Here is a 133706-nt window from a genome sequence, read left to right on the forward strand (position 1 = left end):
TGGGCATGTCTGTAAAGGGGAGACTCGTGAGTACCAATGGAACCCATTTTCATTCACTTGACTTGAGGTAAGAGGTCAAGGGACCCCTTTGAAAATGGCCAGTTTTTCCTCGCTAAAATTTAGTGCATGTTTGGAGCGTTATTTAGCCTCCTTTGCGACAAACAAGTACGACATGGTTGGTACCGATGGATTCCTTTGGTTTTCTAGTTTCATATGATGCCAGTATCTTCACTCTAGCTTTAAAACTGAGCCCGCTGCAACTTCCAAAAGATCAAGAAATTAGTTGCATTAAAATTAATTTGCATTAAAGCGTTATCATGTTAAGAGAAAACACAAAACAAGATTCACTTTCCAACTTTCCATCTTTCAGAGTTTATTTTTTCTAATATTTATTTATATCACAAAAAGTCTTCAAAATGCAGACTAGGATCTGTATAGAAACTGTACACAAAAGCAAGGCACTATACACTGTGGGATTTAAAAATCAAATACATTTCATCATCACTTTATAGCCTGTATCCTCTCTTCTATCACAAACAATAATGACACTAGACGAAAGCTGCATCATTTGTAAATGGCAAAATGGTGAACTGTACAGCGAGAGAGAGAATCCTGTAATATCCAGTATTTTATCAACATATGACACAAACCTCCTCCACATTAATTACACTATTTATTCAGTCTTTTTTTTTTAGCTCGGTGAATATTCACGATAAAAATTTACTATATGGATTTTGATAAATATAAATTATTTGTAATGCACAAAACATACATAGAGGAGTAGCAGGGAGTCTGATGTGGAGTGTGCTGAACGGGCTGGCGGGCCTGCTCCCCACTAACAGATGGCTGCATGGCTGACAACGTAAGGGCACTGGGCTGTTCTGCTACATATGTACATACATTATATTCAATAACGTTCTTGGACCTGGACGTCAGACTTTAAAGAAGAGCTGTAACACAATCGCTCAGAAGTGCATCCGCCTACATCTGTTTTCCTACTTTATACAACCAAAATATCGAGACAACAAATGGAAGGAGCCGACACACACCTCTCGTTCATTGATCACCTCTTCAGCGCTTTCTTTCCTTCCTCCCCTTCGTCCGTTCGTCTGTTTACAGGGTTACCTCAGGAGTGGCAGCTCCTGAGCCTCTTTTGTGTCCAGACGTGAACAGAAGAGGAGACTAAAACAACATCCTGGTGTCTCCCAGGTCAGCTTTTCTGTTTAGAAAAGTCCTTTGGCTTTCTTCACGTTCACTTGCTTCCAGCCAGGCAGACCTCCGTACTCCCTTCTGGTCATCTCCAGGCCCTTCTGTGGGAGCAGCCACACACACAATCAGCATGAAGCAGCAGTCACGACAAAGTTTACCATACAGATTGTTCACATTTCAAACCGACACATCCTGCAAACTTGCATGGTGAGGAATGAGTAAACACACTCATGCGTCGGTAAGATTAAGAACGTCATTCTTCAATTCACATCTCCGGTAAAATATAGTCAGAGAGCTCCAGGATTCAGTACTGCGTAACCACACCAGCTCGCAGATTGTGAGTGAACAGCATGCTAATAAACAAATGAGAGCAGTTTTTTTGTCAGAGAATGATGAGGAAGAGAGAGAGCGAGAGAGCGAGAGAGAGAAAGCACTAGTCCAGGCCATCCATGCTCAAGTCCAATGACTCACCTTCCCATCAGCCCCTACACCCTGGAGGGTGGAATGAATGAAGTAGACAAGTTTACAAAAAGACAAGAAGACGGAGAGAAGATGGCAGAACATGATGAAAGATTGTGAAAAGAAAGAGGAAGAGAGCGATGACCATAAAGGGAAATCTGCAAAAGCTGAATGATAAATATAGCCGTAGAAAAGTCAGGAAAAACATAACATATTCCCCAAAAAATGATATGTAATATTCCTATAACCTTACAGTATTTATAAACAGGAATTTTCCTCCTATTTGAGTCAAAATAATATACGTTGTATAGAGTTCAAGTTAAAGGATTAGGCCTGTCTTATTCTATATTCTTCTGTGCATGTTTTCGGCACTTGTAGCGCCCAAAAAGTTGTAAAACCACAGATATGACATGGGCATATATGTTTATATGGCTAATGTGTTCGCAAACTTATTGCTTGCTTATTTACACATCCAGCAAACACAGAGCAACATCAATTTTTGTTTGTTCAGGAACCACATCGCTTCACTTTGCAAGGTTGGATCAACCTCATCACACCACAGACGCCAATTAAAGGCAATGTCTCTTCAAAGTGTGGATGCTAATGATAATGTGATGATTCTGGGCTAAAAGTATTTCATTATTGCTAAATCTGATTTCAAAATATAATTTGATTAGGTCATCCACGGCAAATGTCGGTGTCTGTGGTGTGATGAGGTTGATCCAACCTTGCAAAGTGAAGCGATGTCTTTTAAATATAAACAATTTTTGTTTTTTTCCCCTGTAAATTTATGACTTTATAATCTCAGAGAATATTCAAGTTTTTTTCTTGGAAATTTATGGATTTAATCTTGGAAGTCCACCTCCCCAAGCTCTGTAAAAAATACTTTTTATTACCTAAATTGGCCTTAACACGCCGTCTCAGGCTAAATGTTTTCTCTTTTACTCATATATTGACAATCATAATAGTTACTATCTAAATAAAAGATGCAGCGCCTTTAAAGTGACATCAGAGACCATCTGTAGACTGCAGTTCTTACCTCAAAGTCCTCATCAGACAGGTAGACCTCTAGCCGAAGAGGGTCAACGCCCTCGGGCAGCGGCCGGGCCAGGAGATCTGCCAGAGGGTACGTGGTCTTACACAGCCTGGCCAACACGTCCTCCACTAGAATGATCTGGTTACACACCTCAGCCTCCTGACAACACACACACACACACACACACACACACACACTAAATATATTATTTTTCAATGCAAAAAGCACCCAGAGTTGGATAGTGTGGAGAGTGGACAACAAATTTCATTAGGAAATCAATGAGGGGATAATGGCTTACACCTGGACTGACCTGTATTCATGAAAAAAAAGTATAAAGAAAAAGTACACTAATGGCTACAGGCAGACACTGTGAGCAACACTGGTTCCTATCAGATGATGTAGCTGGGAGTAATCAGATAATAGGATCCGATCCACACACCCTCTCAGTGATCTCAGCGATGTCCTCTCTGTGCTCCCAGCTGGGGAACATGTTGGTGAAGGTGAGCGGCTCCAGACCGGCGTGGATCAGATACGCTTTGGGAGGCTTCTTTTCGTTCTTTTCTGTGGAAAACAAAACAATAACAGATCGGCGGTTTTAAAGCACTGTAGTTGACATTTATCATTTTCTATTCAACAGTGTGGCTAGCACTGATGTCTGAGGACGTTCTCAACCGAACATCAACTAATGAAAGATGTAGCTAAAATGTTGAACAGTAACAGAGAGAGGTAAATAAGGCGGCGTAATACAGCCATGGTTGGTAAAAAAAAGAAATGAATCATGTAGCCGGGGGACGGGAGGGTTAATATACCGAGAAAAAACTTGCATATTCTCTGAGATTAAAGTCTCAGTCTTCAAGTTACCTCAGTGTTCAAAGGGGATGGTGTGATGAGGTTGATCCAACCTTGCAACGTGACACAATGTGTTTCCTTGACGAAAAGTTTTTTTCCTTTAAGTTTGTGACGTTAATCTTAGAGAATTTCTGAGTTTTATTCTTGCAAATTTATGACTTTATAATCTCAGAGAATGTTCAAGTTTTTTTCTCTTAAAGTTGCGACTTAATTTCGTAAAAAATATTTTTTTTTCTCTGAATAATACCACCCTTCCCGGGCTTCGTAATTTTTTTAACTTTTCTACCTACAATGGCCCTTATAAGCCGTCGTAGGTAAATATGTGTCTAATAATAGAATGAAGCTGAATACCTCGACAGTACTGCAGCACAGTCTCCATGGCACACTTCCTGTCTGAGTCCCAGCGGATTCGGGCTGAGCCGGTGCTTTCGCTGTCTTGAGGCCACCAGCCCTGCCACAGATACACCTCGTGGTGGTTGTCCACCAGGAACAGGCCTGAACAGCAGAGAGAGACAACAAGATGACAGCTTTCAAAGTGAGGACCATTTCAGGCTGATAGTTTGCGTGTTGCTTTGTAAGTTGCTTTTTCGCTGCGTAATATTCACCTTCTGTGTGAAAATACTAATAAAAAAACAACAGTTCAGAAAAAATACATTGATGTGTGAATTAATCGCAGGAAAAAAAAGCCTCCAGTGTGTAAAGGCCTTAATGCGTTAGCGTACTGTACCTGGCTGGGAAGCTGTGTAAAGGTCCTCCTGTAGGAACGGCATGGAGTTGACCTCCTTGGGGTCTCTGGCCGGGTACAGATACTCCACAGCTGCAAACTCCCCTGAGCTGCTGCTCAACTGGTACAGACGTGGTGAGAAGTTAAACCTGCCAGGGTCTGAGGGTCAAAGGTCAACAAAAGGTTAACTTCACCATCGGCAGCTGTTCACAATAAAGAAAAACATGTGAAGAATTGGCCTCTGGTTCCCCCCACCTTGCAGCATGCAGTCGTACGCTTTCCTGTCCCTCCTCCCGAGAGGTTCCCAGAATCCCGTGGGCTCGGCTCCCTCGTCAAATTCCTGGATGTTCACCTTGCTGCTGCTGTGGAGGCCTGTTTCCAGAGGACAACTGCACGAGGACAAAACGTGTCACACTGACTGATAACGGCAGCATGAGAACAAATCAGATACCTCAATACATTTGTGAGATGATCAATTGGTTATTTGTTGGCAGAAGTCAAATGGAACGGTCCGATCAATTTTTCCACTCACAGTTCTTTGAGTTTGTTGGCGGCGGTGCGCGCCACCTCCCGCGTGTGTGCCTGAGACTTGCAGCCGTGCCACAGGTAGATGAGCGCCTGGCTGATGCGCAGCAGCACCATGGAGACCCTGGAGCGCAGGCTGCTGCAGTGACAGGCCACCTCCAGCAGGTGGCCCTCCACCTCCGCCTCCCCCCGCACACAGTACAGACGCCAGTCATCTGAGGGGGGGGGGGGACAGGGGCAGAGCAAGAGGTGAGAGAGACGGACACGAGTAAAAAAGTTTTGTTTTTTTACATTTTAGGGGATTTCTCTACGGATCCCTGAGAGGCAAGTGAGAAAAACTAATTCTGGTGATTAATAATTCTTAGTCTGATCTAAATTGTTTTCTCTCCTGTGTTTATGACTCAAGAACAGGTGAAAAAAGGTTTTGCAGGATCATCTCTCTTAGTTTCTTACATTTTATTTTTTCCATCTGTGGAACAGGTTGAAACAAGTTTTGCCAGCTGATTTTTTGTTGTTGTTGTTGTTGTTGTTGTTGTTGTTGTCAGGATCACTTTTGTAAGTGTATGTTGTCATTTCATCCACCAGAGGATGAAGTGTCCCACTACCCCAGTGGTTCCCAATCTATATTCCTCGAAGCCCCCCCTATTTGTATGTCCAAGAAAAACTGAGCCCCCCGCAACCTTGAATCCTCGAACAATACCCTGAATTTGGTGTTTCAGTGTATTAAAAATGACTTACTAACTTAATTTAATGAGTAGAACTCGTCAGCTAAATGCCAACAAATATGGATATTTGGTCAGATAAAAACATGTTGTGAATATTGGAAATAATTACATCAAATTTTTCTCCAATAAATTTTAACTTTTGGACTTTACAATGCTTATTATTATAAGTTAATAAGGAAAGGAGATATTGGAAATGTTTGGATCACACAAGGCGGAAACAATCCTCTGCAACCACCACTAGAATCTAATTCTACAAATGGTCTAACACTAATAATATTAGCCTGATCTTTATCCGCAACTGTGCAGAAATACAGTGAACGTGGTTTCGTAGCAAAAAATGATATCTTTTAAAATAGTTTTATATAACGACTTTTGTTTAAATTATCCAGTAAGTGTGCTATTATGATTTTATTTATACATGTGCAAATCTAATTTTGAGAACCTCAGAGCAGACAAATGCTGCTGCACCCCCCTGTGGTTGGAAACCACTGCACAATCCCGTGGTCTAAATAATAGGGTTAAAAGCATTCATGTTTTTCCCTAACGGCAGATTAGTGCACGTTAAAACACATTTCCAGCCAAAAGAAAGACATGACAGTAATGTTACGTAACTTGCTAACATACGATATAATGTACCTTGTGTTTAGAGTGCATGGAGAAAGTAAAAGAAGAGAACATCTTTGCTCAGGTGTAACTTGCCTGAAGAACAAGGGCTCAGTTATTTGAGGAGTTCGTACAGAGTATTCTTACAATCCAATTCTTCCCTAAGCCACAACACAGTTCTCATGTGTATGAGTCACTCAATATGGGCAGATGATGAATTTACGACTGCTTTAGAATTAATCATTGCTGTTAATGCAATGTCTAAGAATCCATTGTGAGTCTTATTTATTTAGAAACAGGACCTTTAAACACACTATTGTCTTATTGAGCCTGTACAGGAAATGACGGAACAGCAGCAGAGAGCAAACTGTGTGTGTTTGTCGTGATGACTGATGGCTGATCTTAAAGGAGTAACGTGGGCTTACTCTGGGAGTTTTCCTCCTCCTCTTCTCTCTTCCCTGAGTGGACGACCATCCCTCCTTTGAAACACTGCAGGAAGCACGGAGGCTCCTTACCCTGCTGCACCTGAACCTGGAGGGGAGATGAAATCCAACAGGAGAGGAGTAAAGCTAAGACAAGAAAAGACAAAGAAAACAGACCTATCTATCGTTCTCTCTTTCTAGCTTATACACACACACACACACACACTCTTTGGTGTACCTGTGCTCCCCGCTCCTCGTCCAGCTCCACCGTCATCAGCGCCGACGTTCCTTTCTCGCTGACGGTGGAGTTGCGGCCCTGCCAGAAGAAGTAGCAGCACTTCTCCTTGCCGGCCCCCGCCGTCTTCTGCTGCTCCGGCTTCTGTCTCCTCCCGACTGATGAAGAGAGATTGTTATCTTTTGTTTGTACTGTAAGTAATGATGGAACATGATCTTATAAGGAAGTGATGGATAATCTAATTTAAACTGGATAAATTTGACACCTTAATAGGTTTATGTAAGGGATAATGTACAGCGAGTTGGTCATTGTTCAGCGTCGGGGTGCAGCATCGCCCTGAAGGGGATTCTTTCACAACAATGACCCGCTGGCTGTACATTATCCCGCTTATTACACGGCTACTTACTGAAGAAATCAATATTTTGACACAAAAACAGTCCGCAAGAGTCCGACATCAGAGCTGCGCCCATAGCAACGGTCTGCTATACAGAAATTACAGACTGCCGTGATTGACCAATCAGAATCGAGTATTCACCACAGCCGTGTAATAACCTGTTGTCTGCAAATAGAGAACACTAGTGTCTAAATCAAAGATGTGTGTATTCAAAGTGAGTCAGAAGTGTTGACGTGCAGTTGGAATGGCCTAGATATACAGTAACCTACATACTGTAAGAATCATCTAGTGTTGTGGCTTTTGAGGAGGAGGCAAACATAAAAAACTTTTTATGAGGGTAGAAAGGCCCTGGAAAATGTCCTCGGAACTTAATTTAGACCCTGGGCCCTCCCTGCAGTCGAAACGCAATGAGTTCCTCAAAAGGCTCTTAGTTCCGGGGGGAAGTTCCTGCAGTCGAAAAAGGGGCTACAATAGCGTATTCGGTCTGAACATGATATTTTTCTCAGAACTTTATTGTGTCGCTATCCTGAAACAGAGTGGCAGAGCACTAGTATCAAGAACATTAAGCACTTAAATTAAGTTATCAATAAATGTATTGACTATCGAGATGGAACTCAAGATCCTCAGGTGAGTGTATAAGTTCAATTCAATTTATTTTTATATAGCGTCAAATCATAACAGAAGTTATCTCAAGAGGCTTTTCATATAGAGCAGGTCTAGACCGTACTCTATAATATTATATATATATATATATATATAAGTGACAGTGCATGTGTGAAAACAGTTGATACCGACCTGCAGCGCTGACCATGTACTTCCACTTCATCACGTATGTGTCGCCCTCGTGAAACTGCCCGATGCTCTGGCGCGGCAGGCGGCTGTAGTCGAACTCCAGGATGTGCCACACCTCCACCGCCAGCGTGCTGATCTCGTAGCTCCGCCACTCCTCCGCCTCCACCAGGCCGTAGCCCCGCCCCACGTTGAACCCGTCCAGTTTGGTGCAGACGGGCGCCTCGTACAGGGGCAGCATCAGCGAGGTGTCGTACGCGTGGGGCTGATCAGAGGTGGACTGGTCCTGGGGTGAAGATGTGCATTTGATACCGAACATTATCCTCTGTGCCGCAGTGATTATAGTAAGAAGACTTTTACGACGCTGAAGTACTTTTCGATACCTTTTGATCGGCGATGTGGTCGTTGGTTCTTGTGGGACTTGGTGATTTTCTGGAGTCGCTCCAGTCCAGGAACTTCTCTTTGAACAGGGTGGTTTCATTGTGCTGAGTCAGCCTGCCGAACACCGCCCAGTCAGGTCGACCCTGACCTTTCCTGCAAGTGAAGACGATAAAGTCCGTCAATGACACAATACCAATGCTTCAATCAAATATTCTCATTACACTGTTGTAGTAGTAGCAGTGATCTGTGGCATTTGCTCGTGAATGACAAATATTAAGAGCATTTAGACCATCAAGCGAGATTGAAACTCATTCAACATTCAGACTAATAACATTGTTTTTGGTGGTTTACCAGCTTACTAGCAATGCAGGCTACTGCTGCTGCGGATGGGGGATTTTAGACATCTAAAAAAAGTGTACATAGATTAGAATATTTTCACTACTTTACCTCGCCGTCAGACAGCCCTTTCGCACTGAAGCCGTTATCTATGCTCTCTTCAAAGCCACCAGACTCCATTGACAAAAATAGTAATTTTAAATCGCAGCACACAGGAGTTGCTGGTCTACCGATGCCTTGATCGGTTAGTTTGTTTGTGTTATTGTGTGACTTTGGTGAATCCGAACTAACCCTTTAAAACAGCAAAGTCACACAATAACAAACAAACAAACCGATAGAGGCAGCGGTTGACCAGCAACTCATGTGCTCTGCAAGGTAAAATTACTATTTTTGTCAATGGAGTCTGGTGGCTTTGAAGAGAGCACAGATAACGCCTTCAGTTCCCCGTCGGAAAGAGCTGTCTGATGGCAAGGTGAAAATAATCTAAATATAGCGTACACTTAAACTGATACTGGTTCTTTTAGGTGTTTAAAATCTGTTTTACTGCTGCCCCCGTCCACAGCAGTACATTGCTTTGTTCCCGTGCTGGTACTCCTGTCTGTTTCTCCTAACTGGGGGCGTGCCAACCGCCATCTATTGTAGGTAATACACTGACTATGGATCAGTACCTCAACACTACTTCAAAACATCCAAACTATCCCTTTAAAGTTTGTAAAATCTCCTGTACACACACACACACACACACTGTTCTATAATGACGCAGAACATGTTTTCGTACTTGGGTATGAGCGGGTTGCACTCTCCCGGGTCGAGCGGGTTGATGTCACAGTTCGTGTAGTCGAAGGTGCCGTTCCACAGGTGCTTGGCCAGCTGGAAGGCTACCTTCCTCTGTGCCAGCGTCACTTCCTTTCCGTGCCATATGTACATCTCGCTGCCAAAGTCAAACACCAAAACCTGCACAGAAACACAGACAGAGAGGTTTTTTCCCCCCCAATCCAACAATACCAGCAGGCCTTGCTGTTGCCCACAGTTTCCATTGGGTGGCGCCAAAGTACAAATATTTAAATCCTACACAAAATGGCTTTAAATCCCTAGCTGATTTACACCTCAACATATTCAAGATAAATTGACTCCAGTCAGATTATCTGACCTCCTTGGGGTCGAGCAGGGAACAACGGGGCACCTTGGCCCAAAAATCATCATCTGGGACTAGTTTGTCATCCATCAGGCGGTAAATACAGTTGGTCTCCACAATGGCACCCTCGTACAGCTCGTCTTCATCCGGTGTCCCTGCAGCTGCAAGAAAGAAACACAAACGCCATCAGGCTTGCATTTTATCACTTCGCCGAATGTTTTCCTCGAGGTCGGCTTTATTATGCCAGATCCTTACACTGATAAGTCGACTGCCCTCCCACAATCTTCCAGAAATCCTTGGCGGCATGGCTGTGAGCGCCGCCGCCCTCCTCGATGACCTGGACGTAGTTAGCCCGGCAGCCTAGATCTCTCTTTCTCTGGATGAAGTTTGCTAACTCTGAAGCCTGGAAAAAATGACAGAGAAAAACTTGTATTACATTATGCTGACGAGTTCTGTTAACTCCAAAAACACAGGGAGGGATTCTGTGCTTTTTAATAAACTGTCATTTTAAGGGAAAGAAAGTTCAAGTTCATTACTCAGGAAGAAGAGTCTGTAAACTTTAATGACCTAAACTGAAACAACCCCTCATAAATAATGAGGGCCATAGCTCAGAGCTTTCCCTCTGGTCCAATTGAGGTCAGCGCTTTGTTCAGCCAATCACAGGTCACCAGTCTAGGCCTTTGAACAATAGCCTTGTTTTGTGTCTGCTTCCTGCAACAACCCCCAGACACACACACACACACACTTCTTCCTGTGCTGTGCCACCGCTGCTTCCTCCCAGGGCTGTGTTTACATCCTGCACGTGAAGTCTGCACCACCCTTACTCCACCTGTGTTGACTGAAACTTCTAAAGTCTATCCAAACTAGCTTTTCTAGTTGTTGTTTTTTTGCAGCGCTCAAAAGCCAGACTCGCCTTGTTTTTCTCGATGACGTTGGCGAACTCTCCGGTCCAGATGAAGCAGTGGTGTGGCGTGATGAGCAGGAAACAATCGCCGCTGTTCAGGGAGGACGCTCTGGGCTCCACCAGCCTGGTCTGGACGTGCCGTCGGCCTGGAGTTACACAGGCAGGACAAAAAAACAACACCCAGACAGGTGGCTTATCAGTGGCAGCTCTGATTATCGCTGTCAGCATGCCTGGATTATCGTACTGGGGGGGTGTTGGGGTAAGGATGTGCCAGCCATCACCGTTTGACCCTGTACATGTATGTACATGTATCTGCCTTGTCAAGTACCCACCTCTTCGTATTAAAGGGGACCTATTATGCTTTTTTTCCCTTTCCTTTAGTGTGTTATATATAATTTTTTTTGGGCATGTAAAAGGTCTGAAAAGTTATGCTGCCTTCAAATGAAGCTCAACATGGGAAGTCGTGTACACGATATGTTTGGCGTTCAAGTCGCTAAGTCGTGAGAACACCGCAGCTAAGCAACGGCAATATTAACGTTACCGTCAGCGACTAGAAGCCACAGAGGCTAACAATTTAGCAAGCTAGCAAGTGGGTAACATAATACAGTAAATGCAAAGGTATAATGACAGAGGAAAAGGATGAGGCTGTTGGGAATATCAACATTTACCTCAGACATATTTTAAAAATTACGAAGAAAAACATTATACAACTAAAATTACAATATATTAACTTATTATGCACCGAAAAATTTACTTCCATGGCCTCCGCCATTTCCCGCCTTTCCTTCTGTAACGTGGTGATGTCACCAAGTAACACATTTGCATAAAACCTGCCTAGCGGCTAGTTCGGCACGCCCTCAAACAAAACTAGTTAGAGTGGCGCTGGATTGGAGTCCGAAGAGTTTGGTTCGGTTGACCAATCACAACAGAGTGGGCCAGCTGACCAATCAGAGCAGACTGGGCTCAAACAGAGCGTTTCAGACAGAGGGTGAAAAGAGGTGCTGCAGCACAGCCGGTATGAGAAAAATAAAGCGTTTTTTTGAACATTAATCATGAAAACATGTTCTGGTAGAAACCTCATATACAAGTATGCACCTGAAAATAAACATAATAGGTCCCCTTTAAAAACATCTCTTTCCAACTAATTCATGTAGTCAGGACAGTTTGCAATCTGCATTAAATCATAAATTTGCCTAAATACAAACTTTTAGGGGCCACAGTGACTCAAACGACCCCATTGGCTCTTCAGGTGATCCAAGCAGAAGCTATTCTAAAGCACCACCCTCAACACTGTCAGGTTGGGACAGCTAACCTCCTAACAAAGCGGTACCCCCCCGGTGTGCTGGATTTGCTCTGGATTACAGACAGTGGGAGGTTTTGAGGAGAGGATCAGCCCACGATAGTGTGAGGTGACCTGGGGAGAATGATTTAGAGACACAGCTGTCACCAACAGACGCGTGGCGGAGCCGCAAAGACACCGAAATAGACCGACTCTCGTCTCCTATTTTAGATATCCTCTGGAGAGGACACTCTTGAAGCAGCATCCTCCAAAAAGCTTATTGTAAAAACAGTAGCCATTTGTTTTTTCCACGCTCTTAAACAACCGAATGCAACAGCTGGTAAAGATGCTGCCTCACTGGAACCCATACATGAAAACAAACAAAAAAGATCAGGAAAATGTAGACAGATGTTTTGGATCTCTTCCTGCTTGGCTGTCTTGTTTGTGTAGTAAACACGTTGCATCCTCAAGTCTGTCCATTCGAGGACGCTGGACCTCAATTTGACTTTTGTAAGGGTTGTGCTTTCAACAGAAGACAGAGATATTTTTAAGTACGACATGATGGCCTGTGTGCCCCCTCAGGACAAATCTTTATTAGTTCCCACATTAGAGTCCCTTTGGTTCCTAACTGGTGGCATCCAAAAGTTGAGTAGGGTGCATTCTGGCACTAGATGTCACTTTTCATTTAGCGCCATCATCAGGTCAAATTTCAACTTTGGTTTATGACCAAAAACCTTCAAAACAAAGGACATTTCCCATCAGCCTCAGTTGTACTTTGTGTTTATTGATAATCGCTAGCTAGTCAACATGGTAATATACCTGCTAAACGTCAGCCCCTACTGGAATTATGGTGCGGTAAACTAAAAATAGGATGAAGAAAAAAGACCCTGTTGTGGGTCCATGGGTGCCTGTTCACTCAACTGACCTTTGACCTGTAACAGCATGAGCTTCTTGTACGGCACGGCACTGTTGTTGGTCATCTGCTCGGAGATGTTGACGCTGCGCAGGTTGACGCTGCTGAAGTTCTCCTTGCTGGCCAGACCGGCCAGAGCCACGTCAGAGAAACCAGAGTTCTTACTCACTGCAGGGAACACAACAGAGCACAGAGAGGCACAGACACAACATTCAATAATTACATTTAGCTCTTATAACACAAACGAGACCACAGCTAGAGACTAAGTGACCTTTCGAGAGGTCGGCCTCTATGATATGACTGCAACAAATATAGAACACTGCAGGAGACAGTTGAAGTGGTTTTATTGCTGTCACAGGAGGTGAAGGAGGAAGCTATAGGAGCAACATGACATTGACTTTGTGGGTTATCTCACGTCACTCTGAAAACAGGCTGCAGACCACGTCCAGCTTTTGAGGACCGCTCCGCACAATGACGGGAAACTGACTCCAACCCCAGATATAGGTCAGTATGAGTCCCAAAGTAGCTCGGGTGGGCTCATTCTCAGCATGGAGAGACCATTTATAGACTGCATCATATCAGTGACGCTTAATTTTGTATCTGAGATTGAGATGGATGCTCTGCTCCGTCTTATTTTGCAGCAGATTGTTGGATGAAACACTATTATTAAGACAAAAAAAGCAGACATTTACTGCACTTGGGGGATTATGAAGATGAAGATGTTTTGTCGTTCTGCAGAGGACACATCTATAAAAGCTCATGCATTTTCACATGTCCAGTGACTTTTCACAACTCAGCACACGAACAAGGTGGAAACAAGATTACCGACAATGTACTTATGGCTGGGTGACATGCCTTATAAATAATATCTCGATATTTTAAGGCTGTATCGCAATATACGATATCTATCGGACCTCTGATAAATTATTGAAAATTATTCAATTTGACAGATTTCGATTTTAACCGGCGCATTGACTTCCGAGAGGACAAGTAACCGGATCTTCCGCATCCATTACAAGGCCTATTGAAGGAGGCTGGGTCACGCATCATCAACGCGTCATATCTTCGGGGTACAACACACGCGCAGTAAAGTCTGGTCTGCACTCACCGAAATTGAGCCAATCGTAACGCATTACCGCAATTTCAGTTATGTGTTATACCCCAAGACCCATGTCCGCCCTCGTCCCAGCCTCCTTCAATAGGCCTTGATCCATTGGGCCAACGGAGCAGGCGCAGTAGCATCCGCTCGGTCACATGGCTCGGTCACAGCTGTTGTCGCGGCTTGCTAACTCCGCCTCCCAGCCCTCGCTCCAGCCTCGGTCTGGGGATCATTCACACACGTGAGGAAGGGAAATAACTCTGGATTCGGCTATTAGTGCATCTTACAACTTTTAGGACCTGATGATTTAAATAAGGGCAAGTCAAGGAAGTTGTAATTCCACCGTTTGGCCACTACGAAAAAAAAGGCATCAACGGCCGGCGCTCTTCCTAGAGGCTTGTATGGCACTGGTTTAGCGGCCCATTAAACTCACAGACCAATTGCACGCATTGTAAATCTTCTCAGGTGATGCTACTAAGCGGTAACGTCTTTTTTGAAGTGGAGGCTGGCATCTTCCGTCACCTTTTCTAAGGCCTAAACACGAATAAACTCGCTTTGGCGTTTCACTTCTTCTGCTCTCTCCAGGCTGTTTCCCTGTTCTCTGCTTCCCTCCAGATACCAAAAAAACACACTCCCCATATGCACATCCATGCTCATACGCCACACACAATCACCCAGGAGAGTGTCTGTGAGAGGGAGAGAGCTGCAGGAGAAGCAAGACGCCAAAGCGAGTCTCATGCCGGCAGCTTAAAAAAAATTACAATTAATATTTATACTCGATGTTGGCGATATGGTCATTTTCTACATCCCACGTAGAACAAGCAACAATACAGCGAGTATATTGGATATATCTCCCACCACCTACATGTACTGCACTTTTATTTAAAATATGAAACTCCCATGTGACGGGCCATTTCTCTTGAAAACATTCTAGGTTTTAATATTGCAACATCGAGAATTATATTGAGAGTTTTATTGTGCAAATTTAGAAGTCATTTTGGAGCCTGTCACATGTTGTATCCCTGAGTGTTTTGGTCTCCAGCTCCTCATCGCATCCTCACTCACTCTTCTCCGCCTTCATCCTCTTGCTCTCCAGCAGGCCGATGTTGAGCCTCTGCTCCGTGTACTCGTGCCTGATGTCCTCCCTGGCGGCCAGCATTTTCAGAGGGTTCCTGGACGCCTGGACGTTACGCGTCGGGCGCACCGCTCGCCTGTGCCGCACCATCTCCGAGGTCAGCCTGTGGGAGAGGTCAGAGGTGAAGGGGAGTGGTCAACAGAGGAAAAACTAGAGTCTCACAATGATGTCAGTTCAAATTGAAACCTCTGGCAGCGAGAGCTTACTTTGGCTCCTGGGGACCGAAGATGGCGTCGAAGTCGTCGTCTATCTCCACCTTGTTGGTGTTGGCGGGGAACTCCTCCACTTGGCGGTAGAACTTGGAGAAAGTTTCATCTTCGAGGGTCATCACTTCCTTTACCTTCTTCTGTGTAACTGTGATGGTTGCTTCTGGCAGTCCGCACACTGAGGAGAGACAAGAAGTTACTACTGCAGACAATTTGCCAAAGCCTGTGCCTGTGCTGAACATGTGATTATTTATTCATTATTTATTTATGGATAAATGTCAAATTTAAATTGTAACTTTGATTTGTGAAGAAAACTTTCACATAAATCTAGTAAAAGTCTTATTTATGACTTATTTTGTCTTAATTTGTAGCCTCTCTAAATGATAAATTTAAGTTTTACTTTCAGTTAAGTTCAGATAAAGATGCACCTTGCAAGTAAAATTTAAATTTACACCACATGTATATATATATATATATATATATATATATATATATATATATATATTCATTTATTTATTTATTTTTTCATTTTTCTATTTCTTTCTGTATATTTGGACAGTAGAGATGTGACAGGAACTTAGAGGGGGGATGACGTGCTACAAACGTCTTCGGCAGGAATCAAAACAGGGATGTTGTGATCATACTGCAGTATATGGTAAGCATATTTAGCCACAAAGATGTTTGTTGCTCACAGGCTGCATCACTGATGGAATTTTAACCCTATTTTGCTGTTGAAGCACTCAGACTTTGCGGTAACACGCCTAAAAGTCTGTGAGTCTGTGAGCGCGGACGTTGGGATCGTGTCTATTACTAGAAAATAAGAAAAAAGCCTGAGGCTTCCTGGAAAAATGCAACACCAATAGATGTCTCTCATCTCAAATGGATTACAGCGAACTAGGCGGAGAATACTGCATCTAATTCGTTAAGTTTGGTCTGGATTACACATCTGATATACATCAGGAGATTTAATCTATAATTGATCGTATGGTTGTTAACGTGGGAATATTTTCTCACGGTGTGAACAACGTGACGGAGTACGGCACTAAGCAGAAGCATGATGGACTTGTGGACAGCGTGCCGAAAACAGGACTGACCTTTACTGTTGAGCTTGCCGAGGAATGACTCCAGTTTATCCAGCTTCAAGTCCGACTCCAGGTTCAGATCTGGTACGGCTTTGATCTCTGCACACACACACACACACACACACACACACACACACACACACACACACACACACACACACACACACACACACACACACACACACACACACACACACACACACACACACACACCACACACACACACACACACACACACACACACACACACACACACACACCACACACACACACACACACACACACACACACACACACACACACACACACACACACACACACACACACACACACACACACACACACACACACACAGCTGTTAGAGCCATAAATCAACTCTGATTTTAGCACAGGTCCTACTGTGTCTCTGAGCAGGCAGGAAATCTGAGCTTCTGTTGTTCACAGTCACACTCGCCACCACTGATGCTGATTTGGAACAATAACCGAGCATGAGCAGTTGTCACAATGACGTCATCTCAACATATTAATGTCAATCACAAGCATTTTAACAACTAAATATGAATCCTTCTGCACGTCAGACTCATGCACACTGATGGTAACATTGTCCCATGGTTTATATTCTATCAGGCTTTGGTGTCCTAATAGAAGTCTCACAGCAACATCAGCCACATTAGCGTTGATGAGATTTGTGGTTTTGGTGATGATGAATGATGATGATGAATATTGCATTCAGTGCAACACCAAAAAAGAAAAAGAAAAAGGAAAACACCTTCGATATCAGACATCTCCTCCACGTCTTGTGAAAGAGAAGCAAAGACAATCAGTTACTCTGTGTTCAAATGAGATGTGACCCAGAATCAACTGTATATTTAGAAACAGTGGAACCAGCTGTCAGCTCAGAATCTGTAATCATATTACACAGGAATCCATTTATGTTCACGACAACATTTCAGTTAGTTAACTGTACGCAGGATTGGTTTAGGAAACTGTGTCTGGTGTCAGTTGAGGATGTCATTAAGTCTTAATCAGATTGGAGCAGCGGCAGCCTTCATTAATCCGGCTAAATGAACTGAACGGCTCAACATGATGGCGGTGTGACAGAATAGGTAACAGTAAAGGTAAAACGTAGACACAGCGGGATAAAAAGAAACGTACCTTCCTGTGGTTTGGAGATGGCCAGGCTGCTGTTCTTGGGTTTTGAGGACGCTGGAGACTGGAGAGCTGTCGGGGAGGCCAACCCTGTTGTATGAACACAGACAGGCCAGCCAAATGACCCGACAAGCATCAGATATTATTTTTTTTCCCCTTGTGACGTTACCAGAAAACATTGGTTCAATGTACACCACAGAACAGGTCATTTATTGTTATTAGAGATACTTGAAGACACTTTGATTAGTTGAACAGAGGTGGGAAGGACCCCTGTACTGTCTCGACGGACCGCTACGACCTGCAAGGTGAGGGGCACGTGACTGACAGGTCTAACTGAGTTAGTACTATAACTAATATCTAATAGATCTCACTAACTGTGGATTGTTGTTTTATGAGTTTATATTTGAAAAACTGCTTTTCCTATTTCCTCATCATCAGCTATTTCTCCAGCCGGACATTCTGTCTTCTAATACAGAAAGTATTTCATAATGAAGGGATGCTTTTCAAAATCTGATTAACTAGATATGTTTGCTTTAATATTCATCATGATATTTTTGGACTGAAGTTGGCTTGCTAGTTTTTAGTTTGTTTCTCTGGTCTTTACATTTGCAAATTTTTTGGATTCTTTGAATCACAATTTGTCAAAACTGAGTAGAGGTGAAAGAATAAAGAAATACAGCAGGTTGATTAACAAGTGTTACCATGTTTGTTTTGTTTTTACAACAGAATAACATAGCTAGGTAACAGCTTGGCTCCATGTTTACTTCCTGCCAGCTCATTCACATTCACTGCAACAGGAAATCGTTGTTTATGTTTTAACGACTGTCATATGCTGCACCAGTGAGGAATGATATGCAGCAGTAGTAGTAAAGGTCCTCTTATGTTGCAATCATGCAGCTAAAATGTAATAAACAAATCACTGGAACTAGTGCTAACAACACTATAATTTCTGATGCTAATCTTTGCTATGCATCTTCTGGCCAAACCCACCGACTAACTCCCCCGAAACACAAATTAAACCTCCCATCAGCCGCCCCCTCTGGCTGAGCCTGAAGCTAATAGGGAACAACTCCGACCATGAAGTCATTTTCTGCCTGAGCAGAGTCCCGTCAGCAGCCACTCTGACCTGGTTGTGTCTGGAGGAGAGTCATTTCCCCCCCCCCCAGCTGCTAAATGAGACGGGGGCTTTGGAGGGTTCAGGGCAGAGAGCAGAGACGGAACTACGGACTTGAGTGTAATTCAGCATGTGTTCATTTGCTTGTGAGCGATGAAGAAAGAGGACTTTAGAGACGTGTGAAGTGTGTGTTCGGTTTCCCCCTCTGACCTTTCTTCACCATGCGTGCAGCCACAGTGAACTGGGTGGAGTCGTTGGCGGCTCCGTGGCCCTTCGTCTTCCAGGCCTCCTCTTGGGCCACTATTAGCTGTTTCCTCTCCTGGATGGACATTTGAGCGTCGATGCTCTGGCACTCCATCTCAGCCTCGGCTATCCTCTGAGAGAAAGAGAGACAGGAGGAGAGAGTCAGTTACAATGAATACGCCCGATGGACTGAAAGTTAAAGGAATAATCCACGTCGGGGGTACTACGCTGGGATATATCTGCAGTTTGCGATGTTCGATGAATTCCAGGAACCATTTGTGTGAGTAGGTGACATAATTGACCCTTCCTAAGTCCCGCCCCCTTTTCGCTCTGTGCTTCAATAACAGTCGAGCGAGCCTGGAACCCGGCAGAACCTCGGTCAACTTTCCTGTTGGGTTTTACTTAGATATGCTGCGTCTGTACAAAGGTAACATTACAATCTTCACAGACACATCACATTGTTTATAGTCTCAGTTACTATGAGGAACTTTCATTCTGTGTTGATTTTGGCGGTCCCTGTGGACAAAAGCGGTCGTGTTTCTGAGCACCAGGGTCCCTTTAGAAAACCTCTCATTTTACAGCAGCGGGGTCTGACAGTCTGTCCCACAGAGTCCTGGTTCTGGTTCTCCAGTGCCTCCTTTCCCTCTAGCAGGCCCAGTAATACGTCATGTGCCTCCAGCAGCGTGGTGTCGGCGTTGGCTCCCAGTATGGACTGGCGGAGCAGCGAGGTGAAGCTCCTGGCCGGAGGACGAGCGGCTGCTGCCGGGCGCAGAGCTTGTCGCTGCCGTAGGCCCCGCTAAAGTTCTGAGTTTCTGGTGAACCTGCATGATTTTGTCGTATTTTGTTCCTGTGTTTATATTATCTCTGCTTCGTGTCGCCCTAAAGTATGTTTCTTTTTGTCAAGCTTGTGCGACCTAGCAACAGTAACTAAGGGGGGCGGGACTTAGGATCAGTCAATTATCAAACTGGATCCACAACAGTCCTTTTTGTTAGAATTTTCCTGTAATGACTGCTGCACTTGGACTTGGACAGGAAGGAGTACAAAAATAAATTCTTTCTTTGGAAGTATGTTGTCACGCTACACCACAGCACCCAACAACACAATGGAACCATCTTACATTGCCACTGGCTGTTTGTGATAAAGTGTTTAAATGTGGAATTTTCCTTTAACAGCAGGCCACGTTCACAAACAAAGTAGCCAAGCAAATCAAGGACACCACACAGGGGTTAATTAATACACAGGAAGCCCATTAATCCCTGCTCACACTGAAAACAAGCTGTTTATGACTGATATTCTTTCTTTTCTCTGCTGGATGACTTGAGCAATGTTTTACTGACATTCATGAAGTAAAAAGAATGAAAGAAATGTTAGTTAAAGTGAAGACAGAACAAAAGCAGTCCTTTAGTGACTAATTATAACTAGGGCTGTCAACGTTATCGCGATAATGACGCGTTAACACAAATTAGTTTTAACGGTTTCTTTATCGCATTAATGCAATCTTTATGTTTTAGCGGGAAGTCAAAATGCTGGTATCATATGAAACTATAAAACCTAAGGGATCCATTGGTACCAACCATGTCGGAAAAGGAGGCTAAATAATGCTCCAAACTTAGGCTAAATTTTGGCGAGGAAAAAAATGACATTTTCAAAGGGGTCCCTTGACCTCTGACCTCAAGATATGTGAATGTAAATGGGTTCTATGGGTACCCACGAGTCTCCCCTTTACAGACATGCCCACTTTATGATAATCACATGCAGTTTGGGTCAAGTCATAGTCAAGTCAGCACACTGAAACACTGACAGCTGTTGTTGCCTGTTGAGCTGCAGTTTGCCATGTTATGATTTGAGCATATTTTTTATGCTAAATGCAGTACCTGTGAGGGTTTCTGGACAATATTTGTCATTGTTTTGTGTTGTTCATTGATTTCCAATAATAAATATGTATATATATATTTGCATAAAGCAAGCATATTTGACCACTCCCATGTTGATAGGAGTATTAAATACATGACAAAAAGGTACAATTTGATCAGATAAAAAATTATTAATTTGCGATTAATCGCAATGAAATATGGACAATCATGTGATTAATTGCGATTAAATATTTAAATTTTTTGACAGCCCTAATTATAACATAACTCATTGGGTGCAAATTTGGATTTGACTGTATGCGTATGTAAAGGCTGCCAACTGAGGGGGGAGGGGGAGTTGAGGGGGATTTGCGAGAGCACTGTATACGATATTGACAGGGTCACCTTCCGTCTCCAGGGGTGTCTCTCATCCACCTGCACGGGTCTGGGAGATCTGATGGTCTTCACAACCAGAGGGATGAATGAGGATGAGGAAGGTAAGAAAGGATGAGGCTTTAGAAATGAGGATGAAAAAGATAGAAAATGCTCTGCATATGCATTGGACGCTACAGGGGGGCTGCCATGCATGACTTCAAAACAGGACGGGGATATTTTAGTGGCATAAAAAAGGAGCAGGGCGGCTGTGAAGAACTGCAGGGCACTACTGAACAGAATGTGTACTAATGTGCAGCTGAGGGAGCAGAAAGACTTGACAGCTTTGGGCGGAGTGAAATGGTTTTGTGATGTGAAACAATGCAGGGCCAAATAACCAACACAGGTATGGCTGAAGAGCATTTTGGGAAGCTTCACTCTCTGTACAGGGAAGATAATGCATGTTAAATGGGATTTGGTTAAGTAGGTGGGGAAGCAAGCAAAGGGCAAGCAACTCATGCAGCAAGAGCTGATGCCGCTTCCTACCTGGCTGAATGACTCATCAGGGGAAGGAGATAGGAAAGGAGGCTCAGGAGGAGGAGAGAAAGTACAGGCAAAGACCGGCTCCTATAGAGACATAGCCATGGGAAGAGGAAATAGTATTTAAAGGGCCACTCAGTTTGCTAGTCGGGGTCGATGCTGTGAGAACTATTGTCTAATGGCTAATAACCCCTGATGATGTCATAGTGATGACATCAGGGTTATCTCAGCTTGAGCTATATGAGACTACAAATTTACAACAGAAAGCCTGTGTAACAAACAGGGGGTGTAGAGTTAGAAAGAGGAGAAGTGTAGGATCCAGTGTTTTTGGAGGGACTAAAAGTCAGGATACCTCCGCCTCTGTTCTTTTCATTTCCCATAAGTCCCTCTAATTTATGGCAGTGCAATATTAAATCAGTGAATCCTTCAAGAGATAAAAAATCATACTTCATTCATTTCACCGCTCAGTTACATTTAATCTAAACTTTAATGCCCTTCATAATGGTTTCATTATAGTCCATATGCTGTTTTAAAGCCTTCTTTATCGTGCCAGGTGTGTTATTTGGGTGGAGAACACAAAATTCCTTTTACTAAACTAGAATTTATCAAATTCATTTTGGCCAACTGGGGACAGCGCAACAAGCTGTAAACACAAAATTGGCATATTATCGATTTATAAAGTTGTTATGTTGGACAAGCCGGCAATTACTGTACTTATTTACATATTCAGCAGATGCAAATGAAACATTAGAAACTATTTGGAGTAGTGTTTCTGGTCCAATATTCATCGCTTTTATTCTGTTTTGGGCTCAACAAACTCCTGAGGGAAATACTGTATTTGGTTCTTAAGCAGCTAAATGCTCCAATATGATCACCAGCTACAGTCGCTAACTTTGTCTGTTGTTTCACTACAGTATCATACAGTTGGTTAGTTGGTTGGTTACTGTTACCTCACATTACCAATAAATATCTCTCGCAAAAAATATGATGATTAGAGACAAATACACTTAAAACTTTAAACATACAGACACATAGAAAACACGTCCAGAGTGTGTGAGAGAAACCCTTGACACAGTCTTAATTCTGAAAACCAACGAGCAGAGGTGGGATGAATTAGAGAAGCACACACCATAAGTACAACACCTTCACCATGACTGTAAAAGGAAACACCATCACCGAGTACCACTACCAATACCACCACATGTACACACACATACACAGATGAATGTGTGTTACACTCAGGATGTATTTATCAAGAGGGTTGTGTTAGCAGCCAGGAGATGCAGTTAACAAGGATGTAAAACTTAGATCCAATCCAATTTGAATGCACTTGATAAATACCACCGCAGTGTGTGATTTGGGTCTTGCACGCTGGCCTTACCCATAGCTGGTCGGACACAGCGAACTCATCGATCATCATCAGTTCTTCGTCGTCCTACGGACAAGCAGCCGTAGGTGAGACCACAGACCGGATAAAAACAACCAATCAGAGCTGATCTGGAGTCTGTCATCCAGCTGATGAAAGCCACGAGTCAATCACTCGCAAACTCCGATCAAACGGTCAAACTAGGCAGCGCTGATCAAATATGAATCAATATTCTGTTACTGTAATGCCTATTTCTCTCCTCAGATGTTCTCAGAATCATCTTGTAGTGCACGGTTTAGCTGTAAAATGAGAAAGTTTGTGACCCGGCAGCCATGTTGAGATCAGTTGAGGAAATACCAAGCACCGCCCGCTAGCCGGAGCACAGCCAATAGGAACGCTCTCTCTCTGAAATGACCTGTGATTGGTCAAAGTCTCCCGTCACAGGCTCGATTTTTTAAAGTCTGAAAACAGAGCCATGAGGAGGTGCAGAAGTCTAGTTTTCTCTCAGAACACTTGAATTACAATATGCTGAAAGGTTATTATGGAATTTGTGCCCAATGATGCCAAAAACTTGTTGCCTACTGAAGCTGTAAAGGATAAAAAAAACGAACTCGTACCACTATCGCATTATTATAGAAAAATACAACTTTTTTTGTTTTCAACTCCAAAAATGCAGATAACCACAGGTTCCCATTAATTTTATAATAGACATTTGTGTTGTGATATTTAAGCAAACCATCCGTCAACAAGGAAATAAAAGCCTCTTGTCTACAGACCGGTTTCTAGAGAGCTCAAGCCAGCTCATAGCGGTCTGTGAGCGTGACCGCCCGGCTTGCGAGGTAGAAAACCCTGCAGGCGCTAGATAGCCGTCATGGGAGTTTTTTTTGAGCTTCTAAACTCCGAAAACGCTGGAGCAAATGTTCGATTTGCCATCTAATATTGTAAAATTGTCAATATTCAACATCTACACAGTTGATTCCTCGACTCACACATTTTCAGAAGTGAATTTAGTGATGGAGTAGCTACGAAAAATGTAAAAAAAAAAAACAAGCCGTTTTTGGCTGCTGTTGTTGTGACCATAGCCTGGACCATTCTAGTGCTTTGCATTGTGGGATACAGTAGGCGAGGTAGACTGGTCTGATGCATACTGTAGATTTTTTCCAAATCATTACGACATCTGGGTGTTTTTGGCATACTGTAGATTTAGTTTTTTTTTTTGCATACTGCATACTACATTTTGGCCAAATCAGTACGTACTACTAGTATAGTATGAAGTTTCGGAAAACAGCCTTGGTTGGAACAATGGAAGTCTTTGTGTGATCTTTAGTGTTGCTCTTCTTTGATCTAAAATAGGAAATTGACTGATTGTGTCCATGAAAACAAGATGAACAACATCCCCTGTCCTTCCTCTTGACCTCTACTCAGCGATCCCTTGCAAATTGATTTAAAATGTTTTTGCCCTGATGTGATTAAAGCATCATGCTTTTGTAGCAAACATTCAGAGAAGGCGGTATCAGATCATTCACAGCAGCGTCAGAGCATCAAAAAGCAAAACTCTTCCTGACCTTAAATGAACTGAAATACCTAAAATGAGTGTATATGCAGCAGGCAGAGCTGTTGAGCCGAGCTGAACAAACCCTGATAAGCAGCTGGAAACAAAAACAGCCGTCGGTGTGGACGGTAGCAGTTTGAATATGTCTAAACAGAGAGGTGCGTGCTGCCGTCCCCGCCCTAACCCTCCCTTCAAAAACAAACCAACACAGAAACACACTCAACATGCAGAGGATGAAATGAGGTTTATTTTTTTTAAAAAGTTAAAAGGACATGCAAACAGAGACAAAGGCAAACAGGAGAATGAAAGGTTACATGTAACATGCAGTTTAGTGGAGAGAAAGGTTGAAGAGACGACATGCAGAGGCTACATTACACTGGACAGTTAGTCTTTACTGTCGCTGACTGTTGTTTTTGAAAAGTGCACACAAAGTAATTTACTTTTCTCTGAGTAAAAATAGACTCCGTATGTGTAATTTAGGCAAAATTAGCTTTCAAATTGAGCTAAATGTACTCTAATCTTGATAATCTCTGATCACAACGACTGTAACAAATATACAATATATACTAGAGACAAATTAAACTGCTGTGTATGGAAGTCCGCTGCTGCAAATATTAAAATGAAATCATTTGATCTAATTGAGATTTCATATTCCACTTGTGCACGAATAATGTATGACAAAAGTCACATTTTAAAATCCAAATCAGATTTTAATTATTATGGTTGAAATACATAACTACTATCAAAATTAAAATGAAACTCCAATGACAAAGATGCTTTAGTGTAGTCCATCTTACAAGGACTTAGATAGTGTTATTAACACATAATAATGTTAATAAGCATATTATAAGGACTTATAAGGGCCTTATTATTAACGCTTATTACAAGGATCTTCACACACAGCGTTATCGTCATGCATCATGCATGCACAAAATGAAAAATACTACTATATACTAATACTACTTTAATTTAATCAAATGCTTTCATTTTAATATTGCCAGCCATACACTTCCATATCCATGGAATGAAAACAGCACGCACCATTAAATAATGTGCGACTGATCCAGATGCAACAGTGTCTATTATATTCTACCACCATGGCTGAAACAAAAGCAGATCAACTCTCGATACAGTCCGAGCACAAGAACATGCAACAGCTGCGTGTGAGACAGAAAGAGACGGGAAAGAGACAAAGAGATGAAAAGACGCAGACATGGACAAGACACGACCTCTCTGTTTAGAGATATCCATTATCGTTACCATTGCTGGTTTCTATTCTGATCGTTTAACGGCTGTCATCCTTCTGATCTTCCTATGACTGTAGAGTGTCAGCAGAAGAAGATCAGAAACATCTCCTGCTGTAAACTCTGTGTAATAAACAGCCTGACTTCAGAGGCGGATACAGGAAATGCTTGCTGACGTAATGCAAGAATCAAATCAAATCACTGGAGCCTCAGCGGGATGTCACTGCCTCTGTATTAGTGCTGCATTGGGCAGACAGTAGAGTGCTGGAGTGACCGTTAGAAGCAGTTCCCTGGAAGTGATCATGTGTTTGATTGGTGCCATGATTGGAATTTGGATGCTCCTGATATGTAGTTCAAACAGGACACTTAACTATCATTTAAAACATGACATGAATGGAGCATAGAGTCATGAAAAACATGACAGACATAAGAGCCACAGACGTCTGCTGATGTGTTGGGTCAGCAGTGAGTGTGCAGGTCAAGCGTTTACCTTCTTCTTGAAGCTCTGCTCCACCTCCCAGAGCTGAGCCTGCTGTTCGCTCACGGCGACCTTCATCGCGTCCTGCTTCCTATTGATCCGGTTCCTCCAGTCGTCCTCGCCGCTCTTCTTCAACAACGCCACTCTGAGGGGGCAGAGACGGCAGAAGGAAGGGGTGACAGTTACAATACAGTTCATACCAAGGAAGAAAACATAACATAAAACGTTATCTAATTCTCTTATCAACATGGGAGTGCACAAATATGCTGCTTTATGCAAATGTATGTATATATTTATTATTGGAAATCCATTAACAACACAAAACAATGACAGATATTGTCCAGAAACCCTCACAGGTACTGCATTTAGCATAAACAAAATATGTTCAAATCATAACATGGCAAACTGCAGCCCAACAGGCAACAACAGCTGTCAGTGTGTCAGTGTGCTGACTTGACTATGACTTGCCCCAAACTGCATGTGATTATCATAAAGTGGGCATGTCTGTAAAGGGGAGACTCGTGGGTACCCATAGAACCCATTTTCATTCACATATCTTGAGGTCAGAGGTCAAGGGACCCCTTTGAAAATATTAAATTGGACTTTTGGACAGAGAAATCAGTCCATACCATCATCACACGGCTACTACAGTGCAGAGAGCTAACATAACATGCATGAAATAAAGACAGACAACCCTTTGCACGAGGTTACTGCAAGTCAAGCACTTGTTGAAAAATAACCTAAATTTTGCTTCCCCTCCGCTTTTAACTCGAACTGTCACAACAAAAAAACAGAGACGCTGCCAGAAGACAGCAGACACTAAGCAGAGGCAGACAGCCTGCCATTTAGCAGCCACAGTTAGAAATACTGTTTCACGTTCTGGATAAACAGACTGGAGACAGCTTAAATACAATCGCACATAAAGATCACTTCGAAATGTCAGTCAGCGTAATGGGAGCTGGCTGAGTATTTGACGGGTTTAAACAAAGCAATTTATTTTAGCTAAATCTAGGCCAAATGTGGGGAAGTGACAACTTAAAATTTTAACATGTACTCTTTTAAATTAGTTGTGGAAAAGTGGGATTACATATGAAGCACATGGGAGATTAGAAGATCACAAACTGGTGTGACAAAAACAGAGGTTCGATTATTGAGCTCTCATTTGTGAGTAGGGAGCAGACGAGACCCATGATGGAGGGGTCAGGGTGCTGGCAGTCCCCTCTGTGCCCCCTCTAACAAGCACCCTTCTGTGACCCAGTGAGGGGACGTCCTGTTCTGCCCCGGGGGGGGACTCCACGACAACGCCACAACACAGGATGAAAGTTAACACTGAATAGATGTGGCCCAGCTGTATCTGGGATACAGATCCTGCCTCCAGTGAAATCCCTTTTATAACGGCAGAGACTCAAAGACGTCCTGACAGGGTGAGCACACTGGAACAGGCCACACACACACACACACCCTGTATCACCAGTTCACATGTACTTCTATTATGTCACCAATCAATTGGGAGTGTGTTGACCAGTCAAACCAGCAGACGATGTTAACACAATGTGACATAACTGGACTTATGTAATGGTTCCAGTTGTCGAGGAATCCAATGATGACCTTCAGTTAAAAGTAGAGCTGTTCAAAATGATTTGTCAAGTATTTAATACTCTTATTAACATGGGAGTGGACAAATATGCTGCTTTTTCCAAATGTATGTATATATTTATTATTGGAAATCAATTAACAACACAAAACAATGACACATATTGTCCAGAAACCCTCACAGGTACTGCATTTAGCATAAAAAAATATACTCAAATCATAACATGGCAAACTGCAGCCCAACAGGCAACAACAGCTGTCAGTGTGTCAGTGTGCTGACTTGACTATGACTTGCCCCAAACTACATGTGATTATCATAAAGTGGGCATGTCTGTAAAGGGGAGACTCGTTGGTACCCATAGAACCCATTTTCATTCACTTATCTTGAGGTCTGAGGTCAAAAGACCCCTTTGAAAATGGCCATTCCAGTTTTTCCTCGCCAAAATGTAGCGTAATTTTTAGCGTTATTTAGCCTCCTTTGCGACAGGCTGGTATAACATGGTACCAATGGATTCCTCAGGTTTTATAGTTTCATATGATACCAGTATCTTCACTCTAACTTTAAAACTGAGCCTGTTACAAGCTCTGAACAATCAATTGTGTTAATACATTTTAGAAATTAGTGGCATTAAAACAAGTTAACTTTGACAGCCCTACCAAAAACACATCAATGAGCTGCACCGTATCACTGATGGACATGTTCCATCATTACCGTATAATGCACATACTGTACACACTGTAGTTTATTTTGACTCATCTCACATACTCCAAATGTGTATAAATCTACAGCTAAAAATAGTCAAATGCACCTTTTTCTCCTGTTTGAGTAATTTCAGCAGTAAAGCTGCTGAAATGAGCAGCGTGCCAGGATAACCCGCAAACGTCTCATTGTAAAGACATCTATTTATCTCATTTAATAAGATCCATGCGTTAAGATTAGTAGCATTCAAGAGCATCAGCATGAATGTAGATTGTCCATTCTGTCCTTTCCATATCCAGAATACTCAACTCCTTATCCTGGGGAGCCCAGCAGCACAGCAGCAAAAAACTCTAACAAACCACTAAATTGCTCCGTCTCATCCTCATGATCTCATGTTCCGTCTCCATTTAACCCACATTTCAAACAGACAATGACAGGGAATCTTCTCTTCTTCAGCCTCGTTGGCTTTATTTACTGACTGACTGATTCAAATGACAGATTAAATGAGAGGTTTACTCGGTCATACAAACAACATTCTGGATGAACGAAAAGAAGAAAAAAACAACTCATCACACTCTTCAGCTTTAAATCAATCCCAGCAGACCACAGCGCTCACCTGTCTCTGATGGACATGTGTCTGGCCATCATCGCGTCGCTCAGCTCCTCTCCCTCCTCGGGGTGAACCAGGCTGTCTGCGTGTGCGTCCGCACTGCCAGGCGAACCGGATGCTGCTCTGGATGTTACCACGGTGGACTCCGGTGGCAGCTCTGTGAGCACAACGGAGGGGAGTGAAATCAATAACTTGACAGCAACTACGCACATGTTAACATGCTTCCCATGGAGGGTTAGATTTATTTTCTGCTTAGGAAGGGGCTTATGTGAAGAAAAAAATGGTGTGAAACTGGATTTAAAATGCATTCTGCAAATGTATCAATGACCCTGATATTCTGCATTGGATACAAAGGAAATTCCTTAATATATAAACAATAGTAGACGATGTTTGTTTGTTATTTTATTTGGCTAATTTAATGATCTGCCTCCGAAGAATGAGAGACACTCAGCAGGCAGAGAAAGAGAGAGACAGCGGGGGGGGAAACCCGGCATATTTTCACATCGAACTCTGGGAAATAAGAGTTTATTTCGACCAAACCAGAGTTGGTGATTGTCTGAAAGACTAACATAGACAGTTTTGGTGAGTTTTATTTTGTTTCCATCAAGTTTGAATGAAGTGTTTTGCCATGCTCCGCCACTAATAACAGCTGATCTCAACATAAACAAATACACGTGGGTGATGACACAAGTGTACTCGGGTACAGGCACCGAGCACGGTAAGGATCGATCGTAACTAATAGAAAAATGCCCTAAATATCACAATAATCCAAAAGTTCCATGACTACAGGGTTTTGCAGTCAGGGCTCTCACAGTGCAAACTCAGCAGCACAAACCAGCGTGGGAGAGAAACATCTTTCATGCTCACCAAGAGGCTGTCATCTCATCCGTCTGTGAGAAGCAGCGCAGACACTTTTCACAGCTTTAACCCTCCCCGCCACAGCTGTGATCAATAACCCCACGCCGAGGCCCGCTTGTCGAGGAACTACTGCCTGGTTTTTGTCCGTGTGTCCACACCGCTCTGTCTGATTTCTGTGTCTCTCTTTCTGACAAGTTGCACACCGATACAGACAAAATCAAAGTGTTTGGCTCTGAGTTACCGCTGCTCAGACACAGAGGAAGCCTGAAAACCACAATCTGAATGTAACACAGACGCAGGAAATGTGGTTGAATGAGAAAGAGGTTGTTGTCGACTGTGGACTGAAATTGACGCCGGTGTTTATTTAGTCTCACAGTTTGCTCTTTAAATATTTAAAATCCACTTCAGCATAATTTTCATTTCTTAAATTTTGTTTTTTAAAAAACCACAACCACTTACTAAATATAACATTGCTCCCTTTATAATGTAAAACCTGATATTTAAATACTAAATGCTAAATATGATAATATTATGACAATGCTGATGATTAGCAGGTATTGTGTTCATCGTGTTTGCCATCTTAGTTTTTTTTTTTTTTTAAATTGACAGTTGTATTAAAGCAGCAGTGGGTAGATTGGAGCAAATATGATTAGAAAAAAGTTATTTTTATAAAACGGTCACTATATCCTGACAGTAGTGCATGAGACAGGTAATCTGAAAAAAATCATGTTCCTCTGTGTCCTCCGGTGCTCCTAATGCCATCTACAAGATTTCACAGACCGGAGGAAAACAACCAATCAGAGCTGATCTGGAGTCTGCCGTCTCTGAGCAGCTGTCAATCACTCACCAACTCCAATGAAACGGTCAAACTAGGCAGCGCTGATCAAATATGAATCAATATTCTGTTACTGTAATGCCTGTTTCTCTCCTCAAATGTTGTAGTTGTAAAATGAGAAAGTTTGTGACCCGGCAGCCATGTTGAGATCAGTTGAGGGAATACTAAGCGCCGCCCACCAGCCGGAACGCTCTCTCTCTGAAATGACCTGTGATTGGCCAAAGTTTTCTGTCCTGGGCTAGATTTTTTTAAAGCCTGAAAACAGAGAAGTCTAGTTTTCTCTCAGAACACTTGAATTACAATATGCTGAAAGGTTACTATGGAATTGTTGCCCAATGATGCCAAAAATATACTGCCTACTGCCAAATCGAATATCCAACAGCCACTTATTTACCACTAAATTAGTCACAACCTACATTTGTACACTGGAAAAACTACTAGACATACGTGTGTGGATGTGTGTGCGGGAGCTGCTGGCCGTCCGCGGTGAGGAAGAAAAAAGCGGTAGATGACAGACAACGTAGTGTAACGTTATACAGACACAACAAGGCTGCTGAATGAGAGAGACATCCGCCGATACGCGACACGGAAACACACCGTGTTAATAACAAGCCGACCACCTCTAGGTACCGCCAGCTGTGATCTGTTTTTAAAGTCACGCACCTTGGCGGAGGTCTGCGCTCTCACGAGTGCCATTCTAGGTTTTTGTATTACAAGTTTTTCTAAAAAATTCATGTTTAAATATGCAAATTAGGTATTATCTTATTAAATATTCACTAATTTTCATACATTTCCAGAACATAAATCTGAAACTGGATAAAACCAGGTTCAAAATTCCTGTTTCATTTGGTTGACATATTAGAATCAAAGGTTTTTACAGAGGGAATTTTACATATCTCTTTTTATCGCTCCATAAATCAGCAAATACTGTCAACAGCCATAAAAAAAATCCTTTTCACCATGTTTTTAGGAATATCATTTTAAATAAATCAGGCTATGAATGATTACACGAACAAACCCCTCTGTAAAAACCTTTCCTTTGTTGTAACCAGAAAAATGTGGGTAAAAAAAGGTGTTCTTACCTCCACTGAAGGCCCTGCTCCTCTGACTGTCCTGGTAGTGTGTTTCCTCCCTCTGATACGCCTCCTGCCTCTCCTGGAGCATGTGGCTCTCCGAGCTCTGCCCGGCTCGCTCTCCCCACCCTTTGGCCAGCCACTCCTCCACCTCCTCCTCCTTGTCCCTCCTCTCTCTTCCACTGTGGGGCTGTGGCAGAACGGCCTGCCTGGCTGCTCTCTCCGGAGAGGGCAGCTTCCTCTTCCCTCCTCCCAGATCAGCTTGACCGTCTGAGATCTGGTACCTCTGGTGGTCTGCCGAGTCCTGGGATCTCCAGGGGGGGCCGTCTGGGTGGTGGTGATGGGGGGGCAGAGACCTGTCAGAGCTGGGGGGAGGAAGAAGGGGTTCCACCCGGGCTGCTGCTGCTGCTGCTGCTGCTGCTCTGGGTATGTGGATGTCTCCGGCGTGGTCGGAGGAGACGGTGCCTTCTCTCAGAGCAGAGGAGGACGATGAAGTGGGGGGCTGTCCCGACCGAGAGCCTGTTCCGTTGTGAAGCTGTGAAACGGGGACGGAGAAAGAAGAAAAGTGGGTCTGTTTGCCACATAGGCTCAGAAACATGTCGGGCAAACTGCACACACATACACAAATGAAGAGAACCACGCTGACTAATCAGCGCCCGCCTGACTCACTGCACTTCCTGCGCATCAAAGGGCAGCGGCCTATCTCGCCGGTCAATTGCAACCCACATCACAAAGCCATGCCAGCAATCCTCCCACCCCCCTACTACGAAGAATGCATCCAGCTGAAGCCGAAGACACACTTTCCAAATCCAGAACTTCAGTTAGTGAACCAACCTGACATGTTTGCTGAGTAATAAATGACAAGCAGCAGTAAACATCCATGGAAACCACGGAAAAATCTTGCAAAAATAGGGTCCTTTAAAAAACGTTATGATGAGCAGCTGTTTTCAGAGCATGTGGTGGTGAACGAGAGTCACAGAGCTTCTGTTCTCCTCCACCACAGCATCATCTCTGTGCTGAAATATGGCCCTGGCATCATCATCCATCCACTCACACATCACACAGCCTCGTCATTGACACAGCAGGATGATGAGTCAGAACTTAATCAGAAGCCGGGCAATGAGCTGAACATTCATAATGAAATCACACAACAACAATAACATGGATACGGGATGGCACGTGTTCACAGAAAGGTTTGGTCATTTCTGAGAAGCCGTGTCTCAGCCTCCACTGTGTCAGGCAAATGCGCGGCGATCGTTCAGAGGGAACCTTACTTGTAGGAGCTCTACTGGGCTGTCACACAGCTCCTGTTCATCCCTGACGTCTATGTCTGAAGGCTCCTGGAGCAGAAAACACGCACACGCTGCAATGCTCGGTTTGTGGATTCTTCTGTTTTTATTAGGGATGCACCGATCTGACTTTTTCAGTCTTGACACCGATAGCGATACCTGAAGCTTTGGATATCGGCCGATACCGAGTGTCTGTCCAATTCCAGTGTTTAATTAATTAATAAGCTGTATGCCTCACTGTGTGGAAGTGACTGGGATCATTCTTTTTATGTGAATATTATGTGAATGTAACAAATAAATACATAGATAAAATAACATAAATTTATTGAATTGTTTTTTATTATTAAAATAATAACTCGTACGCCAACAACTTTGCAAAAAAAAATCTTCAAATTTAACAGGAATTATAGTTCCAAGTGTAAATTGTTTTAATGCAGCAACAAATTGGTCAAAAGTCTTAAATAATATATATATATATATATATATTATAGAATATAATGTATATAGTATATAAACATATAATTGAATTGAATAGATCAGCCTCATTATCAGCTATTTGAGTCGGTATCGACCCGATATCCGATCCGATATCAGTGCATCCCTAATTTTGATATACTGTATACTACACTTGTTGACACTCCGTGTCACCTTATCCCCAAAAAATATGTGATCTTTGATCTATATAAATAAAATTCACATGAACATTTTTGTACCAGTATCTCTTTCAAATGGTCGACACCTTGGGGAATACGTTTATTCACTCTCTTATTGAGAGTTAGATGAGATGATACCACTCTCTCCAGCACCTCTAAGGCTCACTTATTAACACATTAACAAGTTCTCTGCTGGTTGCCTGACATTGGGCCAAAATACAGTATACAGTAGCTCCAGCACGTCACTTCCATACAACTACAAAAGAGTTGTTTTTACATTCCGGTTTGTGGATTAAAACAAACAGGAATGTCAAGCTATTCCTTTAAAACAATATATTGTGTGTGTACAACATAAAAATGACACTTTATAGTGGAAAAAACATGGTCATCATGTGTTGAAAGTAGGGCTGTCAATCGATTAAAATACTTAATAGTGATTAATCGCAAATTAATCAAATTTTTTATCTGTTCAAAATGTACCTTAAGGTGAGATTTGTCAAGTATTTAATACTCTTATCAACATGGGAGTGGGCAAATATGCTGCTTTATGCAAATATGTATATATTTATTATTGGAAATCAATTAACAACACAAAATAATGACAGATATTGTCCAGAAACCCTCACAGGTACTGCATTTAGCATTAAAAATATGCTCAAATCATAACATGGCAAACTGCAGCGCAACAGGCAACAACAGCTGTCAGTGTGTCAGTGTGCTGACTTGACTATGACTTGCCACGAAACTGCATGTGATTATCATAAAGTGGGCATGTCTGTAAAGGGGAGACTCGTGGGTACCCATAGAACCCATTTTCATTCACATATCTTGAGGTCAGAGGTCAAGGGACCCCTTTGAAAATGTCCATGACAGTTTTTCCTCGCCAAAATTTAGCACAAGTTTGGAGCGTTATTTAACCCCCTTCGTGACAAGCTAGTATGACATGGTTGGTACCGATTGATTAATTAGGTTTTTCTAGTTTCATACAATGCCAGTATCTTCACTCTATCCCACAACAACCTAAAGAGTTGTGTTAATGCGTTAAAGAAATTAGTGGCATTAAAAAACGTAATATTATTGTGTTAACTTTGACAGCCCTAGTACGGATTAAACAAACTGGAACTATTCCTTTAAAACAATATATTTTGAAGTGTGTACAACATATTCATGACACTTTATAACCAAAAATATGGAGCAAGAAGCATGAATACGTAGTTTAAATGCAGATTTCCAGTGATATATCGGCAGAAAAGACAGTTATTCTACAGAACAAACTGATCCTGCTGCTCTCCTACCTGCTCCATATCGCCCAGCGTGATGGGTTGTGTCTGGTAGCGAGCGTTGGCCCTGCGCTGCCGGGTGTCCGCTCTGGTGCGGGTGACCCTGATGGGGGGCTGAGCCAGCCTGTTGAACAGCGCCATCTTTTCCGCCAGGCTGAGGGTGCTGAGGTCAGGCTCGTCCTGGCTCTGACTCTGACTCTGGTTCGGATCTTTTCCTTCCACTGTGGACACCGGCTTAGAGCGCTGGACCTCCTGTGTATCCTGCAACTGCCGGGCCTCCCGCGCCTGCTCCCGAGCGGCTGCGCTCTGCTGCGAGGACGCCCGCAGTCTGGAGGGGCAGGAATGACACCCGAGAGACAAAGAAGGTAGGAAAAAAGGGAGACTTCTGGTAAGCATAGAAGGAGCTCATGCAAGCTGGCTAGTGGCATGCTACATGGCAGGCAGGAGCTGTGTGCACCAAAGAGGTATAACATAGAGCTTGTTGTTACACACGCAGAGTAAGTCATGGCCACAACAAACAAAACTATGATATTAAGTATAATCCTCATCATGTAGTTTCCTCCAATCACACAGGAGGGCACCAGAACTCAAACAACCTTGTGTATTAGGACTCTTCCATCCATCCACATCCTGTGAGGTGAATACCACTCTGCTGTAAGTCGTGGTGTATGAGCAGCATTCAGTAAAGATCAACCATGTTAGTCACACGCTGTAAAAGGTTGGCGTGAGCATTCGTATCCGTGCCATGTACCTGTATGGCGGGATAGTGCTGCGAACTAGGGTGGGGCTAGGGACGCGTGCTGCAGCAGTGTGAACAGTCACCGTGTGTGGCACGTGAGTGGGCACGCTACAGCGGCGAAGGACAGGGACAGAGTCACACACACACATATACAGACAGAGAGGTGACAGAGGAAAGAGCAGGGAATGAACTTCCAGGTAATTAAGAAAAAAAAAATCAAGCTAAGGGAGAGGAGTATAAACAATGGTGAGGTTCAGACAGGTGTTCAGAAAGATGGCTGGAGGCTTAAAACACAAATTTAATTTCAGAATTCATGTAGAATTTCACATTTGTTCCACAATTTTCAATCAGAACAGTAAATGTGATAGTTAAGCTATCAAGGTGACAAAAACAGAAAATGCTGCTGCATCATAAAGCTTGTTGAAATTTCAAATATCTAAAGGGTAGGTTCCCTTTACAAAATATATTACAAAAAACATCTCGTCTCACTTACCCCGACTAAAGTCTAGCCATGCTGATTGATAGTTTGGGTTTTATAGCGATACGAACAAAAATGTATATCAAGGTATTTCTTTTGTTTTTTGCGGTGACGGCATTATTTCACGATATTACAAAATTAAAAAGGGATACTCCACTCAAAATATGATTCTACCTCTTTTCTTTCTATTGGCAATGTAAGGGGACATATCTTAAGAAAGAAAAAAAAACATTTTTTAAAAAACAGATCCAAATTGAAAATGACTTATAAGCCTACATGTGTTTTGGGAGGAGTAGCTTGCCCCATAATGTACATTTAATGTGATTCATTCAGAGTTAATAATAGCAGTCATGCTGTTGTTTTCAGTTGTGAGTGAACTGTAGCTGACTGTCAAGCAACCTGGATCTCAGCAATAAAAGAATATTTGGAAAAAAAATGTTGTTTTTTTCACATATTTAGCCTACTGTTGTTTTATTATTACAAATTATTATATTTTTTGTCCCCCTCTTTTGACCACAGCCAAACTGGGAATTACATTATATTTAATTAAAGTAATTAATTGAATTTAAATCTTTGAAGAAACCGAATATTTAGTTCCAAAACTAAATCCAGAGCAATGAGAACGTAATTAAAGAAATAGATGTTGCTTCAGATATTTTCAATGCTGTGAGCACCACAAAATAAATCCTGTTGACCTCCGCTGCTTTTTTTAACTGACTCTTTAAAGCCTATTTTCCTTGAATCCCCCCACCCCCACAGTTGTATCTAAGACCACCCCTCAGTGTCGTCAACATAAATAAAGTGATGACGTCATGACGGATTCGCCAAACGAATGCAGATACATAAAGTGATTGTTTTTTTTTACTTTATTAATTTACTATAACCGTGCTCAAGCCAAAAAATGTTTTTGTTATTGTTATATTGTTATTATTATTAATTATCCAGTAAGTGTGTTATTATGATTTACACATGTGCAAATCAAATTTTGACAACCTCAGAGCAGACAAATAATGGCGCACCCCCTGTGATCTTTGGCGCCCCCCTAAGGGGGGCCCGGACCCCAGCTTGGGAACCACTGCTTTAAAGCACATAAGGTGTGCTTCATTTAAAGGAATAGTTTGCCATACTCTCATTTGCTTTCCTCCTGAGAGTCAGAAGAGAAGATTGATACCACTCTCACGTCTGAAAGCGGTACTGATCTTCTCATCCAACTAAAAAAAAATGTCAAACTACTCCTTTAATTTAGCATTAAACACAGTAAGACTTACGTGGCGGCGATGACTACTTCCTCAGTGGTGACGGGCTGAGTTCTGGATCGGTCTTGTGTCCGTCTCAGTCTCCGGTCCACAGCTGCGTTCCTGGAGCGTGGTTTAGGAGCTCCTCCATCAATGCTCTTCTCCAGCTCCTGGATGGAAATGTTGGAGGAAACATGGAAAAATAATTTTAAATCAATGGAATATTTCACCTCACCTTAACTCTGGTAGGATAATCTGGGAGCAGAGCCTGGTTGTTGAGAGTTTTGAAGTGAAAGACTGTTGAAACCTGGGCTTCACACACTCTGACAAGGGAGTGTTTGCATTGAAAGTGACAGTGGGTTTGATGACTCAATTGGCTACTGAAGTAGATCGAATTAGCACAACAGCTTGTTCCAGTGGAATGTCTGCGCTGAAACCAAATCATGAGTATTTCCAAGTTTTCATCTCTAAATCCTCACAGTAATGAGGGCAGGAAATATAGTGTCAATGTTTGTGTCCATGATCAGTAGCACATGTCTCCGTGCTTGGTGTCTGTAGAAATGAGAGGACAAACAGACGACAGTTGATTGAAGCTCACCCTGAAGAGAGAGCGCTTGGCTGCTACGCTCAGCTTGGCCCGTTCATCTAGCGTCTCTTCATCAGCTACAGAGAGAGAGAGGCAGAGGACATAATGACATCACAAACTGTGGATAGTACCTTCACCACTACTCAGCAACAGCTGAGATAAACCACAGAACCTGTGACTGGTGTCATTGAGGAGACTATGCAGAGCTAGACAGGTGTGAGAGGCATGGCTGCACATGCACACACACACACAAACACACTCTCTCTGCAGGACATATGACATGACATCACCAAACAGCTATTCCCTCTGACTGACGCCGCTGTGCTGAGCTCCGCTCCGCTCCCTCTAATTCTCCTCAGGATAAAAAAGCATCCCAGCTGAGTGTGCGCTTATAAGAAGCAGATGAGCTGCTTCTGCCCTCCGCGGAGCTGCTGCTGTGCTGTTATGCTACCGTGAGCACCAGTAATGACTCTATAAACTCCACTTCCAAATGTTGAGCTTTCCTGTTCAAAAAGGGAGATTTGAGCCATTTGGACTTCACGCTCATGTTATATTCTTGAAGCTTTGACATAAAGTCACTGGAAAAGTCACATTCTATTCATTTGTGGCTGGCAGCAACTGTGAAGCTCCAGATACAATCATGTTGTTTTCATTGGCAACTGTATACGTGGACTAGATATTGCCTAGTAAAGATAAAGGGTAACTTTGGTATTTTTTAACCTGAACCTAGAAACCCCTGTTTCCCCATGTTTTTGTGTCTAATTGACTAATGGGGACAACAGTTTTTGAAATTGGTCCAGTATCGAGGGAGAACACTTTAGATGCGAGGGGCAAGTGAGCAGCTTCAATGTAACGTCCACTAAAAGTTCTTGTTTTTACCACTGACAGGTTCAGATTGTTATTCTAAGTGTCTGAGATTCAAAGACTTCATCCACATTGTGGCAATCATCTAAATATTCAGCCATGACATTGAAAATCTATCATTGAAAAAGCTACGTTTTCTGTACTCCAACACAACAAACTCCAACATGGTTGTTTTCCACTATTCCACCGTTGTCTTCTGGCAGCAACTTCACCTCGCCAGATTTCAGAACGAGACTTCTCCTTGACCGAGACTCTTCACCATAATATCAAGACACTTATACGATCTAACTAATCCGAGCCTGTCATGGCCAAAACAAGCACTTTTAGTGGACGGAAATGACGCTGCCAGCTTGCCCCAATAGCACCATATTACAGCCTGTGAGCAGCTGCCGTCTACAGCGCTCTCCCTCAATTACTGGTCCAATTTCAGAAATTGTTGTCCCTATTAGTCCCTTAGACACAAAAATATGGGAGAATAAGGTCCAGGTTGAAAAATACAGAAGTTACCCTTTAAGTATGACAGATAACCCGTCCCACACGGAAACCCTATAAATATGATTCAGAGCCAATTTAACAGGAATGGAAAGCAACTCAAACTTAATTAGATGTTTTTTTAACTTCAACGTGATCTCAACAACACAGCCCATCCAAAGACAAAAGACTGTTGGAATTTCCCTCATCCCTCATTATTCCCCTCAAAATCTGTGTCATGGTTTCATATAATATAGAAACATCATTCATTACTACCAGTCAATCTAATTATATATTTTGGAGTTCAAACACGCTAGAAATGGTTATGTTTTTCTTCTCCCTCATGTGCAAAAAGAAACCAGACTGAAATCCAGTAACTGCACTACAAACCAAACCGTTGCACCTCTAATTCTAACCCTTTAAAGAACCTAAATATAGTGTGAATGTTTGCTGTTGGTAGCATCACGTCATAAGTCAAAAATTACACCATGAAACTAAAAACATAGTCCCCATTTGATGCATAAGCTGTGAACAAAACTTACTTCTACTGCAGTAAATGGGCCATCGGACATTATGCAACTGGAAGTCCCGGCCAAGTAATCTCATTGGTCAAACACATACAGCCATGTTGATAATTCCACTAAAGCTAGCCATGCTTAATCAATTATCTCTCCAACACTTGAGGCTACAGTAGTTCATGAGCTTTTACGTTACACATGTTTATAGAAATACGTTGAGAGCAATAAAACCTGAATGTTCATCGACAAATATGCGTATGTTCTAACCTTTTTTATGACAAAACTGGTGCATTATATGTCCATTATGTGTTACAGTGGTGAAAGTTCTACTCTAAAACCTTCAAATCTTAAAAGAAAAAAGACTTACCTTCAGTGGAAGGGAGATTGGAACTCACGCAGGACCTTCAAAAGTGCACAAATTAGAAAAAAAAAACAATTAGCAAAAGCTAGTAGTGGTATCCACGCAGCAATGCATAAGTCAGTAATATGAAAAGGGTGGTGAGTGGTTAGAGACAGGAGAAAAAAAGCTAGTCACAGAGGAGGAGAGGAGATGAAAAGTTTCTGGTTACTGCTGGAAATGCAAGTGACGGCGAGTGTTAGGTGAAGAAATGAAAAAAAAGGGGAAACTCAGTCTGGTAAAGCAGACTAAGCTGGAGAATTAAGACGGTATTACAGAAGTCTGTTTGGTTCCATGGTCTCGGGGAGTGATTACCAACAAAGACCAATTCATGCTCCCTTGGTATGGTCACATGTGATGACCACTGCCAAGCTCCAATCAGAGGGACCTTTGGCCTTTAAGCTTCCCAGTTTGCTAATGTTGTTAGAGGGGTAAAATCAAGGAGAAAGTGTGTGTGTGTGTGTGTGTGTATGATCCAGCTCATGGTATTAATCTGATTACTGACTTACTACATACTATAGAATTATTTATAACAGCGTGTACTTGATGATTAATCGGTATAATGCACCAAAACATGATTGGAATCTGTGCATCAAATATAATAATAAAAAAAAAATCAACATTATGTTATGATTTCTGTGCCATGCATGATCATGTGGATATTTCCCAGCATTCTTCACTCTCAGCCATGCATTCTCGAGTCCAGGGCAGATATACCTATCGGTCTCCTGGCGCTCAGCGGAAGTGATGGGCTGCGTCCTAAACCTCTCTGAGGTCTGTCTACTCTCCCCGGGATAGATATACTGCCGGGGCCTGCGCCCCCTTTCCCTCTCCCCTCTCCATGGGGCCCCGGAGCCTGCGAGGGCCCCAGAGCCTGCGAGGGCCCCGTCCCCTTCAACCTCACTGTAGAAGGGGGCCACCATGAGGAGAGGGACCGACAGATAGAGTACCAAAAAAGGAAAGAGAAAATACAGCAATGGTGAGGGAGAGATAGAGAGGGACTGGTAGCAAAAATGAAGATTTTTCTTTTTAAAAGCAGAGGTTTGAATATTCAGTCACACCTCTGGTTTTTAGATCAATTATGTGAGTAAGACCATGCAGATTTATTAGCAGTTACAGCGTGCACACGTTCATTGGCCCCAGGTTGTGACCACAAAAGTCACAGAGCCAACGAAGAATAAAACGTACATTATAGGAAGCTTAAGTTGAGCATACACTGTACGATTTTAGCAATGTCGTTGTGTACTTCCTACTCCTGCTGTACGAGTAAATCGCTTGCGATGTGAAGCCAAAGCTCACAATTTATGTGCTCACACTGAACGGTCCGACCGTCAGCCGCGACCTGAGTGACCCCACTGTATGTGTAAAATAGAAAAAAAAGAACACGGCCCATCGGCCCCTGCAAAACGTTCTGTTGACAATAAAGATTTGTTTGAAAGCTCCAAGGCAGGTAAAGTTTGTTTGCTAGCAGAGGTCAGTACGGGTCACAATGCTTATAAGGCAGAAACGTGCTGCCTTGATCATCTGTGCCATCCTGTCTGCTGAAACGTCTAAAAAAAAAAAAGATCAGGATTGGTTAATCGGTCCTCAGTCCCGCCTGTACACTGCACAGCAAACAACGCCCAACGAAGCTGAAACTCGGTCCGACTCTAAAATGGGTCGTGCGCCTCAAAATTCGGGCCAGAAACGGGCTAAAATCGCAATTGTGTATGCCCAGCTTTAGTGTTAGGCGATTAATGCATGAAAGCCATTTCTACAGATTAGAAACTGTGACGTTGACTTCGCTCCAGCCTCAGTCGCTTGTTAGTCATTCAGTAGCCAGCCGATGTCAGGTAACAAGCACCGGTGTGAGTTCTAGAGAAGCCAGCCAGTGAGCAGTGGCGGTGCAACGCTCTACTTTGACACCTACAGGTCATTCCTCCGGCTGGTCGGAGGGGTGGTGGTGGTGGTGTTGGCGCTCTCCATGTAGGAGTGTCTGAGCTGGGCCACGGACACCCGGCTGTCCTGGTGACTCTCTCGGTTACCGATTCCTTCGCCCTCCCCCTCCCTGACCTCTCGGGGCTCGTGGTGCTGCGGGTTCCTCTGACTGAGCCCTCGTGGATCCCCGGCGTCCGACACCGACCTGCTCCGAGCTGTAGCGGAGCTTCCTTGTGCCGCTCTGGGCAGGACATTGGCGGCCGCCCCTTTGTGGACATAAATGGCGTTTTCCCGCTCTCTGGGCCTGCTCTCTGACGCTTGCGGACGGGAGGTGTGCTCCGTTTCGTCCCACCTGGCTCTGCTTCTGTGTCCTCCTCTCGCGGGATCCTCTGGCTCAACCTCCCTCGCCTGGCTGAGACTCTGCGCCCTGGACATCTCTAGCTCCTCTTCCCCCCGTCCTCGCCGGGGGTCCTCGGTGCTCTTCTCCCTGCGGCGGATCTCGGAGGGCAGCACTGCTTGCCTGCTCCTCAGAAGGCCCTCTGTCTTCACGTCCTCAGACTCCTCAGTCTCTTCCTCCTCCTGCTGCTGCTGCTGCCCTCCTCTTGATGTGGGACCAGAGGCCATGGACAGGTAACTGGGGTAACCGCCGACTTCTTGTCCTCCCGGCGGCGCGGGACGGGTGAGCTGAGCCTGGGGGTGATGCTGGGGATGGGAGTAAACCTGCTGGGGGCCTGGTGGGTCTGTGTGGTAGCGTGTGGAGGGTTGGGTTTGGGGTCTGCGGTAAACCGGGGCTTCTGTAACATTCCCCAGCTCTGGGCTCCTCTGGCGGCCTTCCTCCCGGGCAAGCCTCTCCCTAACTCTGATTCTTCAGGGAAACAAAGGGCTGGTTAACATTAGTACTACATGAACAGACAGCATATGGCTCTTAACCTCATAAAGAGGGATACTGTACATCACCCAACCCCTATTCTAACCTAGATGATTCTCCGTGTGTACACCTGAAGAGCTGATTCTTTCTCTCGTTTGATATTAGGGCTGGGTACCTGTACATTAACTCCTATTGTTATTCTTTTTCTTACTTCTACGAATCTTCTTGGGATTTTCATGTACTTAGTTTCGGGACTACAGTTCCCACTGGGGGATACAGAACTGGAAATATAATGTTGCTATGTCAGGGCTCAACAGTAAGGATTGCCCACTCCAAAGCTGATTATGGAAGTAGCTATGGAGTGAGCCATCTCGCTTCCTTCTCATCTCTGCTAAGAGTTGGACATGCGCAGTACCGATCATGATGTGGTAGGACGCAAGATTTGAAGTTGTGATTTCAAAGTGACAATAAGCGTTTCAGCTCTAATTGAAACAAGTTCATTTTAGCATCTGTACTGAAACTGATACTGAAAACACCTGACACAACACCTACCTCACCTGATTGTTGATAGAAAAAAAGAACTGAACAAAAAGCAGAGTGGAAGATGCTAATTGTAAACACAGGTCAGTATTAATCCAGGAAAAGAAAGCAATACTGCAACGTCACTATCCAATGTTGTATCCTTCATTGATATGTTAAACATATGTTCAAACACTTGTTTTCACACGGGGATTAAACACAGCAACATGTGCATGGGAGATGAAGTTATGCTCTGAAGCAAAGGAGGTTGTGGCGATGAGGATGATGACAGAGCTCAAAGCAGAGCTTCTTAAACATTTGTGTCTTCTAATCAGTCCAGGACCAGAACGTAGTTGGGGTCCTGTTCTGACCTACACTTTAATAAGAAGCACTGCTCATAAAGGTTGATGGGTCCAGCTGAATGGGGAGCATGGCAGGGGGATGTTGGGGTGACACACAACCAGCCTGGGTGTACCTCGAGGGCCAGTTGATGAGGGAATGGGTGTCGCCCTCAGCATCGGTCTGGAGGAACCAATCAGTGCTCGGTTTCGCCGTCGCACTGTTGCAATGGAAACCCGGTGGGAGACAAGTGAATGAGGAGGGGTGGGTCAAAGTCTAGGTTCAGTATTCAGCCTTTTTTCTTGGAGCACACACACACACACACACACACACACACACACACACATATACACCACTGCATTACACACACCACTGACTTCACACTGAGCATGACCAGAGTGAGAATGGGCTTGGACACCAGCAGGATCCTGCTAAGAGTACAAGTTCAACTCCCCGGGGAGACATTTCATTGTTGTTGTGGTTTTTCAGGGAGGCGATAAAATATGAACAATAAATCTCTGATCTAATGTTTGTTAAATGAAGAGCAATGACTCATATTAGATCAGACGTGGCCACAGACTGCACCTCTGTTATCAATGCAACGCTGTATCAAGAGAAAAAGTCTCATCTACTGAGAAGATATTTCAGAGGAAATGCCATCTCACTCCGCCGCAGCCAAAAGGCAGATGAGTCACGCTGGCCCTCTGATGCTGCATTAAGACAAATAGCCTAATTAATTTTAATTAAACCCAGGCCTGAGCTCAACAAAATTGAGGAGAATGTTCCTCAGTCATGATAACAGAGGGAGAGGACATAAAAGGGAAACTTATGGAGGGAGAGAGCATTTTATAAACCAAATATAGCCCTTTAGTGCTGCTCGGATCTGAAATCACAACAAAACAAAAAGTTATATCTGATTGAAGCGTAATTAAATAGATTTATTTATTTTTTAATAGTTTTTGGGCGTCGCCGTTTTGGCTTTCAGCCGTCGCCACATTGCTTTTTTGCAACAAGAAGTGACACGACAGGGTGGAGCTAAGTACAACAGAATTGTATTGAAGAAGACTTGAAACAGAGGATTGAGTATGGAGGACGAAACCTGCCAAAATCAAAAATAAATGAATGAATGAATGAATAAATAAATAAATCATTAAATGTAGCAAAAATAATATTAAAAATAAATATAGCCATTCATAAATTGATATTTCTGTTTTAATTTGCTTCTTTATTTATGTAAATTCCCTTATTTACTTAATCTTCTGTTTAATTTTCCCTTTTTTTTATGCATCTATTTTACATTTAATCTTTTTTACAAAGATAGATAAATAAAGCAGCAAATTAAAACAGAAAAATCAATTTGTGCCACATTTTATCTCCTACTACCTACATTTATTTTTTATATTAGTTTTGCTACATTTAATGACATTTTATTTATTTATCGAGTCATTTATTTACTTATTTATTCATTTTTGTTTTTGGCAGGTTCCGTCCTCCATAATTGAGACCATAAACTCATGTTTACAATGTTTACTGAGGTAATAAATCAAGTGAGAAGTAGGCTCATTTTCTCATAGACTTCTATACTATCACACTTCTTTTTGTAACCAGAGGAGTCGCCCCCTGCTGGCTGTTAGAAAGAATGCAAGCTTAAGGACACTTCAGCATTGGCTTCACTTTTACAGAACTGGAGGTTGCCCGCCTGATCCGCATGGTTAAGAGCATACCGAGTATCAGCTCTGATCACGTGGTACATAAAAATCGCTGCAAGACAAGGCGTCCTGGTAGCCGAATGGTTAAGAAGCATACCACATAACAGCAATGTCCTTGATTTAATGCTTCATTTAATCAAGAAAATGTCCCGGCGGACAGCTCGTTATTTTTTTTCCTAAAAGCGACTTGATGCAGAGAAAACTACTGTAAAGTGTAAATGCCCACAAATGGCTTCTTCTGAAGTATCTACTTCATGGAATATGTACAGACACCACCAGGAGCGATGCAGAGAAGATGGGCAACACTGTTGATCGGCAGCATCTTAAAACACCAGTTTAACTGTGCCTCGTAAAACAGATCGTCTAAAAGGTCAAGAATGAACTCAAGGTCATCACATAGTTAAAAAAAGGATTTTTACTACTAAGTCCTAAAATGTAACCATTCATTTTGAGCCTCAGACTCCCTGAGAAGACGTAGAGGGGACGCTCTCCTACGTGCTTCTTTCCCGTCAGGCCTCCCTGGTCTTGATCAAGCCCAGCTGTGGGTCAGAGTTCTGACCGCGGAGTCACACTGAGCCGCCCAGTAACACAACACCCACCCTTCAAAACACACACACACACACACACACACACACGCCAGCCAGAAGTTTTGAAACCAGAGAGGGTGATTTAGGAGCAGCGACAGGGACCGTATGATAGAGAACGACAGCGTAGTCGGGTGTGGAGTCGTCTTCATCTGGTCGTTAGCGACTAACAGGGTCAAACCTGGTCAAGAGCTGGGCTGGGCCAGCTGGTTGTTACATCACAAGATGAGGAAGAGCGGCACGTTGATGCTATCTGTGCTAGTGGAGCCAAGACACTCCTTAGCACTTATCCTCGGCAGCAGCAGCAATGAATCTATCTGCTTCGGATTAAACCATTAATGCTTATAGCCCTTTAGGAAAACATACACTGACCGTCTCTTGAGGTCTCGAGGCCACTATAAGAATAAACACACTTCCTCACAGTCATGTATTTAATGAATGCCTAATTTAGTGAGCGCTGGAACTGCTAATCAGTGTCGGCTGAACCAATTAAAGGATCAGTCCGGTGTATTACAACTTGGGAGCTTAGTAATCGCTGAGGTCTGAGAACAGGACAACATCACTACAACAGTAGTAGTGAATGGTGGTAATAAATGGCCGGACATGATCTCACATGTTTGTCTGTGTTAAGGTCCACATGTTCAGTCCAACATGTAGGGCTGCATGCGTACTATGGGCGGGTAATGAAATTGATGTCACATGAATCCTCGCGGCCATGCAGACAAAGAGTATAGAAGCAAAGAGGCAAAACTCTGGTGCCTTTTTTGGCAACAGCCGCTAGATGGCGCTGCGGTAGCGCTGCCACCATTTTGGACTGTAAACGGCAATGAGTCTGTGGCCATGGATGTATAAAGAGGCGTCTGTGAATCAGAGAATCGTTTTCTTATTTTTAGGTAAATCAACTTCCCAGTACGAACACTTAAATAGCCCTCATTTAAATCATTATGTCCTAAAATTAGTGTGCTTCAGACCCACGGGACTGCACCGCCCTGCACGCTCATATGACTTATCCGGTTCTGCCAGCTTCCTGCTAGCTGTATGTGGCTGTAATAATGGATATATTGGCTGTAATTCATCACTTTTATTATCTTCTAATACTCCCATGGGCTGTGTGCTGTGGTGGATGTATTAACGTCTCTGTTCCCAAACAACCGGCTATCGGCCAGTAGCTAGCAGTACTAGTAGCGCGACATCAACAGAATCTAATGGAGTTATAGGCTATTTACTAACATGCAGGGCAAAAGCACAGGACTCAACCTCTTGCACATCCATGGTAATATTAATTTGATATTATATTGAAATTACGATAGGATTTTACAATATTAGAGGGAATGATCATTTTTACATCATTATTGTCATTTTCATTGAAAAACATTTAAATGATTTCAGAGTGATTTTTGCAGGGATCTGTACCAAACAAAGATGTTTTCTTAAGTCTGTAGAATATGAGGTGCAGGCCAGGACATCTCCGCACCACCAAAATATTGAATTTAAAATGCCATTTTGACAAATTGTGCAGCCCTACATGCGACACGTTCAACATTAGTACATTTTGAATAAACAAGCGCTTCAGCTGCTTCAGGGTTCTGCCTACTGAGTCGAGCATGTTGTCCTCAGATCTCTTACTGATCTTCTCTTCACTTCCCTGGAGTCAAAGAGTGATGAGTGGTTGGTAATCCAGCCTTGGTGCAAGCACAGCTTCTACAAGTACGGTACAGTATGTTGAAGTTGAACCACAAAGTCGGTCTGAAAACTTGTGACTGATGTCAACAACAGACCGATAGAACCATCGGTTCAACTCGAGCTGCAATAAACTGGAGCTCTCCTTTAAGGAAGCACCTGGTGATGCTCTGATCAGCATTCTAGAACTTCTCAAAGAGGAGTTAAGAAAGTGGGATCAGCTACAGAGCCAGATGGTTCGCTTCATTCAAACAGCATCGGAAAACAGCTCTTCCTAACCAAATAGCGACAGCTCGGCCAGTGAGAGTTCCCTTAGGGAGTTTAAAAAATACAAGAAATTTGCTTTTCTCAACAGTTCAGCCTGAAATCTCTGGAATTGAAATACAGCACATTATGTATTAACCTGCCCTGTATTTTTGCAAGCCCCAGCTGTGGGTCTCAGTGGGACTCAAAGATTGTTCCAGAATGAGCTCAGGTTACGAGACCTGGTATGAAACCACGGGCCTGCCGACAGGACGACCTTGGACACGTGTGGATACGAGGGACAGAGACAGAGATGGAGGGAGAGATAATGCTGTCACAGCGAGTCCATCTATTAAAAGAGAATGATACAGCAGTGTTCTGCCCCACATGGAAACCATGCTCGAACCCTGTGCATATGGATTTGAAAGGAAGCTGGTGTCTGGACCCTAGAAGGGGAATAGTCTGCTGATGAGATATCAAACACAGAAAGACTTAATAGTGAAGCGAGGGAGAGAAACAACTTTGGATATAAATAGAGATCACATAGGAACAGGGACCGGACCACTCACCCCTGCCTGCTGAGGATGCTGTGGGCCTGCTGCTCGATGAATAGGTCCCCAGGAGACGCCCCGTGTTTAGGTGACGAAAGGGAAGCGTGCCTGCTCATCTTGGGTGAACTGGGTGGCATCCCCGTGACGGAACAGTCCTTGGCGGGCACCTTGGCAGCTGATGACAGCGATGTCACATCCATGTACGAGGAAGAGGACGGAGGCTCGGGAGGAGCGGCTCTGCGTTGATTCTCCAGGTTCATCAGCCTCTCCCTCTCCGAGAACGAGTCCACCCTGGTCCGACTCATCTCGTAACTCGGGTCGGGGTGCTGCGGCGCCGTGCGTCCGACCCTCGGGCTAGTGGTGGAGGTGTATGAACTCGGGGCGATGTCCCTCCCGTCCTCCCCCGCTGACTCCCCTCGGATTCTCCTCTCCGAGCCTTCCGAGTCCTTCCGGGTGCGAGCTTGAGGGCGGGGGGGTTGGTCCGAGTCTGGCTCCTGATCTAAAGAGATGCCGTAGCGCTCGGCCAGCTGCCGGCGCCGCTCCGCCTTGTAGCGGGCGATGCGTTCGACCTTGGACTCGAGCTCGGGGGCACCGGTGGTGGAAGTGTAGATGGGCTCTGTGTGGATGGAGGACTGGGGGTCAGGTCTGCAGAGAGCTCTGGACTGTCGCTCTGGAGCCGTCAGCTGCATTTCTGGGCTTTCGAATCCCTCCGTGCCGTACCGCTGGACTGTAACTAGGAGACACAGAGAGAACACGAGTCAGTCATCGCCATAGCAACACAAATAAAGAGTCACGGTGCTGTACTGGTCTCACCACCACAGGGCTCACAGGGATCAGAGGCCCTGGTGTATCGCGGCGTGTCCTCCTCCAGAAGCCGGTTGGCCACCAGGCTAGGCAGCAGAGACGGATGCACCTCAGCCTCTATGCCCTCCAACCGCCGAGCGATACGCTCCTTTCTACACACACACGTGGACAGAAAGGAAGAAGTAGTCGACCTCAGACACGTTATTATCCACCACAACATTTATCATCATCAGAAATGCTTCCAGCCTTTTTATACACTCATCATCACCTCCTCACCTGTTCATTTCCCAGTCACTTGTGCTTGTGGTTATGCCTTCAAATCGTTTCCTCAATTCAGAGACTAAAGAGGGAATAAAAACATAACACTATTATAGCTTAACAAAAGGAGAACATCTGTCTTGGCATCTCAACCGAACCAATCTGTACCTTCCGGACATTTACAGGTTAGATCTGGATGTCAGATGTTAGAGTCCAGTATTTGTATCTACTTTTAAACTGAATTTAATTCTTTTGAATACTTCAAATTCAAATCTATTTCGGTTTTGCTTTCAATATTTTTAAGTAAAAATGTATAATTATTAAGGCTGTCAAAGTTAACTTTACGTGATAATACAAATTTGTTTTAATGACATTAATTTCTTTAACACATTAACACAACTTGCAATGTTTGGATTGTAGAGGGCTCAGTGTTAAAGCTAGAGTGAAGATACTGGCATCATATGAAATTGAAAAACCTAACGAATCCATTGGTACCAACCATGTCATACTAGCTTGTAGCGAAGGAGGTTAAATAACGCTCCAAACTTACGCTAAATTTTGACGAAGAAAAACTGTCATGGCCATTTTCAAAGGGGTCCCTTGACCTCTGACCTCAAGATATGTGAATGAAAATGGGTTCTATGGGTACCCACGAGTCTCCCCTTTACAGACATGCCCACTTTATGATAATCACATGCAGTTTGGGGAAAGTCATAGTCAAGTCAGCACACTGACACACTGACAGCTGTTGTTGCCTGTTGGGCTGCAGTTTGCCATGTTATGATTTGAGCATATTTTTTATGCTAAATGCAGAACCTGTGAGGGTTTCTGGACAATATTTGTCATTGTTTTGTGTTGTTAATTGCTTTACAATAATTAATATATACATACATTTGCAAAAGCAGCATATTTGTCTACTCCCAAGTTGATAAGAGTATTAAATACTTGACAAATCTACCTTTAAGGTACATTTTGAACAGATAAAAAATGTGTGATTAATTTGCGTTTTAGAATTTGAATAGATTGAAAGCCCTATTATTGCAATGTATTGAATCGTAACCCCATCTATTTACATTTTCACATCCACAGACTCTCTCATTACTCAAATCACAACTTGTATACAGCGAATCAAACTACTATATTCACCATTCAGTGTGACTTAACAGACCCACTATAGGATCATATCTCTTTATTGGAGTAAATGGAGCCGGTCTAAAAAAAAAAATTAGAGTGCAGAGTTTCATACTGTATGTGAGGACTGTGTTGGTAAGACAACTGGTTTTAGACAACTCTTGACATGAAGCCACCTGGCAAAGAGGCTGCTGTTGCACAACAGTGACTTTCAAAAACCCTGAGAAAGTTGACATTGCGAGGGCCTTTTGCAAGCAGGCAGGAAATAAAAAAATAAAAAAATCCTTACTCACCTTTGGGGAGATTGGCCAAGAGACTAACATCTATATCCTTGGTGCTTTTTGCTGGGTCGTCTTTTTCGTCGAGGGAGAATTCTTTCTGGAAGCTGAGGGGTGCAGGATAAATACCGACTGTTATTGAAGCAGGGCTGAGCTGTGGGAAAGTGTGGGGTTTGTTTATAGGCCCACAGTGTCGGCAGTTGTGAGGGGCTCAGCCGAATGAATCTGAATTTGATCAAACAGTAAATAAAAGGGTTTGGCTGGAATGATGTTCAAGAATCTCGTCAAACAGCCAATGGGTTATGGATGGAGCTACGAAAACAAGAAATTAATCATCTAAACAATACATTTGTAACTTTCATTAAGTCTTCAATCCCCTAATATTTATCTAGAAATTAAAAGGCTTTACCCTCGGCACACCCACGTCTCTCTCAGAAACATACTGAAGTCGTTTATGGCTTTGAGTCAAAACCACACAGTTAAGATACGGCTATAAAAGAACTGGCAGTAGATTACTGATGTGAGAAAACAGTCAAGAATTGGGAAAACATGACTTTGCGGCTTTGTCCGTTCCAGCGACCGCAGAGTTGTGAACACACACATAGACATCATACATCTTTTTCTATCAAAACAGCATCTGTTTTTCATGACATCTAACTCCTACATGCACAACGTTCTGAGTCACAGCCACACACACACACACACACACACACACACACACACACACAGTACGGCACCAACTTGGTGTCACAGCGCCCGGCGTCCTTGCTGCTGCGAAAGAAACGTTCTAAATGGAGGGTAACGTATAGACCTGGTGGTGTATTTGACACCTGGCCAACAACACAAATGCTGAGCAATCCTACTACAGTGTAATGCTGCAGCAAGGTTTCACACTGCCGCGCAGCAAAGTGAGCTTATCTTGGACACTTGCCCTGTCTGAAAGCACCAAAGCTTTATCTGATACCCTGCTATCTGTTTGCTTACATAATTAAAGTACTACATTAAGGTTGTGTTTAATGGATATCTCCATTTCGGTCTTGGATAAGTACTTAAAGGGAAACTTTGGTATTTTTCAGCCATGTTTTTGTGTCTAACTGACCAATAGCGACAAGATTTTCTGAAACTGGTCCAGTATTGACGGAGAGCGCTGTAATATGGTGCTATTGGGGCAAGCTGGCACCGTCAATTACGTCTACTAAAAGTGCTATTATGCGATTGTTATTGTCTGACATTATGGAAAGAGTCTCACTCAATTAGGAGAAGTGTCGTTCTGGAATTTAGCAAGGTGACGTGAATGGAAGACAACGGTGGAATAGTGGAATACGTCCACGGTGGAGACGCGAGTGGCAGCCGGGCAGAGTTTGTTGTGTTGGGACGTACAGAAAGCGGAGCTTAAGTGTTATCTAAAATATTTCCAATGTCCTTTGAGTGGGACTTGGACACACTAATAAACAGTCCGGATCAAGTAAAAGGTAAGAAAAAGGTTTTATTCCTCTGTAGGGTCTTTTCCTTAATGTTGTCAGACACTTATAATCACAATCTGAGCCTGTCAGTGGCCAAAAACAAGCATTTTTAGTGGACGTAACATTACATTGATGCTGCTCACTGCACTAGCTTTTTTTAGCTTTTAGCGGCTGCTGGTTCCAGTGTTCTCCGTCAATACTGGACCAGTTTCAAAAATTGTTGTCCCCATTAGTCATTCAGTTTTTTAAAAAAAGAAATAGCACATTCTTTCTCTTACATAAGCAATAAAACGCACACTTGTTCAGTTCAACACATGCAATGGTTTTGCTGTTACAGCGTTACTTGCTCTGGTAGCTGACCAGTATGGTGGCTATTGAGTGCTTGATGATGATCTCATTCTTTTATTGTACTCATATTAAAGTCGACATATCACGCTCATTTTCAGGTTCATACTTGTATTTTAAGGTTTCTACTAGAACATGTTTACACGCTTTAATGTTAAAAAAAACACATCATTGTTCTCATCCTGTCTGTCTGAATAAACCTGTATTCACCCTCTGTCTGAAACGCTCCGTTTTGGCGCCTGTCTCTTTAAGACCCCCCTTCTGAAAAAAGCCCAGTTTGCTCTGATTGGCTGGTGTAAAAAAATATGGTGCACCTTTGCAAAGCTAGTTCTCAGATCTGAATGGCTTGTTGAATCACGTGTTCTGATCTAAACAGCTCACAGAAAACTGACTAGGTCGTCTTTTTTCACAGTTTGTGGGTCGGTAGGCTCTCCAGATACCCAGATGTGCACAAGCATTGAAAAGAGATTTTTTATGTCTCCTTTAATATCTCAAGATGAAAGCCCCCATGTGTACAATAGTTATATGATTGTAGCATCTTTAAAATCATTCTGATGGGGTTTTTTTTGTAATAGAAACTGGTGTCTCAGTCTCTTCTTCAAGACTATCACAACAGTTGTGGTACAACTACTACCATGGACCGGACATTTTCAAATGCTACACATAGGAGCTTTAATGTGATGATGATTTATTTATGTCAAATCTCTTATATGGACCCAGGGTTTTTATTCACTGGGTCTTTAACAAAGTGATCTAACACAACAGAATGTTTTTTTTAAGCATATCTTACCTCAAAGCTCTCTTCTGCAGCAATCTGGGGTTGCTTAGTTTAAGGGCCGTCTCACTCCCAAGTCCTGTGGACAAAACAAAATAGTGTAACGTTTAGTCACGTCACAATGCTCGTCCATCTAACTGCATTTTAATTTTGCACAGCAGAACCTTCAGTTTTAGCTTTTAATGAACACATTGCAAAGGTGACCCAGTCTGCAGGTCCCTGGCACAGAACCGCATTCATTAAGTGGACTTCCGCTGAGGAAAACAAGATGTGATGTGGAAAGCAATAATCGCCCCGCCTGACCGAATCCCATCAAATAAGAAGTGATCTGTGTAGTTAAAAAGGTACAACAAACAACAGCAACAAATCACCACTGCACTTAACACCCAGAGACAGTGGCTGTAACCATCTCAAGTATCAGTCGCTGTCGCTGCGCATGAGGTCATAGCTGAAAGGGTTTGATAGAAGAGAGTGACTGCGTGTATGTGTCACTGAGACCGGCGCTGTGAAGTCTGATCGCACGTCAAGGTTGCAGTGCAGCTGGAATGATGCCAGGAGGAGCCGAGCACATCAGTGTCACTGGGCAGAACTTTCATACCCGACGTGAATATAGATTGGGGACAAAATGAAGAGTAAGGGTGGAGGGGGTGGGGTGGGTGTAATCGGTACAGCATAGTATGGCCCTATTTTGTGTCACAATATTGTATCGATAAACAGACATCAAGTATCTTTTATTATATAAACTAACCTCTTAACCCGGCCGCTATGCTGTCTTTCAGATGGCGGGCTCATTCTTGAAGCTATAGTGAAGATACTGGAATCATATGAAACTGAAAAACCACAGGAATCAATTTGTACCAACCATGTCGTGTTAGCTTGTCGGGAAGAACGCTAGATAATGCTCCAAAGAATTGGTAATTAAGGTTTTAAAACTCTCTGAGACCAACAATCCCGAGTGACATTACTGTCTTTAAGACAGGCTGTAGCGGGCTCAGTCTGAAGATACTAATTTTATATGAAGAAACAAGAATATATAGAAGAACCATACCAACCATGTCATGTTAGCTTGATTAGAAGAATGCTAGATAATGCTCCAATTTTAGTTAAATTTTGGCGTGGAAAAACTGGCATGGCCATTTTCAAAAGGGGTCCCTTGACCTCTGACCTCAAGATATGTGAATGAAAATGGGTTCTATGGGTACCCACGAGTCTCCCCTTTACAGGCATGCCCACTTTATGATAATCACATGCAGGTTTGGGGCAAGTCATAGTCAAGTCAGCACACTGACACACTGACAGCTGTTGTTGCCTGTTGGGCTGCAGTTTACCATGTTATGATTTGAGCACATTTTTTTATGCTAAATGCAGTACCTGAGAGGGTTTCTGGACAATATTTGTCATTGTTTTTTGTTGTTAATTTATTTCTAATTATAAATATATACACGTATTTGCATAAAGCAAGCCCAAGCCCGTGTTCATAAGAGTATTAAATACTTGACAAATCTCCCTTTAAGGTACATTTTGAAGAGATATAAAATTGTGAGATTAAATATTTGAATTGAGTGACAGTCCTAGTTATTAGATAAAACAGATGTTGACAAACTGCATAATTTGCAGTTGAAAAAGGATAATAAATCACAATATATATTTTCGCAATACTCAGCATATCGCAAAATGTTTAAAATCACAATAACATCGTATCGTGATTTAAGGATCATGATAACATCGTATCGTGGGGTTTCTGGTGATTCTCGCCCCTAATGAAGAGACATAGAAACCATATTGTCCAATTCCCCAAACCTTACAAACACACTATTATGAAGCCATGTTATAAAACTCAATTAGACACACATGAGTGAGCAATCACCTACTAAAGTCTGGGATCTATAAGGAAAATGGCCAAAATCAGTAAACAAGGGCAGCATATGACATAAACACCTGCCTCCAGAGAAATACAGCCTCATTACCAAGAAAAAGGGGCATTAGTGGGTATTACACATCGTAAACAGTCTTGTGAGGAATGCAAGTTGTGTGGAGCATCCCCTTAAGGAATGTCCGCTCCAGTTATCGACTCCAAACCTCCAACGTGTGGTTGCGGCTGCCCTCGGACCTCAGAGCGGCCAGAGCTGTGCAATTTCGGGACAAACGTGGTCCCACTTCCATCCCGTACGAGTTCACCTCAGGGCCGCGTGACGCCCCCGACTCCCCCACGGCTCCACCCCAAAAACCCCCAACCTCTCCCCCGAGGACGCCCACCCTAACTCCCTCCCCATTCCAGATCTGTTAGTCCTTATTAAGGATGTTTGGGTTGATGCTTTAAATCCCTCCGACTTAAGCAAAACATCATTTGAGAAGAAAGCGGGCTTATTTGGAGAGGGCCGGCGTGCCTGGATGTGTTTGGGGATGGTCATGTATTGTTTCAGCTGGGGGGGAATATACGGCTGGTGAAAACACGACTCATTCCCTGCGAGTCTTGAATGATAATCCTGGTTATCTGAGCCGTTTGTGTTTTCTTTTGAAAATGATCCAAAGATTAGGTTGACAGCATTCTAGCAGGTATTTCAAAGTATAAAACAATGGATAGATTAGATTTGTCTGATATGTAGCCAAGTATCCCGCTAACACCTACACATATGTGCAACTACAAAGCTGAAACCAGTTCTGTGTGAGCCTCATGAGGTCTGGGCGAACTGAACTTACTCAAAACATACATTACCATGTAAAAGTTCACATTAACCCTTTGAACCCTTTACTTTTTTTGCTCTGATTCACTTTCATTTACAGGCTTTCAGTAGCTTTCAGTCACTAGAAGTCTTATCTAGGCGTGCCATGAAATGCTTTTTTCAGAATAAATTGACCATCTAGAAACAGCATGTACAGTAAGTGGTGCTATATATGTTCTAGGACAGGTTTCACGAGAAGGAAATGTTTTTGCAATGTGTAATAGTTGAAAAGATTTTGGGCCTGAGACAATTTTTTTGCCCACATTTCTTTACATCTTGGTGAATCAGCACCATAAAAAGTAGAGATGCGGCGATACCGGATCGGATATCGGGGCCGATACTGACTCATATAGCTGGATCGGATATCGGTGACAATGGGGCCGATCTATTAAATTAAATTCTACGTGTATATACTATAAACATTATATACTGGAATTTGAATTCTTGTTTATGTTTTGACCAGTTTGTTGCTGCATTAAAAAAGTTTAATTGCTGTTCATTTTGAAGATCTTTTTTACCAAGTTGTTGGTGTACGATTTATTATTTCAATAATAAATAATATATGTTATCTATGTATTTATTTGTTACATTTTGTTTTACAAAGTTAGGAAAGCTATGTTTAAGTCAAGCCTGATGTTGTCTTACACATCCCTTCCACACAGTTAGGTATACAGCTTATTAATTATACACTGGTATTGGATTGGTTCTCGGTATCGGCCGATACCCCAAAGCCCCGGTATCACTATAGGTAACGAGAAATATGCGGCCCCGCAGCAAAAGCTGGACCTGAAAGGCCAAACACACCGCCATCCAACGTTAGAGATGGAAGTAAGCGCTCCACATATATTGAGCATCATCTTTTCTTGTAAAGTGTCCGGTGTAATCGGAAGATTTCCTCACTGTGACATCCCTAGCTACAACACACACTTTGCCCAAATCAACATGTTTTTTGCCAGAGCGCTTGTTTCCCATTGCTCTCTACAATGCAGGTGGTGAGCAAAATGTTATCATGACCAACAGTCATAAAGGTCAAACATGTAAGAATAACACCCAAGTTGACAAATCCCAGAATCTCTCTTTAAGTAACAGTGTGGAACAAAACCAGATGCCACAGTAAAGGATAATGAGCTGCTAGTGTGAAAATAACAAAAAGCATTCGTCCCTCCGGGGCAGCTGTATGAGGCTATCGTCACGTCTAACATACAGAGTTCTCCGCAGCTCAGACCTGTGTTCCTTTAACACCTCATACAGCCTATATGTAGTGGCATGCGGGCCATCGGAGGCGACCCCCCCCTCGGAAAGCCTCGATGCATTCGTCATTCCAGACGCGGGCATAAAAACCTCCACGATGATCACAGATGTGGCAGAGCCTTTGATGCTGGCTGTAATGTATAGAAACTCTATGGCCGGGAGGGACTGATGCAGGAATTCCTCAGCGCAGCGCCCCGTGTGCGTTGATGAGGCCGTAAAAGCGTCTCGACTCTGATAAAACATGAGGATAAAAATGGTTTCATGATTCAATGGAGTGTCATTCAGGCTCTGCGGTGAGGAAAGCCTTTTATGTGAAGGTCTCAAAGGTGTGAATATGTAATAATATACAGTATATATATATATTAACCATTAACCGACATTAAGCATTTTAACCGATTAACGCTATCGGTTAAAACTGTTAAAAGAAATATTAATAATTCATTAAAAAGCTGAGCGGCTCAGACGAGCATCTCGTCACTTCAAGGAGAAAAGTTGGTCCATCAAGTTGGCAACGGTCTCTCAGCTCGCTTGAGCGGAGGAGTTGTAGTTTCATAGCATTTATTCACCGACAAATAAACTTTACACACACTGCTCCACCTACGTTCACAGCTTCACATCAAAATTAACAAGAATTACAACGTTAATTCAGCAACAAATTGGTCAAAACTTAAGCAAATAAAATTCCAGTATATAATGTATATAAATATAGAATTGAATTGAATAGATCGGCTCCATTTTCACCGATACCCGATCCAACTGTTTGAGTCAGTATCGACCCGATATCCGATCCAGTATCGGTACCGGTGCATCCCTACTTTAACCCAACGCCCAGGTCAAAGCTCCCAGTTAGAACACATTACAAATAAATGAGGGACCAATCAAACGATGTCATGGATGTCAATCAAACAGAAATGCTTACACCATGTCATGAGACACAAACACACCCGGTGTGGCAACCAAAGAGGCATCAGGGGCTGAGCATTATGTCCAAATTGAGATACAGGATTAACTCAGATTGCTGGGATTACAGCGGAAATGTGTCACTCTTTAACTGTCTGCATTACATCACACTACATTGGCATGTGTGCACGTGCATGTTCAGGTCTTAACACCACCCCCCCCCAAAACAGTTGCCCACCTACTCTGCCTTCACCCCGTTGAACTAAAGCCCTCCCTGAGAGAGGCTTAAGAAGTAAAGCATTAAAAGAAAAACAGATGGAGAATCAGAAATTAGGTGAGGCCGTGTCTACAAACAGTAGGTTTAACAAAAGGATGTGACAATAAGCCAATTTAGCACTAATAACAATGAGGATACAAGCAGCTTGGCCTCAAATTCAATGCAGGGGGAGGAAACAGAGCAAGCTACACCGACACATTTAAACCTTCCAACAAACTCCAACACACGTCCTCAATCCTTCCCAAAACACATCTCTCTTCTCGTGTAAAAGCCTTAAACTCTGGGGCCACCTGTTGCGGATTCCCAGACAGTTTAGCGTGGAGAAGCCAGATCTCAACACTCAGTTCTCACTCCGAAAATATTACAGAGACGGGAGGGAATAAGAAGCATTTCTGAGAGCCAGACGTGGACCTGTAGCTTGTGAACAATAGTCCTGGATGATATGAATCTAGAATCAGAATAGGTAGAAAGTAAGTAGGTTATTCACATACAAGGAAGTTGCCTTGGTGTTTTGTGCATAACCTATAATAAACAATAGACATATTAAGGATATAAAAGTATTTAATCGCAAATCAATCACAATTTTTTTTTTAAAACTGAGCCCCCTACAATCTAAAAATCGCAAGTTGAGTTAATGGGTTAAAGAAATTAGTGATGTTAAAACAAATTTGGTTCTCAGGATTGCATGTCATTTCATTCAATACAGATTTACTGACAAGGGGGGAAAATCTTCGCAAATTAACAAGCTACCTTGCTAACTGTCATTCAGCTTGTTAGCTAACGGCAAAATACTATAAATTCACACAATTCATTCAAGAGACACATGTGTTCTATAAATTATTCTCTCATTCTGGTCTAAAACAATTCATTTTTGCACAGCAATTTATATTCCACCAATAAAAGTGGATGGTGCAACACAGCTAATAGAGTGCTGCAGGGATGACACATTTTTGTAGGCCAACCAGGAAGTTAGCATCGCCCTGGTTCCCTCGACAAAAAGCCAATGGGATTGTTCCATTGGATTTTGGATTACTGCAGAAAATAAACTCTGTGGCAAACAAATGTTTATAGTACTTACACGTTTTGTTCAGCAAGATAATCTTCACAACTGAACACCACTAATGCAATCGCCAGAAGTATAAAGCTAACGTTAGGCTATAAACGAACTACACTGCGGTCGCATTGGTCAGCGTGATGACGTTTTGTAGTCTCATTTAGCCACTTGTTAGCGATCTTCACTTTTAAGAAACAAAGAGTTTTAAAATTCATGAGTGGGGTATTTATTGATGTATTTTATGTCATAAAACAAAACATTTAAATCTCTTAAGCTTGTGTTAATCACAGAACTTATTTCAGGCATCTTACTAAAAACCCATTAAAAAAAAACATGACTTCCGGAGAAGGGAACCGGAAGTGCTAAAATGATAACTAATTTCTGGGTTTTAGGACTCATTCCTCTAGCACTCTATAAGCTAAGCTACATTAACTGCGTTAATGTCCTTTAATGTCCGTTCTCCATTTTGGACTGTCCGGCTTTCAGTTCCCTCGAAGGTCAGCGCTGTCAAGATGGTTTGCTAATGGTCAACAGCGCAAATATGAATAACAAAGTTCAACTCAATGCTAAAAAAAAAAAAAGTGCATTTCTATTTGGCCCTCTCAATGGAATCCATTGTTTTTGGGGCAATTTCAATTGAAATCAATACATTTTCAGAATCAGAATCAGAATCAGAATCAGAATCAGAATCAGAATCAGAATCAGAATCAGAATCAGAATCAGAATCAGAATGGTTTTACTGCAAAATGATGCCTTTCTAAATGCTGGTGTGACTTGGACCTTAGACATTGGGCAAAACTGGCTGGCTAAACTTCTAGTTAAACATCACTGAAGATTTAACAATTTGGAATTCATTCATATTATTTTTATAATAACGATGAGAGTAAAGCTCCATAATGTCGGCAATTCAATGAATTTGATTTGTCATCCAGCCCCAGTGGTAAAGCCTAAGAATACATCCATACATGCAACTTCACTTTTCCTAAAATCGGAGTCCAAGTAGCTGCGGAGCCTAGAAACAGCTTCCTCTCTAGAACAGCCCTGCGCTGTGAGAGTCCCTTATCTCTGCTACGTGGTGTCCTTGGAGGCTACAGCTGCAGCGCAAGGACAGCTGGCTAGAAAGCAGGACAGTGAGAGCAGAGAGGAAAGGGAGTCTGCGGTTTTACTGCCTGCCAACTTCTGAGAGCTCAGATTCTCCCCCCGCTCCGCAAACCAGAGTAACCTGTCCCCGATGCTCCTCAAGCCCGAGCTTCACAAAATCTCAGCTGCGAGTCTGCGTGCTCTTACCTTGGCTGCAAAACTTGACATGAGTCAGGTAATTCGAGATCCACGGGTTCCGATACATTTTGGCAACAAAGTCGGGGTGGAAGGGGGGAAGACAGAAAAGAAAGGAAGACGGGGTAGAAAGAGGGTGAGGGCTGCTCAGGAGGTGATGCAGCTACAAAAGCAGTTTGTCAGTGCTGCGGGACAGACGAGGAGAGGAGAGGACAGAGGGGAGTCAGGTAGCGTTAGAGAGAGGCAGAGGAGGGAGGGAGGGGAGAGATTAGAGAGAGAGAGAGAGAGAGAGCGAGAGACGTCCCAGCCGCAGTGCCGGTGCGAGTTTAGAGGTGGTCCTGGTAGGCCAGGGGTGCCCAATACGTCGATCGCGATCTACCGGTCGATCGCAAAGGTAGTGTGGGTAGATCGCATGGCATTAAAAAAAAAAAAAAAAAAAAAAAAAAAAATTTTTTTTTTTTTTTTTTTTTTTAAAATAGACGTCAGCCAACAAATTGCAACACAGTTTCACCTGAACTCATCTGGAGTGGAGGATGAGATTTTGACACTACAAGCTGACATTCAGCTTAAGTCCAGGGCTCATGGACAGTTCTGGAACTTCCTCACAGAGGAAAAGTACCTCAACATGAGGAAATGTGCTACCTCCTTCACTGCATTATTCAGCTCCACTTATTTATGCGAGTCAGCCTTTTCCCACATGAAGATTATTAAGTCCAAATACCGTTCCACCTTGACTGATGATCATTTGGAAGTGTGCTTGAGGCTGGCTATCAGCAGCTACTGTCCGGACTATGCATCCCTGGCTGATTCCATTCAGTGCAAGTCATCAGAGTAAGGTAATGACAACAAATGTACAGAGTTATATTGTACAATATGGGTTCATGCAGTTATGCAAGGTACACCAACATATATTGTACATATAAAGAATACTCAATATATTTATAAATAAATATATGTTTTGCATTTTTATAGTAGGTAGATCATTTTGACTTGGTCATTTTATAAGTAGCTCGCATGCTGAAAAAGTGTGTGCACCCCTGTGGTAGGCAAACAGAGGAGTGGTGAAGCTGTGGCTGCAGCTCTGCCCTCTTCTGAGATCCACTCCTCCTCCGCTCTGGAACCGCTAACCAGTGCCCGCCACAACAACCTGCAGGGCTAAAAGCTGCTCAGCACGGGCTGAGCTCATTAGCCTAAGGCGAGCAAATTAGGCCCCCATCCCTATACTCCAGATTGGAGAAAAAAAAAAAAAAGAGTCTTGCATGCTTCAGAATGAAGCGCAGGGGAAAGAGGAAGAAGAGTACGTGTGTGAAAGTGAAAGAGAGAGAGAGAGATAGTTAGGAGTGTCCCAGGAGGAGCGCCTGCCTTCCCTTGGCTCGCACACACGAGCGGGATGCCAAAGAAACCGGTGCATAGCGTCAGAAAAAGGAGGGGAGAGAAGAGAAGAGGGAGCGCGCAGGCAGGCAGGGTGGACGGGAGTGGAAATAAAGTGAGCAAGGGGAAGAGGAGAAAGTTACAGTTTTTCTCAATTGTTTACACACAAATACTGGTACTTGACACACAATGACCACAACATGTAACTCATGCACCAACCCCCTGAACCAATTCTGCTAAACTACAAGCACAATTCCTGCTTTACACTCAAATTGCAGTTCTAAAACACACTTTTTTTCAAAACACTACACACAATTCTCTGCATTTGGCACAATTTTCATGAAGAAAATCTCATTTTCACAAGGAACACACTGTCATTCAAAATTCTAAAGTCAATTGCCCTACTATGCACACTGACTCATCACATGGGCAAACACCTGTCACACAGTGTTACAATTAGCAATCAGAGCTTTAGCATAAAAGGGCAAACATTGCTTGTGATGTGGATGAGGTGCTGTGGCCAGACCGAAACAGAAGAGAGGATGCAGCATAGTTTTTTTTCCCGTTTTTTTTACTGTAACTGTATACAGTAAATTCTTCTGTTGTTTTGTATGTAGACCACTGTATGTGCAACTTTGTGTTGGTTGGGATGTTCACTGTGTACATTGTTTTTGTGGGGAAAATAAAATATATTTGTTACCGTGTATTTGTGTGTTCTGAGTATAAAAACAATATTCTAAAATATTTTACAACACACTTATGTATGTACTGTCTGTAGTAAGTGTAACACTGAACAAAAAAAAGGCCTAAGTCATTATGATGAATGGAGAAGAAGTGTTTTCCATTCATCATAGTGTTTTACATTGAGCACATCAGTGTTCAACTGGTTCTTATAAATGTCTATTCATATGATGGTTTGTGTGTGTTATTTGAAAACAAAATACCATTTTGAGAAGAAATAACATTGTTTTGAATGTAAAGTTTCATTTTGCAGGAGAATTGAGGGGTTTTGCCCATTGTGTGTGTGTTTTTTGATTTGTGTGTAGAGTTCTGAGAGTATGAGGCATGCTTTCAGAAAATGTGTGTAAACAATCGAGAAAAACTGTAAAATGACCCTCTCGGCCAGATGAGAAATTCCAGTCATCTCTCAGCGGGGACAAAATAAAAGGAGAGAGAGAGAGAGGGAGAGAGAAAGAGGAGGTGGGAGGGGACAAAGAGAGGGCAAGAAAGAGAAATAGTGAAGCAAAGTCAGGAGGAGATAGAGCGTAATGAGAGACGGAGAATGCGAGTGTCCGCTTGTGAGTAATGCTATCATTATGCTTAACACCGTGGTTCTTCCTCGAGCAGCTGAAAAGACGCACAAGGGGGAAGACAAATAGGGTTTGATTTATCGTCAGCTCCGTTTTCACACACTCATCAAATGTGTGTGTGTGTCTCAGAGCACACATATTCCCCGTGAGTCATGGTGTGTATAAACCCATTTCCTAGTATGATTATACTGTAAGTGAATGCCAAGACACCTCCTCACCTACGCATCAACGTGACGACGGCGACGTGCTTATCATTGTACTGAGGGGGGATTTGGCACAGAGCCCGACGCTGCTTTTCAGACGCTGTTGTGGGAAAACAGTGAGCAGGGTATCTTATCTCTCTGCAGAATGCAGAGCGAAAGCTGTCGCCGCGAAAACATGCGGGCATCAACATAAAGCAGATCTAGCGGATGGAAGCGGTCGCAGAACGTCGGTTTTCTCAAATCAGAGGCTGCGGAGTGGCAAGAATAGCAATCAGAGGACAGAAGACTTGGAATGAATGCTGTGATTTACAGAATGCATAGAACTCAGTAGGGCTGGGACAATACACCTATCTCCCGATTCGATATTGATAATTGCAATTTTTAAGTATTGCGATTGCTTTTTTAACACTAGACCATGGGAAAAAGTTGAATCATACACTTCTATGGACTTTTACTTTGGAAAAAATCTAAAATAATAAAGTAAAAATGTTTGATTTTCAGCATGTACTGTATGTAGTCAGAGATGTCCTGAATATATCATTGTCAGACATTATTTAAATTTTTTCCTGCAATCCAAAAATCAAAGAATAAAATACATTTCCCTCACAAATTAGTGGTATTTTCTTTTTAATTTATAACGGACACGCAATGTTTTATACTTCTGGTGAATATAATCCAATCAATAATATTTCCATATCTGTATTTTGTATATACAGTTCCCTTTGTTATCACCTTATTTGGAAAACCGGACGTATTCACACGTGTATACTTCCTCTAACTTCTCCAAGTCTGTCTGTAGCTCTCCCATCAGCTCTGTTCTCTTTATACATCCATGGTCAGCTCCATCGGGGCCGTTTGAATGCATTTAATAAAAATGTCAGCATATGGGTGCTCTACATTTGTAGCGTCGGCCCATTTGACCATGGAGATGAGAGTGACGGCCGGCTTGACAGACATTACCGCAATACGATGACGTCTCCTGTCCGTGACAGAGTTAGCATGCAGCTTTAACCGTGATGTCTAGCTCTGCTTTTCATGTTGATGTGTGAAACCCAAAGTGTTTCCATACTTTACTGTATGTGTAGTGTTTACCACGTTGGATTTAACATGTGAGGGTGCAGGTCGCATCCACGTGTACCCTCCGCCGTTTTCTACTTTCTCGTTTCTGCTCGCTGCGGTTTGTTTTGGTTGATGGATACGGAAGGGATATGGCGTCACGTTACTCAGACTACAACAATAAAAGCGGTTACTTCCTTTTACCTCCGCATAGAATCAAATGAAGCAAAACTATCGATTCTGGCAATAAAAAAAATATTTCAAAATCGCAAAAAAAAAAAGCATAGTTGAATCGATTTTTAGATCTCATTGCATTTCATCTAAAAAATTTTGTAAATGTAAGTCAGGTCGTTGGAGCATTTGATAAAACACCACCGCAGACCAGACTTATCACATCGTAACATTTGACAAATCCCTTAAATCTGTCCAGCCTCACCATCAAAGGCTACTCATGTGTGTCATGATGCAGACTGACTGACTGACTGGAGTGTGTAAACTTTAGAGGTGGGATGTTTGGATCCTTCTCTAGAGATGAGCTCATCTAGCTCAGCATGTGAACTGCACACACACACACACATCACACACATCACAAACATGCCAATTCCCACTCGGGGTACAAAGTTGCGTGCTACCTGCACGCAACACTGTTATTTTCAGCACCAGCCTTCAGGGGTAAGACAAGACTGTAATTCATCAAACTTACTGCCGGACTGAAAGCAGATGATTCATAAAGTAATGAATTAATAAAGGAAAAAAAGCATCTATTGGTGATCTTTTGACCTTATCTGGTGGTGAATGCAAATTGAATTAGTTTAAATGGAAAGTGAGTTAAAGAGGCTACAAAGCCCATAGTCCAGGTCAAAGGGAGTTACTCTGTAAAAACGTGGATGGCCCTCTCTACTGCCAATGTTTGGTTTGTCTGTTCTGGGCTACTGTAGCAACAAATGGCGGACTCCGTGAAGAGGACCCACTCTGTATGTAGATATAAACGGCTTATTCTAAAGTTAATAAAACAGAACAATTCATATTTTCAGGCGATGATACACTAAAGAGAACACACTTGTTAGTATTATATTCCGATTCTGCCAATAGATCCACCTAATTGTTACACTGTTCCTTTACAGGAACTCTCTTTGTTACTTCAATTTGTTGTTCAAATGCGCGGTAATAATGTTTATCACTTGACACATACGTAATCTAATGAGCTTTTGTAATTATCTGCCTTCAAGCGGCTACCATTTTGTGGTTTTTCAAAAGAAAGCAGAGTCGATGAACATCTGACATCTATTCTAACTAAACAAGCTGTAATAGGAAATGAGTGTGGTAACTGTTTAATCATGCCAACATCCCCCGTGAAGCACCTTTAATGGCATAAAATACGATCACCGATGACGAAAGAACAGCTGTCATCATCAGCTCTACACCTACCACCATCTGGCTGTCTGACTTATATGTAATGTTTGTTTCTTTGAATCGTCTGGTACAGGGATGATATCAGACCTACAAAACCACTTGACGGCTTCTACCCTGTTATTAGCAATGACGAGTCTTTACTGCCAAGCATGGGCAAGACCTAACAGGTCGCTGCAATGATGCAACACTGCTCTTGTTCTCTAATCTTTGTAGTGGATTGTAGGATTTATTCAGACTGTAGTATAGGCCCGAGAAAAGAAGCAAGTACGGAAGCAAAAAAATGCACAGATGGACTTAAAAGAAATGGTATTTATTTGGCGTTCAGCCCTGTACGTACATATAGAGTGCTACAGAAATGAGTCCTAAAACCCAGAAATGAGTTTAGCGTTTTAGCACTTCCGGTTCCCTCGTCTGGAAGTCAATGGGTTTTTAGTTAGGTGTCTGAAATAAGGTCTGTGGTTAACACAAGCCGAAGAGATTTTAACGTTTTGATCTATGACATAAAATAAATCAATAAATATCCCACTCGTGAATTTTGAAGTTTTCATGTGTCTTAAAAAAGGCGGTTGCTAACAAGTGGCTAAATGAGACGACTAAACATCACGCCGACTCGTCCGCCTTTACAGCCTTGTTGTGTATACTCGTGCTAATGCGACCGTGGTGTAGTTAGTTTATAGCATAAGATTTTACTTTTGGCGATTGCATTCACACTTTAAAAAAATCATAAAAATGGTGTTGATTTGTGGAGATTATCTTGCTGAACAAAACGTGTAAGTAGCATGAGCGCGGTTCACAGCAACGACAGTGAAAGTGATCTATTGACTGTATAGACATCATACCAGCAACATTACTAAAGCTTCAATGTCTAGACATCTGTAGAATATGTTACGGATATGAAAATAAGTAAAGACTTTTTTTGTTTCAAGTTTTTTTTGCAGACAGAATTCTTTCATTTGTTAACACGAGGCTTTTACTCTGAAATATTTGCAGGACAGTGTTGTAGAACATGCAGTGACTTCCAGAGTTGTATGAATGAATATAGTACAGGGTTTTAATTGTGGATTAATACTATTATCTACAAATTACCACACATTTCTTAACCTTTCCCTGTCTAAAATAAATATAAATGACATTTATAATGAAATGAAATGGCCATTATGAAAGGCAAACTGTTTGTAGAAAGAAAGGCCTGCCAGAAACGCAGCAGAAACACAGCGGAAACGCAGCTGGTCTGAACATCCGACACATGAATCGTCACTCGCTCTCGACGTACCCAGTCTGTCCCAGGCGTTAAGCTCTACCTCTTTCCGACGTTTCTTCAGCATATTGAAAAGAGCAGTGCTCCTGTCATTTGAGGGCGCTCCTGTCACGACACCGCTTGCCTCTGCAGGCAACCTCTTTGCAAACCTCCTCACCTCAACATGATGAATGGTGCAAAAAAATTCCAACTCGGGCAGCCTAGAGCTGACGGTGCGGGACACACCGCAAAAGCTACGCCGACAGACGCAAACCGACGGCCCCAAACGGTGTGGTGTGTCAGGGCCTTAAGAGCAGAGGGAGCTGGAGCAGGCAGGGGGTTTGGAGATGGGAACCCAGGGTTTAGGCTGTAGGCTAGAATAAATGTAATTAATGAAAACGTTTCTGAATCTACTCTATTGATTTACAGATTATGACAAACCGGCTCTATGCTTGTGATGTTTGCGGGTTTCTAATTGAAAAGATTGATCTTCTTGTGTTGCCACTGTGCACACAGGACAACTTGGCTCAATAACCTAGATCCGTCTGGACTTATTATTGACGTATTGTCTCATAATGATGACTTTCATATTCTGTTTACTGATCAGGAGGGCACTCCGTTTAATATTTGTCGCTGTCCATTGATGGGGGGTTCTGAATTACAGTTGCTTTGGCATATTGTGAACGGAGGGAAGGGCCTCCAAAAAGTCTGTATAGCCTCGGGGCCTCATGTAATATTAAGGCGCTCCTGCTCGCAACGTCTCCAACAGAAGTGAAGAGTGGAGATAGGTCTGGCTACTTGCAAAGAGACAGATGCACACAGCAGCACATCTGTTATAAAGTACCAAACCCAGTTCCTATAGAAACGTTAATAGATTATCAAGCAATTAGCAAACTTCATGAAATATAAACCCATTTTACTACATTTAGACAAGCTCTTACATTATCCAACAGTTGTCACATGTCCAGTATTTATATACAGGAAATACCTTTCTTATAGATTCATTGTTGTTTTTGTTTTATTTATTTAGTTTTCTGTGAGTGTGTAACACTGCTCAGCATGTCTGACTGAATCCAAAGAAACTAGAAAGACAAAGAAGCATATGAGAGTTTTGAGTGTTAGATTTGGATATATAAGGGACTTCTAATAAAGATAGTGGAATTTTTTTAAGTAGCCCCCAAGGAGTTCATCATAATACTCCGGTTCAAAGTAAGTGACACACACTTTGGTATCTTTCTGTAGCTTCATCATCTGTGCAAGACTGAATGTCTAGACTGTTCATTTAGTCTCCCAGTGACACCAACTGCCTTGATAAATGTCATACCTCATCTTCTTTGCTTCACTGTGAGCAACCAACTTGAAAATGTTCTCAAGGTGAAATGCACTTTCTGGAAGCACCCTGTGGTGTTCAAAGGACAAGGCACTGAAGGACTAATATTACACTCAATGTTGTAAATAACATATTCAGATTTTTTTATAGTCAGCACATATATATACAACAGTGATCTGACAGTTTAACGAGAACTACTTAGTAGGTGTGCATTATCAGGAATTAATTGACACCCTGCAGCCATCAGAATCGAGTATTCATCCAGACCAAGGTATAATGATTGACAAATTAGTATTTAACCAGGCCAGACAAATACAAGGGCTTCGTGCATACTATGCACTACATACTCAATATGTGTACTATCATTCAACATACTTTTGTGTGAATAAACAGTAGCATGTATCTTTTAGGACAAACTGAACTGTAATTACCATGTTACTTCCCGAGAGCCACCTTGGCTGTTGGAGATGCGTAACCATGGTAACCCGTACCAACCTCATGTGACCAAATGATGATTTGTGAGAATAATGAAGTGTTAACTAATTAGTTAGACTTCTTCAACCGTGTGAATACAGCCTCCCTGTTTCATTCCTTCAACCACCTTCTTGAAAAGGTTGGTGTTGCGATATTTGCACAAACCAAAAACTCTTTAGGTCATGCATCTCTGCAAACTGTCGGCTAGTTGGTTTGTGTACAACGCACAGAGCTGACAGTAAACGGGCAAGAGGTTGTGTGTCGCAGACGGCCGTAAAAAAAACAAATTGAGACGCATATTCTAAATGTGCTGTATACATGTCCAAAGAATGCTACTAAAACCTGAAAAATATCAGCATATCACACATGTTTACATGACCCGTATCAAATCTGGAGTAATGGTGGAATATTAGTGTGCATGTAAACAGTCACTGACAAACAACTGTCTGTTTAAATGAAGAGATGCAAGCAGTTTAACTGTCATTTAAAGAGTAAGAGATGAAAGCAGTTGAAATGTCAGTTTAACTGTAAATGACATAAGCAATTGAAATATCAGTTTCAGTGAAGCACCAAACATGATTTGAGTATATTCACTGCAAATCTTTGAAGGGTCAATTTGTATACAAGCAGTCACGTCAGTTGAAATGTTAATTTGTTAATAAAATGCTAATTACAATAACAATGTCAGGCTGATAGATTGGTAAGCTAACATGTTAAAACACTACTAGAAAGGCACTTCAGGTCCTTGAAATTAAACAGCACCAAGACCGAGGCAGGTTATGTTTAATGTCATAATAAGAGAGCCACGCCTCTCCACTAATCATCCCCCCAGATGTTCAGTCAGCTCCACATTCAGAGTGGATGCTATTTCAGCCTGGACAAGCTCACATGTGCAGCCAGTCAGTGGGTCATTATTAGATAAACACTTCCAGACAGTCCATGTTTGCACTTCAAATGACCTATAGCGCAGCAGAGGCATCCCGACAGGTCTGCTATAGGGGAGAAGTGCTTAACGGCTGCATCACCTTCATGGTCGGAAAAAAAACTAACTTTCACGAACGTTGAGAAAGAGGGAGAGATTTAAGCATTAGCAGGGCTCGTCTCCTGCTCTGGGCTCTCTCACAGCCATCTTAGAAATAAAGTACAGATTTATGGCGTCCCCTAGGAAACATATCCGTCTTGTCTGGCGAGAGAGTGGCGGAGGGATCCAGTGCGCACGGCCACGCCGTCTCAGCAGACACATAACAGAGCCTGAGCCTCTGCAGCATGGCCATAAATTCAGACGGGGGGGGGTGGGAAGGGGGATGAAAAGGTAAAGATATTCATACGCACACATAAAAGGGAGTTAGAGGGAGGAGAACTGAGGCTAAAACTCCATTTGCATGGCTGTTTGATGTCTTTTACTGGTCATGATGGGATTTCAGCATGAAGCACTTCTATGTGCCCTTTGACCTTTAAAGACTCAGAATTGTATGTTGAGATATAAAATGTTCTTTGCAACACGTCTCGATATAAAATCTGAACACGGAATTTGAATCCGTAGTTTGAACCGAAGTTCTTTAAAAGATTGTTATCAAATCTATTTAGGTTTAGCTTTTGACCATTTTGAGTAAGAACTAAGAAACTGCTCGACAAGTCAACAACGGTCCCAACGGAGCCGTGGTGCAAACACAAAGCAGACCAACTACAGGATTGTGTGATAGCAGAAATTAGATTTTAGCATGAATTCATAAGCTGCAGAACTTTATTTACACAAGCCATGTGCTTATCAAGTGATGTCCTGTATATTTATACAGGATCCTTTGGTAACATGTAACATGCTGATATGCAAGCATTGACAGCAGTTGAAATGTTAACTTCCTAAAAGTTTGTTGAGCCTTTGTTCCGTGAACTTTGGTAGTTCCTCATTAAAAAGTGAGGAACTGATGAGACTAGATATAATCTATAGTCTATAGGTTTTGGATATCGTAATATCGTGATATGGCATAAGTGTTGTCTTTTCCTGGTTTTAAAGGCTGCATTACAGTAAAGTGTAGTAATTTTCTGAACTTACCAGACTGTTCAATTACAACTTAATCGTTATATCCACATTACTGATGATTATTTAGCAAAAATCTTACTGTGTAATTATTTTGTGAAAGCACCATTGGTCAACCCTACAATATCGATATCGAGGTATTTGGTCAGAAGTATTGCGATATTTGATTTTCTCTGTATCGCCCAGCCCAACTCTCCCTTTGGCTTTATATTCCTGATCACCACAGTGGATAAATGAATACAAAGAGGCACAGTAAAGTGCTGTATGACCTGCTGTCAATCACCGGAATTTGACCTCCCCACATGGATCCATGTAGCGTTGATGATGCAGGATGATGAGTCATCAAAAACTGTCCAATCAGTCTTATGCCTCCATGTTTACTCCTCTTGGTTCATTTGTAAAAAGTTAGTGTGAACACGAAATGGACCACAACTTAAATTCAACAACTTTTCTCCATTATTTTTCCATTTACAAAATATCTGAATTTGTTGCATCAAATTATACATTTAAGTTTTCACGTTATGTAAAAATATCAATAATTGTAATAATTTGAAGAAATTTAATACATAATTTAATACAACAAAACCAGATATTTTACAACCACATTCAAAAAGGAACTGTTTATCCAACCGATCTGTCCTGCTATATATGCAGAGTGTTAACAGAATCAGCTAGCTAGTTTAAATGTCATTGTGTATACAATGTGTGGCACCCTGAGCCCTGCAGGGCCTCTTGGGTCAGATATGACAGACCTTAAACTTCAAGAGACACTCCTGGACCTGAGCTTCAAACCTCATTATCAACTTCGTTTCATGACTGTCTTAAGTCTTTGAAACTTTACAGTCGCACTACAAATAGATTCACCAAGACAACGCTGACCTTCTCTGGCAATTGTAACGGGTATTAACACCCAGAAAGACACAAACACACACCTCAGCGTGGCTTTCCCAAAATAAAACAGATAAGAGGTTTTAAGTAGAGGACTCAGTGACTCCAAGTGGAGTGATCCAAGAGGTCCAGCGATGTGTGCCTCGAGGCCTTTCACTGAGCTTAAATTTGGCCCTGGGCCTCAGCTATACCTCCGTTAGGCCAATGGAAAGATTAAGGTGGTTCCCTCACCCGACAACCAATAATGTCTCGTCTTTACAAAAGGAGATTCAACAACAGTTCCATCCACAGATATTCCATAACTGTTATGTATCACCAATCTGTGACGTACAATGCCTTTTCAAACTCTAGGAAGACTTTGTGATTCTACAGTGCTGACACCAAAACTATGGAGTATGGAAGCTGCCAAAATAAAAATAACAAATTAGTGAATAAATAAATGACTTTATAGATAAATGTCATTGAATGTAGCAAATATAAAAAATAAATGTAGCCATTAATTAATTGATCTAATGTGACATAAATTGATATTTCTGTTTTAATTTGCCTCTTTCTTTATTTCTTTGTATCAATTCCCCTATTTATTATGTTTAATTTTTCCTTTTTATTTATTGTATATATTTTTTATAATTTTTTTAATTTATTCATTTATTTTTGTATTTATGCATTTATTTTTTAATTATTTTATCTATTTTTAAATGTATGTATTTATTTATGTATTTATGCATTTATTTATTTATTTATTTATTTATTTATTTATTTATTTATATCTACGCGATTTTCCCTTTGCATTTCACCCCTTATTTATTTCGCCAAACTCATTTATTTCTGTATTCTTTTCTTTATACAATTCTTTACACATTTGTCTTTACATTTCTTTTATGCATTTCTACCTCACTATACTATATGAGGGGGCTGTCACTCAACACTTGTCATTGGGTCAGAAAACAGAAATATCAATTTATGTCACATTTTATCAATTCATTAACAGCTACATTTATTTTTAATATTATTTTTGCTACATTTAATGACATTTATGTATTTATTGATTGATTCATTTTTAATTTTGGCAGGTTCCGTCCTCCATAAAAACCTGACATTTGCTATAACCATTTTCTTTCTGCTATTTGAAGTACTTCTTGCCAATTATCCATTGGAATAAAACAAGGTACCAAACAACAAAAACAGACCAAATATCTTAATACAATGCCAAAAAACATGAATCACACTGATTTTTAAAGACTTTTCCTTTTCCTGTCCCTGAATAAGTAAGAAACTAAATCCCGACAGCGAGTGGGCTGCACACGTCCCACACCCATAATTGCAATCATGATTAATTTGTAAATCAATATAGCACCATCTGTTCCTCAGCGATGATGACACCCTCGAGACATGTGATGCACCTGAAACCCTGAAACACGCGTCTACAATATCGGATTCAAACGGAGCCCGGGGGAATATATACCTAAAGACACGTGTGTGCTTCAGTGAGGTACACGCAGCACATCTGGTCAGGGGAGAGAGCTACAGCACCAGTAATCCTCATCGATCCCACTTGCCAGGGAATTAGTTTCCATCCCGAGCGCGGAGGACACCTTCCCAAGAACTGTCATCCTGGACGGCGGGAACACTTAAAGGGATGGTAGAGACAGTGGTGGAAAGCTTGTGTCTCTCGTTTCCCCTCCAGAGTCGACACAGTGTGAGGTGAGCCAGCGGAGCGGAGGCTGCCATTGGGTGGAATCCCACAGCGTCGCAAGAGATGGTCTGTTCACTCTCACTTTCTGTCCTTTGCTTCCAGCTACTTTTCAACTACTAAAACTAATCCAGCAGTGCAGCCAGACTGCATGCAAAATAGAGACAATTCTAAAGGGAAGGTCCAAAAACAAGTCAACATGATACATGCCACAACTTGGTTTGGGAATAGACTTGATTTTAGTGTTGGTATAAAGACAACATGATGACAATACCAAGGGATTCTGGGTAGAAAACATTAATCTAAGTGCAAAAGATATGTAGTCTCGAATGATAGTGAGAAAAGCTTGCAAAAATATTCATGCTTTTGCGCCACTTTTGTCTCTTTATATCTTTTCTGGGTGTTAAGCTATCAAAATCATGAATGCTCGCAGTCTGTAATGCATCTCAGTCATAGAAGCTTGTGTCAGAGCTCAACTCTGAGGTCAACGCCAAGGGTAGAGAGACCCTGTTATTGGCTATTAGTGGCTCATCATAAATCACCACTAATTAGACTTTAAACTGGGCCCGGTGGGTTTAAAATAAAGGAGAAAGCTGTCATGGAGGTGTAAATAAGCACTTAAGACCCACCACGTGAGATCAGCAGGCATAAGCCTCCTGCAAGAGGTGCTACATAAAGCCTGGAGAGGGTCCATGTGGGTCCGCAGACAGGGACACTTTAGCGTCATCTGGCTGAGGCAGACTGATGGACAAGGATCCAGTTACAGTAGACAGGAAAGTCATTGCCTTAACTGTAAGACTCAGCAGGGTTGGTCAGCAGTGCTGGAACGACCTGCTAGAACAACATACACTGCAAACTACACATCACAGCTTCATTATATTTTGCCCAAAGGCCATGAAACCAACCAGTACTCCTAAGCTAGAAGACTACTCTGCCCTGCGTTGTGTCAGTATGTGGTAATTTGATCTAAAGCTGCGCTAATCAATGTTGCCCAGAACCCAACAGTTATAGACGCACAAAGTTAGCAACTAGCTGGTGAACATGGAGCATTTAGCAGCTCAAGAGCCAGATATTTCCCTTGGTGGAGGAGAGCAAAACAGAGCTAAAAGTAGAGTTGGCCTTACATTCCTTACGTGAATTTCTTGCATGATTAATTGCAATTTTTGGAGATCAATTAACAACACAAAAGAAATGACATATATTGTCCAGAAACCCTCACAGGTACTGCATTTAGCATTTGCGTTAACTTTGACAGCCCTGGTAAAGAGGAAACTCTTTGCTAACATGTTGGCCATATTATTGGGGACATATCATGAAAAACTCAATTTCTCAATGCTTGTTTACATCCATTTGGGTATCTGGAGTTCCTACCATCCCACAAACTGTGAAACAAGACAACCCAGTCAGTTTTTTATTGGCTGCCTTGATCAGAAAACATGTGATTCAACAAGCCATTCAGATCTGCCCCCCCTTCCTATGTCACATGCAGGCTCATTAGAATATACCGCCCACAGCTTGAGAACTACCTTTTGTTAAGGTGCACCGTATTTTTCTCACCAGCCAATCAGAGCAGACTGGGCTTTTTTCAGGAGGGGGTCTTATAGAGACAGGCGCCAAACCGGAGCGTTACAGGTATATTCAAACAGACAGGATGAGAACAATAATGTGTTTTTTCAACATTAAAGTGTGTAAACATGTTCTAGTAGAAACCCCAAAATACAACCATGAACCTAAAAATGAGCGTGATATGTCAACTTTAACCTTGTCAATGTTGTTTTCACAGCTAGTCAATATTGCAGCTCACTCCGCTGCCCCCAAGTGGGCAAAAAAGAAACCTCAATACAGCTTTTAACACAAATATATTCAGTAATGTGCACCATGAAAGCAAAACATCAACTGAAATATACAGTGCCTCAAAGGTAAAAATGTAGATGCCGCCTTAAGGTCATGCAGGTATTTGATTCAATCAATCAAATTACCAAAAACAGACACGAACCCTCAGGGGCTGCAGGGCCTGACCCAGCTGGGAGTCCAGCATCATTGGTTGGACAAAACACAAAATTTGAAGATGTTACCTTCGATCGTGTGAAATAGTAATATAGGCGTTTCTACTATTTTCTAACATGTACATCCAAATTTACACATGCACATCTTGAAATATGCTTCCAGTTGATACAGGATGTACTACAGAGCAAACTGAGCTGAGACACTGTTCATGTCCAGCTATGGCGACAGAACAGTAAACAGAAAAAGTCTTAGGTCAGCCTAAGCTCTATTTAACTCGTCCACCCTGTGTTTGGTCATCCCTGGCTGTCAATAGGGGACGTCCAGGCTAAAATAAGGCTTTGAACAGCAGTATGAGACATGTTCAGTCATGGTGCTTCTGTCAGCGAGACATTAATCCGCAGGCAGGCTCAACCGTTTGTCTCTGTTATCTGTGAAGGCTGCAAACACACTGCTGTAGGTCTTTTTGTCCTGTGATAGAGCAGCTCCTGCTAAACTGACAGCAACACACTCTCCATCTTTGACAGGTGAATAAGCCGTCAGAGGCCTGAGCTCAACTCCCCAAAAGGAAAATGAAAAGCCTCAAAATGACTACCTTGGACCCCAGACAACACAGATCTGACAGTGCACTTCCTCTCAACCCCAGTAGGAGATCAGTTGCTCTGGATCTGAGCCAAGCAAATAACCCTACGGCAGTCTGACACCATGACAAACAGCTGAGAAAAGTGACAGTGACAGAGCCAGAGACACAGCCAACCACTGACAACAACATCGAAGCTCTGCCTCGCCTCCTCCCACGCCAGAAATCAGATGAGCCAATTAAATAACTGAACCAGGGCTCATGTATATTTGGAGCGGATGGTAAAAATAAACCGATTGCTCAGGGATCATGATTTAATGACGTATACAAGAGAATATGCAGAAATCTGGAGTTATTTATATAACACTTTAACATCAGAATTTCACACAGTTTTGGTTTCCTGACATTACGGGTTTTAAAATAATAATAATAAAGTTTTCATACATTAAAAAGGGACTGCATGTAACTTTTTACGAGGAAAAACTGTCATGGCTATTTTCAAAGGGCTCCCTTGACCTCTGACCTCAAGATATGTGAATGAAAATGGGTTTGATTAAATATTTTACAAAAAAAAATGAAACCCTCTGCAACTTTCTGGGGTTTCCTCTATCAGCCTGTAGACTGATTTTAATGTGAAGAACCTGGGCCCGTTTTTCCGAAAAAAATACAACGAATGTGACGTTATGCACGCTGGCGAGCGCCTTAGCCGTAGCTAACGTTTGGTTGGAAATGGAGTCCGCTAACGCTAACAAACGACCAGCCCCCACCACAACTCAGACACAAACTCCACGGAAGCACAAAAGAAACAAAGTTATATCTAGTAAAGCCCGTCTGGCAAAAACAGGAATGTGACCGACGTCGGGCAAAAACTATTTTGAGTGAGTGTGTGTGTGCACGTGGGAAGTGAGTGGTGAAACAAGAGAGAGAGAGAGTGGAGAAAACGAGCAAGCAGCGGAGAGTTTCTTTTCAGCTTTCGGAATATCAAGTGAATGTTCAGTGGATGTTGCAGTTTGTGCCGAAATGTGTCTTGTTTCCCTGCTGCTGGGTGGAGTGACGGGGGTTTAACTCTGGAGTGAGTAAAGTTATCGACTCCGGTTCAGGGAGACCAAAACTACGGCGTCTCCCTGGTGTCTTCTGACCATGGATCAATATCCATTCATGGAGGGACCTTCGTTTGGTACATTACTGCCAAGCAGGTGAATTATATAGTGATATTGTGCTTTTAGCTGGCTAATGTTGCGAACGTTAATCAACATGATGCCTGTCAATCACGTTCAGTTTTGTGTGTTGTTTGTGCGAGCACAGGGACGCTGACAGTCATTGGCTTTGCGTCCACAGGCGTAACTGTTAACAAGCAAATTATGATTCTTACATCCAGCCCCTTTAAGTGGAGGCGGTAGCTAAATGATAACATGGATTCTCATTGCTGGGTGTTGAGCATAGTGCTAAAACGCTGACATGAGTAACGATTAAAGACGGGGCTCAATGGAAAAAACTTGTGTAAAATGTTTCGGTGTGTGTTGCCCTGTTAGGCAGCGCTCTATTTCTGTCGGTGCGTCCTGACAGAGTGAGAGCAGGTGCAGCACAATGAACAACTGTAGTCTAAGTCACTCACCACTGAATGAATCACACAAACACACGGAGGAGCTCAGCAGCCCCAAAATGTAAATCTCACTCATACTCATTAATTTCCTACACACACACTGTATATACTAAGATAAATACACGTATGGAGGTACGGATATATCCAGCGAATCACTTTCAGTTGAGAGATTGGAACAAGCTCCACATTTGTATCTGAACATGTCATAAATTACAGACACGAGGAGCTGGAATCTGTTGCTGAGCTGCTTCTTGGATCTGACAGTCTCATCAGAAACGGTTAAATGTACCAGATTGTAATTAAATCATTAATCCAGAATGGATTTTTCCTGCAAACATTATTATTTAAAAAAACACTTCTCCTGAACATTAATGTTCTACCTGTGTTGGCATCAATCCTAAAACCACCTAATCTAGGACCATAAAAAAAAAAATGTTTCACCACCAAAGTCATTCAACAACTAATCCTATCGGTCATCAGTTGAAAGCCACATACCTTCTTAGTGTAGGGTATCTTCTCAGAGAGCCATTGGGTCTTAGAGTTGAAGTGTTGCAGGTGGTTACAGTTACAAGTTAGCTAAAAGTCTTTCCTGTTTGGTTGAGAGTCTACCGGTTTCCACGGTCCCTGAGAAGGTCAGAGCTCTGGAGGGCTTGTGTGGGACAGGACTACTGGGACATAAAGATAGACTGGTCCAAAGGCCCCTGCCAGCTAACACCCCCCCACCCACTTTCTATCTACAACCCTTCCCTTAGGGGCGCATGTGTTGTGGCTAGATCCACTCAGCAGGCATGTACCCGTGGGGTGGGTGGGTGGGTGGGTGGGTGGTAAATTTAGAACGGTGCTTTCCCACTCCATCAGGGACAGGCCAGATCAATCAGATGACGAAAGTGACAAGTGGCGTCATGACTTGAGGCCGATCCAACTGGGGGGAAGGAGATGTAGGAAGATTGCCTGAAAATCCTGTCACATTCAAAAGCTAGAAATGATGGAATGACATCCACAGAATGACTCCGTAAAATACAGAGAACGTACAGAGAACCACGGCCTAATTCAACAGATATGCTCACAAACACTCGTTAGATAAGTGCTGAAATTATTAATCTATCATCTCAGAAGTTCATTAATTCAAAATGTGATAATTGTTCATTTAATTGCTTGTTACAGCTTCAGAAATGCCTCAATGACCTTGCTTATCTGTATTTCATAATGTATTGGAATGAATACTTTATTTGGAGTCAGACCACAGAGCAAATCCTAAAATAAACTCTGAGGTACTTGTGACCTTGTTTTAAAACAAATACGCTACTATTAATGGAACAGTGAGTTGCACCCCTACATAAGACACAACATACATTATAACATTCTTTAATATAGCTATATGCTAAAATAGGTGTATCTCATGCAATGTAAATTTACCTTAAAGGGGTACTACAGTGGTGTAGTATTGCACATCTTCTACAGACTAAAAGAATAACCCTAATTGATGCAGCTAGAGCTGAGATATCTTCACTTTTAGTTCCTAGTATGGGCCAAGCTGCAGAGAGCTAGATCCTACATTTCCCATGATGCAACTGCATCTTTAGATCAACTTCCTCTGCCTGGTCAATGCTCACGATTGTCAAACCCCATACGCCCCAGTTTGTAACTGTTAACTATGGCTATACGTTAACAATTTATAGTCTCCAAGCCCTAAACCTGATGACATCACTGGGGTTGTTTCCTCATACTTAAGAACCCACCCCCCCTGAGCTACAGAGACATCATACAACTCTCATCAAAGGCTGTATATGGGAAATAGGTGGAGGAGCAGAATATATGAGGTATTTTATTCCATCAGCTAATCTGCATGTAATTAGGCCGGTTATGAGCTGGTGACTCGTAGCTCATGGGTCAAGATCTACCAACCGGAAGTAGCAGTAAAGACACTAGAGCAGTGTTCGAAGTGGGCCGGTACACACCGGTACGCAGTACCGCCACTTCTACATTTTAATACTTGGCTAACATGACTTTTTCTATCGCACCGGAACTTATCACAAGCTGCCGGTACTCTCCATATCAGATTCTCCGGGAGATTCATAACGGCGCAGCGCCAGCGTATTTGTAAGCATCATAAGCCGTATGGACATAAAAAAACTATGTGGAGAGCATCAGGACGAGCCGACGCACAGCACGGGGGACGGGGGGGGTGAGATAATAAAATAATTATTTAACTTTGGGCGTTATCTAGCCTGTAGTAGCCTAATAATAATGTCCAAAATGATGTAAATTTGCATAGTATTAAGTCAAAATCCTTCAAATTTTCTTGAAGGAGGACCCCCAAACCCAATATCTCCTGGTATCTTTGATTCACTGTATAAACTCAGAATGTGTCTCTGTATAATATGTGGGAGCATCCTGACTGGGACACTGCTCCTAAAATCTGAATGAAGAGCTCACACACCTCAGCTCTGCATGTATATACCTGCCTGTCTGACTGGATGCTGTTGATTCCAGCCTATAGACATCCATATAATATATTATAGAGCGATACTACGAATAACACAGGAAAGCATTTTAAGTATTAACCCTATACAAACACAACAGTTGGAACATTATTTGAGTATTATAGGCCTATTATAGAAGATGCATAGCCCAAGTATAATAATAGCAATAAATACAACAGCTGATTATGACTGACGCAGTTTAACATGCTTAAAGAAGTAATGAATAAATAGGAATAAGTTGCAACAGATTGCTGATACACACGCCAACATGTGAATATTTTTCCACTTCAAGCACTGCACTACAGCATCGTGTTAAAAAAAAAAAACAATGGCTCAGTCTGATTTGAGTCATAATCCTTTCTCAGTGGACATCACACCCAACGACTCATCGCCAAACAAAGTCCATTAGCGCTAAAAAAGTGACATGAAGACACTTAAACAGTCAGTTGAACAAGCAGACAAACGTCTCATTCATCATGCTGTTTACACATTTGGGGGTTCAAAAGCACAGTGGAGGACAACCCGGACAGATGGAGAGGAAGGAAGGGAATCAAAACGCACGCACAAAGACCCAAAGATAAGGACGGGGCTCCGTTTCAGCTGGCCGCTGAACAAAGGACACACAGGAGAGGACACTGGGACACTGGCCAGTCAGAGGGGAAAAAGGGGACATAAAGGACGAGGCAGAGATTTCTCATTTAAAAGGTTTGTTTTTGTGGACAGTAGTGTATTAAACATAAGGGCTACAGACTCATTAGAACTGGCATGTATTCACTCCAAACACTGACTCCCACTGTGGTGTAGAGCGTCACAGCGAAGAGCTCCATCTAGTGTTGACAACGAGGTATGACCCGGTTGTTCACTCAGAGGCTTCTGGTCTGCTTTGTTGGCTTTTTAAAAGCCCCCTAACACCACCTCATTCTTCAAGTTATCACACCAGCTGATTTGTTTATGGCAGCGTGAATAGGTAAACGCTCACCGTGATTCATTTCAGCTGGTGGAGGAAAGCAGGTCTGGGCTCAGGGCCAAGCCGTGAGGCTCTTCAGCCGGGGCCTTTGTACTTTTGAATAAGCTTTTTTGAAAGCGACGGGGTTCAGCCACTCCCGGGCTAATTAGCGGTGGAGAAACATTAGTTCTTCCAAAGCCAGCAGAGAAACTGCCGGAGCAAATGTGATTTCGATTTAGGCCCCTTGTTTAGGCGAGAGCTGAATGTTGATTGCTAACATGCCGCGACCACACTGAACTGTCGGCACAACACAGAATACTGAGGGTAAGAGAACTCGCCTCCTGTTTTTCCATAAACAGTTGCAGATAGACCACAACAATGCAGAAAAACTGGAAGTATGCGTACTATTAAAACCCTCTCCTCTCCTTCACTGCCTCGCTTTGATGAGGGTCCACCGTGCAGACACACTCAGCAGCTTTTGGTCAAAGGGAATATTCTGCAGAACATGCAGAGCCCCCGACACCCATTACCGCGAGCATGGACGACTGTTGAGACAGAGCAGACCAGACTGGGACTGAAAACCTTCCAGCAGCACGAGACGCCATTCACACAGAGACAACGACTGAGCGTGAACCACCGGCGCCAATTAAACGGAGACGCAATAAAAGTCTGTTTTAAAGTGTTGAGAAAAGAAATAACAGTTGGGGGGAAAGAGAACACCACAAGAACAGGTTGGAGAGAGAAAGACACAGAACACTATTGGGATATTTTAAACAAGTCTGTCTCATTATTAACATCAGGTTTTATATTATTTCAGAATCAAGAGCAATAAGCGGATTTATGGGTTCAAAAGGAGAGCGATATGCTCAAAATGTATGCTCTGATGCTCCTAAAGAAAAGATGCACCGAAGGAGGCTAAATAACACTCCAAACTTGCGCTAAACTTTGGCGAGGAAAAACTGGCATGGCCATTTTCAAAGGGGTCCCTTGACCTCTGACCTCAGGATACAGTATGTAAATGAAAATGGGTTCTATGGGTACCCATGAGTCTCCCCTTTACAGACATGTAAAGCATATTTTTATGCTAAATATAGTACCTGTGGGTTTCTGGACAATATGTGTCACTGTTCTGTGTTGTTAATTGATTTATAATAATACATATATACATACATTTGCATAAAGCAGCATACTTGTCCACTCCCATGTTGATAAAAGTATTAAATACTTACTAATCTCCCTTTTAAGATATATTTTGAACGTATAAAAAATGTGCGATTAAATATTTTAATTGATTGACAGCCCTAAATTAAATACATATATATATAAATTTACTGAATTGTTAATTATTATTAAAATAATAAATTGTTCACCAACAAACTTGTAAAAAAAAAATCTTAAAAATTAACAGAAGTTACATTTCAAATGTGAACCTTTTTAATGCAGCAACAAATTGGTCAAAACTTAAACAGGAATTAAAATTCCAGTACATAATGTATATTGTATATACACATAGAATTGAATTGAATAGAGCGACCCCATTGTCACCGATGCAGCTACTTGAGTCCGTTATCGGCCCCGATGACCCATATCGGTGGATCCTTAGGTGTTGGAGCAGCAATGTTGAAGTTAGAATAAAAAGTCTTTATTATTTTCTCACACACTATGAACATTTTTTAACGTTAATATGGTCATTCGTATAACTGGATGTATGTTTGATTGCTTATTCATAAAATAAAAATAAAATAATTGTGCATTCTTATTTAAAAAGGCTGTCAAAGCAGCAGAAAACACCCACTATAATATAAAGTGTGTTCTGTAGAATGTTATTTTGTTGTTTATTATAAAAGCCTCTCTAGAAGAAAAGTGAAATAGGCGAGCGAGTTCAGTTAATCCCGTCTTTAGTGGAGTAGTAACCCAAAAAGGAAAAACCTCTCACTCCCATTAGTACCCCCAACAAAAAGTCGGTTCAACAACGCTGCGCCCTAACCAGACTGCAAGGTAAGCATCCAGATGTGTCACAGTAGGTTTTGCTCAAAGCCTCTTCCTCAGACTGAACACACCCTCTTCCTACCTCTGATGCAGACAAGGGGATAGTTTACCCAGGGGCACCTTTTAGCACGACACCAAACGCAAGATTCTGCAGCCACGAATAGACGAAGCGAGAGCAGATAAGAGCTTCAGAGAGGGCTGATAAAGAGGTCAGTGGGTGAAAGAAAGAAACGGGGGAGTAGAAGAGGGTGCATGAGTGTGATAAAAGCACCAGAAATCAAGTGAAGAGAGAGAGAGAGAAAGATAAGACGATAAAAAGGTGTATTTTTTTGTTCATATTGTGAGCGCCTCATCTTGACAGCACCCATCCAGGACAGCACCAGGGGGATGGGATGCTATCAGCCTTCCCAGTCTTTTCACCTCTAGCATCCTACACTACTATACGTCTAGTCAACGGCAGCAATTCTGCGGTTACACAAACCAGACCTCCCTTTTTCCACCATAGCCTGCCACCCAGGCTCCTGGCAGATAAACAGGCTTTCAAAGCACATTAATGAGCGGACACATACTACCACATGGAGACAGAGAGATTAGATGATGGGAGCAAAGGAGAAAGTTGAAGATGAACAAGGGACTGTACCTTTCATAGCTCGTCTTCTTTTCCGTCGTTATTTGTAGAATCTTTCCAGTAAAAGTCAGTATCCACGGGGTCAGAACAGTTGAGAAGCAGCAGGGAGGAAGAAAAGACATAGCAAGGAGGACATAGTAGAGAAGAAGAGGACAGAGAAGGAGTGAGACTGCTCGAGCAGGGTAGGACTGGAAGGACTAGGAGTCACATGACCAGCAGACTGGCGGCTCACCAGTAGCCGCGGCCCACAAAAAAACCACAGGGTGGGTTTGGCCGTGACACCGGCGTTGGCCCGTTAAGGCAGCGACAGGCAGCCTGGCATCTGGGAGGGGTTGGGGGGGAGGGGGTCACCAGGATCACGGCCAACAGTTTCTGAGAGAGAGACGTACACCTGGAGTGTGTCTGACAGCGCTAACGGACACTGTGACAGCGATGAATAGGAATGGGAATCTGTCCTAATGAGGATGGATTTGTGGGAGAGGGGGTGGGCCGAGTCACCCAGCAGAGATAGGAGTGGGGGTGCGGGGGAATCGGCCCTGATGAGTCAAACAGAGGGACAGCAAACCAGAAAACAGCTCAGAGGCATGGGGAACAACTTCCCCACATGGCTGAAGACCAACGGCCATAACTGACAGACACAAAACATTATTCCGGTTCCCGCAGGAGATAAGAGAGGCTGCTGCGTCACTCCGTCTGACAGTTTGAGGGATAGTTTTCCCTCCAGGTCAGAGGTTAAACTGACTGAACTGGTGCTGTGCTATATATCAGATCTCAAGGCTGATTAAAAGTGACAGAAGATAATTTATTTCAAAATGCCTGCGAGTAATATACAGTTGATATCCACTGACACAAAATGCTCAGATGAAAGTTGATAAATAATCAGTGTTCTGAAAACTAAATATTTGTACCAAAGACTTCCAAGCTTTCAAGGGTTTTATCGGCGTGGAAAAGCCTATCGAGGTGCCCTTACACAGTGGACCACGAGAGCTCTCTACTGAAACTAGCAGGACATAAATGAAAGTTTGTGGCTCCTCAAGACAGACTGGCTGTTCTCATACGCCATTCGTAGCTATATAAAAAATAATGCACTGCAATTCGTAAACATCCCACAAAATGAATTTGTGTGTAATCCACGTAATCCTGAACCAGGAAGTATGAAGAGCGACAAATGCCACGTACTAGGGAGGAGGTTGGGGGTGGATGAGTGGGTCAAAAAAAACAACAGACTTTCGCCGGAGACAGGAGACCGCTGTTTGTGTTCCGTGGGAAACCAGAAGTCAACGTTGATTTATTTGTCACATAACTTCCGTACTTAAAGTGGCAGTAGGCAAAAATTCCATAATAACCTTTCAGCATATTGTAATTCAAGTGTTCTGAGAGATTCCCAGACTTCTGCACCTCCTCATTACTCTGTTTTCAGGCTTTAAAAAAAATCTCAATCACAATGGCTGCCGCGTCACAAACTTTCTAATTTTACAGCTAAACCGTGCACTACAAGGTGATTCTGAAAACATTTGAGGAGAGAAATAAGCATCAACGTAACATAATATTGATTCATATTTGATCAGCGCGGCCTAGTTTGACCGTTTGGTCGGAGTTTGCGAGTGATTGACAGCCGGCTCTCATAGACAGCAGGCTCCAGATCAGCTCTGACTGCCTGTTTTCCTCCGGTCTGTGAAATCTTGCAGATGCCGTTAGGAGCACCGGAGGACACCGGAGGACGCAGAGGCACATGATACTAAAAGCTTTTAAAGACTTATATTGATGCTGTTCCATTTCAGGTCTTGTCTCTTAACTTCCTGTTGCTATTGCTGGCTATACATAGAAGACAAAAGTCATGGTTTTGATTGGTTCACACAGCCTACTATACTATTTGTCACCATGACTGTTACAGTAAGATGACCGGCTGATCCCGGTGCTGTGCAGGAGACCCGATCTAACTAGTTTGTCATGTAAATAGCGATCGATGTTTGTCAGACTGCTGTAATAGAAAGCCTCTCATTTTCTTATCTATTTTTTTTTTATGTCAGTCTCATGCTGTGCATTATATTATAAAACTGGTCAGATGTTTGCTAAAATGCAGGTAAAAGTAATAACAAGCAGGAATGTCAACCTACACAACTCGACACACTCCGACTTCCAGCCTAGACGGGAAGTTAAAAGACAATACGAGCACTTCCTTATTGCTGAAACGCAAAAGGTCAATAACTGAGGTGAGGGAGGAACCTAAAATTGAATAGAAGAACAGCTGACACTTAAAGTGGACCCATTGTGCTTTTTCCCTTTCCTTTAGTGTGTTGTATAGTGTTTTGTGCATGTAAAAGGTCTGCAAAGTTACAAAGCCCAAAGTCCACGTAAAAAGGGAGTTACTCTCCTCCACGCTTGAAGTCCCGCCTTTTCTTCCGTAACGTGGTGATGTCACCAAGTAACACATTAGCACAATACCTGCCTAGGGGCTAGTTCGGCACGCCCTCAAACAAAGCTAGTTAGAGCGGTGAAAAGAGGTGCTGCAGCACAGCGGGTATGAGAAAAGTAAAGCTTTTTTTGAACATTGAATCAAGTAAACATGTTCTAGTAGAAACCCCAAATACAAGTGTGCACCTGAAAGCATAATAGGGCCTCTTTAAATGAGCAGATGTAGCATCAAAGAATCACGGGAACACTATTGAGACTACTACTTCAGACAAGTGATTATTGTGTTGGGGAACATTCACAAAGCAGTTTATCGTCACAAGCTGAACAACAGTGCCGAGTGTAGAGAGGCACGAGGTAAGCCATTCAGGAACAGAGGGAGTGAATGCGGCAGGAAGAAGCAAAAAGGAGGCAAAGACTGGTTAGTAGTAACCATTTAAAAACGAGACTTGATCAAAACCGAGTATATGACCAGACTGTGTACGGTCAGTCTGTGAATTTGTGGCTACCCAGACAGTCAGTGGTCATGTCTATAATGTTAAATCCAGCGCTACATGTCCACCAGGTCCGGCGAGGACACTAGGGGGGACGCGCTGCTCCACTCAACAAGCGGTGACCCATCCTATCGTTGAATGCACCTGATTGGTCCCTGGTTTTCTGCTTCATGATTCAAACAGGAAACAACATGGCGGCCTGCTCGTAAACTTTATGTTATTACGTCTAAACAATCCACCAAAATCTACTTCTAAAAAAAAAATTTAAACGAGAAATAGGCTACGCAGCTGCTGAATCTGGTTTCCTTTTATATCGCCTAGTTTCACAGCTTGGTCCAAGTTTCGTGAACCGGATGTGCCGCGCTGGGACGGGCTCATTTGCATAAAGTTGAGATTTTTTTTATGCAAATACAGACCCTCTCGAAACTCGCCGCAACACTCCCACCATGCACTGGGTCACCGCTTTCTCCTGCTTTCCATAGGAAATGAATGGAAAGCGTTGAGACGCCCTCCGTCACCAGATCTGGTGGAAATGCGCCGATAGAGGAGCACTTGACATGAGTCCCTCCTTGCACATGGTAGGCTGTTAGGTACGTGGGCGTGTATACAAACATGTGTACACACCCACAGCCACACACTCCTACCATCTTGGGCATTCTGTAACGAATGCTTGCCTATAAAAGGCAGGCTCTCATGCTCTCAGCTCCAGCATGGCATCGGACCAGGGACAATGATGAGCAGCACCAGGTGTAGGTGTGTGTTCATGTACGTCTGTCACCAGCCAGACTTCGGCACTTCATGATGACTCCTCTTTTAACTCATCACCTACCTCTTGATCAGTGTCAGCTAGACACGAGGGGAGGATGAACAGCACCTGGAGCGACCTGATAACATCACACACACTTGCTTGCATCAGGGTCTGTTATTGGAACTAGAGATGGATATTTTTGCAGGATGATTAAACCCATGTGGAGCGCCATATGGGTGGGGTTTCCCTTTCCCTTAGCACAGGACTAATAGCATCAGGCTGTCAATCAGATGCGACTACATGAACTGAATTTCAAATATTTGCACTGAAACAACAGGCACAACCTATTTGTAACGTCTGTTTGAGTCAGCCATTGTGAGTATCCTGTTTCAGCATGAGTCACGTCCATGTCATTCTGAGAGCACCGAGCTACTTCAGGACCAGACTGTGAATCTTTCACTAACACATACAAGGTGGGACGTATAGGAAAACACACACTTCAGTGTTAGATTGATGGGTAACTGTCGGTAATTGTTAGGTTAGAAGAATGTCCGCAGACACGCGGCACACATATGATCCTAATTTATAGAAGGAACACTGTGGGTGGATCTGGTGATGTACAGAGTCTGAGCTCAGGGGCTGAGGAGTAAATTACAGTTTGGGCAAACAGCAGGAACCTGCGAGAAACTATGTGTATAGAGTTGATCTTTAAAAAGGACAATTCTACGTCTTACTACAACTATTTTTGACTTTATTCTTTTCATTCTGGGGTTTTGAAAATGTTCCATATTAAAAGGGACTGTATGTAAGTTTTTACATGTATATCCGTGGAGTTTGTGTTGGAGTCTGACTTGTGGTGGGGGCTGGTCATTTGTTGGTGTTAGCGGACTACATTTTTAACCAAATGTTAGCTCTAGTTGCACACTGTTAGGCCTGTAATCAGAGCTGAAATTAAAGACTGTAGCGAGCGTGCATGACGTCACATTTGTCGAATTTTCCAGAAAAAAATATCCCCCATTCTTCACATTAAAAGCAGACAACAGGCTGATAGAGGAAACCCAGAAAGTCATGGAAGGTCTCATTTTTTAGTTTAGGTTACAACCTGTTCACACATTGCCAATTAAAATGATTAAAACACATTTATATGTGTAAAAACTTACATACTGTCCCTTTAAATAACCTGAAGAAGGGTAAAAAAAAAAATATTTTTGGTGCTCAACACTCATGTCAAGGAGACATAACTTCAGTTTAAGCCGTCACAAATCAACCGTTTGGAAACTACTGATGTAAAATCACGTTAGTGCACTAGAAATAATGGTAACAATATCTCATTTTACAAGAATATTATGTGCACACAATTACGGCAAGTACGGTTAGACGAAGAATTAATCTGTAAACTGCGATTAATATTTAATAGATGGGGAAATCATTTTGCTGTTCTTCCATGCATACATCCATTATTGGTCACCACTTATCCTATTCAGGGTCGCGGGGGGGAATTGGAGCCCATCCCAGCTGACATTGGACGAAGGCGGGGTACACCCTGGACAGGTCTCCAGACTATCACAGGGCTGACACATAGAGACAGACAACCATCACGCTCACATTCACACCTACAGGCAATTTAGAGTCAACATGAAGCTAACCTGCATGTCTTTGGACAGTGGGAGGAAGCCGGAGAACCCAGAGAAAACCCCACTGAACTCCACACAGAAGGACCCCAAGCCAGGTTTAAATCTTGCTGTGATGTGATGCAGCAGTGCTAACCACTGCACCGCCGTGCCGCCCTATCTGTTCAACTTTGTTTTCTCTAACAAACAAGTGTGACTAATCTGGGGTTTTGTTAAACAACCCCATCACCACAAAGAATTCTGATATTGGACAATACTGCAAAACCCTGTACTATGTTTCCTAACGTCCAAAGCCAACAGTTTTAAATGTGTTCCTGTCCCTAGAGCAGGGGTCAGCAACCTGCGGCTCCGGAGCCACATGCGGCTCTTTAGCCCCTCTCCAGTGGCCCCCTCTGGATTTTTAAAAGAATTAGTGAAATGAATAACCGTTTTTTTGTTTGCATTTTCATTTTTATTTATCATTGTTGTAGGTCTATGGTACGACGGTACGATGCAGTATTAGGGCCACATTGAGGAAAAAAAAATAAATCTGAGATTTTTTAGAACAAAATCATAATATTACGAGAATAAAGTTATACGTTTACGAGTAAAAAAGAATAATAAAAAGAAAGAATAATATTATAAAGTAGAAATTTTATTTGTTGTTTCATTTTTTTCTCGTTAAGTTGACTTTAGTCTCGTAATATTACGACTTTTTTCTCGTAAAGTTATGACTTCATTCTTGTAATGTTACGACTTTTTTCTCGTAATATTATGACTTTATTCTGGAAATATCAGATTTTTTTCCCTCAATGTGACCCTACTACTCCGTCGTACATTTGCACTTGGGCCCTCACTGCATTAGACTTATATACTATATACTTAGACTATAAACTGTGTTACCTTCATCACAATGCTCAAATGTTTTGCGGCTCCAGACAGATTTTCTTTTTTTTTTTTTGCCTAAAGTGTTGCTGACCCCTGCCCTAGAGAGAGGTGTTTTCAATCTGCTCATGTTAAAGGTGGATGAGGCTGGAATAACGTGACGTCACTGGACACTAAAGAGCTCTAATGGACCAAAATGAGTGAAATCACCTATGTGGGTTTACCAGGGCTTCTAAACCCACCACTGCTTTCTTTCATAAATGCCAATATTGTCACTGTTTTGATTATAAATACAAAAAAGGGAATCAGACAGACCTGGACCAGAATCTGGTATGGCTCTTTGGTGTGACCATCAGAGTTAGTGGAGTAGGAATAAACATGTTGGGGAGTGGATCAAAGTCGGTCAGGGTCTCCGCTAAAGCACTAAAACACTCACTCCTGACACAATTAGGCCACTTAAGCCCCTACGTGCGTGTGTATGTGTACTTGGCAACACGCTGCCTATTGTGTCAACACAACAGCTGCTGAGGTTTCATCTTTCTAGCATCTAGAAAGACATAACAACACACACAGCGGAAAGTTTGTCCATCAGTGCCAGTGAGGGTGCTGGATTATTAATATTTAGAGGACTGTGTTGCCCACATCACAGCTTCTGTTCTGGGACAGCAGATAATACACAAAGCACAAATTGGTCGTATAGTGGCACAGATGCTCAATATATATATATGCACACCAGATGTGAACACAATGCTAGCAGCAGGACAGGATAACGTACTATATGTTTTAAAAAGGTTAATGTGATTTACATCACACAGGTATCCAGAGGAGGAACTGATGGAGTAGACCAGCCAGTGGCCAACAATAAAAACCCAACAGGCTGCTGGGTAACAGTTCCTTCAGGTTGTTAAAGACTACCAGACCTTGAGCAAGCATGGGGAGAAATATAGAGGTCTTCTGGCAGGAGACTCCTCTCTACTATGAACTCAGCTCCCCTCAGGCGAGGAACTACAAACAACTGACGAGGGGCCTCATGGGGAAATCTATGGCTACAATGCTGAGCGGCTACTCCATCATTAAAGAAATAGTTTTGGGAATATGCTTACTCACTTTCTTTGTGTGAGAGTTAAATGAGAAGAACCACTCTTATGTCTGTACATAGGGAGCCAGAGTAGAGCGTTGATTATTAGGGCTGTCAACGTTTACACGAAAATGACGCCGTTTACTCAAATTCGTTTTAACGCCACTAATTTCTTCCAACACATTAACGCAATTGATCTTTTGGAGGTTGTAGAGGGCTCAGTTTTAAAGCTAGTGTGAAGATACTGGCATCATATGCAACAAGGAAACCTAAGGAATTCATTGGTACCAAACATGTCAAACTAGTATGTCGTTAAGGAGGCTAAATAACACTACAAACGTACGCAAAATTTTGGCGAGGATAAACTGGCATGGCCATTTTCAAAGGGGTTCCTTGACCTCTGACCTCAAGATATGTGAATGAAAATGGGTTCTATGGGTACCCACGAGTCTCCCCTTTACAGACATGCCCACAATCACATGCAGTTTGGGGTAAGTCATAGTCAAGTCAGCACACTGACACACTGACAGCTGTTGTTGCCTGTTGGGCTGCAGTTTGCCATGTTATGATTTGAGCATATTTGTTATGCTAAATGCAGTACCTGTGAGGGTTTCTGGACAATATTTGTCAGTGTTTTGTGTTGGTAATTGATTTCCAATTATAAATATATGCATACATTTGCATAAAGCAGCATATTTGTCCACTCCCATGTTGATGAGAGTATTAAATAATTGAAAAATCTCCCTTTAAGGTACATTTTGAACAGAAAAAAAATGTGTGATTCATTTCTGATGATTCACAATTAACTATGAACAATGAAATATTTTAATCGATTGACAGCCCTAAAATAGAGTAACGCATTTGGCAGCCATATTGGAGCTCCTGAGGAGAGCAGCAACAGTTTTGAGCTGCTGGTTTTGTTATTAAATGTAAAACTTGGCAAGTTCAAAAAATTTAATAAACCTTTTTTCTAAAAACACACATAATGTACATTAAATGTCTTTTTGTGTAAGCAGGATAAAAAACTATGCTCTTCTGACTTCTGGCTCGGACATTTCTGGCTATTTTACAAAACACTGAAAGTGTATAAAACTATTTTTAAAAGACTTTATGATCTGAGGTTCTTTCATTGTATCGTAAAAATTCACGACTCCTACTAAAAATACTGCAAGCAGAATGGAGCCGTAACGTTAAGTAAACATTTGCAAAAGTAATACTACCAGAAACCACACTCAGGAGTCCAAAACTACTACAAAAAATAACAACTAATGTAAAGTCAAAAAATTATAATATCTATAAACACAAAAGACACACTAAACAAGACGCCGTTACCATGGCGAGGAGTGTAAAGTTTGGCATTGTCTAATACAGCCGGGGTCTGTTGTTGATTCACCTCATCATAGCAACACATGATGTCATTGACAAATGGGTTACCACTGACTGGTGGAAGTGAACCAGTAAAACACAGAGGCCTTGTAAAGGTCAGCTCATGTCTGGCTGACCCCAGGACAGGAAAAGGCAGATAACCTCCCCCCCCCCGCCCACGCCCACCCCCTCTTACTACTATGATCAATGGGCCATGCTGCTCAGTAATGTACAGTATGTCCTCTTGGCTGCAGCTGATGTGTCTTTCTGTCCCATGAAACATTCAGAAACTCTAAAAGCAGAATGTGTTTTTATGAGAGGAACAAATGGACTCAGCTGATGTACTTACAAGATGAACATGGAGACAGAAGAGGTCAGCTTTCCACCCCTCCAGTGTCCGGGGGCCCCTGAACGCCACCTGGTCCTGAAAACAAATGATTGACTCAGTCACCACAGTGTGTCGGGGGGATTCGGACTTAATATTAAAGCTGTGATAAAGTTTCCTTTTGTCCTTAAATAGTGCAATAGGGAGAAAAGAGCAAACAGCACAGAGAAATCCAAATTCAGACCAGTCCACTGGTACATTTTCTTAAAGAGGACCTATTCTGTGTTTTGTCCCCCTTTCCTTTAGTGTGTTATATAGTTTTTTTGTGTATGTAAAAGGCCCCCCCCACAAAAACACTGCTCCTGAACTGCCTGAAACGCCTCGCTTGAATGCCTGCCTTTTCTTCCGTAACGTGGTGATGTCACCAAGTAACACGTTTTCATTATACCTGCCTAGCAGCTAGTTTGGCTCGCCCTCAAACAAAGCTAGTTAGAGCGGAGCTGGAGCGGAGTCCGAAGAATTTGGTTCAGTTGACCAATCACAACAACGGGTGGGTCAGCTGACCAATCGGAGCAGACTGGGCTTTACGGGGGGGTGGGGAGCGTTTCAGACAGAAAAAAAGAGTGTTTTTTGAACATTAAAGCATTTAAACATGTTCTAGTAAAAACCCAAAGTACAAGTATGAACCTGAAAATGAGCAGAATAGGTCCTCTTTAAAGGAATAAATTAACATGTAAAAAAAAACGATGAATATGAATGAGTGAACCAAACCTTTACAAAAAGCTATTCACAACATATAAAATGCCCGTCAATTACTGGACAACAGTGCAGCATTGTCTCTGTGACCTATATCAGCCTATACCCACCATACACATGCCACAGGTCTGTGAACCCAGTGGCCCAGCAGCCCTGCTGCAATAAAGACAAGAATGCATCTCATCACATTTGTTTTAACAAAATGAGAAAAATGTGACAAGACTCACATTTAAAGCCAAAGTTCTTGTCAATAATAAACTTTACATTATTAATCTTTACATTGTTTATTCACTGTAATGAATGAATGCCAAATTAACAACTTTAAAAGGTGCTATTGATAACATTGATAACATTCAGCCACTAGATGCCACTAGATTCTCCCTCCCCCGTTCCATTGCATTTACTTCACAACAAGTCGTTGCCAGGCACTTACCGTCAATCTCAGCCATTCATCCGTTTTTACCACAGTGACTGACGACCCTGAGATACCACGTGTTACCAATGTTGTTTTACTATTGGCTCAAAAGCCTTGTTAGAAGTGGGAACCAAACGTCAAATATGTTACACAGAGATAAACAAAACATTAATTTTGGACCTGAAAAAATTTCTAAAATCATTCATTTGCAATAGTAATAATTTGTTTCTTCTTTTATTGGGCACCTTTCTAAAGGCTCTGTAGAGCTTAGAGCTCAGGTCATAATTCCCTCTCCATTATCTCTTATATTGCTGTGAAAACATCTCATTCAAACAATTGGATTTATTCAAGTTTCAAGCCAAAAACTACATTTTACAAAATATTTGAACACATCACATCATAACGTGTATAACGTCATTGATATGCGCCAGCTTGGCCAGCTCTGCAGATCGAGCGAACATGCAGATGAATGGCGCTCCTTTGCCGGGACTCCTCGCTCTCTCACCAGGTAGCGGTGCAGAGGAGCCGGTCGGCAGAGTTTCACTTTGGGGGACATTATGTGACGGTGTTATCAATCCACTCGACCAGGGCGGCTTCAACCCCCGTGCGCTTTTGATTTTTCATTCAGAGAAAATTACCTTTTTCCCGTCATGATATCTATGTGCACGCAGCATCAGCCTCACGTATCCAGCCGGAAAGCAGAACAAGCGAGGCAAATTATCCCAAATGAACACTGTAGGTGGACTACTTGATTACTATAAGCAAATTATTTAAACAGCGTTTGTATAGGATTGATTCTGTCCCAAGCGGTTTGATCACTATCAGCAGTTGATCACTGTATTATTGCTCTACCATTTATATTGAAAATGAGGACAAAAGCAGCAGGTTAAACCACTGTTCAATTAACTTGATAGAAGTTGGTTTATTATATTTTGTGTTAAATATTGCACTGCCTTGTATCTTGAGAACTGAAGCAGCAGGTCCTGAAGTTGCACTTTTTATTATTTTCCAATAAAAGGTGTACGTATTTGCCATTAATCGTTGTTTACTTGTTTATATTCATAATTAATTTATCCCTGATTCCCTTACAAGAAAAACTTTGAGGAATCCTGACCTGCGCTGTCCAGTATCCAGCTATTTATTTCACACTCACACTGATTGTATTTTTGGCAAAAAAAGTTACTGTATTGATTTCAAATCATTGAATCGTATTGTATCGCTCTAGATGAGCCAAATATCGTCCTTGAATCGTATCGGAACCACGGAAAGTGATATGAATCGTATCGTTACTCACCTAATATATCAATAATGCAAAATTCTATATACAATGATAGAGGATTTTATCCCTCTTTTATCTGGAATGATATTAAAGTGGCAACCAGCAAGAATTTTCACTCTCACATAGCACATTATTAAAATCTGTTAATGTCAATTGATGTACCAATAGTGAGTCAGTGATCACCAACTGGTGAAACTCCAGCCTGAACGCCCCAATCCTTCATCCTCAGATCCCCGTACACCTTCACCTCCTCAACAAGTGATCCTGAATCTTGGTGCAGTTCCTTCTAACTGCCAACAGAGGCTGATCAAAGGTTTTAAATCAATTCAAACTGCTTTATGCCTTTATTAGACAGTTTAAAGAGGTGGAACCGACAAGGTTGAGAGATAAAGTGGATCCAGTCGAGACTGATGGTTTTACACGGGACACACCTTAGACCACTGAGCCACACAGTTGCTCTTAAAATAGCAATTTGGGTTTATCTTAATGAAGGGAAGTCAAGGGTAACGCAAGAGCTTGTTTTCACAAACTTAGTGATCTGGAACAAAATACGGCTGCAGATCCAAAAGGTCACACAGCCATTAAAAAGCACGCTGTTCCAGGCCAACGGGCTTTATATCTTCATGGTTCCGTTGCTCCGGATCACAGAGGTACCACAGTGCACAAAAAAATCTGACATTTAGGAGATTTTCCTTTTGTTTGTTCAAAATATACTGTGTTTTAACTACAAATCAGCTCCAACCCACAAAGTTTTGTTTGAGATTGATTTACTGGCGGCGAACACAAGAGGCGGGGTCGTTTTGAGGATTATAGACCTATAAATCATTCCTGTTTTGCATGTTTCTTTCCCTTTGATAGTCATGGCAACAGAGCCCACCCATACCATACTTCCAACACACGTCAGCTAATCAGCAAACACTGATAGACAAAAGCCACATGAGCACAACACGCATGCAGAAACTATGTTACAGGTGGTTTCATCGGCAGCACCGAGCCGTGTCTCCCAGCAGGAGAGACCCACCGAGCATCTGCTTCCAATAGCTTCCCCCTCCTCCTCCTCTGAGGGGGTCTGTGAGAGGCAGCGGACCCATCGGACCCATCTGAAGCCCGAGCCCCAGCTCTTCGGACCGGGGGCCCCAAAACAATGATGTAACACCCAACAGGCTTATGTAACTAATCTGTGCTGGCGGTTTCTCCCTCTGAAACACACAAGGTGGAGACCCTGGGAACACTCACAAGATGAAGTACACCGGACATGTTTATGTATGTCACGTCTTTATGTAAAATAAATCCGTTTAAAACGCCCAGTGTTGCAAAATTATGTTTTAAATTGACAAACAAAATCATCATGTGTGATTCATGGCACAATTCAAACGGGATCAAAAAAATATTTATCTCTTGCCGTTGACTACCGTTCATATTTTTTCCAAAATAAGGTCCCAATGGGGTCCACCAGAAGGGGCGGGACTTAGGCTCTCTATAGTACTTTACAGATCAGAGACGTGGAGGACAACCAAGACCACGATGACAAAAGTACAAATATTCATGCTACATTCAGCTGCCTGAGGCGACTCTTGAGCATCTGCTGGCCAGATACCATCAACAATATCTGGCAGAGAACGGGCCAACAACCTGTAGAAAAGGAGATCTAGAGAAGAAGTTGGGGATGGATCAGCCACACACTCCGGAGACCCAATGCCAGCATCAGCAGGCAGGCCCTTAGATCGAACCCCCCAAAGCACAAGAAAGAAAGGCCGGCCCAAGAACACCTGGCGAAGGGACCTCGAGACTGACATCAAGCAGGACATGGAAACAGCTGGAAAGGAAAGCCCAGGGCAGGAGACTCCTGGCGAACTGTGGTCAACAACCTAAGCTCCATGAAAAGGAGTGATAGGCATAATATACCATTGTACACACACACACGCATCACTCTTTAAAAGGTGACCTATTATGACAGGACATCTCATCGTCAGACAAGCTTCTAGAGCTAGCAGTTTAATGGAGTGGAGATAATGTGCAGACACAGCTCAATGTCAACGCTACACAAATAATCACCACAGACTACGGCAGCACGATATATCGTTTCAACATCGAAACAGCATCATTCAACTCGGCGGTTCAGGGATGGCCGCTTAGCGTGGGACGATCACCTCGTGGGACCTCTCCCTGGTGCTGGCTGCATTTCTCTGTAGCGGTGCGCCACGATCGGTCGGCTTGGAAAGGCCACCCTTCACCCCGGGCCTTTCCAGGGTTATTCATTGATTTTAGAGACAACATTTTCAATTGCACTTTCATTTTAAAATAAACAGAGCGCTGTGCTTTCACTTCTATGCTGAGATACATTCCTGCTAATGTACAAATTAGGGCAGCATGATGTTGGAAAAAAACTGTAATTGCAATAATTTTTTCTGCTTTTTATATATTGCATATATGAAAAATACAGGAATATTCACCCTAACCATTTGATAGCTACATTTTAAAGTTAGAATTGCACTTTAAGAGATAAATTAGCATCATTAAGAGATAGATAAACAATTTTGTGCTCTCAATTTAATCATAAACACATTGGTTGTATAGATAATATCTATACCCAAAACGTGAAGCCAAAACATCTCGATCACCGGCTGGTGGCTGGCTGTCAGTTTAGGAAGCGCTTGATTTGATATGCAGCAGAGTTTTCTAAGAGCAGAACGTGCATTTTAAACATCAATATCGCAGGCAACCTTGTTCATTTAATTGTGGGAAGCCAAAATCGTGATTAATTTTCAACTGATTGTGCAGCCCTACCATCTAAAAAACACTGACTCATGTCTCGTTTACCATGCTTTCTGAGTGTGACTTTTTTGCCGTGTCATCACCATTCATATCTATATAACTAATTGTGTTCATCATTAAATTGTTTACAAGAGCACAAAGTTCTGCGTAGATCTAGCCTCTTAATTTTGCTCTCAAAGCTCAACTCAACTTTAAAATGGAGCTACAAAATATTCTTCCCGGACCCCTCTATACAGAATGAAAATCCCTTTATTTTTTCGTCTTGCAAGATATATTGCAGAAAAAAAAATATATTCATCTATTATTACTTCTTATCCAAAATGATACTGACACTAATCAGCACAGACATTACCGGATTCTGAGTTTCAGAATGTTGCACCTTGTTTTGCAGGCTCAGGCTGTGGGCCTAAAGTCAGGCTGACCTGAGGCTCAAGTCGACCTTGGAAAAAGAAATGTGTCTTTTCATCAAAACTAGGGCAAAGGCAGCAATATCACACCCATGAGAATACCTGAAAGTTGTTTAAACGCATCCTCAGCAGATCATATTATACCTGATCTATCATGGGAAAACAAAGACAACGTACCAAGTTTGGCGTGAGGAACTTATTCAGTTAAATAAAAAAAGTCACAGTTTTGAGCCACAAATCTGAGAGAAAAAGATCAATCCGAGTCCTTCCACTCTCTAGCCATTAGAATGATCAAGCACAAGGTGCTGAAGTGTTGTCACAATCCCTCTGGGTTCGCTGACCTCACATCTTGAAGGTTTGGTGGAGGGGAATTGCTGCTAATTAGCTTCCCCTGTAGTGCACTTCCAAGTGTGGAGCAAAAAACACGGAAGTAGCCTCCCTTATTACTCACAGGTTATTTATTTTGGCAGATTATAAGCACCAGACTACCTGCCAAATAAGAAGGAAAGGAAAAAAACACTGGACAGTGCACTGTGTATGAATGTGGGTGTGTGTTTGTCTAAAGTGTGTGATATAATTCAACAAAATGTGCATTTACTCAACTTCGCTTTTATACACTGGCCTACTGTGCAAACTTGCAGTGTAATGATGTGTTTGTTATACACTGCTGAAAAATCATGGCAATATGCAGTTTGGCTTTAGAGAAAGAAAGAAAGAAAGACAACATTGATGATCAATTAACTTAAAAATGTAGTTTTTCCCAAACATTTAGTTTTTCAAATTATGTTTGGCATGGTAAATGCAAACACCCTGCCACAATGTTGTCTTTCTTGCATGTGTTTGTCATACACTGCTGCAAATCATGGCAATATGCAGTTTGGCTTTAGAGATAAAGAAAGACAACATTGTGGCAGGGTGTTCTGCATTCACCATGCCAAACCCAATTTGAAAAACTACATTTTTTGGAAAAACTACATTTTTAAGTTAATTGCTCATCATTTATCGAGGGATTTTAAGGTCTATAAATAGTCGACAACATCCAACGGGAAATTCGGCCTTTAGATAATCCTCCAAGTGACACTTCACTTTAGAATATTCTCACTTTTTAGCATTTAGTTAGCTGCTGACGACAGCCCATCCCTGAGGTCTTTAGTAGACGAAACACTGAAGATGAACTATAAAAAAGTCTAAATTCCACTTCATTAAACGCTGCATGGTATGTAGGAGACATGCCGAATTAAAGACAACATCGTATTGAATTAGAAAAGACCTTAAATCATATTTGTTTTGCTGTGTATCTTGGCCGACGAGCATGACGACGTTAAATTAGCAGATTTTTCAACGCAGTTTGGCGCTGCGTTCTCAGACCGACGTCCTCTCCTGTCTGCTGTAGTATTGGATGTCATGTTCAGTGTAACATTATATATATAGCCTATCTGTCTATTGTGTCCTTGGGGCTGGGTCTCTAGTTTCACAAGCTGTCTACCGTTAACTCCACCTTTTACTGATTGATAATGTGACTATAGTCTCCACCTGTCGGGAGGATGATGGGCTCACCTGGATGAACACTTTAAGAGTTTAAGAATTCCATGCCAGATAAAAGGTCCGTAAAAGCATCACCTTGACCACATCATAGAGGTGACACTTTATAGCAACATGTTGTTGCGTTCATTTACTTCAAACTCCTCGTTTTCTGCGGCTGCACCACTAAAACAAACTTTCTAATGTTAGAAACCAACAGGGAGCTACATGTTTCATGCACAATTCATGCACATTCATTAACTTACCGAGGCTGTCCTGTGGGAAACAACTTTACTCTCTAGTTGGATGTTAGACCACCGTTAAACACGAGCTCTTGTATTATCCCGCAGACGCACGCACGCACACCCGACTGTCATCCACACAGACCCGCCTCATGCTGTGAACTTCTTCTTCTTCTGTCAAGTAAACTACTGTAGAAGAAACACAACGAGTTTCCGACTGGAGTTTTCAAAATAAAAGCCTAATTGAATTAGGACTATTTAAACTTTAAACTCTGCTTTCACACATGCATAAAATAAAATACAGACTAGAGAAAACACTTTTTGGAAGCGCATTTAACGTGCTTAAAGTAGTTCCTTTGGCAAAATATTACGTTAGCGCAAGTAACCTTAACATTGATGCTGTCAAAGTGTAAAAACAACATTTTAAAACAAGATTTTGTGCAGAGTGCAGAAAGGTTAACTTGAGGTAATTGCATATTTTCAACTAGAATTTAAGAAATGCATAAAATGCTGCGCTGCAGCGTTTCTGCATTAACATCGCTGTATGATAAGCAAAATACAATATTCATGTTTGAGCCCGAAAACACTGAAGAAGACGGAGATTTATTGTTTTTGTTTTTTTGTTTTACTTTTTACTAAATACAGTTTGTTAAATTCTTATTTACTTATCTATTACAAGCTAAAACTACAATTTTAATATATTTTTATGGTTGTTTTTGTTTTTTCATTTAGGGCAGTGGTTTTCAAAGTGGGGTCATTTATTTTAGCTATAATTCCATGCATAAGTAGCACAGTTGCAGGATTACTGTTTTGGTCGTGAGTTTCATACACTTTCTGTAATAAAACATCTAAAAGCAAAAATCCTGTCAGATGGGGGACTCTGGGGTGAACAACTGTGCCATGACATTTGCGAAAATTGTTTGTTTTTGAAGACAATATAGGTGTGTTTTCTAGTGGATTTTGCACAGTATATCATATGCAATACGGTATTTGCTTTTCTTTTATCTATTCTACTTTCTATTTCTTTCCTATATCATCTACCAGTAAAGTATCCCATTTAATCTTATTTTATATCTTACCGATTGATCGATCAGCAGTCTTTAAGTTCACTCAAATAAAATAACAAAACTGAAAACAGAAGTATAAATGCTTACACAGCCACAGAGTAATAAATCAATGTCAAAAGAGAACATAGAGATGGAAACGGTGACAACATTTTCAATTGCACTTTCATTTTAAAATAAACAGAGCGCTGTGCTTTCACTTCTATGCTGAGATACATTCCTGCTAATGTACAAATTAGGGCAGCATGATGTTGGAAAAAAACTGTAATTGCAATAATTTTTTCTGCTTTTTATATATTGCATATATGAAAAATACAGGAATATTCACCCTAACCTTTTGATAGCTACATTTTAAAGTTAGAATTGCACTTTAAGAGATAAATTAGCATCATTAAGAGATAGATAAACAATTTTGTGCTCTCAATTTAATCATAAACACATTGGTTGTATAGATAATATCTATACCCAAAACGTGAAGCCAAAACATCTCGATCACCGGCTGGTGGCTGGCTGTCAGTTTAGGAAGCGCTTGATTTGATATGCAGCAGAGTTTTCTAAGAGCAGAACGTGCATTTTAAACATCAATATCGCAGGCAACCTTGTTCATTTAATTGTGGGAAGCCAAAATCGTGATTAATTTTCAACTGAGTGTGCAGCCCTACCATCTAAAAAACACTGACTCATGTCTCGTTTACCATGCTTTCTGAGTGTGACTTTTTTGCCGTGTCATCACCATTCATATCTATATAACTAATTGTGTTCATCATTAAATTGTTTACAAGAGCACAAAGTTCTGCGTAGATCTAGCCTCTTAATTTTGCTCTCAAAGCTCAACTCAACTTTAAAATGGAGCTACAAAATATTCTTCCCGGACCCCTCTATACAGAATGAAAATCCCTTTATTTTTTCGTCTTGCAAGATATATTGCAGAAAAAAAAATATATTCATCTATTATTACTTCTTATCCAAAATGATACTGACACTAATCAGCACAGGCATTACCGGATTCTGAGTTTCAGAATGTTGCACCTTGTTTTGCAGGCTCAGGCTGTGGGCCTAAAGTCAGGCTGACCTGAGGCTCAAGTTGACCTTGGAAAAAGAAATGTGTCTTTTCATCAAAACTAGGGCAAAGGCAGCAATATCACACCCATGAGAATACCTGAAAGTTGTTTAAACGCATCCTCAGCAGATCATACGTGATCTACCATGGGAAAACAAAGACAACGCACCAAGTTTGGCGTGAGGAACTTATTCAGTTAAATAAAAAAAGTCACAGTTTTGAGCCACAAATCTGAGAGAAAAAGATCAATCCGAGTCCTTCCACTCTCTAGCCATTACAATGATCAAGCACAAGGTGCTGAAGTGTTGTCACAATCCCTCTGGATTCATCTTGCACCTTTAAAGAAAAACAGACAAAACATTGAATTATGCAAATAGTATGAGTCTTAAAGTGGCAGTGTAGGCAGAATGTTTTTGGCATCATTGGGCAAAAATTCCATAACAACCTTTCAATATATTGTAATTCAAGTGTTCTGCTAGAAAACTAGACTTCTGCACCTCCTCATGGCTCTGTTTTCAGGCTTTAAAAAAATCTAGCCTGTGACGGGAGACTTTGGCCAATCACAGGTCATTTCAGAGAGAGAAAGCGTTCCTATTGGCTGTTCATTCAACGGGGACAGCTTTCAATCACTCACAAACTCTGATCAAACGGTCAAACTAGGCACCGCTGATCAAATATGAATCAATATTCTGTTACTGTAATGACTATTTTTCTCCTCAGATATAGTCAGAAACATCTTGTAGTGTACTGTTTAGCTGTAAAAGGAGAAAGGTTGCTCCGGCTGGTGGGCGGTGCTTGGTATTTCCTCAACTGATCTCATTTTACAGCAAAACATAAAATATGTTTCTGAAAACATTTAATGCGAGAAATAGGCATTACAGTAACAGAATATTGATTCATATTTGATCAGCGCTGCCTAGTTTGACCGTTTGATCAGAGTTTGTGAGTGATTGAAAGCTGCTCAGAGAGTCGAGGCTCCAGCTCGGCTCTGATTGGTTGTTTTCCTCCGATCTGTGAAGTCTTGCAGATGCCGTTAGGAACACCAGAGGACACCGGAGGACACAGAGGCGCATGATTTTTTTAAGATTACCTGTCTCCTGCACTATTGTCAGAATATTTATAAAAATAGTGTTTTTAAAAATCATATTTGCTCCATTTCTACCCACTGCTGCTTTAACTTGTCTTGCATCTTTAAAGAAAAACAGACAAAACATTGAACATTTCACTCATTATGGACTCAAGGGTATACTTGCCTCTTTAGTTTCTTAAATGATTCATTTCGGGCTTTTATTTTGAAGGCAAGATTCAATTAGTATTGATCTCAATATTCTGGCTTGACTCAGCTCTTTCCTCTTAAAGGAACTGAATCCTTTCTGTGCAGCTACATGTGTTCACCTGTGGTCAGACAAAACCTGAGTCAGCAGCATGTCTGCTAATCCTTTATTTTCCTCTTTATAGCAAATCAACCACGTGTACTGCACGTCCTCTTTCTCTGCTACATGTGTATGTTTGAAAGTGCCTTCATCAGTGCGGTTTTCTCCTCATCTGTCTCCTCGTCTGTCTATTAAATATCCTCTAGTCATCCCTCTGATGCACATTGCAAGTGTTTTTCCTGCAGTAGCCTTACAAGGTCAGCCTCAGTACAATCAATTCTCAGTCTGCTCTAATGGCAGAGTTAACAGTCCACGTATCCTGTCCATTAAAAAACACGCCTAGATAAACATTCAATTGGACCAGAGTTGGAGCTGCTCCTATCTCTGTGACTCCAGCACTTAATAGGCTCGTAAAATGCAAAAAGCTGAAGGTGAACAGATCGCCCTCTCTTGCTGTCAAACAAAGAGACGGTCCATAATTTGGAGGTTTTTTAAGGGCACAGTTTTACTGTCAGATGTGAGTCGCTGAGGTGGAAAGGTAACCATGTGACTTTGTTTGACTGACTCTTCGCCTCTGCTCTTTGTTCACTTTGCCTCCTTTGAATAGTCTCCACAGTTGCGAGTTTCAAGGCATGTTGCTAAGGGAAACCGGCCGACGGTAAACAAATGATCCCCAACCGCAGTCAGAATAGCTGATGAGCCTGTAGTGAACATGAAACTCACCCAGGCTGCCGCCATATGGAAAACACAGAGGAAAAAGTTAATTGTCTGGACCTGTAGGTTGATACACACATTTCAGTCCGTCCCCTTCTCCGATGTGATGATATTCTAAGTTATGCAGCATTGTGGTTGCAAATGTATTCCTTATCTCGTGTGTTAACCATGAAAGATAAAGGACTCTTTGTTTACAAAAGTGGAATCTCGTACACAATGCTTTTGTTGCTGCTGAGCTGCTACCAAATACCTTTGACGACGCTGCAAAGGATGACAGTTATGGTGTTGAACGGCGCATTCCATAAATGCCAGTAACTAAGATATGAAAGCTGTAAATCAGACACACAGAAGGCAGACAGGCCGACCACAGACTGCCAATGACCTTCTGCTGTTACAGAGGATTTCTCTCTGAGCAGAACTGAACAGTTCTATCAGGGAACATGCTGAATTGCACGTATCAGAGAAGACCGGAACGTTAGACATTCGACACTGTCATAAAAACATGTTTTTCATTGGTGTTTTTCCTTTCATATCAATGCTCTAAGGATAGTGTTGTATAGCTTGTAAAGCCTTCTGGGGCATGTTATACTGGGCTTTATGAATAAAACCTTTACTTGACTTGACCAATACCAGCAGGTCTACAAGCTTTGAGGCAGTTTTCACAAAATATCACAGCAAGTCATATGAGGATATGGTAACTTTTCTTTCCCCTTCCCCCTTGTGGCATATCATATTTCAATCCATCAGATTTGTGTGTGTATGTGACTCCCAGGTCAATATTCGGTCAGATATCCCATAATGGTTTCTTGGATTAAAATGATTTCACGTTCTTGACATCCGGGAAAGCGTATCATGAGATCCATGCATGTTTTTGACTGTAGTCCCTTCAGTGTGACAGAAATACAGTCTGTTATGCTCTACAAACAGTTTGATGTCAATTCCTTTTGGCACTCGATGCACCAGAAACACATGTGGCTCCAGCAGTCCTTTGAGGTTTGTGACGTTGCACACATGGGTTTGGCATGTATTGAACAGCTCGGGCGGGCGACCACGAGGTTCTCAAACATCACATAAAACCGAGACAGGCTGAGTGAAAGCCATCTGAAAAACATCATCACATCATCAATAAAGCGCACAGTTGTGTCAAAGCAGACAAATTAAGAGTACGTCTTGGATGGTAATGGCTCCACTGAAGTTTTCCATTTGAGTGTAAACATTCAATGATATCAAAAGCCTAAAGCCCCTTCTAGTGGCCCTTAAAGGCTGCCATTTGATTACATCCCATAATGGGATGTGGGGTTATGAACGGATACATTTGTTTTTCTATTCTTACAGCCCAGTGGGGCTAAAAATATCTTGTTTTTCCTGAGGGTGTCTCTAGAGGAAATACCATTGGCTCATAAAAGTCAAAGGGGTTTGTCAACCTTACAGTACAGCATAAATACGTTTCTTGGCGATCTACCAATGTGGCTATGTGATTATACTGTGTGTTATTTTGGCCTGAAGGTGGTATTAGAGGAAAGCAGCACATGGAGTGTCCAAAATAAACAAGGTTCATTCTCCAAAATAACATAATATTTGCTCAGCAAATTTCATGGCAATATGCCCATAATATTTTAATATTTCTAGTGTCCAAGTGGAAATTGTGGCCTTAAAGGTGCAGTGTGTAGGATTTGGTGGCATCTAGCAGTGAGGTTGCAGATTGCAACCACCTGAAGCTTCTCCCATATACAAAAGCCAGTGTTTGGTTTGTCCATTCTGGGCTACTGTAGAAACATGGTGGCCAATCTGCCAATATATCCCCCTAAATGTTACAAACTGTTTCTTTAAAGGTCCCATATTAAAGAAAAGTGAGATTTTCATGTTTTTTTTTATTATAAAGCAGGCTTAAGTCCTATATAAATACTGTGAAAGTATCAAAACACTCAATCCACAGGGAAATACACACAGCCCGTTTTCAGAAACTCTGCATTTGAAACAAGCTGTCCGGATTTCTGCCCATTCGTGATGTCACGAATATACAATATTTAGACCCTTGACATAATTTTAAACGTAAACATCCTAAATGTGTCCCAGTTTATTCCTGGTTACAGTGTATGTGAATGTCATCAGCTGACAGGAAGTACACATGGACCCAAACTGTTGCCTAGCAACGCAATTCTGTTGCAATTCCGTCAAAATGCGCTAAAACGGAGCGTTTCAGACAGAGGGTAAATACAGGCATATTCATGCTGACAGTATGAGGAAAATAAAGGGTTTAGTAAAGGGTTAGATTGTAATTATAAGTGTCTGATAACATTATGGAAAGGATCCTACAGAGAAATAAAACCTTTATCTTACCTTTGTCAACATCCAGACTGTTTGGTGGCATATACTAAGTTCACAATATGCTTAAGTTACAAGGTTTAATTTTCCATCCAGTATCTTGTCCAGTATTTTCTATCTAGCTCATTTGACATTAAATAAAAACTCTGGAAGAAATAGCAATACTGTTTTAACTTTTACACAACATACAAAACTATTATCACTTGTTGCAGGTTACGACAACCCTGAGTAAACTCTCCTGTATGCATCTGTTTTTTTTTCTTTTTTTCAGAACGCCTCTATTTCATATCACACAAATCAAACAAAAGCTTATTGCAAGCAAGTTGTACATAGCTGAAATCCTCCCCCTTCGATGCTCTGCTCACTGCTTGCATAAAGAAATATTGTATTTCTTTCGTGCACATGCTGATGTTTTGAAGTACTCAGAACAAAAAGTTTGCGTGGGTCCGTCTCATTGCTGCATGCCAAATGAGTGTGCATTCTTGGCACGGGGTTGTCGTGTCCTGTTGAGGGCATTTAACTGTGCCGCTCCGCCCCTCGTCAACTGTCTGACTAGTATAAGCCCCGGTAATGAGGTCAAACTAGCAGCGGACTCTGGCAGCTCTCGATACACTAACAAGCCCTCTTTTATCTCATTTTTCTTTATATCTCTGGACATACCAGACCTTGTAACCTTGTTTGTATCTGCAGAGCTGATATTTCAGATCCCTCCCTGCCATTACATTTAATTGCATTTTGCATTATCAGTATTGATTGTGAGTCTTTTGTTTCTGTTGATGAGAAAGATGCCGTGCAAGCCGGCAAGTGCTCATAATGGCCGTATGAGAGAATCATCCAAAAGCCTAATGATGGACTCCATCAGCGCAGGAAATGACCTGCGAGAAAAAGCCGCCTGCTGAAAATTGCAGAGTTGTCGACAATGCTCCATTGAAATGCGAGAGAATCCTCTCCCACTGTAATCTATATCTTGTGTTTTAATTGCAGTGGATGCCCAAGATAGCTAAATGAGATGTTATTCAAGGCAAATAAGGTACTCTAATGGCTATAATTCTGGTTGTCAGAAAAGCTTTGATTGTATAGCGCATCGCCTGGATTTGAACTTTGTCCTCCTCTCTGTGGCGAAGGCCAGCTGTGGGTCTTTTATGTTTCAGAAGATGAAGAGTTTCAGAGTTTAGTTTCCCACACAGCAATCATATACCACTCTCTCACACCCCCTGAGAGAAGCTGTTGGATGCGAGCAGTGTAGTGTGACCCTGAACAAATACACTCAACCAGGTGAACTTTGCCTCACTTTGATTCATACCAGGAAAATTAGATCTTTAAAATTCGTTTTAATGTTTTTTAAACCATAAAACATGTATTGAAGGTGATAAAGCTAACTCAAAATGGACCACCATGCTCTTTAAAAAGGCACCTTATACTGTATGTGTAGTTAGAAATGAAGGCTTAAGACCCATACACACCAAGTTGACATCAGATAACTGGCGGCGATGAAGGCCGAAAACTTCCTTAGCAATATTATATTCCATTTCTGCCAATAGTCCCCCTAAATGTTACATAGTTGTCCTTTAAGCACAAACATGAAATTGGTATTGATCGTGTCATCTAACACTCAGTAAGAAAACAAATCTATTTACTGTATTTCTGTGAGAAATGTTTGACACTGTGATGCTTTGAATGGCCATATCCATGCTGTAATGCTCACTGGCGGGAGAAAGGCAGAGTGGAAAGGCCAATAGCTTCAATAGTGTGTGTGTGTGTGTGTGTGTGTGTGTGTGGGATGACCTATTCCAAGATGGATGGGATCCTGGCTGGTACAATTTAATTCCACACTGACCCCATAAATTTCCTCTACATATTAAATCCTTGCTAATTACAAGTGCATGCTTTCAGCGGCCTCTGGAAACGGCCCTGGCTAGAGAAGGAGCTGAACTGTAAAACATGTTCAAGTTAATTTAGTCATTCAGGGATTATTTGACTTTTGCGTCATGAGGCACTGCACAATAAAACTCACAATGTTTGCCAATATTTCACTTGCATAACAGACACAATACTACACCCAAACACCTTTTAATTTGGATGTTTTTATAGGCTGTTTGAAAGATATTTGGTATCAATGTACTTGTGTTTTTTATTAGGGCTGTCAATCGATTAAAATATTTAATCGTGTTTAATCGCGTGATTGTCCACAGTTAATCATGATTAATCTCAAATTAATTGCACCTTTTCAAAATGTACCTTAAAGGGAGATTTGTCAAGTATTTAATACCCTTATCAACATTGGAGTGGGCAAATATGCTGCTTTATGTAAATGTATGTATATATTTATTAATGGAAATCAATTAACAACACAAAACAATGACAAATATTGTCCAGAAACCCTCACAGGTGCTGCATTTAGCATAAAAAATATGCCCAAATCATAACATGGCAAACTGTAGCCCAACAGGCAACAAAAGCTGTCAGTGTGTCAGTGTGCTGACTTGACTATGACTTGCCCCAAACTGCATTTGATTATCATAAAGTGGGCATGTCTTTAAAGGGGAGACTCATGGGTTACCATAGAACACATTTTGATTCACATATATGGAGGTCAGAGGTCGAGGGGCCCCTTTGAAAATGGCTAGGTTTTCCTCTCCAAAATTTAGCGTAACTTTGGAGCGTTATTTAACCTCCTCGACAAGCTGGTATGACATGGTTGGTACCAATGGATTCCCTTGGTTTTATAGTTTCACATGATGTCAGTATCTTCACTCTAGCTTTAAAACTGAGCCTGCTACAACCTGAAAATTGCAAGTTGCGTTAACACATTAAAGAAATGAGTGGCGTTAAAACAAATTTGCGTGTTATACATGTTATTATCGCGTTAACTTTGACAGCCCTAGTTTTTAAATGTGGACATATAGTATACATCTACACATCATTTAGTTTTTATTGTAAACCATCATTCTGTTTCATTCAGATTCTGTTCATAATGTGGTTTTAGAAATACTAGCATTTTCACAATAGTGCCATGAACAACCTCTTTTGTTAGAGGTCGTCCTTTAGTGGAGATGAAAAACAGGTGTAAAAGTTGTGTGCCATTGATTTAAGGCAACTGCATGTCATGTATGAGAGATCTTTTTTTTTTTTTCTCGGCTCTGTTTTTCTGAGATTACCGAAGACCTGTGAAGAGGCCAACCAATGAGACATTCCCATCTGCAACTGATTATTGTGAAATAACAACAAATTATATGAGACGGTTTGGACGCGGGCCAGTACGAATGATATAATGCTTAGTCATTTTCAATAAGGTCAGAGTTCATGGATAATCATAGACTTTTGAGGAGTGCTTTATGGCAGAAAACTTACTTTGATATTTAATACATTTTAAAATGAGGCATATTCACAAATAATGTAGGCTGGGTGAAAATTATTTGATTATAAGTTACAGGAAAAAGTGAGCTGCTTTTTGTCTTTTTGAGACAAATGTGATGCAGCTGGATATACTTTCAGCCGGATTTAATGCAAATGGCTGTATGGCATTAATTAACTGTGCCATATCTGCATCATACTCAACCTTTACAGCCTCTCTGGCCCCGCAGGCATGCCGTAGTGTATCAGTGTCTATCTCTCTCTCTCTCACAAAAGCAAATTCACATGGAGAAAATGAACAATATTTTGGGAAGCATGTGCCTCTGCGGCTCAAAGGGAGAATAATGACAAACATAAATAATGCAACAGCTCAGTGGGGCTGTGCAGATTAGAGAGAGAGAACAGAACACAATCTGCTTGTTGCTTACAAGTCCGACCTGTGTTGATGGAAGGCTTTGCACGCGAGAGAGAGACGACAAGAGAAAACATGAAAGAGTGGAGGGGATAACAAGATGAGAGCAGGGAAAAGAGGGGAGGAAACACAAGTGAGAGATAGATGGCTGTCTGAGCTGATGATCAAAACAGTGTGTGTGTGTGTTTGTGTGTGTTACTTCTATAATTGTGAGGACCAAACCTGAGATTACACAACTCATCAACTTTTTCAATGGCTAAAGGTTAAAGTTTGGGCATGTGACAGTTATGGCGAGGGTTTGGGGCCGTCGGTAAGCGAACGTCAGCCTAGTTTTTTGCGGCTTGTCCTGCACCGTCAGCTATAGTCTGCCCATTTCGGAGACTTTTAGGCAAAATCAGCATGTTGAATCGGCGGCCGCGCCCGACGGTGAGAGAAATCACTCCGATTGGCTGTTCATCTTAAGCGAATCAGTGCAGGAGAATAGAAACAGAAGTGAGGAAAGCAAGCCAACGAGTAAAGTCAAGAGGACACACACATCTTCATCTCATCTGATCATTCCAATAAACGGATATTGTCACATGAACATCTGGAATGAAGCTAAGTGTTGAGTGAGAGTGGTGTGAAAATGGTCGTAAAACGCCAGGGGTTTTTCATGTACGTATCTTCACAACGGCTTGAATATCTGCAGTCCTCAGACTTCCGGTTTCCCTTTTTGAATGACGAATACAGACTATACCTCCGCCTGCTGGTGTGGAGAGTTATTTCCTCTCACACGGGCGCAAGGCATATGTGCCGTGGATGTATTAAGAGAACTGGATACAACGTTGGAGGCGGGGCCCCCGTTCATTCCTTTTCGCATGAAGCCAAAATGGCTCGACTTCCGAGTGGAAAAGTACCTGGATCTTTCGGCGATCTTCCGCATCCATTGAGCTCATGGAGCAGGCGCAGTAGCATTGTAGTACCACCGTTTGGCCACTACGATAATTGGCATCAACGACCGGCGCTTTTCCTGGGGGCTTGATATGTGCTAACTGGCCATGGGTTGCGGTCTTTGCAGCATTCTTCGATGTCAGGATTGGTGTGTCTGAGCCTTTAGACCTGCTGGACTCTGCAGTTCCCCTCAGTTCTACAGAGCATTTTGAGCATCTTTCAGGTCATTGTTTTGGTTGTTAAACTTAACTGTTTTCATTCACCCTCACAACTCTCATGAACCCCTTTTCAAATTTGAGCAAAATAGCCCTGATAAGTCCAGTGTACTCTACTTGCCCATCACCAAAAGACAGCCAGACAATGTTAGCAGCTTGCTACGCTCGTCAACATGGGTGACCATGTAGCGGCTGAAGAGCCAAACATTTTCCGTTAGCTCTTAGTCGGGGCCAAAAACAGACAGCGGTCCACACAAATCCAACCGCTCTGGCTCCACAGCTGCTCCGTCACTGTCAGATCTTGTCAGCAACACAGCGGCAGCTCGGCCTGCCTGGTCACTGACTTTCTGTCTGTTGGGTTGCCAGATCCAGGGTGGTCCGTACCACCGCACTCATCCCTCCCTCGTTGTCGAGGAGGGTTATGCAGATTTTGGAGCACTGCCTCCCTCCTTCCCTCCTCCTCCTCTATCCATCCATCCACCCTCTCCTCTTCTCACCCCTCTCTGTCCACACTCGTGCCAGTCTAAGAAATGCCCTTTCCAGTAATGTCTGAACAGCGGTCAAAGTTTTCTCTCTGCATGTGATACATGCCAAGCATACTGTATGCATGAGATGCTACTTTCCTCAGCAGACACATAGTAACAGCCCAGGCTGTAATATAAGAATACTAAGCCAAAATGTTGTGATTAGGGCTGTCAAAGTTAACGCGATAATAATGCGTTAAAGGCACTAATTTCTTTAACACATTACCGCAACTTGCGATTTTTAGGTTGTAGCAAGCACAGTTTTAAAGCTAGAGTGAAGATACTGGTATCATATGAAAATATAACATCTATTGAATGTCATACTAGAGCCTAAATAATGCTCCAAACTTACGCTAAATTTTGGTGAGGAAACCTGGGACGGACATTTTCAAAAGGGTCCCTTGACCTCTGACCTCCAGATTTGTGAATGTAAATGGGTTGTATGGGTACCCACGAGTCTCCCCTTTACAGACATGCCCACTTTATGACAATCACATGCAGTTTGGGGCAAGTCATAGTCAAGTCAGCACACTGACACACTGACAGCTGTTGTTGCCTGTTGGGCTGCAGTTTGCCATGGTATGATTTGAGCATATTTTTTATAATAGATGCAGTACCTGTGAGGGTTTCTGGACAATATTTGTCATTGTTTTGTGTTGGTAATTGATTCCAATAATAAATATATACATACATTTGCATAAAGCAGCATATTTACCCACTCCCATGTTGATAAGAGTATTAAATACTTGATAAATCTCCCTTTAAGGTACACTTTGAACAGATAAAAAATGTGTGATTAATTGCGATTAACTATGGAAAATCATGCGATTAAATATTTTAATCAATTGACAGCCCTAGTTGTGTTACATCTCTAGAAAAGGTTTCATAGACTTGTTGTGCTCTCTAACTGCTGCCACTGCTTAACACCTAATTTAAAGTCAGTACAATTATATAGAAGATTTAAAGTGACTAAATGAATACAAATCACATAATTGTCCTTATAACACATGGTTTTTATTGAACACTGTAAATGCATAGATAAAAAGGAAATACATGTACAATTGTGTATTTTATTTCACTTTATTTATTTGTTTGATTTGTTTTTATTTGGGCATATTTTAAATCTTCCAAAACCACAAAAACAAATTAAGTAAAACAAAGGCTTTGGGGTTAGGGAACTTTTACAAACTTGTAACTGGTTTTCCTCTGACCAGACAACACTTGAATCTTCCACCGGCCAGTTAGAGAGGTTTTAGATACAGCAAGAGAAAGCAGTATTCTTGGTATTGTTCATGTTCAGGTTTTATATCTGCTCATCCTAATCTAACTGAAGTCAGTTTCACAGGACTGTGGTGGAGTTTTTTTGAGAAATGGTTCTTTATATGTGAGTTGTTTCTGAAGTGCAGCAGACAGGAACGGGTCATATGATCAACCTGAGGAGGGCTCAGACTGTCATCCCAGTTATTGGCCAGTTATGTGGAAAAAACTCCAGTCCAAGTTTAATTATCACACAGCCACAACTAGTGGAATTTGCTTGTGGTAATGTATGGTCAGTACAGCTCGGCTTCCAATGCATATAATCTACAACCCACGCAGCCACATGATACACATCAACAGTAGCCCGCTGTACTGTATGAGCAAAAATCTGCCCGTTTGAATGAATTCAGTGTTCATGTAGCAGATCGTAGCTGTGAGTGGGCAGTGAGTATCTAGCAGGGGGCAGTCAACCTAAATAACATGCCCTGTTTGGCAGAGAATCGAGCAGCCTGAATGCTAAATGAATCAACACTAAGACACAGGGCCCATGAAATTGTGAATTAATTCCATACATTTATAAAACTCAGCTTATTACCATAAAAGGAATGCGATTTTATTTTTAAACAAAGTCTGTTTTTATTTCATGTCATCTTTATTTCCCAATGTCAATTACATACTTTACTTTCCAGACCAATAGAGAAGTTGATAAAATGATAAAATATATTAATTAAAAAAATATTTTTAAATAATAATAGAAAATAATTTCACAATAATGAGCTGAGTTTTAAAAATATATTGAATTTTCATAATTTCGTGGTTGTGTTATATGCTGTCTGTTGTTCATATCATGATTTATTTCATTGTGTCTTATTTATTTGTTTAATACTATTTTAACACTTTTGGTCTATGTATAAAATGGGTGTTTTTGACACGTGTCATTATGTGAACCTTGATTACAGCGTACTTTGACATTGTCACATAATCGATTTAAAATGTGCATGTTCAAAGTGTTGGATCATGTCAGGTAAGAATTGCTTATACTATATACACCGTATATGGCACAGTTGAACTAAAAAAGTTATTAAAAGTGCCCTCTAGGGTGCCCTTCCAGTGGAGAAAATGGGATAAAGTGCCCTCCAGGGTGTCCTTCCAGTAGAGAATGTGAAAAAATGCCTATTAGGGTGCCCTTCTAGTGGAGAAAACGTGATAAAGTGCCCTCCAGGGTGCCCTTCCAGTGGAGAAAACATGATAAAGTGCCCTCTAGGGTGCCCTTCTAGTGGAGAAAACGTGATGAAGTGCCCTCTAGGGTGCCCTTCCAGTGGAGAAAACGTGATAGAGTGCCCTCCAGGGTGCCCTTCCAGTGGAGAAAACATGATAAAGTGCCCTCTAGGGTGCCCTTCTAGTGGAGAAAACGTGATAAAGTGCCCTCCAGGGTGCCCTTCCAGTGGAGAAAACATGATAAAGTGCCCTCTAGGGTGTCCTTCAAGTGGAGAAATGTGATAAAGTGCCCTTTAGGGTGACCTTAAATGACGAAAACTTGATGAAGTGCCCTCTATAGTGCCCTTACATGACGAACACATGATGAAGTGCCCTCTAGGGTGCCCTTCCAGTGGAGAAAACGTGATAGAGTGCCCTCCAGGGTGCCCTTCCAGTGGAGAAAACATGACGAAGTGCCCTCTAGGGTGCCCTTCCAGTGGAGAAAACATGACGAAGTGCCCTCTAGAGTGCCCTTAAATGATAAAAACATGATGAAGTGCCCTCTAGAGTGCTCTTAGAAAACATGTTGTAGTGCCCTCTAGGGTGGCCTTGAAACTGAGAAAGCATGATTCCGTGCCTGCGCACTAGTGCCCCACCGCATGCAGCTGGTGCCCTTTTTATGAGTCTGCCACTGATATACTAAATAAAGAACACATTTTAAGACTTAACACAGTTCATATTGCTCCAAGCTAACAACACCTTTTAAGCTCTCTGACCATAGAAAGATAAACAACAGGTTCAGAGATGTTTCCACTACGTTCCCTGTCGGCGTCTGTACATCTGACTCTGGGTTTAAGAATACAGACGTCATCAGCAGAACATCCTGGGTATTACGATAAACGTAAACAGCGTGGTGTAAATGTGGTGTAGAAAGACAGAATGGCACTAATGCAATAACATGAGAAAGTTAAATTCATGTTCTAGTGTGTTTATAGGAGGGTGTCGCTCATTTGGGAATAAGAACATGTAGCGTACATTTATTTACAAAGCTATGATTCATAGTGTTGGGAGAGCAGAGTATTTTCTTTATGAGTAATTCCTTAAACTGTGAAACTATAACGGATGTTGTAAAAATAAAACTCAACATGTTGGATTTGAGCTTGTCATCACTTTGCAGATTATGATTCAGAAAGAAAAATAGTACTGATAATAAATCTAGAGTTTTGACCGGACAAACCTGAGTGGTCCGTCTCCCCAAACAGAGTCTGGTGCTTCCACTAAGGTCTCTCCAATTCATCCATAATTCATGGTTAAGCCTGTGCTGGATGGGTGGAAGGCCTTGTAATGTTTGTGGCCCACTGTTAGCCAAGATGAATAATTAAAGACAGAAGGTTTCCTCTCCATTGCCATACAATGTGTACCTCGGCAATTTACATAATCAGTCAGGTAGGGATACAAAAGGGAGGGTTTCCTATAGCAGCTGGTTACGCAGGACTTTCAAGCTACCATATACTGTTCTCTTGAATGTGGCAGCTGCTGTTGGTACACCATGTTACATAAAGTTTCTCAGCTGGCCGGTCCTTCGTGTTGCTCATCTGGGTGTACTTTCCTCTAAGTGAGGTAATGTTTTTCAGTCCGCTCTCCCCAAACTCTCAGAGCAAATCATTTTGCAATGTCATTTCAAGTGGGGTTGTTTTGCAAGCTTTCATTCCAGAAAATCGAAACAACTTTTGATCTGTGCCAGATGTTGCCCTCACTCTGCATTTTCTCTTTCGCTCAGTGTGTCCAGCAAATTTATATGTATAAAAAAAATAAAATAAAAATGCTGCTTTCTGGGAGCCCTTCTCACCAGAGCGACAGACTCTATGTCGCGTTGCTTAGCCGTGATGGAGACCAAACAAAAACAAGTTTTCAGATTTTTGGCCACATGTGAGAGGAAAAGGGTGGATGATGATGTCGTCAGTTACGAGGGGGTTGGAAAGCCTCTTCCCCAAGCTCTTGACCCCCTTTCATTGAGATACTGGAAACATTCGGTCAAATTCCTCGGTGGAAAGTCCGCGGTGGTTTAACAACAGCTGGATCTCTGTGGTCAGCTGACAAACTGGAGCTGAAGACCCTGTGCAGAGAGACAGATTGTGTAACACAGAGGACCTATAGCTTCAGTATAGACAACAGAGCCATCCTTCTACTGGCTGAAAAATAGCATCCTTTGTCAACAGAAAATAATGTCCCTGCAGTGGTCTTAGCATCAGCAGCACCACACCCCCCTACCAGTGAAAACAGGACTTAAAGTACAGCCAGCTGCTTTCTGTCCAGGTGTTTGGCAGTCAGAGTGTGTTCTCACCACAAGCTTACGGATTTCCACTGATTCTCAGCCTCCGAGCGACATGCGTGTTTACATCTGGAAACTTATTGCCAACACTCTGGCATGGACGGATGGGTGGAGCCCCCATTGGTTTCAGGATAGGACATTATGAACACAAACTTGTGCAGAATGCAGCCTGATTGCACTCCAAGATGAGAGGTTATCACCATTTCTACCCCAGTGTTTTAAGCCCTTATAAATGAAAATTAGAGGGTGTAATTCCTGCCAGATTACAGTACGAGTACGTGATTATTGCTCAGGTTTGAACACGCTATGTGCTTGTGGTGTCCTCTGCATACTCAGGTCAGCTGTTCTTGATAGAGGACGTGCATGACACCAGAACATCATGGTCATGGCCGAAAGAGCTAGATCGCGGGTACAAGCGGCCGAAATGGGTTTTCTCAGCAGAGTGGCTGGCGTCTCCCTTGGAGATAGGGTGAGAAGCTCAGTCATCCGTGAGGGACTCAGAGTAGAGCCGCTGCTCCTTTGCGTTGAAAGGAGCCAGCTGAGGTGGTTTGGGCATCTGGTAGGGATGCCCCCTGGGCGCCTCCCTAGGGAGGTCGGTGTTCCATGCACGGCCAGCTGGGAGCAGACCACGGGGAAGACCCAGGACTAGGTGGAGAGACTATATCTCCACACTGGCCTGGGACCGCGACCCGACCACGGATAAGCAGTTGAAGATGAGTGAGAAAATGAGTGAGTGATGTTACTTTTCTCCTCCTATCCCATGCTTTAGAAAGAAACTTTTTTGAATAATATTTGTCGTAAATCATGATATAAAGGACAAAATAAAATAAAATGACAGTCTCACAGTCTTTCGTCTTCAATTACACCTCTGTATCTTCCTGTTTCAATATGTAGTGGTGATATACCACATCTTAACTGTGCACAAAGTGACCTCTGACATTTAGGCATATTATATTTAACATTTTTTCACATTTGTAATCTTTCATAAATAAATAAACAGTAGGTTCTCAATTTTGGCTTTTGCCAGTGCACTTGTAATGCACAGCATAGCTAGCTAACGTTATATCACAAAACATTAGTTTGAAGGAAAAAGTGTAAATACAAGGTGACCAGAGCCTCCCGTTGTGCTAAGACATTTGAATGAAATTGTTTACTGCCATCATATGGTACTTATAATTGACTATGGTAGGTCTACATATCAATACTAGTCCAAAACTTTTACTAAATCACAAGTTAGCTATAGTTTAACGAAGACAGTGAATTGCAGATGTCCTATACTGGCGACTTATCCATTTACCCAGCCTAAATCTTTGAAGAACAAAGAACTTTATTCTTCTCTCTCAGGTAAACCATGAAAGGTGCGTAGGTCTGTCACTCTCTGTGGCTAGAAGTTGCCCTAAAGTTGAATTCGCGAATGGAATCCAATGGAATAAGGTCATCTGATTCCAATTCCAGAGACGTGGCAAATGATCAGAGAAGAAAAAAAAAGCTCACTGACCTTGAATTGTTTATGTTTAGTGCTGCTTTGTCACGGCTGCAGTCCATTGTTTTTGTATTTTCTTTTTTTAAATGCATATACAGTATGTTACCCAGCGAAATGTATTTGTTTAAATATAAATGGTTTCGATTCTATTTGAGCTTTTTGTAAAATATATTGGTAAAATATGTTGAAATGGAATTACAATACTGCCAATTAAATCAGGATTAAAATATTTAATTGCAATTAATCACATGATTTTTGGAGGAGGAATTACATTTGTTTGTATTTACTATTAAAGAAGATTCATGTTAACCCAACATCAGTGAGGGTAAAGTATATTGACATAACACAGGATCATTTTACATGTCTGAGTTTTTAAAATTTTTTTTTAATTTAATTTAATTAATCATCAAAGCAGCAATCTTATGTTGTATAAGCATTTACTATCACCATATCTACTGTTCGAAAACGTCCATAGGGCTGTGTGTATCGATGGAACTACAGACGTGAGTACAGGCACAAATCCTCAAGAGGGCTTTCAGATACCCGAGGTAGCCAAAACAAAACTGAAACCATTTTTTTTCATAATTTTTTATGATAATGGTCGTAACAAAAATATTTTATATTGCAAAAAACAGCAAAAAGTGATGAAATTGATCCACATATTGATTCACACCATAAGTGAAAAAGTGCAGCATAAAACCACTCAACTTCCATACCTTTATTTATATCTCAGGCAAGACTGACTCCATACTAAGACACTTCATGTCGGTTTTAAAACCATCTGAGGGCGAAGCATTTTGGTCCCATATGCTCCCATATTGTTTTTTATTTCTTTTGCAGTCTCCTGTAGATTTGTCACCTACTAATCAAACTGCAAATACTCTAATAATTGAGAAAGATGATAATGGTATGTATGAATTGTGACTGTAAAACCATCAATACATTGCAATGCAGAGGCATCTGTTTTAATTGAGTCAGCTAGTATTTCAAAGATTTCTCTGGAATCAGTTAAAGTGAGACGATGTTTGATGTCATTAAGTCCCACATTTCAGCTGTTTCTGAAGTTACCTGTGGAAAATAAACTAACGCTCTTTAACAGTGATGAATTTTGTCTTCATTTCATCTTCTGGGGTTTATCTGGAGAGATGATCAGAATAAAATGTCCAGAATCACTTTATATATCCAGGACAATAAAACAGTAACACAGTGCACACAGTGTGATGGACAGTCCTGTCAAATAAACATCAACTAATAGTTATAGTTTCAATGAAATGTAGCACAATGTTTAACTGATGTTTCACTGATTTTCATTTAGCCAACACTGCCCTCTAGAGGGAAAATTTGACAAATACAAAGAAATGCACAGCAGAATGGGTAAATGTGTCACTGAAACTGGATACTGGACAGTCTGGATCTGAGTCAAATAACTACCTCTTTTTGATTTACATTTCTTGCAGCACACCAAAAAAACATGAGTTTAGACATCCAGGGTGCTGAGAGGAACCCACTGAACTGTGTGAAATAAATAAGCTGGACTCCATTTCAAACAGTCAGCAAATTATAGGCTGGAAGGTCATAGAGGTCATTCGCATATATGATTCTCATTCATTTCAATGATTCCGTAACGCTGTAACTCCCTGGAGTAATAGCTAAAAGAGGCAGCCCAAACACTCTGTGCCTAAAACTGCCAAAAGCAATGAAATGTTTAATCTGGTTCCTGCATGAAAAGAGGAAAACAACACTGTCCTTGCATCCCAAACTGACACTCCTCCTCCTCCTCCTCCTCGCCTTCCTCTTGGAGCTTACCCTGTGTGTTGTCCAGCGTGGTGTGGTCTAGTTGGAGAGGAAGAGAAGGCACATATTTGGGAAAAAAAATTTAAAAAAAATTCAGTACTATGTTTTTGCTGTTTCTTTTTTAAATTTATTGTACAGAGCTCAGCCAGGCCTTAAAGTGGCACTTAGGGAACAGCAACCTTGGTCATAACAGTCTCTGACAACAACTTCACTGTGCTGCTCCAACAGGGGGCAACAGCCGTTCAGAGTTCCTTGTCCTTGTTTGAACACAGTGCCAGTCACTAACAGGCAACTTGATAGTAACAGTGGTGGAATGTAATGATGCAATATTTAGAACTAGCACTGTACTTAAGTACATATTTGAGGTACTTGTACTTTACATGAGTATTTCCATTTTGTGCTATTTTATACTTCTGCTGGAACCGGAAAACCCGGAGAAAACCCACACTAACGGCATGTCAGAGCCTGGCAGCTGGGCAACCTTATGTTTTTTATTTCAGCTATGGGGTCAGATCAGTCTCAGTATTCACAAATGCACACAGAAGGATCCACAAATGTATTTTGTGATTTATATATAAATGACTGTCTCCACAAAAATATTTTTCAATGCACACAAAAAGAGTTGTATATACATGTCAAAAAAATCCACATAAAAAAATAGAGTTCATAAATATATTTCTGATGCACACACAAATATGTCTTGTTTTAAATAAATGTAATAAAAATCCACACATTTATTAAGTGTATTTAAAAGTATTTGCAAGTTTCACCAAAAACACATTTGGATGTTGTTGCATATAAACTCGGAAAAAAAAGTTTGGAAATCTGTGTTTAGTTGATTATTTCTCTGTTGTTACAATGCTAATTGGCATTGTATTTTACATTGTTGGAAAGCCTGTTTATTTACCTACACAATGATGTCCAACTTGTAGGGATCATGCATTTGTGGGATGAGCAGCACAGCTGATTATGTGGGTATCGCCCAAGAAAATTTGCCAAAATTCTCTGCTGATGGTAAACAGTGTTTTCTCCTGTTGGTATTGACTCTTGTTTTGAGTTGTTTGGTGGATTGGATGATTGAACTCTCTATCAGTAACAAGGAACAAACATGACATATTGGCTATTTTACACTTTATTCATTTAATACACCGTCAGGAGCCTCAGTAGCGGTGGAAGATCCATACGCAGCCACAACAGCCTGGCACCTCCTCCTCACGCTGGTCACCAACCTGGTCACACGTTGCTGTGGGATGGCGTTCCATTCCTCAACCAGGATTCGCTGCAGGTCAGCCAGCGTGGTTGTGTGTTCCCGCAATGATGTCACTGGCAAAACAAGGCTTGCCACATTGAAAGAGATCTCAATGCAGTGAGATGTCGGGATGAGATTCTGCAGCCAGTGGCGATCCCATATCTCCACAATCTGGGACCTAACTTCATCCTCAACGCTCGCCCCCACATAGCCAGGGTTATCACAGACCACCTCGAGAATGGAACGGCCTGCCAAGAGTCCAGACCTCAACCCAATTTAACACTTGTGGGATCAGCTTGGGCGGGCTGTACGTGTTAGAGTGAAAAACACAACCCCGCTAGCTGACCTGCAACGAATCCTGGTTGAGGAATGGAATGCCAGGTCATTCAATTTCATTCAAATCCATCGCAGACTTTTGGAGTTATCCTCCAAACAGACAAACCAACAAACCAACAAACCAACGCCGATGAAAACATAGCCTCCTTCCTAGGCCTTTGGCCTTGGCGGAGGTAATAAGATATCAGGCTTTGGAAACACACACAATCCTTGCTAGAAGTAATCGTTTTCATGGGATTTGTTGACAATAAGAAAACTATAAAAGACTGCCCAGTATTATCCTTTAAATTCATCTGGGTAATGATCAAGCCAGTAGAAGTTTACTCGATCCATGAACTCACTTTAATATACGGCCATTTCTTTTCTGAGAGGCAACAATAAATCAGAAGATAATATGGAGGTAAAAGAGAAATCATTTCTGTAATTGAAAGATTGCAGACATTTGTCATTTAGGTACATTTAGGTTGCATGTTTATTTGCAACCATGTAAATGTATTCAGTCAATTTGAATTACTTTTGAATCAGTAATGTCTGAATCATTACTTACATAGCATCACAGAGTCCAGTCCAACATGTGCTACAGTTTCTATGTCATCTCTTGCCACAGAGTTTCTCTAACCTGTAATTTCATTAAACTCCTGCACGGCTGCAGTAAAACATGCTGGCTGTTAAACCACCGCCCTGCTCCAGTTTACCGTACGACTACTGATCATGGTTTCAACTGTGCACACGTGATCCCTTTACTTCAAAATAAGAGTATCATTTTGGATTAGCAGGATTAGTTGACAACATTGGGGACATATCATTAAAAAACTCACTTTTTCAATGCTTGTCCACATCCATTTGGGTATCTGGAGTGCCTACCGACCCGACCCGAATCGGAAGTCGGAGCTGGAAATGATGTCACGCCCGAGTTGATCACTTTCCAGTACAACAAGTCAGAAAACTGGTTGGCTAACCAGGTTAGCCATTGTTAGCAATACCAGTTGATAACAACGCATTGCGCCGGTGTTTTCGCAAACAAACATAGGTGAATATAGGTATATTCAGATTATGGCTGTCAATCGATTAAAATAGTTAATCACAATTAATCTAAAATTAATCACAAATGTTTTATCCATTCAAAATGTACCTTAAATGGAGATTTGTCAAGTATTTGATACTCTTATCAACATGGGAGTAGGAAAATATGCTTGCTTTATGCAAATATATGTATATATTTATTATTGGCAATCAATTAAGAACACAAAACAATGACAGATATTGTCCAGAAACCCTCACAGGTACTGCATTTAGCATAAAAAATAAGCTGAAATCATAACATGGAAAACTGCAGCCCAACAGGCAACAACAGCTGTCAGTGTGTCAGTGTGCTGACTTGACTATGACTTGCCCCAAGCTGCATGTGATTATCATAAAATGGGCATGTCTGTAAAGGGGAGACTGGTGGGTACCCATAGAACCCATTTTCATTCATATATCTGGAGGTCAGAGGTCAAGGGACCCCTTTGAAAATGGCCATGACAGTTTTTCCTCGCCGAAGTTTAGCGTAAGTTTGGAGCGATATTTACCCTCCTTCATGACAAGCTAGTATGACATGGTTGGATTCCTTATGTTTTCTAGTTTCATATTATGAAGTATCTTCACTCTAGCTTTAAAACTGAGCCCGCTCCAACCTAAAAATTACAAGTTGCGTTAACGTGTTAAAGAAATTAGTGGCGTTAAAAATGTATTTGCGTTAACGCTTTATTATCACATTAACTTTGACAGCCCTAATTCAGTTAGTATGAGAAAAATAATGTGTTTATTTGAACATGAAAGAATAGAAACATGTTCTAGAAAATACAAGTATGAACCTGAAAAATAGGCATGATGTCCCCTTTAAGTCATAAACCTGTGTATGATGTTAAATAAATTGCAGATGTTATACATACACAAATACTGGTGCACTTTCACACTGTGGTCATCAGATGTGTGTGTGTCTATGTGTGTGCGAATCCACATCAGGTCCACATTGGTCTCCGTAGTGTCACATTCTGTGGTGAAGTTCGCCACGATTTCTAAAGGCTGGCCTGACACTCCCACCACTCCCTCTGCCAACCAGAGGGAGGACTGTCACCACCCGAGTCAAGACTTCACTCTCTTCACTTTCTCCCAGCAAAGTGGCATTCATCATTGCCTGCTAGCAGCTGGAAGAGAGAGGTAAGGCTCTGTCATCACTTCTAACTGCATGTGCTGTTATGGAAGAGGGACTTTATGGAGGACATGAGTGATTTGATATATCTGTTCAGGCTGAGATGATGTTTTGTATTGTATTTTTGAGAAACGATGCTCTTGTTTCATTTACTGCCCAATCTGCAGCTGTATATATGATATGTATGCATACATGTATCATCACTGTTTTTTAGTAGCTTCTTCCAAACTTGATGTTACCATGGCACGGGATTTGGTTTGGCCACAAGTGACCGGCCATCAGGACAAAGAGAAGACAAGCTAAATATACAGTATAACTGCATACATGAACCTCTGTGATTATGGGTGAGCGAGGTTGTCTGCCTTAGTGCAAGGCACCAGTCTCTCTCTCTCTCTCTGTGTGTCTCTTGGCATTTTAAAGTCATGCTGTTAGTTAAGTCTGTAGTCTGAAATAACTCTTCCAACGTAATTACTGCATGTCCAACTACTGAATGAGTGGGGAAAGGATGGAGAAGGTGTGTGGGATGATGTTCGAGATGGATAAGGCAGCTATTTTTGGTTTGGGACATATGGTTCCATCATGTAAAGATCATTTTGTCGAATGTCAGAAAAGTATAGTCTTCAACAGTAGTCACCAATTATCTGTCACCGAGAAGGTTTGACATGACGAAATGATGAAAATACTTTAGTCGCTGTGGTTATTTTGGCTTTGACTGGGAGTTCTTCAAATACCTTAAAGCAAGACGTAGAAAGAAGGATTAACACAATCTTCCTCTTACTAAGGAAAATTACAATCCATAAGCAATAAAACATACACCTGTTCGATTCAGACACAGTCCGTCTTGGTCTGGTATGACCGGTAACTTATGGAGGCTAATAGTTAGTATTGCTTTGACATTACTGAGTAAGTTCTCTGACTTTTCTCTACTTGAGCTACCGTTATATTTTAGCATTCGTCATTACCCTTTAAATGTCAGCAGAAGTTATATAGTCTTGCAGTAATACATGATACATTTAAAGGACCATATATCACTGTTTTTGCTAGCCCTATTTGTATGTACATTATTCCCTGATTCGGTCACATAGTGTTCCCTTTACAAACCTTAGGGGCAAAATCTAAATTGTATTTTTTTTTTCTGTTATCCAGCAGAAGGCTGTGCTTTATGAGATCCCACATATATCTACTGTCTCCTCATAATTTTAAAGGGGACATATCACGCTCGATTTCAGGTTCATACTTGTATTTCGGGTTTCTACTAGAACATGTTTACGTGCTTTAAAGTAAAAAAAACACATTATTTTTCTCATCCCGTCTGTCTGAATATACCTGTATTTACCCTCTGTCTGAAACGCTCCGTTTTAGCGCCTGTCTCTTTCTGAATGGCTTGTTGAATCATATGTTTTCTGACTGGGTCGTCTTATTTTACAGTTTGTGGGTTGGTATCCACTCCAGATACCCAGATGTTTGTGCACTAAAAAAGTGAGTTTTTCATGATATGTCCCCTTTAAAATGTTTCCCACTCCACTCTGCTCTTCTTCTCTGCTACGCTATAGCAGCAGGGCGGGCAAGTCTGTAGAAGTACTGGATTTAAATGTTGGTTTTATCAAACAGACATCTGTGTGATCACAAAAATGCCTCTGGACGAACAACCTGCTGCTGGATAACACTTAAATAATACGTTTGATTTTTCCCACTAAGATCTACGCATAGAGCGCTATGTGACCAAATCCAGAGTGGTTGACCCACATGTGGCTGTGTTTTTGTATGATTTAAATCCACTTACTACAAATCAAATAAATCACTAGACAAGTTTCCATCCAAATGTAGCACAACTTTTAACAGAATTTCTAGAAAATTGGAAACAATGGGAATTAATTTGCCAGTCGACATTAAATGGGACCTATTATGCTAATTTTCAGGTGCATACTTGTATTTGGGTTGAACATGTTTACATGCTTTAATGTAAAAAAACCTCTTTTTACCCTCTGTCTGAAACACTCTGTTTGAGCTCCACCTCCTTACGAAAAGCCCAGTCTGCTCTGATTGGTCAGCTGGCCCACTGTTGTGATTGTTCCACCGAAAGAAAACTCTTCAGACTCCGCTCCAGCTCCACTCTAACTAGCTCTGTTCGAGGGCGTGCTGAACTAGCCGCTAGGCCAAAATGTGTTACTTGGTGACATCACCATGTTACGGAAGAAAAGGTGGGACTTTAAGCGAGGCGTTTCAGGCAGTTCAGGAGCAGTGTTTCTGTGGGGGAGAGGAACTCTCTTTGGTGTGGACTTTGTAACTTTGCAGATATTTTACATGCACAAAAAACAATTTAACACTGTAAAAGGAAAGGGAAAAAGCACAAAAGTATTTAAATAATAATAATTAAATAAATAGACTTTAAATAATTGCAGAGGAAGATGACAAAACGAGATGACACCATCGATACACCAACTTTTTTTGCCGCTTCCACACTGTGTATTTAAGCGCACATTCAAAACAGGTGGATGGAAACACACTTATTGTCAACCATTTTTCAAAGATGGCAACACTGATTTTTTCAATGCATTTCATGCCATTTCAAAACAGGCATGGGGGTCCTTTCATGTCACTATAATAATGAATAAATGCATCAAATCTTCACAGAGAATCTCACATCTGCATTTTATTGTTGTCAGTTATATTCACACTGCATTATAATCAACTTAAGGAATCAATCTGCACTGTCAACTGCATGACTATGCAATGATAATGAACAGACAAGAAAAGTCATGTAATGGATTATTAACATGTTTAAAGTCTGCACATTGTAATGACCAGAAACTTGTAAAACTATATTCAAAAAGCAAAAAAGATAAATAACATGCTTTGGAAAATAGACCTTACATCTAATAATAATTTAATGCAATGTCCAAATACTACTCTCAGTCATCAGTGTAGTGGATCATGTTTAGGAATATATGGCTGTGGTGAATCACCAGTCATCGTTGTTTTGTAAACCAGCCAAAGGCGCTGAGCAATCCCAACAACATCTGTGCACAAGGAATGTTCTGTGATGCTGAAGCCAGAGGGGGCGGTTGATGTGGCCGGTATACTGCACTTCTGGTTCACCAAATGTAGAGTGAGGTTTGGGAGAATTTAGGTTCACTACCCACCTATCCACACTGTGTGTTAGTTTTGTGTTAATGACTAGCGTGCTTTAAGATGAAAGGCACTGAGGAGATGTATAGATGGAGGGGTCTTTAAGAGGATCCTGGTAGAGACACTTTTAGAAATAGTGAAACATTTGAAACATTCTCCAGTGAAATGCTCGATCAGTGTTATACTACAGATGATGAAGGGAATGTGAAGGGAAGTGATGCGATACAGTGATTTGTGGACAGACAGAAAATAAGGACAAGTAAAATAAGTAACAAGTTTAGTTATCTGATGTGAATTTAATATTAAGAGCTTGACACATTGAAAATATAAAGAAATGCATACAGAAAAAAACATGCACATGCTGCTGAATTTAAGATGTTGATGATGTCAAAATGTGAGTGTTTGATATCAACATCTTCTAAATGTTCACACAAAAGAAGCTTATTCAGCTGGTTTGGGTGGAGCTGAGCAATGTGAATAAATTACGAATAATATAAAATATGAGTAGCTCTCGGCCACTTTCATTTTGTCAAAGTAGCTCTCAGAGGAAAAAAGTTTGGAGACCTCTGCTCTATAGCTACCCCTCTAGTTTCAGTTATGGACGTGTCAGGGATTGCTTTACAGGAAACGTTAGATGCATACAGTCTCCTTTCAAAATAAACTTCCAGCGTAGGTTTAGTTTTTAGGTTTACTTACTCAACAAAATTACTTGGTTAGGTTTAGGAAAAGATTGTGGTTTGAGTTAAAATAAGTACGTTTGGTACGTAAAATAGATACGGTTATTACAAAACTGGCGTTAATTCCTTTGTAAGTTACGTAACACTACTACAGTAAAATAAGTCACCATTGACTTGGTTTCACACGGGTGAAAGTCTGTGTTTGTTTGTCCCACCAACCCATGGGCGGATTATGAGACATTGGGCCACTGGACACAGACATGGAAAAGGCCCCACCACCCCCCCTAGTAGTAAGACACACAGTGCGTCTCTTTTTAGTCGTTATGCATTTTGTGGTTTTGTGTCTCTTTGCTGTCATTTTGTGTCTTTTTTGGTCGTTTTGTGTCTCTTCGTGGTAATTTTTGCGGTTGGCACATGTCTCTTCGAGTGACATTTTGCATCTGAAGGCCAGTAGGCCCGTTCAGTAATCCATCCATGATCCAAACTCCCCTCACGCCCGCCCTACGTGGACTTTCTCGCTCTTTATACTACATTAGTTGCTCTGACCATCTAATACTGACATGGATGGGTTTACATTGGAGTTAATTGAAAGCCAGGTGTGTCTCATACAGATGCTAAAGGATGCCTTGGTGTGTCGGTATCAGACACCGAGGGGCACTGACCAAGCGCTGTTATTTGCATTCAATCTGGAGGCAACAGGACAAGATTTTGGTATTGGAACATTCTGGTTTCCATTTGTAGTCAGAGTGGTATTGACCAATCAAGTTAGAGCAGGCTTTGGTTGCATGCAGGTAAACAGTCCCTGTGGAGAGCAAAAGAGGCAACTCAGTCTCACAGCAAAGTGTGTAATAGACCCGCCTGTACATCGCAAGAAAGCGTGTCAGTGTCACGTTTTGTGTTGCCAAGATGTGAATATTACAGGCCTGCACAGTGTTTTATAGCGATGTTTGACATGTGTTGTGTAGTGACAGTCTAAGTCTAACTTCAGAGCTAGTTACATAGTACATAAAATGAGAAAGACCACTTACAGCGGGCAGGGGGGGGAGGCGGATGGGTCCAACAAACACCAGACTTTCAACCGGGAGACCAGCGTTCGAGACTGGTGTTTTTGTTTTGTAAGTTACCTTAATGACGTTTGTCGCATGTTTTGTAGTTACGGTTGTCACATGACATTTGTCACCTGTGTCCCGTACTGACGTTACGTTGTTCCGTACCTGTTTTACTTAGTTTACGTAGTTATTTGGCTCAGATATCGGCTGGCTACACCGGAACCCCAGAAATATTGGCTGTTACCCCCAGATGCTAAATCACGGAACTACTCCTGATGAAGTTCACACTAGAGATCTTTATTCATTAAACGTAAATATAGGCCAAACTGATGGGATACATATTTTCTTATGTTCATATTGTGATGCCCCTCCCCCTGTCAGATCCCGGACGAGCCCCCATTTTTCACAAACTGGCTCAGGGAATGTCACAAAAAAGGAGTCCACGCAAGGTCATACATGAAACCAAACAATTTATTAAACTAAGTTTAACATAAAAATGAACAATGCAGTGTGTAGATCAGTAATGTCATCAAATGAATGTAGTGCATGGATGTGTGGCATAAGTGCTGTGGAGGTGTTGAAGGTGCAGAACCAAACAAAGGTAATGTCTGGTGGATGTGGCTGCAGGGAGAGAGAGCAACAGCGAGCACATTGGTCAGTTTTTATAGCCTGGAAGGCCCAGGTGAGATCAATCAAAGGTGCATTTTTCTTTTTAAAGGGAAACAAGAATTGTATCTTTGTGTATGTGTATAGTGGGGGTGACTGTAGTCTATTCAAACTGAGTAGGCACATTTAGTATCCATCTTTTTAAAGTCCAACTTAAACCTGCAGTAGACAGAATGTTTTTGGCATCATTGGGCAAAATTTCCTTAATAACCTTTCAGCATATTGTAATTCAAGTGTTCTGAGAGAAAACGAAACTTCTGCTCCTCCTCATTGCTGTGTTTTCAGGCTTTACAAAATCTAGCCCGTGACAGGAAACTTTGGCCAATGACAGGTCATTTCAGAGAGAGAGAGCGTTCCTATTGCCTGTGCTCTGGCTGGTGGGCGGTGCTTGGTATTTCCTAAACAGATCTCAACATGGCTGCCGGGTCACAAACTTTCTCATTTTACAGCTAAACAGTACACTACAAGATGTTTCTGAGAACATTTGAGGAGAGAAATAGGCATTACAGTAACTGAATATTGATTAATATTTGATCAGCGCTGCCTAGTTTGACCGTTTGATCGGAGTTCACGAGTGATTGACAGCTGCTCAGAGACAGCAGACTCCAGATCAGCATTGATTGGTTGTTCTCCTCCGGTCTGTGAAATCTTGCAGATGGAATCTGCCTGTGAATCAGTCTGTGAATCTGGCAGAGGACACAGAGGTGCATGATTTTTTTCAGATTACCTGTTTCATGTACTACTGTCAGGATATAGTGACCATTTTATAAAAATAACTTTTTTTTAAATCATATTTGCTCCATTTCTACCCACTGCTGCTTTAATATTGGAGCAGCTGACTTCACATAATTTGCATGTGGTGCCTGTATGAGATTCCAATACACTTTTTTCACAGCAGACATTTTGAAGGAAAAGCACAGGTGTTACTAATAATGATAATGATGGCTTTGTTCCATTCAGTGTGCCAGCATAGACAGCACCAGGGTTGTGAACACCATACTGTAGCACTGCAGGAGCACAATTTTGTTTCCCCTGTATACTGTGACAATAGGCCTAAATTCTGCCTTGAACCTTGAAAATCAGAAACTTCCGGAATCATTTTAAGCAAAACTACGATCTTTTCCAGAGCCTAACTAAGTAGTTGTGTTGCCCAAACTTAAGGAAGTTGTTTCCTGAGAAGACGGAAGTTTATTTTGAAGAGACTGTATGCATGCAACTAGTGGAAATTGACATTGATTGTTGCTGGACATTCGTAGGAAAACAAACGAATAACTTTTTCATTTGATATCATACAAACCGTTGTATCAGAATATATTGATCTCATATATGGCTTGGGGAAACTGGCCTAATTTATTAACCTGAATAGACTCACCAGGGATTAATAAAGTTTCGCTACTGGCCCACTTTAAATCAATGGCTATGAAAAGGAACCCTTTTGAAAATGTCACTTTCCCCCACATGAAACCCAGTAGAGGACCATACAGGCCCATGTTATTGAAGTCATATGAGTCTTGTCTACAGTCCACAATTAGCCCTTGAAGGGCCCTTGCAGTCCGCCCATATTACCCAGATGCCATTCATATGGGTGCACATGTGCATGTTGACTGGACATTTAGAAACTATGAGGACTTTATCAGTTAGTGTTGTACGTTAAAATTCTTCACATGTAGGAAGTAATGCATAAAATATCGGCAATTATTTGCTATATCTGTTAATATTGGTATTGGTTAATGCACTTTCTATAAGTGGGATCAGATGAAGTTTTACCAGTTTTATTTATTTAGTTTTCCTCCCCAATTATTTTATTTTGAAGTCAGACATTGCAATGTTAATGTTATACTGTTAAGTATTATTTCAGTGTATAAAACTGCAAACTAAACTGAACTCACAAGTGGAAGTACCTTGGTGTAATATGGTTCTATAATAGCAAGTCAAAGAAAGAGAGAGAGAGAAGAAGAGAGAGTTACAGGAAGTGGGAGGAGACTCTGTAAAAGAAAGGTCGTGGTAGCTGTTCTCTCTTCAGCTGACTGATCCTCCCCTGTCTTTAAAGCTTCTGCCAGCACGCTGCAGCCCTCTCTGCCTTGTTTGTATTTCTGTTTTCCCATCCCATCCCGGCGCAGTGCTCACGTTGTTATTTTCTCCGGCCCGGCCTTGTGGTCGGCGGAACCATGTTTGCGCTGCAAAATGAACACAGGGACAGCTCCGCAGAAAACACACGACTAAACCATATGTCGCATGGCACAACATGAAAACTCACAAAAAGCATTTTACAGGAAAGAGGAGGAGGAGGAGGAGAAAAGAACAGCGGGGACGGTGGAGAGGAAAAGAGAGATGTGATTTCACAAGGCAGTCATGTTTCATATAATGGGCCAACTCAATATTACAATACAGTCGGTTCATTTGGGCTTTTTATGGACCGTTGGAAAGAATCCTTCTAATTCCGAGAAACACGTACACATCTATTACTTCTGTATGTATTGTGAGGTATGTATATAAAGTGTCAAGACTTCAGAAACAAGCTAAAGTACTAGCTTTTAGTCATTTGGACATGATCTCGTTTAACACACAGGAAACAGTGAGCTGTACTGTGCACGCTGTAATTTAAGTAGTTACATCTTTATTGTAACAAAACTTAACTTAACACAAGCAGAGAATCTTGTTTTGTCTGACCTCAAGTTGTTGTAGGTCTTCTCACCTTGTGTGAATGTGCAACAAGTGGACAGTGTTAACTACACACTGACACCGCTCTTACAGGCGCAAGGTTTGGTTACAAGTGCAACTGAATAGAGCATATTTTAGAGCACACAAATGCAACAAAATAATCATTTTCAGCTTTGCTTTGAAGGCCTTTTTCGATCAAATACGCAAGGAACTAAGGAGCCTGTAGAAACTAGGATGTAAAAACTCAGGGACTAAAGTAGGAACAAAAAGGACTTGATTCCCGTTTGCATTTCCATCAACCAGTGCATGCTTACTGTGTGGATGAATGAAGCAGTACACAATTCATTTATCAATCAATCAATCAATGAATCCAATTTTATTTATATAGCACATTTCATACGACTCAATGTGCTCCAAATCAAAACAAAAACAGGCAAAGATCATATACGACAAAAAGATATAAAATAAGAAAATGTAAGATAAGAAGGTATTATAATAAAGGGGAATAAGATAATATGGTATTATTATTATAATTATTAAAAATAGATGAATAACAATAATAATACTGATTCTAAAATAAAAGTGATACCCGTTAACCACACACTAACCACAACTAAAATCTTGCGAAAGAAGGCACTGTTGTAGAAGACCTTAGTTCAAGTGGCAGAGATATCCAGAGAG

At 41.7% G+C, this 133706-nt stretch overlaps 1 protein-coding gene across 24 annotated transcripts; it reads right to left on the reverse strand.

Annotated features, from left to right (window-relative positions):
- Positions 1-352: 352 nt before the first annotated feature.
- Positions 353-101214, reverse strand: svila (supervillin a). 24 transcript variants are annotated; one of them, XM_037756906.1, is made up of 45 exons: positions 101055-101214; positions 93660-93734; positions 54008-54071; positions 51425-51516; positions 50019-50082; positions 49752-49894; positions 48957-49671; positions 44308-44391; positions 42438-43310; positions 41246-41431; positions 40499-40533; positions 38291-38355; positions 37726-37862; positions 35992-36087; positions 35256-35568; positions 33293-33358; positions 32028-32553; positions 29259-29409; positions 26362-26494; positions 23091-23144; positions 21716-21796; positions 21203-21259; positions 18914-19079; positions 17596-17679; positions 17210-17236; positions 16453-16539; positions 15359-15536; positions 15083-15255; positions 12931-13086; positions 10736-10872; positions 10078-10225; positions 9838-9983; positions 9466-9641; positions 8354-8504; positions 7977-8256; positions 6791-6945; positions 6556-6661; positions 4810-5017; positions 4533-4666; positions 4281-4436; positions 3905-4048; positions 3144-3265; positions 2708-2863; positions 1681-1701; positions 353-1310 (listed from the first exon to the last, which is right to left on the reverse strand). In XM_037756906.1, the coding sequence occupies exons 5-45, from the start codon at positions 50024-50026 to the stop codon at positions 1224-1226; spliced, it is 6921 nt and encodes a 2306-aa protein (XP_037612834.1). In that variant the 5' UTR covers positions 50027-50082; positions 51425-51516; positions 54008-54071; positions 93660-93734; positions 101055-101214; the 3' UTR covers positions 353-1223. The 24 variants fall into 24 exon arrangements, with proteins under 24 accessions (XP_037612834.1, XP_037612835.1, XP_037612820.1 ...); XM_037756907.1 differs by lacking the exon at positions 93660-93734; XM_037756892.1 differs by lacking the exons at positions 93660-93734; positions 101055-101214 and adding an exon at positions 84731-84858.
- Between the last annotated feature and the right edge of the window lie 32492 nt (positions 101215-133706).

Source organism: Sebastes umbrosus, chromosome 21 (assembly GCF_015220745.1).
Source record: "Sebastes umbrosus isolate fSebUmb1 chromosome 21, fSebUmb1.pri, whole genome shotgun sequence".
Lineage (NCBI taxonomy): Eukaryota > Metazoa > Chordata > Actinopteri > Perciformes > Sebastidae > Sebastes > Sebastes umbrosus.

Excerpts from the sequence above, each read along its gene's own strand:
- svila (XM_037756886.1), bottom strand. The coding sequence starts at position 61,542 with ATGTATCGGAACCCGTGGATCTCGAATTACCTGACTCATGTCAAGTTT. Across the intron at positions 43,311-44,307 it reads CTCATCAACTGGCCCTCGAG|AATCAGAGTTAGGGAGAGGC; the intron begins GTACACCCAGGC and ends GTTTCCCTGAAG. Across the intron at positions 40,534-41,245 it reads GAGCGCCAGGAGACCGATAG|GTCCTGCGTGAGTTCCAATC; the intron begins GTATATCTGCCC and ends GCACTTTTGAAG.